The following is a 111,352-nucleotide window of genomic DNA, read 5'->3' on the forward strand; positions in this document are numbered from 1 at the left end:
AGGCCTGGGGCAGTGCCTATGGCCAGGGGGCGGGGGTGGGGGTGGAGGCGGTCCTAGACCAGGATGAAGGGAAGGAGGCCTGGGGGGATTGAGAGGGAAAGGGGATACATCTCACTAGCTGTCACGAGTGGGAGGTGGTGGGCACCCCCCAGTCCTTGCAGCAGACTCTGATGAAAAACCCCACCCAACCCTCCATCTCTGTTGTGGGGATGAGGTGGGAATTGGAGGTGAATCCCCACAGGTAGTATTTTATGAGAAAGCACAGGAGAGGGGTCCTCCATGGACGCTAGACTTACATCAGGCTGTGTGTGGATGGTGGAATCTTTGTGTCAGTGTTGCTGAAATAACCCTCTGGCTGTTGAGGAAAAGGCAGGCTGGCTGGCATTCTGCAAAGCAGATGCGGGGAAGGGCTCAGCCTCTCCGCGGCCTGGGCTCAGGTCCCTCACTCCAAGAAGGGTAGATGGAACCCAGACTCCGGCTCCTTGGGGCTTTTCATAATCTGGGCCATGCCAGGCAGGGACAAAGTGGTTCAGGGACGTGACAGTAGCCGAGTGCGAAGAGTTGGAGGGTAAGAGTTGGAGCCAGACCTTGCAGCACCCGCCCCCTCCGGCCCCCACCCAGCACCCTGCCGGGGGCTGCGGGGGAGAGCCTCTCCCTCCCTGGGTTCTGAGGTTTTCTCAGCTCCCAGCATCCAACACTCCCCTGTGTCTGCTAACATGGGACCGGGAGGCTGCTGGGAAGCTTGAATCCATTCCCCACAGGGAAGGATCGAGGTCTGGGATGGAGACCTGTTATAAGTGCGACTAGGGGGCACACTCACCACCTCAAGTAGGATTTGGAGGTGCCTCCACACCTCCCCAGAGGTGACACGGGGGCATCAGCCAGCCATTTTCCAGTGCCGCAACCTTTTTCTCCCTATCGCACCCCCTCCTCCTCAGCCTCACCATCCATCCTTCCTGTCCTGTAACAGAAATCCCAGACTTTTCATCCTTCCTTCAGCTGGGTTTGTTTATCCAACAAATCATTGCCCCAGGCTAAGCACTGGAAGGGCTTCCTCGGTGGCTCAGATGGTAAGGAATCTGCCTGCAGTGCAGGAGACCTGGGTTTGATCCCTGGGTTGGGAAGACCCCCTGGAGAAGGGAATGGCTATCCACTCTAGTATTCTTTCCTAGAGGAGCACCAGAGATGCAGACCCCACTCTGCTTACATTCCAAGGACCCACCCTCTGGATAATTTTTCTCTTAAAACGATGTTGCGAATTTCCTGGCAGTCCATCGGTTAGTACTCCATGCTCTCCCTTACAAAGACTCCAGTTGATCCCTGGTGGGGGAAGTAACATTTCCCAATGCCACTGTGGCCTAAAATAAATAAATAAATAACACTCCATGTTTAGGAAGCTTTTGTTGGTCACACCAGTGGTGTGTATTAAGTGGCTCTTCATGGCCCCTATTACCACAATCAGTTGACACAACTGCAGCCCAAAAGGGAGAAAGAGGTTTTTTTGAGCACCTCCCCACGTCGGGGGCGTGACCTCTTTCAATCTTCCCAACCACTATGGGGAGTGGGTGGAGCTTTCCATTTCACAGAGGAGGTAACCGAGGCTCAGAAGGTAAGCTACTTGGCCTCAGGAGGTTAAAACTAAGATTTGAACCCTCATATATCTCACTCCACAACCTTTGCCACTACCCTCCACCCGCATATACCCAAAGACAACAAAAAATTTGGCTTTTTACTTGATCTCAGAGTCTTCATTACAGACAAGGGTGTGGTTTTTACTCTTTTCTGTTAGTCTTTGGAAAACTGAAAGCAGCGCAGTACCTCGGGTAGCTGCCTGACCTCGTCCTGGTGGAAGGGATCCTCACACCCCTAAAGCGTCCATCCCCTCCCCAGCCACCGCCGTCTATAGACGCCCCCGTCTGTCTCCTCCAGCCCCTCCCTCCGGCCGCCCACCCCCTCGCTCAGCCCCCCTTCCACCCCTCCCAGGCCTCCAGACCCGCTGTCCCGGCTCAGACCCCAGGTCCCTGGCGGGAGTTTCCTGTCCCCAGCGCCCGTACTTTCCATGACACAAGAGGAAGTCGGCTGAGCAAGGGCTGGGTTTTCCAGGCCGCCCGGCCCTGGGTGGAGGCCGAAGGTGGGGGTGAGGAGGGGGTTATCACCCCCCAACCCCCACCCTGGGCCGTGTCAGTACCTCGTCGGCCTCCGCGGGAGAAGCGCCTGCCTGCGCTGCCCGGGCCCACACCAGGTAACCACGGGGGCTGCGGGTGTCTGTCCCTCAGTCACCCGGCGCTGCCTCAAGCCCCTCCGAGTTCCCGAGCTCCCCAGCGCCCCCCCAGGATTTGCCCCTCTTCGCCAGGGCAAAGGGGCCGAGGGGACTTGGAGGAGAAGGGGGAGGAGCGGAGGGCCGGGAGGGGGAGGGGCAGCGGGAGGAGGCGAAGGATGAAGTGAAATGTGACTGGTGCATAGTAGGACTTCAGCGCTTGTTGAATGAATGGATGAATCTATGGGGTGGTACCCAAGGACCCGGGGACGGCCCGGTGGCCAGAGGAGGCGCCTCTGCTCTGCGCGGTGGGCGGGAAGAACCCCCGTACGTATTTGTTTGTTGAATGACTCAGTGACCTAAATCCTTGAAAACCTGTTCTTGGCAGCCTGGAGGGGAGTTGGGGCCCGGGAGTGGAGGCGGGAGGGTGGGAGTGGAGACAGTCTTAACAGCAGCTCTCCTTCCCCACAACCTCAGGAAGTGCACTCCCCACCCTCGCCTCTCCCGCCGCCCCCCCCCCGCCCCTCCCGCAGCTTTGTTCCAGTTCAATCAGATCTTTATTACAGGACGAGGAAGGGGGAGAAGGAGGGGCATAAGGTCTGATTCTGAATCTGAGTGGGTAACTGAGGTGGTGGAGTCCTCCCACCGCTGCTTCACAGGATCACTTAGCGCCTCTGTTGGCTTATCTGCAAACCAGGGATTTGAACGATGCCAAGGCCGCAATCTCAGGTTCTAGGACCCCTGCCCCGAGGCTGCACCGCCTTGGGAGCTGGAGGTGGGGGATTTGTTTGATCTGGGACCTGGACAGTTTGACTCCCTCTAGTGGGAAGGTGTCATCGGGTGCCAGGGCTTTGTGGGAGGAGCAGAGGGTAGAGAACCCAAGTTTGCCATGGATAGGGGTGTGCTGGCTCTGTAAGGTGTCTCAGTGTGTGTACTTTCCTGGAGCCCTGGGTGGCCATGCAACCTGCAGGGACAGGTCAGGGCACGGGCACCCTCCCTCCCACCTTTCCCAGCCACATCTGCAACCTGGGTTTTGCCGTTTGATGACACTGGTTTCATATCCCTGTGGTGAAACCTTGAGTCAAGGACTCAAGTCAGTTACTTAAACCCTTCGTCTGTAAAATGGGATGGTTTGAAGATGAAGCGTGTAATGTATATAAAGAGCATAGCACAGTCCTGGCTTATGGTAAGGGCTCCAGAAACCAGAGTTGTTATGATGGTCATTTCTGGGTGGAGAGTCTAGGGTTTAGGGGGCCCTGATGCCAACTTTCCATTTTGACTTGATGTGTGACCTTGGGCAAGTCATTTCCCCTTTCTGAGACTGGGAGTAGGGATAAGCCCTGCATTACAGGGCTTCTGGAAGTTTCCATCATTTAATAACATGTGCCTGCATACATGCTAAGTCACTTCATTCATGTCTGACTCTTTGTGAGCCCATGGACTGTAGCTCACTGGGTTCTTCTGTCCACCGGATTCTCCAGGCAAGAATAGTTGAAGAGCTTATAAATCCTAGGCACTTGCTCCTCTGGGTGAGTGTGAGGCTGGTCAACTCAGGCCCCATCCACCCTAGCCTCTCAGGACTTATTCATGTTTCCTTATGGGGGCTATGTGCCTGGAGGCTCATGAACTGACCTGCCTTTTCCACTGCCATCCCACCAGACCTGCTGCAGGCCTCCCCATGGTGGGTGTGCAAGAAATGTCCCACAGCCCATGGCTCGTGTGCGAATCACACATCTTGAGGACTCAGCATTCACAGTTTCTCTTTTGTGGCTCCTGTAAAATTAGACTTGATCGACTAGAAGGCCTAGGTTTGGATTGAGAAAATGAGGCCACCTGGTAGACAGCGTAGAACAAGTGTTACCTGAGCCCATTCGTTCTTCAGCTGAAGTAACTGAGAATCAGAGTGATTAGGTGAATTTCCCTAGGCACACAGCTAACCAACAGTGAGATCTGGACTGAGCCCCCAGGTCTCCTCGTCAGCACAGCGCTCTCTCTTTTCTCAGGCGGCTGCTTCCTCTTCCCTTTGAGGACTTTTGCTGTGTTATGATAGATGGAGAGCCTAGGAGGTGGAGATACTTTGCTCTGTGTCCTTGGCCACAGCCTCCTCTCTTGAAGCCTCCCATCTGGAAAACTGGCAAAGCAGAACCTCTCTGGATGGATGTTGTGAGGTTGGCTGAGTGCCCTGTGGGAAAGGTACAAAGTGGGTCGTCAGCACAGTCGGCTTCACGGCACCAGGGTCTCCAGCTTGATAGGGCAACATTCAGCGTTTCTAAAGTCCTGGTGCTTGTTGGAAACGTTTCTGTTTCTTTCTTTTGTTCTCCAATCCATCCTTTCTCTCCCAGCAATGGCACACAGCTCTTTATTGAATGAATGAATGAATGACAGGGAGGCTTTGATCATGGGCACAGGAAAGAGACTGACCAGCACACCATTTCCTACCTCCAAGCACTGAGTTTCCATTCTAGCTGGGGAGACCATCCAACAGGCAGCCGGGACTATGCATGAGCCTAATCTCTGGGAAAGTCAAGGAAGGCTTCCTGGAGGGAGTGACATCCAAGCTGACACCTGAAGAATGAGCAGGAGTTTGCTGCTTTGGTGGTGAGATTGGTTTTCCACGCTGAGGGGAAAGGCTTCTGGGTCCTTTTAGCACAATAAACCATGTTACTACTGGTGAGAAGGGTCTAGAAGTTGGGGGAGTTGGGTGTCAGTCCTGACTCAGCCTTTTATAGGCTCTGTGTCTGGGGGTGTCTCCCCCTACCCCAGGATGGTCCCTTAGATTCGTCAGTCTGGATTGGGATCTTATTTAAAGAATACCATCGAAAACAACCTGAGAAATCAATATAGCCTTTTTTTGAAGGATAAAATGGCAAAAGTCACATTTTTTAAAAAAATACTCTTACACAGTGTTATTTTTAGAGAGCTCTCATGTGTTGCTCAGTGTGCAAATCAATATATGCAAGTGTATTAGGCCACCGAGGGATAATGAAAAATAGGACAAAAGGCAAATAGGTTTCACTCCAACTCTATTCTGGAATATGATACAGTGAAGAGAGAGGACACAGATCTCAGGATACCAACTTGGAGAGGTAGCCATTCTGCTTAGTGACATTTCAGAACAATTTTTGTGTTGCCATCTTATTTTCATAACATAAAAATATGAGTGAATTGAACAACCAGATATGTTTCTACATTCACATAAAAAGGTTTTGCTTAATATTCATCAAAATAATAATAACAGAGATGAATTATGGGGGACAAGACTTGGTAGAAATGGAAAATGAGGTTGAGTCAAGTTTTTGTTTTTATTATGCACCTCTGTATTGTTCAGTTTTATTTTTCAAAAAATGTGTATTATGATTTTATGATAAATTTAATAACATAAAAGGGATTTGCAGAAAACCTTTTTTAAAAGTTCCATGTATTTGTTTGTATAATTATATATGACATATAACTTTTTATTATATGATTTTCCTTAATAATAAAAATAATGCATGTTTATTGAGAACAACCAAGTATAGTAGAGTATAAAAGTAATAAAGTCACCCACAATCTTATCTTATATTATGACCACTGTTAACATATTAAGGAATATATTTTTATTTATAATTATAAATAACATATTTATAATTATAATTTATAAAAATTAAAAATCAGTATCATATCATGTATGATATATGTATTATATAAATAAAAGACATGTGTATGTATTTATATGACATATAGAAAGATATATACACATAAATGTATGTATATATGAACATATTTGTAAGCTGCTTTTTTCTCAACGTATATCTTGAGTGTCTACCTATGTCATAGACTTATATAACATGGTTTTTGAATGGCTGTGCAATAGCTAATATATAAAAGTCCTGATGTTTGTTTAATTCCTATTACTGGACATGTGTATTATTTACTTTCTCATTTTTTTGTTATTAAAAATAAATGTGTGATAAGTATTTTTACACAAATACTTTTTTCATACCTTTATTTCCTTTAAGTAAAATTATTTGAATCAACAGTTATGGCCATTCTAAATACCAAAAGCCTTTTTAGAAAATGGAATAACCCCTACCCCAATCTAGTTCCAATAAATCTGATTGTTGATTAGCTGAATTTACTTAAAAATAAGGGCAACCCGAATGGTTTATTACCACTCTCAGGTTCAGAGATTTTTTTGTTGTTGACCACACCATTCGGCCTGCAGGATCTTAGTTCCCTGATCTGGGAAGAAAACCCGTACCACTGCCTGGGAGTGCCGAGTCTTAACCACTGGACCACCAGGAAAGTCCCAGGATCAGGGGTTTTTTTTTTAATTCTGAAATGGATACTCCAAGTCGTTGAGGGAGGGGGCCCAGGCAATCTCAGAGGACAAATTTGAGATAACTGTGACACACTTTTCTTTATTTACTGAGCATCCAGAGCTCTCCTAGGATGACTTTGTCTAGTGATCTGGACCCATTGGTGGGAGGTTCCAAAGAGCCATGGCCACTGGCCCTGTTTTAATGATGAGGAGCCTGAAGTTGTGTGAAATGTGGGGATGGGCCCAGGCGTGGTTAGCCTCTGCCTGGTGAAAGAGGCGGGTTAGCAGAGGTATCTGGCGAGGGGTCAGCCCTGGCCTGGGGTGAAGAGTGGGTGTAGCCCAGAGCCCCCACCCAGTCCAGACCCGTGTGGAGCCCTCACCTGGGTGTGCATTCCAGCAGATCACCAAGTTTCAGAATGGGTTCCACATCCTTAACTCTTTAAGCTCTGCTGAGGGCAGAGCATGTTGGTTTGACCCTCTGAGATGAACTGGAAGTAAGTATTTATTGGACCTGTATGTGGTGGTGATGGTGATGGTGTTAATGGTTTCTACTTACCGAGGGTCTGCACAGCACCAGGTGTTCTAAGTACTCATTATCTTTTTTTTTTTTTAATTTGAGTATGCCATTATCACTGATATGGAAGATGATTTGAGGTGGCTTACAGATGAACATCTTTATCTCAACAACTATGTGTTTGTTTTAATTTATATTAATACTCTAGAAAACAGATAATTAGCACACCAAACCCATAATTTGTGAGAATAATATAAAATATTATTTTAAATTATTTTAACTGTTGAGTTGGTTTAAGGGGAAAATATTAATACTTGGCACTTGTATAAAGTAAATATCAGGAAGATGGAATTTAATGTGCTTTTCATCATTATTATTATTATTACTAGCTGAATTGCACATGTTGGATCTTAGTTCCCTGACCATGGATCAAAATCATGTCCCCTGGAGTGGAAGTGTAGCGTCCTAATCACTGGACCACTAGGGAAGCCCCAGGAAGGTGGAATTTAAACAGTTGACATTTGGGACCATTAGAGACAGGTACCATTAGTATTCCTATCTTTCAGTGGAGAGAGGAGAGGAGAGGAGAAAGAGGAAGCCAAGAGTTTCATTAATGGCAGAGCTCAGACTTGAACTCAGACACTTAATTTACAGGTTGTTCTATTTAAATATGGAGAGGGCAATGTAGGACACACCCAGAAAAGTGCAGATACACAGGCACAGCTTCAGCGACTTCACAAACTGAACACGCCCATGTCACCAGCACCCAGATCAAGAAACACCACCTGACCAGCACCCAGAAGCCCCCCTCCTGTGCCTCCTTGTCACCCACCCCTCCCCACCCAGGTATCCACCATCCTGACTTCTATCATCATAGTTTGGTTTTGTCTGTTCTTGAACTTTATCTAAATGGTATCCCACAGTCTGGATGTTTTTGTGTCTGGCTTTTTTCACTCAACATTATGCTTGGGAGATCCATCGGTGTTACTACGTTATGGCGGAAATTTGTTCTTTGTTGCTGTATGAGAAGGGTTCCATTGTGTGGTGGGAACAGAGCCTATCCATCCATTCTATGGTGATGGGCTTTGGGTCATCGTACAAAGTCCACTTTATTTTTACTCTTGAAGCTCTGCTGCCACCCACAGATACCTGCACATAAAAGAGTAGACAGGACTTTCTCTAAAGAGCTAGAGACCAAGGCAGGGTGTGAAACACACAAACCCACAATTACAGGGGCAGGTGCTTTCCTAGTTGCAGAGCAGCCTTGAGGTGGCCTGGGTGGTCAGTGGTTTGGACAACTGTAGTGCTTCTCTTGCGGCGTGGCACTTTATAAAGCACTTTTTCCAGCAGCATCTCACAGCCCCTTCAGATGTGGGGGTTAGGGGTAGGAGGGGCTGCCCCCATGCTATAAACCAGGAAACCGAAGGTAAGGGAAGTGACTCCACCACCCCAGGGGGAAAAAGCAACAACCAGGATCTGAACTCATATCTCCTGATACTAAATCCTTGGCTATTTGTACCTCCTTCTGACTGCCTGGTGAATCCGGGGGGTCTAGCCAGGCCATGGAGAACCTCAAGAGCCTGGGGATTCCAGCCGCCTTCTGAGAAAGAGTTCAAGCCAAAACCAGTTCCTGACATTTTGGAGTGAAAACTGCTGTCCTTTGAGCCTCAACTTTTTTCATTTGCAAAACAGGGGGAGGGTTCCTGCTCCCCTCCTCCTTCGCCCCCCGCCACCCACCTGCATCCAGGGGAGGGTTGTGGTGGCTATGCATGATCAATAACAATTTCTGACTGTCAATCCCCCCAGAGTTGAACTTTCACATTCATTGTTGTAGCTGATCTCTAACCACCACGGGGAGGAAGGCAGCACAGATAACATTGGCCCCATTTTAGTGACACACCCCTAGTTGCTTGGCAGGTTAAAGAACCAACAAGGATCCAGGGTTCCTGACTTTCAGCCCATTAGGATACCCCTACGCTTGCCACACTGGGCCTGTCTACTAGAGGAAGCCTGCTTTTGGGTGAACTGACACACTCCCCCATCCCCAATATTCCTGAAGGGAAGGTGTTTGTGAGACTCTGGATCCACCTCTTGAAGGACCGTCATGCAAACTGTGATGTTCCCTTGATTCTATGCCAGGACCACTCTGCTAGGTTGTCACAAGCTGGAAAGTAAAACGTGTCCCCATGGCCCGTAAGCCATAACCCGCTGGCACTCGCCTGGGCTGTTTGTCTGTGGAGGCCGGGACCTGCCTGAGGTTGGTCTGCTCAGCATGTAGGGCTGGCCCTGGTCCTTTATAAGACAGTCATGGGGGAGGAAGGTGCTGGCATGACTCTGGGCCTGTGCACCCAGGGTGAGGGCTAGGCGGGGCGTGGGAAGGAGTCAGGTGGGGGGGGGGGCGGAAGGAAGTTGGAGCTGCTCCTGCCCCCTCTCTCACCCTCAGCCAGGCCCTGGCCCAAGGCTTCCTCCCCCAGGAAGCCCTCTTTGGTTTCCACTCTGCAGTGAGGTATCGGCTGCCCCATCTCCCTCCATGTTCTTTTCTCTTCTGAGCTCCCTTCCAACTTCCCTTCTCTGACAGGAAGCTGGGGCAGAAAAGCTAAAAGTCTAAAATTCAGTAATCCTGAGAGCTCATTCCTCCAGAGGCTCTACTAAACGTAGAACCACCATGGCCATGGGTTGAACTGTGAGGTTCCAGGTCAAGTCTTGGTAGTAGATTGGTGGAGGGAAGAGGAGATCGAAAACACGCTTGAGGATTTCTCATGAGGGCTCTGCTGGTCAACCGGGTATCATTCCAGGGCCTGGGTCCTTCAAGAGTGCGGCTACATGCTGGGGCTGGAGACTGATGCTGGGGCCGGAGTGTCAGGGAGCTGAGGGACATCGGACTGTCATCTCTGAAAGTGGGATCTTTCAGCCCAAGGACCCTCTCCAGCACTCAAAGAGCTGCTTTTGGGGAATCCTGTTATCCACTGACCCCAGATCATGAGTGAATCTAAAAGGGGCACTTTTAGGGCCTGAGGACCTCTCTTTGTTCTGCCCACGGTTCAGGGGGCCCTGGGAGAGGAGATGAGTCACCTCAGAGGCAGCCAGAACGACACCAGTCAGGACAGGTGGTCAGACTGCAGAGCTGAGGATGGAGGCCCTGCCTAGTAACTCACCGAGGCTGCTTCGCCTCCAGCCTGGTTTCTGCTTCCTCTGCCCGTGGTGGGGCCACTGTCTAGGTCCAGTTTGTGCTTCAGGGTTCCATGAGCTATCTGATGCAATGTGTGTTGTACATTTGTTTGGGGGGAAGGCACATACCTTCAGTCTGAGTCTCTATGCCTCACTGCTGCCTCAGAAGGCTCTACAGCCTCAGAGGCTGGACGAGGCCGTGCAGCGTGGAAGCATAGTCTTTTGTTTGGTTGGTTTGCTGGGCTTTGCTGCAGAGAATGCACCTTCTCCCCCTCGGAGGAAACCGCTGCCTGGGGACCCAGGTTTTGTGCTATTTGTCTGGGCTCTGCAAGTGATCAACTGTTCTGCCAGAGGTTACAGCTCGCCTGCACTTCCCTTGGCTCCCGAGTCCTGCCATGAGGAGCCTCTGGCCTGGTGCTGGCTGCTGGGACTGGAGGCGATGTGAACCCCTTTGTACAGAGAAGGGGACTGAGGCTCCTAGGTCAGGTGACCACAAGGCCATTGTGGAAAGACGTCTGGGACTTCAATTCTGGGTCCCAGGCCTGTTTATCCCCTTGTTATCCAAGCTCTCTGGCCTTCTATGTTGCCGTGGCAACAACAGAACAAAAGCTGGCGGGAGTTCCTATTTACTAGCACTTTCGTGCATCATCAGCCATTTCATTGACTGCTCTGCAACCCTGCAAGCCCAGCATCTTTCTTTTAAATTGAAGTACAGTTAATTTACAATGTTGTTTTAGTGTCTGCTGTACTGCAGTGATTCAGTTATACACACACACACACATTATTTTTCATATTCTTTTCCATCACAGTTTATTAAAAGATATTTAATAGAGTCTCTGTGCTATACTGTAGGTCCCTGTTGTTTATTTTAAATACAGTACTATGTATCTGTTAATCCCAAACTCCCTAAATTGATCCTCACTTTCCTCTTTGCTAACCGTAACTTTGTTTTCTATGTCTGAGTCTATTTCTGTTTTGTAGATAAGTTTGCTTGCATCATATTTTAGATTCCACGTATAAGTGATATCCTGTGATATTTGTCTGTATCTGTCTGACCTTACTTCACTTGGTGTGATCATCTTGAGGTCCTTCCACGTTGCTACAAACTGCAAGTCGAGGATCTTGTCCCACCTCTAGGGCCGCTGCCTGTGGACAGATAAGCTGGCTCAGGTCCTGTGGTCGAACCCCCAAGCCCCCGCATTTTCTCCGCCTCTCTCTGCATCACCAGTGGCTTCTCACACACCAGTCGACAGCCCACTCATTTCAAGCAACAGTCTAAATTCAGCGCCTCAGAAGTGTGCTGGGCCGAGCAGATCTGACTCTGAGCCCCAGCAGTCCCTTCCTTTTGGTTGACAAAGAGACTTCTCAGGCTTTGTCTGAGGCCCTGGGGAGTTTGAGGAGCTTGGAAATCAAGAGAGGGAATCGCACAGAGCAGAGAGAGGAGCGGCCCACCCCACGCTGGGAGAAGGTGTTTGTTCCCTATTACATCCTGAACTTTTTTTGAAGTTAAATGTTTCTCTTCTGTTCCCCAGGGGTGTGGCCTGGGGCCTGGGGCTTTTTAGGAGGGCTTGCAATGATGAGGTGCCGCTTTGGGGGTGGGGATGGCTATTCCCCGGTTCTCAGAGGAAAAAATCTCTTTGGGACAGAAATGAGATGGATTTGTTGTCAGCAAAGTGAACGGTGAAGCTCAAGTTCTTCTCCTATTTCCTCTGCTAGTGAGAAACTTCACTGACGTTTTATGGGACGCTTAGAAAACAAAAAGGGACCGCTTTCCAGTCCAGGTAACCTACCACAGTTACCCCAGTGCATTTGCAGCTGCCCTGGGGGGCGAGGGGAAAGGGGCCAGTGAGGGCTGCCTCCTCCAGCACCCCCACTTGCAGGCCCAGCAGAGTGAGCCCCTCTCAGGGTGTCCGTGGTTGCTGTGCTGCCCTCCTCCTAACCCTCAACCCCAGCCCCTTAGTACTTGTCTCTGTCTGACCCACTTTCCCTCCCCAACCCAGGATCAGAGAGCTGTTTTCTTTTCTGAACTACCCTTCTTTGGATTAGAAAATAATACTTAATACTCACTAATAACCCCCTGTGTGAAAATCAGAAGATACCTAAAATATATTAAAAAATCACCTCCAGAATCTCATCACCCAGAGATCCTCATGGTCGCCCCAGGCTCTGGCCATCCTGCAAATGCTTCACTTATGTGTCTCTGGCCACCTGGCTTAAACCTGATCTCTATAGCACAGCCAGTTACACTTATTTCAGCTTTGTGTTTTGTTTTTAAAGCATATTTATTATTCTAAAGATTGCATGCCCACCTGAAAAACTTTGGAAAGCACAGAAGGGTATTTTCATGGGGCTTTCAACAGAGGAAAGAAACACATAACTGCATCTCCCCAAAGTGACCATTGTTAGTTTGGAATAGCTTCTTTTTTGTCTTTTTGGAGTTTTGAAAAAAGCATATGTTTAAAGTCTATCTTTCCACAGTGGAGAGCATATTCGATAGAGGATTCTAGGCCTTGGTCTGACCTGCAATAGTGTGAATAAACATTGCCCGTGTTGATAAAAGCAGTAGCTCCAGTGTATGGTCTGCATGTGCTCAGACTTTGCCTAGCTCTCTGCAAGGCGACATCTCACTTAACTTTCTCACCACTTTACGAGGCAGGGCTGGTGTTAGTTTCACAGGTGAGGACACTGAGGTGACCTTGTCTGAAGTAGAAGAGCTAGCCCTGCTCCGACTCTGAGGCCCCATGCTCTTAATCACTGGGTTAGGTCTCTTCCTCTGAATTTTTCAATAACTTTTCTAGTTCTGTGTGAAAGCCACAAACGATCATTGTTAGCAATTCAGAAGTTGCCGAACAGCATAAAGAATATTAAGAATCCCATCACCTCATGATATTTATTTCCAATATATGACAGCATTTTATGCATATATAGGTCCTGTTTTTTTTAATTAACTTATTTATTTTTGATTGCACTGGGCCTTTATTGCTGCACTAGGGTTTTCTCTAGTTGTGGCGAGCAGGGACTACTCTGCATTGTGGTGCATGGGCTTTGGTAGTTGCAGCCTGTGGGCTCAGCAGTTGTGGCACACAGGTTTAGTTGCTCCTTGGCATCTTCCCGGACCAAGGATAGAACCCATGTTCCCTGCTTTGGCAGGCGGGTTCTTATTCACTGTGCCACCTGGGAAGTCCTAAGCCTTCTATTTTTATAGTTGATGCCATCCTCACAGGTTAGTTTTGAAAGATTTTTTTTAAAAAAAAACAACCTAATCTTGTCTCATAGGTAGTTCCCAAGTAGACCTTTTTGTAAAAAAAAAAAAAAATTTTATTAATGATTTATGAGTTAGAATGAATGTAGTCACTTCCCAGAGACTGGGTTCTCTTTCTGAATGTAAAATCACTCAGGGATTTGTAAGCTTCTGCATAAAACTGTTTCTGTATTTCAGTTTTTTCTCTTTTATTTAAAAATTCTTTTGGCTGCACCTTGATGCATGTGGTATCTTAGTTCCCCGACCCGTGCCCCCTACAGTGGAAGCACAGAGTCCTAACCACTGGACTGCCAGGGAGATCCTTGCTTCTGTATTTATGATGATTCTTGAGAATATATTCCCAGAAACTGAGTTACTGAGCCGAGACTTTTTACAGCTCTAAATTCCTGTTGCCAAATTATTTTACAGATGGTCAGGCACTCTGCACTCTTCAATTAGCAGCATCTGATTTACTTCTAATTAGATGAGCATAAAATGCTACCTTGGTTTAATTTGCATTCTTTTTTAAACAATGAAGAATGAAGTTTTTAAAATGTATTTGTTAGTCACTTGTATGTCTTCTTTTGTGGAAAGCATGAGCACTTTCCAATCAGAATTTTTGTGATGATCAAAATGTTCTGTATCTACACTATTTAATGGGTTTCCAACCAGCCAAATGTGGCTCTTGAGCCTTTGAAATGTGACTAGTTTGAGAGAGAAACAGAACTTTTAGCTTGGCTTAAATTTAGATTGAATTAATTTACTAAACTCTTTAATTTACTGTTATTGTTGTTGTTCAGTCACTAAGTTAAGTCCAACTCTTTGCAACCCCATGGACTGCAGCATACCAGGCTTTTCTGTCCTTCACTATCTCCCAGTTTGCTCAAATTCACATCCATTGAGTCGGTGATGCCATCCAGCCATCTCATCCTCTGTGGCCCCCTTCTCCTCCCACCCTCAGTCTTTCCCAGCATCGGGGTCTTTAATTTACATTAAATTCTTTCAATTCTAAAATTCAGTAGCCACATGTAGTTGATTACTACCATATTGGATAACCCAGGTCTAAGTCTTTCCCTGATTATGTATTGGGTGTGTTATATTGATTTATATATTATAGCTATTGATCTTTTGTCATATTTGCTGCAGATATTTTCCCCAGGTTGCAATTTGACCTTTACTTTTTTGTTCTCACTGTTTATAGGGTATCAAGACATTCAGTTGCCCGATCTCGTGATCTTTTCTTTTGTGGTTTCTCCCATAGCTTTAGGCTTAGAAAGTCCTCCCCCTCACCAAGGTTTGATAAATATGCTCATCAACTTTATTCAAGTCTTTCTGTGATTTTTTTTCTTTAGCTCTTTAATCCACCCAGAATTAATTTTGCTGTGTGGTATGAGGTACGGCATGTCTTAGTCATCTCTGTGTCCGCCGTAGAATATGTACTCAATACATTTTATCTCAGATGAGACTCTCTGGTGCCTGCAGGTTAGGTGGGTGGGTGGGGAGGAGTGGGTAAGCAGGATAAAATAAAATAGAGGATAAAATACCACTACTTAAAACAACGATATGTTTTTAAGTTGTAATATTTATTAAGATTTTAATAATGAAAGAAGATGACTCTGATACAATGTTATTTTCAAGGAAAGATACAAAATCATATGGACAATGTAATACCAACTATGTTTTTAAAATACAGTGAAAATATTGGAAGAAGCATGTCAAAATATTAGTAATAATTGTCTCTGGGTGGTTGGTTTTTTTTTTTTTCCTTGCTGCTTAACCTATCCATACTTCCCCCATTGCCTACAATACTTTGATGATCAGAAACGTTAAATACAACACTTGAAGAAATAATGCCTGACCTCTTGATACTTCTAGCTTCCCAAGCCATCATCAGCCAAGCCAGCAATTCACATGGCCAAGCTCTGGGTTGAGGGCTGGTGGGCCATGGTAGGGAAGGGTCCTACCTGGCTTTCAGTTCAGGCAAGCTGAGACTAGACTTAGATCTCAGCTCACAGCGTTTGAGTGTCTCAAGTGATATAAACTGGGGCGGTTTCCTCATCTCTAAAATAAAAAACAATAATGTCTTTGTGTGGGGGTCCTGTGCGGTTATATTGTTTTGCTGTTAATTACACAGACAAACACAGTATACATATGTATATGTATCATAAAAACATATTCAAAGATGCTAACATAAACATTTTAAAAAGGAACCTTTCTTCATCTCCATCATTCTCCACTAAGCCTACCCTACAGATATTACCATGGCTTAAAGTTTGGTTTGAATCTTTTTTTTTTTTAAAAGAGAAGGTGACATTTATTGAGTGCTTGCAGTGTGCCTGGTACAATTTTAAAACTTTATAGGCATTAACTCAGTTACTAATGCTTGTATCAGTCATATGAAGTATAGGTACAATGAGTGCCTGCATTTTACAGATCAGGAAATGCAAAACACAGAGAGGTTAGTGACTTGACTACAGTCTCATCGCTGTTGGGTTGCAGAGCCAGGATGTGTACCTGGGTCTCGAGACCAGTATCTCCTGGCCTATCCTGGAACTGCTCCAGGAGAAGACATCCCAGAACTTACAATGGGTCACCCATTGGATGTCCCTCTCTAGAACTGGTCTGAATCTGTATTTACTTATTTACAAAATGGGATATTATACTTATATACATATATACTGTATAATTTCTTCCCCTTTTCACCTCCCAATAAATTGTGAGTGATTTTCTATGATAGTATGCATGGATTATGTCATTCTCTTTAATGTCTGCCCAATCGTCTAAAATATGTGTGCCAGGATTTATTTTATCGTTTTCTTCATCAGCATTTAATCTGTTCCCCCTGTTACAAGAAGACAGCAAACACAGGCATGTGTGTTTAGTGTCTTTTAGGATGCCTTTCCCAGGTGGTGTTGCTTTGTGTGTATGCACATTTAAAAATTTGAAAGATAATGCTGATACTGAAGTAATTTTTTTAAGAAAGTTGAACCAGTGGACGTGATTAGCATCAAGGTAGGAATGCTTTGAATGTCCCCCACATCCTCAAAGCTGGATGTTACCGACAGTCTTAACTTTTACCAATATAATAGGTGTAAAATATCTCGTGCTTTAAATTTTTATTTCTTTAATGTCAGGGAAGCTGACATTTTTTTTTTCCGTATATTTGGTGGATATTTGTCTTTCTTTACTGGTTAATTACCTCTTCATATTTTTTTGCCTGTTTTTCTTTCTGGTTGTCTAACTTTCCTGGTTGACTTATAGAAACTCTTTATATATCATGGATATTAATTCTTTGTTGCATGTGTTGCAAATGTTTTTGCCTCCACTTGCCACTTTATTTTTATTATTCACTATTCATAAGTTTAAAATTTTTATGTGGTCAACATTCTTTTTCTTTCTCCTTACGAATGCTAGCTTTTTTTTTTTTTTTAGATCTTTCTGATGTGGACCATGTTTAAAGTCTTCATTAAATTTGTTGCAATACTGCTTCTGTTTTTTGTTTTGATTTTTTGGCCACTGGGCATGTGAGATCTTAACTCCCCAACCAGGGATCAAACCCAAGCCCTCCGCATTGAAAAGCAAAGTCTTAACCGCTGGACCACCAGGGAAGTCCCTATGGATGTTGGTTTTATGTCATACTCAGAAATTTTCCACATTGAAGTTACAGAAATCTTGCCCTATATTTTCTTCTAGAATTTTTGCTGTTTTATTTTATAACATATATCTTTAACTCAAATATGGTGTGAGATGTGACTTGTTTCAGTTATTTTAAATCGTCTTTAAAGTTTTTAGTTTTTAACTTTTTTCTCGAAAAGGAGAGAACTTGTTTCAAAACCAGTATCTGAAAACTCTTCATTCCCCTGACTGATTAGAAACACGACATTATTGATTTGTTAAAAATCTGGGTCTTCTTCTGCATTTTCTCTTCTTTTCCCTTAGCTAATCTAGTCCCAAAATGGTATAACCAGTTTTAATTTCTGTAAAACTGTAGGCTTAACTATGTTCTCGATATGTGGAGGGACATTATTCTTCTTCCTCAAACATTTCTTAGTTATTCCCCCTCGTTTTCAAGTAATCTTGTCAAATCTTCCACCCCTGAAGAATCCCATTCAATTAAAATTTCAGTGACTTGTATGGATTGATTTGAAGTAAAATGAACATGATTACAAATGTGTGCTGGACTAAATAAAATTTATGCTTTGCCCCTCAGTTTCCCAGTTGCAAAGAGAGGAGGTTGGATTCAATGTGAAATTCCTATCAGGCTCTCTGATTAAAAATTACAGGGACGTCCCTGGTGGTCCAGTGGCTAAGGCTCCACACTCCAAATACAGAGGGCCCCGATTTGATCCCTGGTCAGGGAGCTAGATCCCACATGTCACAACTAATATAGAAGAAAAGAGTCCCCATCAGCCAGGCGCTTCTCATCTAAGGGGAGTTTCAGCATGCTCAATACATTGTGGCCAAAATGCCCAATTAATGTTCCAGATTCATTGGCAAAAGTAGATAAAAGTAAAAAATAAAGGGAGTTCCCTGATGGCCTAGTGGTTAGGATTCCAGGTTTTCACTGCCCTGGCCTGGGTTTAATCTCTGGTCGGGTAATGGAGATTCTACAAAGATAAATAATTTATTATTTAAAGTTTTTATTTTTTAATAAATTAATAAAAATTAATTAGTTTGTGACTCCATGGACTGTAGCCTGCCAGGCTCCTCTGTCCATGGGAATTCTTCAAGCAAGAATACTGGAATGAGTTGCCATGCCTTCCTCCAGGGATCTTCTCAACCCAGGGATCGAACCCAGGTCTCCCTCATGGCAGGTGGATTCTTTACCATCTGAGTCACCAGGGAAGCCCAGATAAAATTTTTTAAATAAAAAATAATAATAAACAGATGGAGGGAGCTGCAACTGTCAACCAGCCAACAACATCTTTGGGCATGCTTTGCAGGTGACACAACTGTTCACTTTCTTTAATGAAATTTCAGGTGAAAAAAAAAAAAAATGACCATTGGTACCTGGATTTAAATCCTTAGATAAACAGGCCACCTTTTGGGGAGTAGTTTCTGTTTTTAGTAACCAGCTAGGTTTTGATGGGCTGAATCCCTCGGACACTGTAAGAATGAGTCTTGGACATTCACAGCCTCTTAGGGTCGGATGGAACCTCAGAGATCAAACTCTTTCTCATGTAGACCAGGAAAATGAGTCCGAGAGAGGCAAAGAGACTCACCTAAAGTCACACAGCAAATTGGAGCCAGGAGAACTCCAGATGGCTCTGCGGGTGCCTTTTGGTTTATCGTATTTCCCTCGGGTTTCTGGAGAGAAAACTCTTCAGTGGGGGGCAGTTGTGACCCTGCTCACTCCAACTCCAGGCTTGGTAGTCAGAAGGTCTATAGAGCAATGGGGAGTGGCGGTTGCCCCCTATGTGGTATCAGCAGGATACCACATCCTGCTGATTCAGGCCTCTTGGGAAGCCCTGATTTTATCTAGAAAACTCCCCATGGTGCAGTGCACAGAGGGTTTGAGGCCATGGCTTCTGATCCCAGATCGGATCCTGACTTGAGCTGGGCCCTGTCCTCTTGGCCTGCAGAAACGGTAAGCCAAGCAGATGGTTTCTAAGTCCCCCACTGGGACTGGAGATGCCAGGGCTGGCTTCTCTGTGTTCTTAGCGTCTCAGTATAGTTTGGATCCACTGCTCTGTGTGTTCATCCCGCCAACCTGAGCGTGACCACAGTCGGGGTGTGTGTGGGGGGCGACAGTGGGCCGTGACCGCATCAGACCCCAGTTTAGTGGCCAAAGATTAGGGTGGGGAAGCTGGAAACAGCCTCACGCTCACCCTCACTGGAAAGCCGCTTAGATTCATTGAGTGACCCGTCTCCCAGCCAGCACCACACCCTGGAATCTGCCTCTTTGATTTCTCAGTGCTGGGTGAAATCAACTATGGTCAAGCCGTGCCTGCTTCCACCCCAGGCAAAGGCTCCAGCTTGAAACGCCCCCACCCCCAACCCATGGCAGGTCACTCAGCCTAGGCAGAGGAGAATGAGACTTGGGCCTCATTATCCCAAACACGTGTGGCCTGGCCCTCAGCCTCTAAAGGCAGGAAACTGAGGCCGGGCCCTGTCACTGTCACCTCCCTCCTCTGGGACTGCCCCAGGTGAGGCCCCACGTCTTCCCAGAAGCCGACTCCCCCCCCTCACCCCGGCACGGCAGGTGGGTGGGGTTCTCTCACCCATTCTTGTAACCCACCGGCCCCTGCTCTCCAGGTCTGGCTGCTTCCTTCTCTCTCTTTAAAGGCAACTTCCATACCCACTCCAGGATTCTTGAGCTTCCCTTGTGGCTCAGCTGGTAAAGAATCTGCCTACAGTGCAGGAAACCTGGGTTCAATCCCTGGGTTGGGAAGATCCCCTGGAGAAGGGAAAGGCTACCCACTCCAGTATTCTGGCCTAGAGAGTTCCACGAACTATGCAGTCCATGGGGTCGCAAAGAGTTGGACACGACTGAGCGACTTTCACTTCCATGTGGATGGACCCAGAGGCTGTCATACAGAGTGAAGTAAGTCAGAAAGAGAAAAACAAATATCGTATATCAATGCATACATGTGGAACCTGAAAAAAAATGGTGGAATGATCTTATTTACAAAGCAGAAACAGAGACATAGACGTAGACGACAAACGTAAGGATACGAAGGGAGTAGGTGCGTGGGGTGAATTGGGTTGACATATAAACAGGCTCATATGTCAGTTTTTTACCGGTGGCTCAGTGGTAAAGAATCTGCCTGCAATCAGGAGATGAGTTTGATCCCTAGGTCGGGAAGATCTCCTGGAAAAGGGAATGGCTATCCACTCTACTTTCTTGCCTAGAGAATTCCATGGACAGAGGAGCCTGGTGTGCCCCAGACCATGGGCTACAGAGAGTCTGACACAACTTAGCAACTAAACAACAACAACATTATTGATGCTATGTATAAAATATTAATAATGAGAACCTACTGTATAGTACAGAAAACTCTACTCAGTGCTCCGTGGTGACCTAAATGGGAAGGAAATCCAGAATGAGGGGATATGTTAGTCACTCAGTCGTGTCTGACTCTTCGTGACCCCATGGACGAGCCTGCCAGGCTCCTCCGTCCATGGGATTTTCCAGGCAAGAATAATGGAGTGGGTTTCCATTTCCTTCTCCAAAATGGGAAAGAAATCCAAAATAAGGGGATATATGTATAAGTATATCTGATTCACTTCGCTGTACAGTAGAAACTAATACAACATTATAAAGCAAATATATGCCAATAAAAATTTTACAAAGAATAAAAAATAAAAATAGCCTCTGTCTTCAAGTCATAGATGCCGTTCCAACTCCTTAGATGTTCCTAACTGAGATATTTATTTTCAAAGCAGTGATGTGGGTCATCTTTGTGGACGGCCTGCTCATTCATTCATTCATACTTTTCTGGATTAAGAATGCACTAAGCACCTGGCCTATGCTGGGCACCCTGCATACAAAGATAGATAAAAGGCAGTCAGTTTGGAGATTCCTATCCTACCTGGATGAATGGGGGCAGTGAGGGGTTTGTTAAGCTCCCCCCAGGTTGCTGAGGAAGAGCCCACATGTTCCTTGGGGAGAGATGGGGCTCCATTGGACACTCTGAAACAGAGTGGTTCTGGAGACCAGCGTGGGGTTCCATGGCCTATGGCCTTGTGCTCAATCTTGCTGTAGACTATATTCCCATATTTAGACCAAGCAGAGGATGGTTCAGAGTCCCTACAGGACCCACAGTGGCGATGGGCATGTCTCTCCTACAGCCCAGTCGGCCTGTGGTCCACCAAGGCCATACCAAGGGCCCCGCTGGTCCATGAATCCGGGCAGTCCCCAGAGCTGTATTCAGTGTTCTCACGTTGGGTGGGCAACTCTCCTCCTATCGAGCTGCCACCACCACCACCAACTCTTCAGGAAGTGGTTCTTTTTTCTGTTTCCCCCTCTTCAGTCATACATAGATGCTTGGTGCCAAGAGAAGGAGAGGCCAGGCGGGAGGGCCAGGGCCTCAACATAAACGGCTCCTGACGGGTGGTGCCAAGGTCTGGATATAGAGACTGCCCTGCAGGCTGGGCCCGCCCTCGGGGAAGCCTTGGGAGTTTTTAGTATGTTTTTCTAAAATGAATGAACCCTTCTCTTTGATTAAGAATACTGATATATGCTAATTGTCAAATTACTTGCAGAAGACAGAAAAGAATAAAAAAGAGAGTTTACCTCTAGGTTCACTGACCAGTGACAACCACTGTTGATGTTTCTGATATGCATTGTTCCAGACACTTTCCTATGCAACCATACACACCTTAAAAAAAAAAAAAAGCAAGAATGGGCTGATGCGAGGGATACTTTTGTGCTTCATATTATAGTTGCCTCTTCAAAGTAGGAGTTGCGGGTCTCATTCTCCCTCTCTCTTTTTTGTCTCTGCTTTCTTGTTTGTTTGCTTTTTAAAAAAATTTTTGGTTGCTCCAAAACACGTGGAATCTTATATCCCCAACTAGGGATTAAACCTGCACCCTCTACGTTGGAAGCATAGTCTCAGCCACTGGACTGCCAGGGAAGTCCCAGGTCCCATTCATTCTTCCCGAGGAAGTCACGATTATTCATCCCATTCCCCTTATAGCGGGCACTCTGATGGTTTCATTTTTTCCTCTTTCCAGCACTCCTTAGGTGGACATCCCTGTACTCAAATGATGGTGGCTAAGACCAGGTGGCTGCCGGGGAGGTGGTGGACGTGGTCAGAGTCCGGCTACATGTCGAAGGTGGAACCATCAGGGTTTCCCTCGGGTGGATTGCAAGAAAGAGGAGTCGGGGGGGTTTGACCCAGAGTACCTGGCAGAACGGGAGGCCCTGTCCTGAGATGGAGCCAATTAGCTGTTTGCTTTTGGCCCATATTCCGCTTGAAATGCCATCGCACACTCCAGTAGGGATGCTGAGAGCACCGTGGGGAGTGGGAGATGTGAGTCTGGGCCCAGGAGAGAGGTCCAGGTTGCGTACATACTGGCGTCATCACTGTGGACGTGGGTGGGATGGTGGGCCGTGGTGGCAGAGACCCATGAAGTCACTGCCCCGCCTTTCTCTGCCCCGCGGTTGTGCCCCAGAGAAGAGCCAGACGGTTCCATCCGGAGCCCACCCCCCTTCACCTGGCAGCCATTGCCCTTCCCCTCCCACCTTCCTTTTCCAGCCACCTGTTGTCTCTGTGTGGGTGGAGGGAGGGGGTTGCTATTTTGGGCTCCCTCCATCCCACAATGAACAGAGGAAAGAGCTTCGGAGGCATCGGCGCCAGCCCCAGCTCGCTTGAAACTAGGTCAGTCTGGAGCCCGGGGCCTCCACACCTGGCTCTGGTCTGTCATCGATCTGAGACCCGCATGTCCCTGCTCCTGGTGGGTGCCATCTAGGCCCCACCAAGGCTCTGATCGGCCCCCTGGTCCTCTGTTCAGGCTCAGAATGTGAACCAGCCAACTCTTGTTCAGGCTCCAAGCACGGGCAGTGGGAAGGGGCATTTCTGCTGACACTGTCCTGCAGGCTGACTGGAAGGGCTGCCCATCATGATCCCCAGGAAATACAAATGTGTATACAGAACCCCCTGTCTGATACTTCTCAGGAAGGATTCAGGCTCAGGCAGAATTGTCTTTGAGCCTTTTTCTTGGTTGGCTGTAAAACCAAGATGTATAAATAGACACTGTCGATGACTTAAAAAACACAAATTTTACTGAGTTACAACACACACACACACACACAAAACCACTGCCCACTTTGAGATATAGAACATCTCTGCCCCCCAGAAGGCTCCCTAGTGTCTCTACCCATCCGTAGCTCCCTCCTCCCATCATGAGCTAAGCCCTGTTCTGACTCCATCATGGTGTATTAGTTTCACCTCTTCTTGGGCTTCATATAAATGGAACCACAGAGAATTTGCTCTTTGGTTTCTGGCTTCTACCACGGTGAAATTCAGCCCTGTTTTTGTCTGTGCTTTTTAATTGCTCTGTTGGATCCCACTGTATTCATACCACATCTATTCAGTGTTCATGACGTTTCTCTAAGTAACGTGAAGAAGTGTGTCTTTTCCAGCATTGTATTCCCAGAGCTTGGCGTGAGCTTGCTGTAGTTTGTCTGATGAATGAATGAATCGTTGTTCAAATTCCCCTGGGCTGGGTTCAAGCCGTTGTGTGCCCACCCAATTTGTGGACTGCCTCTCAGTCATGCTGGGATTGTCTATCAAGGACCAAGTAGTTGCTCATGAAAACCTCTGGCAAGGACCTGGAGTCCACAGTCCTTATCCTGTTCCCTGCTCTCCGGAGGGTGCATCTTTTCCTCCATCAGCCCCATAGAAGACCACTCACTACCTTATTACAGTCCAGTTCTGAGGTTGCTTGAGCCCCTGGTCTGACCCCTCATCCCCACCTTGGGGAAATGAGCAGCGACATCTGTACACAAGTGGCCTGAAGCAGTGTAGGCTGCAAAGGTGAAGTGCTCAAGCCAGAATGAGAACACTGGATCCTAGAGCCTTGCTGTGTGACTATGGCCATACCACTACCCTCTCTGGGCCCTGCTTCCCTCATCTGTGCAGAGGTTCAGCTTTGTCTCATTTGTGGGTTTCTCTTGGGGCTTCTTTCTGCTGGCTGTGGGGCCCACAGGATGGGGTGCACCTCCTCTGTTGGCTGCTGGAATGGGCTCATGGGGTTCAAAGCTGCCATCCCGGAATTATACTTCTCCAGGTGGGAAGCTGTTGCTCAGACAGGTACATTGCTGAATGATCGTGGCCCCAGCCCTGCCCTGGTCCTTGTCTTTGATGGTGAAATGTGAAATCAGGAAGCGGCTAGCTCTTGAGTGAAGTCGTATCGAAATGAATCCATCAAGGCAAATGGGATCTTGATTCTGTGTGTGTGTGTGTGTGTGTTCCGTGGTTGCTGTTTCCTGAGTGGGAACGTAAAAGATGACAGGGTGCTTTCAATAGAAAACAAACCGAGAAGGGTGATGGTGTGCACGTTAGGTGGGGATGTTAAAACCAGACTATGGGAAGAAAGGCTCCTCCAACACACTCTGAGTCTTCTGCCTCCACACAGAGGCTGCATCTATACAGTCTAAACATCTGATTGAATCCAAATGAAAAGAGGCTAGATATTTTGTCTACGCTGGTAGCAAACGTAACGACACATATAACCGTTCCATTCCTGTGCCCTTTTAACAAACATCAATAATCAATTACAGTATTCATTTCTGCCTAGTTCAAATGCAGCTTAGATTCATTCTTAATATAAATAGCATTTCACACCATTAGATCTGGTGTGTGAATTGAAATCTATCTGTTAACTCTGGTCTATACATAAGTCATTGGAAAGACTGATGCTAAAGCTGAAGCTCCAATACTTTGGCCACTTGACACAAAGAGCTGACTCACTGGAAAAAAAGAAAAAAAAAAAACAACCCTGATGCTGGGGATATTGAAGGCAAAAGGAAAAGATAGCAGAGGATGAGATGGTTAGATAGCATCACAGACTCAATGGACACAAACTTGAGACATATCCAGGAGATAGTGGAGGACAGGAACGCCTGGCATGCTGCCGTCCCTAGGGTCTCAAAGAGTCGGACATGACTTAGTGACTGAGCAACAGCAATACATAACCAAGGAGTATGAAAACTTGGAAACTTTTGCATCTTGGCTGAGTTTTGTTTTTTTTTTTTTTAACCCAGGTTTTGGATTAATCTAGATGCTCACTGGATAAAATCTGAAAACTCTGGATAAAATCTGAGTAGGAGTTCACTGGGGAAGCGGTATCTTAGCCACCGAATCACCAGGGAAGTCCCCACGTTGCAGTTTACAATGTGCTCTCCCAGACCCTGAGACGTGTCATTGTCCTCATTTTAAAGTTTTTATTTCTGGATTTATTTCTCTGGTTAGGGTTAGGAGTTATTCCTCATTTCTGGGGAAACAGACACAGAGAAGTTCAGTGATACATGCAGTGACACACAGCCAAGAGTGGCCCGAATCATCCTGTGTGACCTCAGCTCCCGCATGATCTTCCCACTGCCGAGTGAGGTGTCCCTCACGGATCTACTTCGTCGCTGACCGCTCTGTCAGTGCCTTTGCCTGCTGCCCTGGCTGCTGACTGTCCCCGAGCTGAATGAGTTCACGGCACATATAAAGTGGAGACATTTTTCTCCACTTTCTCCCTGGCAGGTCCATGGGCTTAGCCCCATCTCCTCTCCTGGAGGGGAGATGACGTGGGTTCTTGCCTCCAGTCACCCCCCAGCCTTGCCCACGGTGCCTCTGTGTGCTGCTTCAGGTTGAGAACAAAGCAGGTAGGGGAGGTCTGGAGGCTTGAGAGTGAAGTTAGATTTGGAGCGCGATATGGACCTGGTCTCTGCAGCTGGCTGGCTTCAGCCCCGATGTGGAATCAACTTACTAAAAGCTGCAGTCCCCCAAATGCCAAGAACCTCTTCCTGGTTTCTCCACTTGACTCTAAGTTACTTTGGTGTTTCTCTATGGACCTCGCCCCCCCAACCACCCGAAAACCTGCTGCTTCGTAAGTGACACATTCTGATCCCCCAGGGAGAAAATAGAGAAGAGAATCCTTGCAAAACCAGCCCACAATTTGGATCCGGCCTGGACAGTACTGTATTTCCTAGTCAGCTTCCCACCTCCAAGCTGGTACTCCATCCATTCCTTCTTCCAGACAGCTACCAGAGTGATCTCTGTAAAACAGAAATCTGAAAACTTTCCTCCAAGCTTTTCAGCCCCTCCCACATCACACACAGCAGACAGATACTATCAGACCAGACTAGGGGGACCCTGGAGTGGGATTGTTGCCATAGAAGAATACTGCTCTGAGGTCCCAGATCCCAATTTTCCAATATAACCTAGGCAATCTGGATTTTTACAGGAAATCTCCCAATTTTCAAGTGTTGGTTTATATTTTTTTAAAAAATCACCATGTGGGTGAAATGCACAAACAAAGCATTTCCCACAACAAAACGTACCGAAGTATTGTGACCTCTGTCAGGAGATGCTGGCAGTTCTCTGTAAATGCCACGCTCTTGCATCTATGGCTTTCCACGTCTTGATCTATATGCTGTCTTCACAGATCAGCTTGTCCACCAGCTAGCTGTGTGGCTTTGGGCCAAATGAGGGAACATCTTGGTGACTCCTTTGTAGGGTGAAAAAAACATGTTGTCATCTACCTTATAGAGTGATGGGGAAGGTACTATAAGTGAATGGATGTGTAAGGCATGAGAAAATTCTTGGCATATCGTCGGTGCTCAGCCAGTGTTAGCTAACATTGTCATCATTATCATTATCATCCTTCTCCTCTTGGTTGACACCTTCTCTGAGACGCCTTCCTAGAATCCTTGAGGACAGCCCATCTGCCCCTACCCCTTGATCCTGTAGCACAGGTGCTCTCCCATCCTAGCACCCATCTTAGTGTCTCAGTCTCCCCATGACAGTGAGCACAGGGAGAGGAGGCACTGTGTCTTTCTTTCCAGGCACAGCTCCTAGCAACACCCGACCCGTGTTGGGGCCCTCCGTAGAGGCTGGATGAATAGATGTCCCTCGAATGAATGGAGGGCTTCCCAGGTGGCGCTAGTGGTAAAGAGTCCACCTGCAATGCAGAAAAAAAGAGACGAGGGTTCGATCCCTGGGTCAAGAAGTAAGAGAAGTATCACCTGGAGTAGGAAATGGCAACCCATTCTGGTATTCTTGCCTGGAAGAGGAGTCTGGCGGACTACAGCCCATGGGCCGCAAAGAGTAGGACAGGACTGAGCATGCAATGCTAATCAATGAATGAGTGAAAGGGAGGCTGGAAGCCTGGTCAGCTGGATAGCTCAAGCCTGCTGTAGGGCAGTGCTCCTTCTAGAGGCACATCAGGTGGGCCTGTCCGGTCCCCACTGTGGTGTGACATCCATTGTTTCCAGCAGCTTGGCTGGCTGAGGGAAGCAAAGAAACAGGAAGCGAAATTGACAGACACTGACCAACTCCTTTTCACTTCCGGTGTGAATGAAAGAGACTGAGCCCCTTGAGAGCCGGGTCGGGGGATGTGGGGTGCGTGAGTCATGGTGTGTCATAGAGATTTTTTGGATGCATCTTTCAGTTTCAAAAGCACGAAACACTCTTACTACGGGTTGAGAAACCGGAACGCCAAATGACTACGTCCCAAACAGGACGCTGGTTTTTGTGTCTGGTAAAGTACCTGGGAGTTTTTTTTTTGTTTTGCTCCATCTCAGTTGGTGGCTGAGCTGTGGGGCCTTACAGTGATGTTATGGTCCCATACAGTAGCATTCCTGAACCTCTGAGCCCTGACTAATTCTTCTGTCCTTGAGCTGGTGTTACAAAAAAAAAGAACACAAAAACCCTCTGTGGTCACAACCGAGATGTCACTGATGATAGACTCTGAGTCCCGAGAGTCTCACCAGCCTACTCTGGCACGTTTTGGGGATGCTGTGAAACTCGACAGAGCTGCCTGTCATCATAAGAGAACCAAACGAGTGGGGGTAAGAACTTCAAATCAGCACACGAATTCTGTTTCTTGCTGGTGGTACAAACAGGCACTTTCCGGAAGCTGCCTCAGTGGAAGCAAGGTGGAGCTTTGCAAGGGTACTGTCTGTCGAGTCTTTGCTGGGAATGATGGAGGTTTTTTCCACTTTCTCATTTTCCATGACTCAGAAACTGTTACGACCCGGGACTTTTCGTGTGTGGGATCCTGGCTGAATGTTTGTGATTTTCAGGAGTTCTGGTGGGAGTCAGGTATGGTTTGGCTGGGGTGAATCTGAAACTCACCTCAAATTTACATTCCATTCATCATGATCAGTGACACATGTTTAATAAGGCTTTGGTGAGATAGAATCAGTGGGACGGGGCAGGCGGAATATAATTGCTTTCATTGGTCCCTCCTGCACTCATCCTCACGCTCTAAGTAAATTGACCTTGAAGCTGGACAAGTCAACCTCTCAAGGATGCTTACTTTCATGGCCCTAATTTTGTGTACAGTTGGATTTTTTTTTAAAGAGGGCCCCTAAACTGTATAAGCTTCAGGTCCCCAAACCCAGATCCATCCCCAACCATGTATTATGAATAATTAACTGACTCTATTGACTAAGAGCTGGAATCTTGACTTCATCTAGGATCCAGTAATTGACAGATTTGTTTATCATGTTTGTAGCTGTCATGGAAAATATTTACTTCATACCCCAGGTACAAGTCATACCCTTGTGACCAGTCAACCTAAGTAAATAATAACGAGGGGTAGTCCTTGCTAGAAAATAAAAGGTCCAACATAATATGCATTTGAATTAGCTTGGATGGCAGAGAGGGTTGTAAGTGTGAAGAAGTTTCTCAGTTGACATTGACAGCTGACGCATACATGGTCCTCTATAAGATCTCACAGGTAGGGTTTCCAGGGGCTGACAACTACCTGTGAGGTGGGCAGGACAAGGGTCATTATCATCCCTTGCAGCAGGTGCATAGCCAGATCTAGAGGTCAAGGAACTCATTCAGGGTCACAGTGCCACTAAGAGGCACAGCCAGGATTAAAATCCAAGTCGCTGAAACTCCAAATTCAGTTAAAACTGCCACCATGTTGCTTTTCTCAGAAGCTGCATGCGAGAAAGACCAAAATTGGTTTGCTGATAAGTATTTACTCCCTGGGCTTCCCTGGTAACTCAGCTGGTAAAGAATTTGCCAGCAATGGAGAAGAGACCCCAGTTCAATTCCTGGGTCTGGAAGATCCCCTGGAGAAGGGATAGACTACCCACTCCACTATTCATGGGCTTCCCTGGTGACTCAAATGGTAAAGAATCCACCTGCAATGTGGGAGACCTGGGTTCTATCCTTGGGTTGGGAAGATCCCCTGGAGGAGGGCGTGGCAACCCACTCCTGGCAACCCACTCCAGTATTCTTGCTCCTCCATGGATGGAGGAGCCTGGCAGGCTTACAGTCCATGGGGTCGCAAGGAGTCAGACACGACTGAAGCGATTTAGCCCCTTTGCTCCTTATGGAGAGCGACCACACTTGAACTCTGCCTGGATGGGTCAGCAAGAGTGAAAGTGACTGAGAGGGTTCTGTGTGCTGGGCTTTGTGCCCAGCAGGGTCACCAAGGCCTCTCAGTCCTACCAGGTGCCTGTTATTCTCTGGGGTTTGCAGAAGAAGAAACTGGGGCTCACACAGAAGGTGGACTCTCTCCCTCTCCCCCACCTCCTTTCCTTGATTGTCAGGTTCAAGGTTAATCCAAAGAGGTTGGCAGTGGTTCACCAGGTGAAAAACCAAAATTTCCACTTGAGATGTGATGACCCTTTGATTTTGTGACTCTGTTTTTCCCAGTTGACTATTGACTTGAATGCTTGGTACGGTGTGAGGGGAGATGGTCTGGTGTTTTGATTGATGCTACATGTTACCTAACGGATTAATACTAGACAGCTAACCTACCTGTTTAGCTGCAGTGGGGGTATACAGCATTGTCAGGCTACGAGGACCCTAGTGTATAAGGTTTCAGCATTTATTAAGTGTGTGATCACACAAACTATTTCAGTGAGTCCTCATAATATCCTCATTTTAAATAAGAGGAGATCAATGGCAACCCACTCCAGTACTCTTGCCTGGAAAATTCCATGGACGAAGGAGCATAGAAGGCTGCAGTCCATGGGGTCGCTGAGAGTCGAACACGACTGACCAACTTCACTTCCACTTTTCACTTTCATGCATTGGAGAAGGAAATGGCAACCCACTCCAGTGTTCTTGCCTGGAGAATCCCAGGGACGGGGGAGTCTGGTGGGATACCGTCTATGGGGTCGCACAGATTCGGACACGACTGAAGCGACTTAGCAGCAGCAGCAGCAGCAAGGTTTCAAAAGCTTAGCCAGCTACAGTTTTGTATTGTGTTAGTTGCTTCAGTCGTGTCCTACTCTTTGTGACCCCATGGACTGTAGCCCACCAGGCTTCGCTGTCTGTGGAATTCTCCAGAAAAGAATACTGGACTGGGTTGCCATTCCCTTCTCCAGGGGATCTTCCCGACCCAGGGATCAAACCTGGATCTCCTACATTGCAGGCAGATTCTGAGCCATCAGGGAAACCCTTTGTGTTGTATTGACTTGGTGTTGGGTGACTGCAAGTCCTGCTCAACCAGAATGGTCCCGACTTACACGGACTGTCCCACTGTTGGTATTAATAGCTCCCTTTGCTCCCCAAAGTGTCCCAGCTCAAGGAATAAATCACCGGCCACCCTAGCTGGAAGATCCCTGGGGCACCTGGACTTAGCGCTTTGCCCTGACCTTCTCAGGCATCATGTTCACACATGGCCAGGCAGCTCTGGTTGCTCATCTAGTCTCTTTCTTCTGCCATGTCCTTGTGATAATGACAGCAATGAGGATGCTTAAGTGACCCCTGGGAGAGGCAGGGCAGTGTGTCTGTTTGGGAGAGCACAGGCTCTGGTTTCTGTCTGACCCCAGTTCCAATGCAGACCCTGCCACTTACCCACATAAACTACTTCACCTCCCTGAGCCTCAGTTTCCTCATCTGTGAAATGGGGGTAGTAATAACAGCAACTTCACAGCCTGGGTTTGAGGATTAATGGAGTGGATTCAGGGCAAACCACTTAGCACACAGCTGGCATTGACACACAGTTACCATGGTGCATGTGAGGAGTGTTTGGAATTAATTAACCTGTGGGGAAACTGTCATGGTCTAAGATATTTGAGGCAATTTGAAGCCAAAATCATTGGTCGGTGGTGATGTCATGGCCCGACGAGTTTGAAGGCATGATACCTGGGACTGGCCTCGTGCTCAGGAGCGCTGGTGCTGTACCCAGGCTGCGTGGGAGCTTTGGTGAGACGGGATGGGGGTGGGGAGACCCGCTGTAATTTTTGTGACTCTGCACTTGTCTCACTGAGGAGGTGGGTTTGGAGTTGAGTTGCTAGAGTGGGAGGTGGCGGGTTGTTTGGGGTGCACTTTGGGATTTCACTAAGATGTATTTTACCAGAACTGCATGCTGTCGGGGTAGAGACAAGGCCCAAGGGCAAGGAAAGGAAAGCAGGAGACAGGTGAGCTTTCCAGGACACTTGGGACATGTGGGTTTGTGGGCACTGTTCAGGCCACCCAGGGAAAGCGCTCAGAATGCAGTGGTTTAGAGGTACCAGGACCTGAAATCTAGCTGAGTCTCTTTAGGACCCAGCGGCTCTCCACCTTGGCTGTATTTCAGAAGTCCCCAAAGAGCTTAAAAGAGGCCCTCAGTCCAGACTGCACCCCTGAGCCAATTAAGTCAGGATTCTTAGAGTGGTTGCAGCCATCAGAACTCAATAATCTCTGAGCTCAGCCTTCATTCTGAAAATTAGGATCAGATCCATTTGTGGCTGTGAGTACTCATTCTTCTTAGGAGCAGATGCAGATAATGCTGGAAAAGCACTTTGGAAATCATCAGGGACCATGTAGTTACAAGGTCATAACCATCAATCCATCCATCCCACGGTACTGCATCCAGCTGACAAATGGGTCTCCTTGGACAACCTCGCAGCCCTCCCTGCCAACATCTACTCTTTGGATAGTTAGAACCCCATGTCAGGTCATGCATGGCTGTAACGGAGCAGAGGCCGGATGAGAAACAGCACCTTGGGGTCTTCAGGATGCGGGCCTAGAGTCTGCACTGATTGAAGCTTGCAGGCAACACTGTGGTGATAGCCTTCCTGTGGTCCGCAGCTCTGGGTTGGTGGGCCAGCTCTGTCACCACCGGCCACACAGCTTCCCCAGTCTGGGCCTCAGTTTCCTCCTTCATCTCCGGGGCTCTGTGTGCCTGCGGGCGCAGATTACCGTGAGAAGTCAGTGCAAGGCTTCTGCTTGACCTCACACTTTTCAGCCACGCTCCTTGGAAGCCCTTGAGTCAGGCTAGGGGCTCCTCTTCTTTTTTAATTCTGACACAGCAAACTAATGATCTACTCTGATCTCTGGATCTTTATTTGCATTTCTATTTCCCTGCATTACTGGGGGTTGATGGTTCTCAAACTTCTTAAGAATTACTGGCCAAGCTTTTTTAAATGTACTTTCCCAGTTTCAGTAGGTAGGAGGTGGCGGGCCTAGGAAGCTGCATTTTCTCAACTGTCCTTGAGGGAAGTGTGATCTGGGTGATTTGCCCAACCCAGAGCTTGGTTCCCATCCTACTTCGTTCCACCCTCTCTCATTCATCCTGACACCCTCACTCATCACATCACCTCTGGGCCCCTGGACTTGGGCTTTGCAGTAAGTGACCAGGTTGGACCTTGGCTCTGCCACTTACTTTTTTATACAGTCCGTGAGATTCTCACGGCAAGTATACTGGGGTGGTTTGCCATTCCCTCCTCCAGTGGATCACGTTTTGTCAGTGCTGTCTGTCTTGGGTGGCCCTGCACAGTATGGCTCATAGCTTCACTGAGTTACACAAGCCCTTTTGCCACGACAAGGCAGTGATCCATGAAGGGAGATGCAATGCTCTGGCCACCTGATGTGGATGGCAGACTCATTGGGAAATACCTTCATGCTGGGAAAGGTTAAAGGCAGAAGGAGAAGAGGGTGACAGAGGATGAGATGGTTGGATGGCATCACCCACTCGGTAGACATGAACTTGGGCAAACTCTGGGAGATAGTGAAGGACAGGGCGGCCTGGTACGCTGCAGTCCATGGGGTCGCAAAGAGTCAGACACGACTTGGTGACTGAACAACAACAACTTGCCACTTATGGCTGTGGGACACAGGACAAAGTGTTCTGCCCCCTTGAGCCTCAGTGTCCTTGACTATGAAATGGGGAGACAGCGCAGGGCTCAGTATGTGTCAGCCAGGGCTACATTTCCCTGTGCCTGCCTGGGCTCTGTGACTGCACAGCCTGTGACTTCCTCTGATCCCGGCGCTGGCTGGCCCCCAGCCTCTGCCCCTTGCCCTGTCTCAGACACTGCCCCCCATCCTTGTGTGAGTTTTCAAGCTGACCCTCCATCATGGCTGATACTTGGGGAACAGGGAGCAGCCTTGTGTTGGGTAGAGCAAGTTCAGGCTGGTGTGGAAGGTGAGAGGATGTTCAGGATGAATGACTATGTCTAAACCTAAACCCAAGGGACTCTGACTAATGGCCATGAGCTGCAGAAGGGACACTGTGATGAACAGGGACGTGTCTCCAGCCCTGTTGGTCTTGGGGCCCTGCTCTGAGCTGTTAGGATAGTAATAGACAGGATAAGGGTGATACTGTAAGACGCAGTTGCTGAGCATATGGCCGTTTGCAAGGCTAATGCTAAGCGACTTGCATCTTTAACTTATTTAATCTTCACATCAGCCCCATGAAGCTGTTAGTATCTCCATTCTAGAGATGAAGGAGCCGAGGCCCAGGTAGATAGGACAGACTTGATTCCAGGTCTGTTGCTGTGGTTACACCCACTCTCCTCTATTGCCTTATTCATCATTAGGACTGGCAGGGCTGGAAGCTCATAGCACATTACAATTTTCAAAACACTTTGTATACAAAGTATCTGAATTGGTTCTTAGAACTAACACTCTTCACTGGGTACTTCTTATGAATAACTTTATTGTAGTACTATTTACATAGCACAAAACTCACTTGTTTTCACTGTACAATGGAATACTCTTTAGTAAATTTACAAAGCTGTGCAACGCAAGACCTGTGTCACCAGAGTCCAATTTTATGACACTCACATCACCAGGAAAGTCACCTGTGTCACTTGCTGTCACTAACCATTGTTATCCCAGTGCCAGACAACCACCATCTACTTTCTATCTCTAGGGATTTGCCTTTTGTGGGTGTTTAATATAAATGGAATCATATGACACATGGTCTTCTGTGCCTGGCTTCTTACACTTGGCAGAATGTTGTTGAGGTTCATCCGTGTTGTTACAGGTGTCAGTACTTCATTCTTTTTTTTTCTCCCACCGTGGGGTTGTATTCCATTGTATGCATTTACCACTCTGGGTTTATCCATTTGCCAGTTGACAGGTCTGGCTTGTTTTCAGTCTTGCCACCAGGCTCTTGTGACATCTTATAACTGAGTGCTAAGAGTTATCACTGTCCTCACGTTACAGCTGAAATGTCTTGCAGTTAACCTGCTAGGACGTGTCAAAGGTGGATTTGAACCCCATCAGCCCATTTCCAAATGCACTTTATGGTTCCTGAAAACAACCCCCGGCTTCAGCTACAAGCCTGGGCAGCCGCTTTCCCATTCATCTGTGAAGACCCCTTCTCCGTGTGCTCCTCAGGGAGTCCCAGGGAAGGGAAGCCACCTCCTGCCAGCCCGCTGCTGCCAGCCCAGCAGCAAGAACATCCCGAGGCTCCAGAGGCCTGGAAATCGATTTCAATTGAGTAGTGGCTCAGTCTGTCCTAAGAGACAGAGGCTAATTTCCTGCAGTGAGGAGGACAGTGATGTGTGGTTTGGGCTTGACCCAGCTCCCCAGGGTAGGAGAGCTGGGAGCAGACTGAAACCCTGCCCGTGACTCTCTGATGTTAATTTTAAAAGCTCTGAAGTGCTGAGACGCCAGACCCAGAAACAAGCAGCTTCAGGACACACAGAGAGTGTTTTCCGGTCTGTTTCTCTGTCCTCAGAGTTAAGGGAGACAGTGCTGGCTGTTTTGGGGACTGATTGCTCATAGCATCACCTGGGACATCCACTGACTCAGGTTTCTGACCCCCCCCCCCCCAGGGCAGGACCCCTCCAAGGTCCCGGGATCAGGCCATGGCTGGGGAGGAGGGGGCAAGGCTGGGGTCCCCATCTGAGTGGCCCCTGCCCAGTCCAGCTCTGTGTGGCCATGGGCAGGGGGCAGTATCTGGACTCACCTTGTCCCCCCAGGTTTAAAAGGCCTGCCACAGGGAGGCAGGGTTGAGTGGGAATAAGGGCCTGCCTGGAGCCATCCCAGGGTGATGTGTGGTCCAGTGTGGGGTTCACATGTGAAGACTGCCTATGTGAATGCAGTCTTCAACGTCATGGGAGGACCCTGGTTAGAAATGGAAGTGTGGGTGTGATGGGGGTTCCCATACCCCTCACCCCCATGCCTCAGCTGTGCTGAAATCCTGTCTCAAAGCAGCTGCCTTGGGAGGACACCTATCTCTTCAGGGGGACAGCATGGGTGGGGGGTGGGCATGGATAGGGACTCCTGCCAGACCTGGTGGGACCCTGGCTCTGTTGCAACCATGTGACCCTGGTCTAGGAGCTTCAGCTTTCTGAGCCTCAGTGTTCACACCTGTAAAATGGGGGCTGGATGCCTGCCCTGCCTCCCTCTGTGTTTCCAGCATCCTTAGGGGAAGAGAAAGCACCTTGTGCCTTGTGCCTAAAAGGTGCACTGTGGTCAGCTCAGGTCGCTCATTTTCTGGACTACTTCCCAGGCCCCAGAAAATGGCAATTGTGGGCACCTGCAGGGCCCAGAAGAGGAGAGAAACAGTTCTGTCTAAGCCTTTGGAGTCTTGAAATGCTCACTATTTTGTTTCCTCCAGAGATGATATATTCATTTTATCTGGTGATTATAAATCAAAGGCCCAAATATGCAGAAAACCATTTTCATAGAGATTTTAATGAAGTCAAAGGGAGCCAGAGTGAAAAATGGAATGAGGAATTCTCCTCTCCTGGCTGTGCCTTTATGACACTGAGAGGAGCTGTTAAAGACACCATGAAGTGAGTCTTATGCAGTCTTTAAAACTCATATGAGAAGTCTTCCCTGGTGGCCCAGTGGTTGAGAGTCCACCTTCCAATGCAGGGGACACAGGTTCCATCCCTGGCTGGGGAATGAAGATCCCACATGCCTTGGGGCAACTAAGCCCATCACAGCAACTAGAGAAAGCCTGGATACCTCAACGAAGACCCAGCACCACCAAAATAGGGAAAATAGGACAAAAAACTCATTGAACAGTTTGTAATGATGGGAAATACTATCAATATGATGTGAAGTGACACTTGAGCTAGGCATGTGGCTTTACAGTATAATCATAGCCTCTTCATATATTTTGAGTGATAATGTATAACTTTGCATCTTTAAGTTATAAACATACAAATATATAATGTATAAAGATAATTTCAACTTAAAAATGTTGGTTACTAACATCTATTTACTAAAATAAATGTTTATCCTTAATTAGTCCCCACTTTCTTGGGCGCTCACCGTGTTCCATCCAGGTTCTGTGAACAACCAACCCTTGCTGTGTCTCATCTTAGGGAACCCTCCCAACAACCTTGTAAGGCAGATTGTCTTCTCCCCATTTCACAGATTAGGAAATGAGGCTGAGGAAGTTTAGATGACAGGCCTAAGGTTGCATGGATAGGAGGTGAAGTGGCCAGAACAGTACCAGCATCTCTGCATCTTTGACCATCCCATGGGATTGTAGAATCTTAGTTTCCTCAACCAGGGATCAAACCTGGGCTCATATCACTGAAAGCACTGAGTTTTAACCACTGGACTGCCAGGGGATTCCCTGGTCTTTACACTGTTTTATTGGCCCACATTTCTCTGTGCTATGGGCTTGCTTGGTGGCTCAGACGGTAAGGGATCGGCCTGCAATGCAGGAGACCCAGCTTCCATCCCTGGGTCAGAAAGATTCCCCTGAAGGAGGCAATCGGCTAATTGCTCCAGTATTCTGGCCTGAAGAATCCTATGGACAGAGGAGCCCGGCGGGCTACAGTCCATAGAGTCACCAAGAGCCGGACGAGACTGAGCGAATAACACTTTCACTTTTCTTCCCTGTACTACAGATAATCCACCTCGCATGTGTCGATACAGAAGGGGGATGGAGAGACTTGAAAGTCCTAGGATGTGATGTGAGGTGACGTGAGACAGAACCCAGCAAGGCCACACGGGGACACAGAATCACATGGAGCAGGACCCCAGGGGCCAGGCTCAGGGCACAGCTGTCTGTGGGTGACACAGAGTGGGGCCACAGCTGCCTTCGCTCTTCCTGGGACCCCTGTAGTGGATGTTTCATGCCATTTTAAAACTTGGAGGAACCCAGGGGAAGAAAAAAAAATCAGTCAATTCATTTTTAAAAGGACCAGCACAGAAAATCAAACTAAACGAATGATTTTCCATCACAAAGCATTGTGTCATTACAAAATAAAAAAAGACTAGAAAAGGCCTTCTTCCCACAGTGATGAAACTGCGGTGGTTGGTTTTACAAAGAAAACAGAATTCAGCTGAACGTGCTGTGAGAGTGTGTGAAAAATAGATGTCAAGGCTTTTGAAAAGCTTGAAGCAGTAATAACCACAGAGCATCAGCGGCTAGGATTTATTAAGCACTTACTATATGCTGGGCACTGAGCTGGGAGTACCCTCTCAGAGATCACTGTGGTCACAATGATTTCATGGGGAGGCGGGTAATGACTGGGTCTTTATTGGTGGCGGGCCTCTGTAGTGGGCAATGCCTTTGCTCAGTCAGAATCACACCGTCTCCAGGGAGATGAGGAAATAGACACAGAGAAGAAAAATAAACAGCTGCTTCACAGTGTGGGATGGGCACCATGGTTATCTCTATTTCACCAGATAAGACATGAGTGGCTGAGGCAGGTGAAGTAACTAGCTCAAGGTTCAGAGGTACACGCTCAGTAGACATCAGTGGAATGAGAAAATAAATATTTTTCTTACACATGGTATTTAGGAGCATTTCTTTACAAGCCTTGGTTTTTGCTGTTCGGCCTGGGCACTGGAGTTCATCTTAACTTGAACCACATGGGCACTTAGTGTGGGGAGTTTACCATCACATTCTGCCAAGACCAAGGCTTTTTTTCTTTTTTCCTTTGAGCTTAGTTGCTTTACTATGTTGTGTTAGTTTCTGCTGTACAGCAAAATGAATCAACTATATCCACTCTTTGGGGAGGCTTCCCTGATGGCTCAGATGGTAAAGAATCAGCCTGCAATGCAAGAGAGTTGGGTTTGATCCCTGGATTTGGAAGATTCACTGGAGAAGAGAATGGCTAACCACACCAGTATTCTTGCCTGGAGAATTCCATGGACAGAGGAACCTGTCGGGCTACAGTCCATGGGGTTGCAGAGTCAGACACGACTGAGCGACTAACACTTTCCCATTTAGGTCACCACAGAGCATTGAGTAGAGTTCCCTGTGCAATACATTAGGTTCTCATTAGTTATCTATTTTCTACATAGTACCAATTGTGTAAATGTGTCCATCTCAGGTTCCCAATTCATCCCACCCACCTGCTTTCCTCTTTGCAGTCCATACGTTTGTTCTCAATGACTGTGTCTCTATTTCTGCTTTGCAAATATCATCTATACCATTTTTCTAGATTCCACGTGTATGCGTTAATATATGATTTTTTTTTCTCTTTCTGACTACTTCACTCTGATGATAGTCTCTAGGTCCTTAATGACAGCTTCGGCTGAAACTTAAGAGGAAAGGGTGCGTGCAGACAAACAGGTAGCTTTATGTGAAGTCGGTTGAAACCAGGCTAGTGGTTGAAGAGCAGGCAGCTCACTCAGCTCCTCTTGAGGCTGGGCCTGCAGGTGGGGGTTGGGGGACTGGGAGCAAGTACCTACCCAACTGTGCTGAATCTGCAAGAGACTGGCCCCCAGGGCCTGGCTGGGTCAGGAAGGTGTGGTGGGCTCCCTGGGACCTTACCTGGGATAGAGGCTGGGGGAATAGGGTGCCAGGTGGAGAGACAGCAAGTGCAAAAGTTTGATGACCAGAAGGAAGCTGATGTTTTACAGGGTCTGGTGAATGTCTGGTGAATGTCTGGCTCCTTCCTGGCCATGAGTGTGGGAACTATCGATGGGGGAGGGTTTTGTTTCTTTTGTTTTGCTTCTTAACTCAGATTTTCTGTCTCTCTGGGCCCTGATAGGCTGCTCATTTGGAGTTCTGATCCCAGGAGACAGCAGGTCAAAGGCAATTTTAATTTAGTTTAGTTTCAGGTGCTTGACGTTTAATTGAAGTCTAGTTGGTTTACATTCTTGTGTCAGTTTCAGGTGTGCAGCAAAGTGATTCAGTCGTGTTTTTTTCAGGTTAGTTTCCTTTATACGCTATTGCCAGATGTGAACGTAGTTCCCTGTGCTCTACAGTAGGTCCTTGTTGCTTATTTTCTACAGTGGCGTGTATCTGTTAATCCCAAACTCCTAATTTATCCCTCCCTCTTTCCCCCTTGGTAACCATAAATTTGTTTTCAATGTCCGTTCATCTGTTTCTGTTTTGTAAATAAGTTGATTTGTATCATTTTTTAGAATTCCACATGTAAGTGATACGGTATATATTTGTCTTTCTCTGTCTGACTTACTTCACTTTACATGAAAATCTCTAGGTCTATCCACACGGCTGCAAAGAACATTATTTCATTCTTTTTTTTTTTTGGCTGAGTAATATTCCATTGTATATATGGACCACATCTTTATCCATTCATCTTCAACGGACGTTTAAGTTACTTCCGTGTCTGTGCTATTGCACATAGTGCTGCTGCTGTGAACACTGGGGTGCATATATCTTTATTTTGAACTAGAGTTTTCATTCAAGGGCAATTTTAATTTAATGTCGTTGTCCCCTTTACCTGGGATCGGGGGCAGGGAATAAGAGTTTGCTTTGATGATTAAGAACACAGTGTGGAACAGTTGAAGAAGGCATGGAAAGGGCCAGTGAGGCAGTTTGTTCTGCAGTGACAAGGATGGGGTGACTCAGATCAGCTCATCAGGGTGACCACCCCTCTCAGGTGCCCTTAGTCATCAAATGTGGGGAAGGGGCTCAGAGTCTGGGACCAGTCCATTTCCTGTTTCTGACTTCCACCATTTGCTTATTCCTCTTCTTGTTCCACCAAGGGTATGAGGCAGCAACATGTTAAAGGGAACAGGATAAAAAATGATAAGAGAAATCTAAAAGATAGGAAAATAAGAATAGAAAATGAGCTGAATTTGGTGCGAAAGTCATCCACAGGATGCACTGTACCAAAAGGTCTATCCATTTCGTAGGTGGTGGGGCACTGGTTTGCTTCTGAAAGAGGTAAAGGCAGCCACCTGAGGACTCTCTCTGCTGTCTTAAAGGACATTCTCATCATCAGTATGAGCAATCAGCAGCAAGTTTCATGGAGATTTTCTTACGAAATACCTCAAGGCTAGAAGGTTTCCCCAAAGCACCGTTCAGGGAAAGCAGTTCTTCAGGATTCAAAGCAAATTAATGTCTGTGAGAGATATTTATAAATGGCTGGATATAATTATTGTTTCAGCAGGGATTTATGTATCAGAGGATTAGGTCTTGCTAAGTCTGGTTTCTAAAGTCAGAAATACTGTTAAAAGCTGGGCTTCTCGACAAAGATTTCCCCTAACTGCCTTTAGGAACTGCCTAGTCCTCTGAAATGAAGTGATGAGGGGCATTGTGCTTAGAACAGTGTCTGGCACATGGTCAATGTTTGTTTTAAGTCTGTTTGTTTTAAGTGGAAGGACAGTTGGTTTACAACGTGTGTTAATTTCTGCTGCACAGCAAGGTGATTCAGTTATATATATATATATATATAAACACATATATATATATGCACATTCTTCTAATCTTTTCCATATGGTTTATCACAGCATGTTGAATACAGTTCCCTGTGCTCTACAGTGGGACCCTGGTGCTTATCCTTCCTATGTGATCGTCTGCATCTGCTCACCCTACACTCTCGCGGCATCCTTCTCCCACCTCCCTTCTCCTTGGCGACCACAAGTCTGTCCTCTGTGTGGGAGACTATTTCTGTCTCATAAATACGTTCATTTGTGTCATATCTCAGATTCCACACATAAAAGTGATGGAATGTGGCATTTGTCTTTCTCTGTCTGACCTACCTTGCTTAGCAGGATAAACTCTAGGTCCTTCCATGCTGCTGCAAGTGGCGCTTTTTCACTCCTCCTTCTGGCTGAGTAGTGGTCCAGTGTACATATGCCCCACATCTTCTTCATCCATTCATCTGCTGATGGGCAGTTAGCTTGTCTCCTTGTCTTGTCTACTGTGAATAGTGCTGCTGTGAACTAAGGGGTGCGTGTATCTTTTTGAATTACAGTTGGATTATAATTTTCTCCTGTTAAGTTTGTTTTTGATGCTGTGGGGTGAGAGCTAGTGTGCTGAGATGAAGTCCATTTGCTATATAACAAGAAATTCTTTGCTAAAAAGAAGCCCATTTTAGGAGCATTGTGTGGAGGGTATGGTGCTGCCAGCAGGTAGATTATGGAGAGGTTTGCTGCAGAGCAAACATGGAACCTAAGACGTCCTAACATGTTTGAGGGTCAATAAAAAGTCATAGTTAAGAAAAAGGCAGGACTCTGACAGCAGTGCGTAGAAAAAAGAGAACCAGGTGATTGAGTGACAAGCCGGTGCCTGCATGGCTGTACTTTTTCAGTGGTGAAGGCAAAGCTGCTTTCCTATGTGTTCCCAGCCCTGGTGTCCTGGAAAGTCACCTTCTAGTCACCCTGCAGATCAGGATAGAGGTACCGTTAAGCCTGCCTGGTATTTGAGGGCTTTCACAGTATCATTTGAGAAAGGAACACTCTTCTTAGCTGTGCCATTTATTCTAAATGACACCAGACACTTCCTATCCTTGAAAAATTGGTTGCCACCTCAAGAGATCACAGAATGCTACTGCTGGAGACATCCCAGTGTCCTCCCCAATGTCCCTGCATCCTTATCTTACAAAGGGAAAAGGAGGCTGAGGCTCAGCCAGGAATAGTGAACTAACAGTAAATAAGACCGCTAGCCTGGAGGCTGACTCCCACCCAGTGCAGCCCACTCACAGATACGATAATCACTAAGTAAAATATTGCAAACTGCCTCAGTGTGCGTCAGTAGGGGATTGGTTAAATAAATGACAGTACATTCTTACAGTCAGATGTATGGGTGGAAAAATTTTAATGCAGACCATTAAAAAGGAATGAGGTAGACAGACTTTTATTGATGTGTAAGGATGTCTGTGACATATTGGTGAGAGAAAGAAGCTGTTTGCAAGCCTGCATTTTGTGTTTGTTATTGTACAACAAAATATAACAGGTGATTCCCTTGATTTTAGATTATTTTTACTTTCTTCTATAGTTTTGTGCAGCATTCAACTTTTGTTTCTTTCAATATGTGGATTTGTTGTGATAAAAAAGATGCATACGTTCATTTTGAAAACAGCTAATTGCTCTTGTAAAATCAACGTTTAAAGTTACCAAGAAATACATGTTCATAGCAGAAAACTTGGAAAACTGTTTTATAACTAGAAAGATAAAAGCCAATCCCATCCAGTCCTACCATCCAGAGTATCACAGGTGATTGTTTGCTGTGTATCTTGCTGGGATCTATAAGAAGAATCACTTCTGAAAACTGCATACCATTCAATCTGATCTGCATACCAGAATTTACTCATTGGTTTTTCCAGATGTCGGATATTTAGTTCTAGTTTTTCCTCATAACACACATGGTGAAGAACATCCTGGTGCATATGTGCTCGTTGTCTACGCTATATTCTTAGCAGTTCTTAAATGTGGGTCTCCTCGTTTCTGGGATCAAAAAAGTACAGGCTTTGGTGCAACCTCAGTACCTATTTCCTTTTTAAAGTTATTGCTTTGAAAAGCAACCTATCCATTTACACTCCAGTTCAAAGTAAGGAGGAGTTTGATCCCCGTCTCATCAACATGGCAATTCTTTTAAAATTATTTACTAAACTAAGTGGGCTTCCCAGGTGGCCCAGTGGTAAAGAACCCTCCTGCCAATGGAGGAGACGTGGGTTGAATCCCTGGGTCGGGAATATCCTCTAGAGGAGGAAATGGCAACCCACTCTAGTATTCTTGCCTGGAAAATCCTATGGACAGAGGAGCCTGGTGGGCTACAGTCCATAGGGTCGCAAAGAGACAGACCCCATTGAAACGACTGAATATGTACACACGCACACACTAAACTAATCATCTGAGCTACTAGAGGTCTGTAAATCAGGAGGCTGGTGCAAAGCTCTGAAGCACTGTGGGGATCATCTAAAATTAGTTTCATAACTTCTGCAACCCTTCCTTTACAAAGGCATCCCAATATTTCAGATGTCTTTGCATTCCAGTGCAAAGGCATCCGGAAGTACTGGAGGGAAAAGCCAAGTATTGTAACTTAGAGACCAAGGCAATTCTTCCTAAACCCATATGGTATTGGTGTGTGTGGTAAAAGGGAGGGTGGATTTAAGTAGTTTTAAAGTTTACCTAAAGGATGAGCTGATAAGAACTACCAAGAAATTTTTGAAAAATAGGAGAGGTGAAAGAAAACTTGTCTTTCCAGATATTAAGCTCTCAGCGTTGCATAAAAATAGAACTAAAGATAATGTAGGCCAGTGTTTATCTGATTTAAGGATGAAAGAAGGACTTAATAAACCCAAAATAATGAAGGGAAGCTACAAAAGAAAAGTAGATTTTAAAGTTATATAAATCAAAAAGCATCACGAGCAAAAATTTAATGTCTTTTGTAAGTTAGAGCACATATTTTTATCATATAGGAAGAAGAGTTAATATTCCTAGTTATTCATTCATTTAACGTGTACTGAATGCTTGCAACTGTTGGGCACTGTTATAAATGCTGGGAATTCTGTTAAGTATTAAATACTTTTATATTTCTGTAAAAAAAAAAAAAAAAGATAAGACCCTAGTGGAAAAATAGGCGCAAACATAAGCAATTTACAAAAGAAAAGATAGAAATAGCCAATAAATATATTAAAAAAAAAAAAAAAAACCCTACCTCCCTAATAGTCATGAGCAGGCAGATTAATTCAACAATGAGAAATAACTTTTCCTTCTAAAATAACTTAAACATTTTAGAATAGTTCAGCTGTGTTTTGGCCCATTGAAGGAAAAACTAGCTGAAACATTTTGGAGGAAAAAAAATTTTTTTGAAGTTTTTTTCATGTGGACCATTTTAAAAGACTTTATTGAATTTGTTACATTACTTCTGTTTTATGTTTTGGTGTTTTGGCCACAAGGCATGTGGGATCTTAGCCTCCCGACCAGGAATGGAACCTGAAACCCCTGCATTGGAAAGTGAAGTCTTAACCACTGAACCGCCAATAAAGTCCCAATAATTTGATAGTATTTTTTTAATGATTAAAAAAATTCATGTAATTTGATCTAGAAATCCTAGGTCTTTATCCTAAGCAATGAATCTGAGATGCAGCCAAGTTTAAACTGACAAGGATGTTTATCATAGCCCTGTCATCACACACACATGCACACAGATACAAATGGGAATCAGTGTACAACCTTAGTAAATTAAGGTGCATCTATATTACGTAGTCATAGAATATGACATATTACATAGAGCATTACATGGACATCAGAAACTTTGTTTTCTAAAAATATTTAATGACATATTACTAGGCATAAAAAGCAAGTTGTAATACACTGTGAATGTTTAAATTCTGTTTTTAAAAGCACACAGTGTTCCTATATATGTGTGTATTTAAAGGACTGAACAGTTGTGGAAAAAATTTGGAAAGATGCACAGCAACATGATGACTTTGGGGAGGAGCCTCTTATTCCTGTTTTACAACCAATATTCTATTTTAAAATTTTTGCTAAGAGGAAGTAATGCTTTTGTAAATAGCAGCTGTTTTAGGATGCTAACATAAGATAAAAATTGCAACTAACATAATACATAGGCGGGTATACTGACTAGCATTATGATGATTTAAATTTTGAACTGTATTTTTATTCTTGTCCATATTTTCTAAATTTTATACAACAAATAAGTAACTTTTTTAGTCAGGAAGTAAACCACCACCACTATTATAAAATGCCTGAAAATCTTAGGTGACCCTTTCAGTTATTTTTGCATTTTGGTGCCCCCAAACTCAGGAAACAGGATAAACTTACTTCAAACCATGGTTAGTTATTTCCAAACTGTTCTCTTTGACCTATAGACACTTTTTCTCATGAAATACTTCTAGATTTGAAGCAATGGGTCCAATTGTTAATCTGAAAAAAAGTGCAAAACATTATCACTCTTTCACATGCATTTCTAGAGTTTTTGAATACTCTGTAATATATTTGTTGCACTGGAGGATAAACGATAACATATGAACATAGTATTTGAAATTTTAACATGTTTAAAATTTTTTAATTTTTTTTAATTGGAGGATAATTGCTTTACAATATTGTGTTGGCTTCTGCCATACAACAATGTGAAGCAACCATAAATATACATATGTTCCCTCCCTCTTGAACCTTGCCCTTACCCTCCATCCCATTTCACCCCTCTAGGTTTGGCGGAGTTATAAACAGAGGACAAGCAGGTTGGAAACTGGTTTGACAATTTCTTATCCAGTTAAACAAGCATCTAACTCAACTCAAGAATTACATTTCTAGGTATTTACTCAAGAGAAATGAAAGCATATGTCCAGACATAGCTTGAGCACAAATCTTCACAGCAGTGGTGCTCATAAATCCCCAAACTGGAAACGACATCAACAAGAGACAAACTGGGGTGTATCCATATTTCACAACAGCAAAAAAAGAACCCAAAAAATTCAGCAGTACAACAACCTGATGAATCTCCGAATATGGCACTGAGGAAAGAGAGGAGAAACACAAATGCGTGCTGCACAATTTCATTTTTGTAGAATTCTGGAAATGACAAAATAAGTCAGCAACAGAAAGTTGATCAGAGGTTGCCTGGGGCTGGGGTGCAGGGTGTGACTGCGCAAAGCAGGAGGGAGCTTTCTGGGGCAAGGGATATGTTCTGTAACTTTTTTTTTTTTTTTTAGACATTCTGTATCTTGATTGTGGTGGTGATTACATTTGTTAAAACTCAACTGTCCATTACACCGGGTACATTTTGCTGTCTGCAAATTTTACCTCTACAAAGTTGTTGTTTACATGAGTTTATTTTGTGCAAAGGGGCTTTCTGAGTGTGGGGTCCTGCAGGGGTCCCATGCACCCATGAAGCTGGCCCTGATTCTGTTTCCTGACCGTTTCAGATACCTTCACATTGTGTGTGTGTGTTATGATATATAAATGGGGCCTCCCTACAAATACTTTTTAAAATTCATTTTCTTTTTATTTATTTATTTTTACTTTACAATACGTATTGGTTTTGCCATAAAATTCATTTTCTAACTCACTAATATGCTGGGATCATCTCCCCACTCCCATAACTCTAGCTGAACCTCCTTCCCCTGAGAGCCCGCCCTTTTGATAGCATTTAGGATGTTTTCTGTTTCGCACGAGTATCATCACCCAGCCCCCACACGGTATGAGCCTCTATGCACAGATATTTCTAGACCTTTTCCCAGCAACCCAGCCTCTCCCTGCACAGGACACCATCTCGTCAAATAAACCTGAAGATTATTTGCCTTTTGCACTTCTTTTCCCCGCTTTCTTTTTCTTGAGCTTTAAATAGAGTCAGACAGTCTCTATAATCAGCTTTCTTCAGCTCAGAGGCTTTTACCCCACCCTTCCCCCAGGGGCCCATGAGATCTGATCCCTTGCACCCAAATTATGCATAATTTGAAGGGTTTCAAAGGAAGTCCCCAGGCTAGAAATCAAGGCTCCAGTGGGGTTCCTAGGGTCAAGTGGTCCATGCCCCTGCCTTGGTAGGATTGTCACTGAACATTTGCTGCATTTCCCACAGGCTTATCACATCTGGGAAGGGTTTCCAGCCTCAGGATTTCCAGAATCTACAGCAAGACAGCCTTAGATCTTCATTGGAGAGGGGCACAGCCACATTTCAAAAGAGGGGAAGTCTCAGCCTATATTTTTACCATATACCGCTTTTTTTTTTTTCAGCTGTGCCCCTCAGCGTTCGGGACCCTAGCACCCCACCCAGGGATGGAGCCTGTGTCCCTGCATTGGGAGCACAGAGTCATAACTACTGGACCAACAGGAAAGTCCCAACTGTATACAGTTTGTTGCTGGCTTGCACTGGCAATAACTTCCTGGGCCTCCTACCACTGGTTTTGAGGATCTGCTGAGACAAACCGATGGGCTTAGAGAGTAGATGGGGGCTCACTGTTAGGTCCGTCAACATTTGTCTGCAGTGGTCAGGGCCATTTGAGATGGAAGTGACTGATGGCCTCTGACTAGCTTCATGGCCCCTGCAAAGCCTCCAGGTCCCACATTTCCACCTTTGCTAAACAGTGATGTTTCTGCACTAGGTGATCTTAAAGGCTCTCTGAGGTTTGCTCCAGGTCCCAAAATGTCAGGGTGCTTGCTCCTCCCCTCTAAAATGGGAGGCAATTTCCACAACATACAGGGACTTCCATCTGTCCTGCTGAGAAGTGAAGGGGGCTCCCATGGGAGCAACTGACCAGTGAAACCAAGTGTCTGATCTGGGCTGGATGGGTGGGTCAGGGTCCACCGGCCCAGAACACTCTGGAGAAAGGATCTCAGGCCCCATCTGGACTCAGGTCCCTAGAAGAGCAATTGATCAGTGTTGATCACAGTAGTGGATCAGTGGTTCTGCCGGGGGAAGGGACATATACGCTATCAGTCATAAGAAAAGCCAGACACTGGTGGTGATACAGATTTTGTTCAGTGATGACTCCTGCACTAGGGAGGGAGTCCAGTGTTGACTGGGTTCCACATGGATTTGCTCAAGGGTACTGGGTGTTTCACAGAATGATTTTAGGGGTTCAAGGGGCTATAGCAGAATCTAGGAAGTGAAAAAATAACCTGCAGCAAGTAAGAGGGTCAGTCAGCATCCTATGATTAGACTGGCTGTCTGAGAGCTGGCAGTTACAGTGTTGGGCTTCTACCTTCCCAGAGACAGGGACAGAGGCCTCCTCCTTCCTAATGATCACACTTGAAGGAATGGCCCTCGGTCCTTGAGAGAGACTGCCAGGTGGGGGGAGATACATGCACATCTCAAAGGGATGGAGAAAGGATTTACAATTACAGCCTTTTAAAATAGATGCTGTATGGAATGAACTTATGATTACCAAGGGAAAGGAAGGGGAGAAGAGATAGTTAGGAAGTTTGGGGTGTACACACCTCTGTATTTAAAATAGATACCAGCAAGGACCTACTGTATAGCACACGAACTCTGCTTAGTGTTATGTGGCAGCCTGGGTGGAAGGGGAGTTTGAGGCAGAATGGATACCTGTATATATATGGTTGAGTCCCTTCCCTATTCACCTGAAATTATCACAATGTTGTTAATTGGTTATACTCCATTAGAAAATAAAAAGTTTAAATTAAAAAAAAATACTGTATGGAAGGGAAGGTTGCGGTCTATTCTCAGGTGTTGACTAGAGCCAACAGTAAATTCTTTTCCAGACAGGAAGTCAAATTGGGGCTTGATCATCTGGAAAGTCATGCTAGAGCCTGCTCTAGTATCCTAAGGCTTTTGGATGAGCAGTTCACGCTGAGAGTTTTGAAGTTCTCAACACAGAGGATTTTGCCTTCCTTCACCTTTTCTCTAGATTGTGTCCTTCAGATGGGAAGAGGCTCAGGTGGCTATAGGGGAATCAGTTTCCAGGGCCTGTGATGTCCCTCTGTACCCCTCCCAGTCCGGGTCTTTCCCATCCCCTTTCATAATTAACGTTCTTCTGCTTTACTAAAATCATGTAATCCCTCCTGTCCAGATCTTCTTGGGGGGCAAAAAAAACACTGAGGCACCGGCAAAGGGCAATGTGAAATGCTGGTGATGGTGGCAAGGAAGTAAATGACTCTAAAATAACACATCATCTTGCAAGTCATGTGGTTTCTAGTTTTTATTTTCAACAGCATCTTAGAAATTAAGAAGTAATCTGATGCTAGGTGGCTTTGTGACATTTGGAATCTAATGTGGACACAGTTGACAAAAATTGAGCGGTGTCACTAAAAAATTTCCCTACAGTCCCATCCAGTCAATACTCATATCTGTAAAAATGAAAAGTAGAATGGTAATACCCTTCTTGTTTGAGCAATAAATAATATCCATCCAAGGATACATTAACTAAATGAAAGGGGAAAAAAATGTAAACACTCCATTAAGCGAGAGATGCATTTCTAATAACATTTAGCTCTTTGTGGCTAATAATTTAGTCAAAATTATTTTGTTATTTTGATTTGGGTGCTAATAATAATTGTGACAACAAAATCTAAGGGGAAACTTTTTATCAGAGCTTTATGACCACAGGAAATAGTAAAATTTTAATATTTTAATTTATATACATTTTTGTTTCAAAGAATGGTAGGGTGACTACTTAAAAGCAATGAAACTGTATGGAAAGAGTAGAGTTCAAGGAGAAAATACGGAGATGTGAAAGTAATATTTAAGTGAAAGAATGGCTTACTCATATATTTTAAAGTTAGAAGGTGGCCCAGCATCTTATCATAAACCATAATGGAAAAGAATAATTTGTAATTTTTTAAAATGTTGTGTTTTAAATGCAACATTTAAAAAATAATGTGTATATATAGTATGTATAACTGAATCACTTTGCTGTACAGCAGAAATTAACACATTATAAATCAACTATACTTCAATTTAAAAAAAGTAGATGGTGGTTGAACACTGAAAGGGAGGTAAATTTTTACCTCTACTCTCTCAGTTTTTCAGCTGGGCTCTGAAATAGATTAAGAGAAAAAAGTATACACTTTTACGTACATGTTATTTGACCTGGGAGTCTTCATAAGGAATGAAGAACCCAAAAAGATGGTGGAACCATCTATATTATACATGCTTTTATGGTAGTTTGACCAAAGGGAGGTAATTATGGAAAAGGAGCTAAAATATACAGGATATGAAGGAAGGTAAGAAATATTTTAACATGGTCTGTTCATATAGAATTCGTTTGGTCTCAGCTCCTTGTCCTTAATGATAAGAGTGTTGCTTTCCTTCTGGACTAGGAGGACCTCTTTCATATGGGAATTTCGTCTCTCGAGTTAAAGAAAAAGAAGGAGAGTTGGATTTTTTTTTTAAATTTGTTGGTTTTCAAGTGCCTTTAACTCCACAAGTAATTCTTATGCCAAAATGGTATATTTGAGGGTGGCATATTCTGCCACCCTTCACCCTCCACGTTAATGATGACTAAAATGGAGAAGCAATCCACCGATGGATGTGAACAGGTAAGCAAAATGTGGTCCATCCAAGTGATGGATTATTATCAGCCTTAAAATCAAAGGAGGTTCTGTTGCACGCTACAACATAGATGAACCCTGGGGACCTTATAGTGACTGAAATAAGCTGGTCATAAAAAGACCGATGCTGTATGGTACCCCTTACGTGAGACATTTAGGGCAGTTAAAAATCATAGAGACACAAAGTAGAATGGTGGTTTCCAGGCGCTGGAGGAAGAGGGGGATGGAGAGTCATTGTTTAGTGAGTTTTAAGGGTCTCAGTTTTACAGATGAAAAGAACTATGAAGAGGGAAGGTGGTGATGGCTGTGCAATGTGATGAATGTATTTAATACCGTGAAACTGTGCACTGAAAAATGCATAAGACAGTAAATTTTGTTGTCTATTTTACTATAATTAAAAATTTGAAAAGGAAAAAGGATGATGGTGGATAGCAAAGTTCTTTTTCATTCGGTTCATTCAAAAGGACAGTTTTCTTTTAAAATGTCAGTGTTTAAAATGTGACATTGAAATGTGAATCACATCCTGCTTCATCAGGCTTTGGGTGCAGCATTTTAAATGACTTAAAAATGTGTGTGGGCCTGTGATGCAGTTTTCTTAAAAGCATTCCATGAGGCCAGGGGTAGAGAGTAAGGAGGATGGGGACAGTTGCGGGGGGGGCAGGGGGGCAGGAATTGGATGGCGAGCAAACTCCCACCCTCAGACTAAATCTGGCCTCGCACTTGTTTTTGTAAGGCCTGCATGCTAGGGATGGTTTTTACATCTTTAAGTGGTTGAAAAAACGTTAAAAAAAAAAAAAGAATATTTCTTAATACGTGAAAATGATATGAAATTCAAATCTTAGCATCTAAAAACAGAGTTTGATTAGAGTACAACCGTACTCATTCATTTACATCTTCTCTATGGTTGCTTTCCTATTCCTTGGCAGAGTAGGATGGGAAATTAGAAACATCGGGCTGGCCTCAATAAGCACATCTGTAGACTTAGAGAATGAACTTATAGTTGCCAAGGGGAAGGATGGAGGAAGGAGTAGTTAAGGAGTAGGGGATGGACAAATATACACACTGCTGTATTTAAAATGGGTAACCAACAAAGGCCTACTGTATAGCACATGGAACTCTGCTCAGTGTTATCTGACAGCCTGGATAGGAGGGGAGATTGGGGAAGAATGGGTACAGGGATACGTATGGCTGAGTTCCTTGGCTGTTTACCCGAAACTATCACAACGTTGTTAACCTGCTATGAAAGTGAAAATGTTAGTTACTTAGTCATGTCTGACTCTTTGTGACCGCTGGACTGTAGCCCACCAGGCTCCTCTGTCGCCCACCAGGCTCCTCTGTCCATGGAATTCTCCAGGCAAATGTACTGAAGTGGATAGCCACTCCCTTCTCTAAGGCATCTTCCCGACCCAGGGATGGAACCCAAGTGTCCTGCATTGCAGGCAGATTCTTTACGACTAAGCCACCAGGGCAGCCCTAATCGACTACACCCCAGTACAAAATAAAAAGTTCAAAAATAAATAAATAAATTTGGGGGAAAACAAACAAACACATCTTTGGGGTTGAATGTGGGCTCCAGGCTCCTGATTCGAGAATGAAAGTGAAAGTGAAGTGATTTGAGAATATAAGAAGGAAGATGCAAAGTTTTAGACTCAGAAACTGGGACTCCCGTCTCCGCCTTGGCACTGATAGTGCGGCCCACAGGCCTGTCACTGAAGCATAATCTTCCTCATCTCCAAAGCAGGATGATGGTCCTGGACTTTGCAGGCCTCTCCCGAAGTAAGACCACCTCCAGTGGGAGGGTCACGCGGATGTGTGGAAGGCCTCAGGACTGCCCTTCCTTTCCCGACTGGGAAACTTGGCAGGATTTCCTAAAGACAGAGAAGTGAAGTTGGGACTGGCTGGTGTGGGTCTGGCAGGTTGGGGCTAGACTGGCATGGGCAAGATGCCAACTGGCCATCTCATTTTGCCCTGGCAGGGGTTGCCAAAGGCAACCGGCCCCACCCCCACTCCTGCCCAAGGAAGCCTCTCAGACCAGAGATACTCTAGGCCCCACTGACGAGCCCCTGGGGAGGGGGCGGCTGCTGAGATGGCATGATAACCTCCTCACAGGCACACAGACTGCTTTCTGGTTTTCACGTGGGCGTTTTCCCCTTAGAGGAACATTCGATGCCTTTGAATCGCCTCTTCCCTGCCAAGGGTGCTGTGCCCAGTGTGAGGCCATCAGGAAGGAAGGCTTGCAGCCCTGTCTCAGGGCCCAATCACGGGAACCTGGGAGGTTTGGGAGCAGAGCAAGGTCTTGGACCCCATGATCAGGTTTGAATTTATTCTGCTACTCATCGTTGGTTGTTCCCCAAGCTTCTATTTTCCATCCATAGAAAGGAGATCATAACAGTAGCTGCCCTGTGGGCTGTTAGGATTAAATGCAATCATGTAGGTAAAATGCCTGCACAGACTTGCTTTCTAATTGTTTCGTCTTTTCATCTTGCTTAATTAAGAAGTAAGACACTGAGGGCCTTGGTGTTCCGTTGTGTCACTCACACCCCATGCAGGGTTCTGTGCCCGAATGAGGAGTCTCCTCGCCCCTCAGATGGGACCTGAGCTTACTGACGAGCAGAGACACCCCAGGGTGGGGCTGGGACCCTCAGAAGACCTAGGCAGGTCTGATGGCCGGGGGCAGAGGGGCGGTGAGGGAGTGTGTGCTGGGGTAAGCGGAGCAGGAGGGAGTTTTTCATTGTTTTAAATTAGGGCGGAAATGAAGGATGATGGTGACAACCTTTTACGACTTTAAGAAAAAAAACCTATTTGGGACACAGATGCTCAGGTTGCCGTATAATCTATTTATAAACTCACATGAGAGGAACAAGCAAGAATTCTCAAACAGAGATGAACCAAAGACCTGCTGATGCTGTGTAAAAGCTGCCAGGGTGACTTCCCAAGAGCCAGAAGCCAGGCTGGGCCTTTTTATTTGACCCCCTTCCCTGAGGTGGGAGAAACTGTGCCCTGAGGGGCAGGAGGCTCAGGACCCATTTCAGGGATCTTCCTAGAATGAGGGAGCCAGGTGGTTTCCACTTTGCCTTAAGTGTACTGGGTTAGTGAGACCTACTCTTCTCACTGCGACTCGCCCTAGTGTGTTTCCACTCATCTTGACAGAATAATGCTTTATCAAGAATCAAAGGAACAACATAAGCCCACGACACTAGGAAGGTGGATGGCAGGCAGCGGTAGCTCTCGCACTCAGTCATCCACTGATGTGGGTGACTCAGATTCGGCATCAGATGGGGATATTTAGAGGTGTCTGTGGACAAGGAAGCAAAGTGCAGGGGGCCTGAGAGGCACTCAGACAAAAGTAGAGGACGGCCCTCCCCTCCCTCCCTTCCCCAAACATTTATTGAGCAGCTGTTACATGCCAGACTGTTCTGAATACCCAGGATACGACAGCGAACCAAATAGGCAAAAAAATCCCTGCCCACATGGAGCAGCCATTCCAGGCTCCCCCTTCTCTCTCTGTTATCCTCTCCTTGTGATGAATGTCTCATCATTCCAGGCAGGTGCCACGATCTTTCATTTAATGTTCAACAAATGGTTATTGGCACCAGGAACAACTGGAGAATCAGTACCAGGTGTTATCCATATTGGCATCCCTAGAGACAAGCACAGAAAATGACCCATAGTGGACACTCATAAAATTATATATATATATATATACATATATATAATTTATAATTTAAGGACATTCTGCTAGCAGTTGGTCGGGGAGTGGGGCAGTGAGGATGGAAAAAAAAATGTTCAAGCTTTTCCCCTGAGGAACTTATAATCTTGATGGACAAAATATGAGAAATAGAAGAAGGTGAAATAATACATAGACTGGAATGATTAAGTAAATGGATGGTGGGTGGTAGGGCCAGGTTTCTTCCTGTTGGAGAGGCAGATTACGGGTGAATAGAAGGAGGCTGGAAGGATTCGTGTGGTACTGGATTAGAGCTAGAGGGATCAGTATGAGCTTGTGTTTACCTTAATATGCACGCAGGTGGCTGAAGGCAGATGTGTTTATGGGTTGACATATACACAGAGTTTAGTGCACACACTTGCATTTCCTGGCTCTGCCGGCTGAGTGGGTCTAGAGACATCTCTGCTCCAGGGGCAAAGAGTATACTATACTTAACACCCAGCACCTATCTTGGTTTCTAATATTACTTTCCAACAAGAGGAACCAGGGCTCCTTAGCGATATGGCTGATTCAAAGACTGGCACAGGGATTATACCAGCTGGAACCTGGAGCATCTTTTAGTGCCAGAAAGTGAGGAAGGGTTCAACAGACAAAGTAATACACCATGATGGGGCTGGTAAAGTGGTCCCAGAGCCAATGAAAAGAGCCCCCAATGGCCAAAGATGACAAGTTGACCAACGAAATAAAGCCATGTTAGACTTCACAGTAAAACCCCCAGAGCACACACCAATATAAATACATGATTCAATAAATAAATAGAGGAAAACACTCAAACCTTCCATGCAGAGAAATTCCACGTAATTTATGTGGATTTGGACAATTACTTCCTTTTCCTCAAGTGTGGGCTGTGCATAGCGACTTCCTTCCAAAGAGGACACGATGAAAAGGAGGGAAAGATCTTCACTTGGAGAAAGCTGACAAACACTGTTGCAGCCAGGTGATCAAGGTCAATATCAGCAGTGATAACGATCATGGTGAGAGATGGACCCTGGATGGTCTGGAATGCAAATGGCCCTTTACCTCTGCGGTCTTCTTCCCCAAAACCCATAACCCTACTCTAAGTATGAGGGGGAAGAAAAAAACACAATTGAGGGTCATTTTGCAAAGCACAGGCCAGTACCCAAAACTGTCATCGTTATCAAAAACAAGCACTAGGAAACTGAGAGTCAAGAGGATTCAAAGAAGACATGATGAGTCCATGTAATCTGGTATCCTTCATGGGGTCCTAGAGCAGAATAAGGACCTTAGGTAAAAATTAAAGAGACTTGAGTAGCACACAACTTTAGCTTCCCTGGTGGCTCGGATGGTAAAGAATTCTCCTGCAGTGCAAGAGACCTGGATTCGATCCCTGGGTCGGAAAGATCCCCTGGAGGAGGAAATGGCTACCCACCCCACTATTCTTGCCTGGAGAATTCCATGGACAGAGGAGCTTGGCAGGCTACAGTCCATGGGGTTGTAAAGAGTCAGACATGACCAAGTGACTAATGCTTTCACTTTTCTGTAGTTAATAATCATGTATCAATATCAGCTCATTAATTGTGACCTGTTTGCCATGTTGATGTAGGGGGTTAATAACAGGGGAAGCTGAGGGTGGGGTGTAGAATTCTGTACTACACTTTTCCTGTAAATCTAAACTATTCTAAAATTAAAAGTTAATTTTAAAAATGAAGTAAGAAAAATGGGGAGAAGCCTCACTTGCAATCTGAGCAGGGACAGGAAGAGCATGAGGATCAGGAAGAATCAGCACAGATGCTAAGTTTGAGTCGGCTCCGTCTTCCTGGGTGTGATAGATGCAGGCTGGGTCCTACCACCTCCTTTCCCACCCTCTGATGATGTTCTGTTCTCACCAGCCTCACATCCATCGCAGTCTCCCTTGTAACTGTCTCTGTGCAGCTTGTGATCCTCCTGAGGGCAGTGACCCCATCCTCCCTTGGTGCTAGGACTCCCTGCTGGGCCTGGCCCCAAGGGTGCCTGTGAAAATGTCATGAAATGAACATCCCTGAGCTTGTAGCCGTGGGACAGGACTCCAGACCCCATCCGCTCACACAGTGAGAAAGCAATGCTCTTTGTAGCTCTGCACCAGCCTGTCTCTGACATCAAGGAGAATGCCTCACCCCCACCTTTGCCCATCACCACATGTAACCAAGAAGAGGCAGGTCTTAGGCTCAGATTCAGCAAACCAATTCATCTGGCAAGAGTGAGAGCATTGCTTTATTTTAGAATTGCTTCAATTTGTAGCAAGTGATACTGGTTTTCCATTTAAAATTATAATACAATTTCATAGAGAAAAGTTGCAAGAATAATACAAAGAATTCTTGGATGCCTTTCATCCAGATTTCCTTGGAGTTAATTTTTTACTGCTTTTCCACAGGTAATTTTTTTTTAACCTTTTAAAAATCGGTGTCCCTTTACTGCTAAATACTTTAATACTTTGGTTTGTATTTCCTAAATGCAAGAATATTTTCTTACATAACTGTAGTACATAATACTGATACATTATTATCTAATCTGCAGACTTCATTCCTATTTCACCATCTGTCTCAATAATGTCCCTCACAGCAAAAGAAAATCCCAGATCTTGCCTTGCATTCAATTGCTGTGTCTCTTTCTCTCCTTTAACCTGAAATAGTTCTTGTCTTTGTATTTTATGATAGTAGCATTTTTGAAAAGCACATGGTATTTCTTTATAAAGTTTAAAAAATGTGACCCCATTTAAAGAAAAACTATTAAGTAAGTTCAGTTCAGTTCAGTCACTCAGTTGTGTCCGACACTTTGCCACCCCATGAATCACAACACACCAGACCTCCCTGTCCATCACCAACTCCCGGAGTTCACTCAAACTCACGTCCATCGAGTCTGTGATGCCATCCAGCCATCTCATCCTCTGTCGTCCCCTTCTCCTCCTGCCCCCAATCCCTCCCAGCATCAGGGTCTTTTCCAATGAGTCAACTCTTCACATGAGGTAGCCAAAGTATTAGAGAGTTTCAGCTTTAGCATCATTCCTTCCAAAGAAATCCCAGGATTGATCTCCTTCAGAATGGACTGGTTGGATCTCCTTACAGTCCAAGGGACTCTCAAGAGTCTTCTCCAACACCACAGTTCAAAAGCATCAATTCTTCAGTGCTCAGCTTTCTTCACACACCAACTCTCACATCCATACATGACCACTGGAAAAACCATAGCCTTGACTAGACAGGCTTTGTTGGCAAAGTAACATCTCTGCTTTTGAATATGCTATCTAGGTTGGTCATAACTTTCCTTCCAAGGAGTAAGCGTTTTTAATTTCATGGCTGCAGTCATCAGCTGCAGTGATTTTGGAGCCCCAAAAAATAAAGTCTGACACTGTTTCCACTGTTTCCCCATCTATTTCCCATCAAGTGATGGAACCAGATGCTATGATCTTCGTTTTCTGAATGTTGAGTAAGCAGGATAACAAATTGTTCACAGGTAAAGCAAAAAAAACAAAAACAAAACATGTAAACACACAGAAAACCGAAGTTTGAGAACTGTTGGTTTAAATCAATTTCGCTCTGCCCCAGGGTGCTTACGACTTGCGTGGTCAGGATTGGCTGGGCAAAGGGTGATGGATTAAATGTGAAACAAAGGCTGTTCTAGACTCTGGGCCAGAGCTCACCAGGGCAGGTGTGGGGGATGGGGTGCTGGGCTTTCTTCCAGGTACTGGGAAGAAGGCGTGCTGTCCTGTGGATCCATTATGCCTGCAAATCCCACCTGTGTGTGTCACCAGAGAACAGTCCATAAGGTCAGGAATGGAGAAGAAAGCCTGGCAAAGCAGCTGGAAGACTCATGTGTGGACAGAAGAGGAGGTGAGCTTCCTGGAACAAGAAGTGGGGATTTCAGCGTCTTTACTGGGCAGGCCTCCAGTGTCGATGCTGTGGCCATCAGGCCTACCATCCAGGAGGTTCCCCACAGCTGTCTCTGGCCTGACCTCCAGGGCAGGTGGCCTGGCAGCAGAAGGTCAGGATGGACTTTTGTGACCCTGGATGCCATCAGAGCCTTCTTTAGGGATGGGTTGCTCTTGCAAGAGGATGAGTATGGGCATGAGCTTGTGGTGGTCTTGTGGGGGCCAGACTTGGGACTGCTGTGTGCCTCTCATGCGCGAGGGTGAAAGCAGGGTGCAGCAACCTGCAGGAAGTCGGGGCAGTGCCGCAGAAGGGGCCACCAGGCCGGGGGAGAAGAGGGTGACCATCATGGTCACGTGACAGAGGGTGTCACCGTGTTGAGGTTGTGCGGAAGAGTTGGGGGGAGGTTACTGATGCTTGGGTATTTTAGCATCTCACCCTCACCAGAGCCACCTCCACTTGCCTGGATGCCAGTCTGGGCAGTCTGAGAGAGGCCCAGGGGAGGGATGGCCACATTCCAGAGGGGATTTGCTGAATGCTCGTGTGTTCTGGAGGGAGAGCGATGCTCGGCCTGAGGGGCCATGGGGGACAACATGTCCGTGCGTGTGGGGACGTGGCTCACGTTTCTCTCCCCACTGTGTGAGGATTAACGGAAGGCTGTGGGCCTGGCTCCGCTTAGCCGGGAGGGCAGGAGACCCCCAGGCAGAGAGGATGCTTGAGAACCTGTTGCCCAGAAGGAAACTGCATCTCAGGCAGCCACGGCCCTGGAGGGTGGCTCCCCTTCCTCTGCACTTGGGGGATGGCCAGGCTGGGTGCGGTGGGCGAGGGAACGGAAGCCAGGAAGGGGCATGTGCCTCTAGCCAGGATGGGCCGTGGTCCTCGGGAGGAGGGAAGTCCTTCCCCAAGAAAGGGTACATCACCATCCTGCCTCAACCTCTACCCTACCCCCCTGGCTCTCCAACCTCGACTTTCCCATTTTCTTTCCTATTCCCCATCCTGGTTGCTGTGCGGAGCCCTGCTAATAGGCTGCTCCCGGCTCGCAGCTGGGTGACCTTGAACTAGTTCCGTGACGTCTCTGGCTTCATTTTTCTTACGTGGAAAAATAATGGAAATTAGGATATCTCACTACCCTGGGAGGGTCTGAGGATTAAGTGGGTCCATGTGTGTGAGCGGTTCAGGACAGCACCTGGCTCGGAGGAAACCGATTGGGGATGAAGGCAGCTTTGCGGGGGGCCTTGCAGTCAGCTCCGCTGCCTGCTCTGGATGGCGCTGCACCCTCCTATCTGCCCGTCTCATTACGCACTCTCTCTCTCTCCTGCCTTTGTCTCTCTCTCTTCTTTGTCTTCCTCTGTTGCTATTTCGGTCCTTCCTCGATGATGCCGCCGGCGAGGGGTGAGCCTCTTTTCATGTCAGGATGCAGAACCCCGCCAAACTGGTAAACAGCTGAAGGATGTGGTGGGAGGTGAACTTTCCACTGAGGCTGCTTTGAACTCATCCCTTCCTTAATGGGTCTCCCCGGCTCCTCCCCACTTTGGAGACTCCATCCCATCTTCATGAAGCAATAGCCAAGGGCTTGGGACCACGGCCAAGAGGCATCCGTGCCGACTTGCCGAACAGGGCGCCAGTCCCCTCTGCCCGTCTCCAGACCCTCCGAGAAGGTCTCAGAGAGGGGCGGAAGTGGAAACCACAGATGGGTCGATAGGGAGGGATGGGGAGCTAGGTGGTGGCTTGGCAGATGTGCCTCCAAGGTGAGGTTTGCAGTGGAAAAGGTCAGGAACCAGCAGGCAATGCCCTGACCAGGGCTGGGAAGCCTGAGCCTATGGTCCTGGGAGTGGTCTCAGAGCCTTGAAACCACATCGATGTGGCCCAGAGAGCAGGCAGAAGCTGGAGAGCCTGGTGGATAAACCAGCCCAAGGGCCCTTCTGGCTTCATCCCTGGGCTGACCCAGATCAGGAGGACATAAATGAACCTCGGGGAAGAATGATAAGACACTCACCTAAGCATTCTGATAGGTAAGCACAGAAATGAGCCACTAAAGTGTGGACCTGACCGCTTCAGGAGGCCACGTGGAGCCTGGCCACACCATGATGAGCTGGCAGCTGTGGAGAAAACTCAGAAGCATCCCGAGCCTCAGTTTTCTCAGCCCTAAGATGGGGATGACACTAATACCCCAGAGAGCTGCTGTGAGCATGAATGACTCAGTACCTGTAATACGCCCCGAACGGTGCCTGACTCAGAGTAAATACTCAGGGATGGAAGCTATTATCAATGTCACTGTCCTAGTCCATCATGGCTGGAGGCTGCTGTGCTGAGAAATCACCTCACGTGTGTTTATGACCACTCTCCAAATCGTAGAATCCTTGTCAAAATCGTAGAATCCTTCCCCAAATCGTAGAATCCTTCCCCATCCCTGAGTCCCAGCTGCCAGAGCTCCATGGCTACCTCTCAAACCCACCTCCACATTGCAGCAGTCATCTTTCTAGAGCATCCATCTCATTAGGTCAGTTTCCTGCCTTAGAAACTCCTCAGGATCCCCCAGTGCCTCTAGAAAAATGACCAAACTCCTGGGCAAGTGTCACAGACCCTCTGAGATGCTCTGCAGTGGCCGTTCCCACTTATGCATTCGCTGCCCTCCAGCTTCAGCCAGCATGCACCACACATTGTCATTCTCTTCTCTGTCCAGCAAACTCCTATACATCCTTCAATAGCCTACTCATTTGTTCCCTTTTTGTCATGCTATCACCAACAAACTCTGGTTGTTCTGGTGGCCTCTGTTCCTCTGTTCACACGGCCCTGGGTAGCAAAGTGCTGGAGTCCTGAATGAGGCAGAGGTTGTATGCTTAGGTAGCATGTGGGACACAACTTGATTATGGTCAATGCTACTTTTGAAAAATTCCTTGAAAAGTTAAAGAAGCAAAGTGCTTAGACGTGTGTATAGAATGCCCTTTTTAAATAAGGATGTGGGGCGGTGGGGGAAGCAAGAGGTATTCCTATTTGCTGATGTTTGAACCAGAGAAATAATAGCGTTTACTTGGGGCCTGGGTCGGGGAGAGGGTAGAAGGTGGGTAACAAAGTTTTAATGATATGCATTTTTATGTTGTTTGGAATTTTGAACCATGTGAATATATTTACTATTTAAAATAAGGAAGGAAAAGTGAAAGGAAGGAAGGAAGAAGGGAGGAAAGAAGGAAGGGGAAAGAAAACACAAGCTCCCACAGGAAGGTTCCTGCATTTCAGTCTTCCCTTGCTGCCTCCAGCCTAGATGGAGGCAGGTTGGATCAACAGAGAAGCTTCGAGCTTTCGTTTCAGGCCCATCACGTATGAAAAATGTGAATCATTAGCAACCGAGATCCCATCCAGTGTGGCCAGAGGCCACACTCTGGGAATGATTTCAGGGTCTGAGAGAACAGAGTCCTGGCTCCCACACCTCTCCTTCCTCCTGGGTGCTTGTTCACTGAGGGATATGCTGGGTTCACTGTTCTTTTTCTTTCTCTTTTGCTGCTGAGTAGAGACATTTAAGTTCTTGTGGTTTTAAGTGTGCCCATGATGCGCCCCCACTGTGCAGTGTGGTGGTTTCACCTTGGGGCTTTGGAGTTTGGTAGAAAAGTCGTACTACTTGCCAAGCTGTGTGCCCTCTGGCTAATCACTTAACCTCTCTGGTCTGGGCCCCATTTTCTTTATTTATAAATTAGAGGGGATACTAACTTCTCAGAGAACTCTTATGAGGATTATAAGAAATAATACATGCTTGGCATATAGTGAGTGCCACTCACTGTCGTCTTTGTCACCATCATCGTCACCGCCGCCCCACGCGTGGGATACACTGCAGTTACTGATCCCTGTGTCTGTCTCCCTCAGGGAAGGCCTGGGTTTCACTCCTCTCTGTGCCCCGAGGCCAGCATAGAGTCTGTCGCCTATGGTGCCCAGACTGTGAGTTATCCCATCCCTGAGTTTAGCATCCGAGCACCCAGGAGGGCTGCTGGTGGACAGACAGGCTGGTGTCTCCAGATCTCAGAGCTCAGCTGGTGCTCTGTGACCAGCAGTGTGGTTCCAGGGGGTTACAGGGACAGGTTTCTGTCGGAAGTGCCATGGTTAATGCTCAGACTCTGAAGTCAGATGGCATGTACTGAAATCCTAGCACTGCCGCTTTTTGGCTGTGTGACTTGGACATTTTACTTAACCTCTCTGGGCCTCAGTTTTCTCACCTATGAAATAGAGTTGATGTGAGAATTGGTGATCTTCAGCCTCTTCTCTTCATAGGCTGGGCCACCCTCTACCTTGAAAGACACACAGTTTCTTGCTCTGTCTTTGCTTATGTGATGCCTTCAACTTGGAATGTTCATCCATCTCCACTCCCATAGCTAACTCCTACCCATCTTTTATGACCCAGCTCAGCATCACTTCCCCAGAAAGCCTTCCAGGATGGCCACCCTCCAGCAGGGACAGGGGCTCTCCTGGGCCCCATGCTTTCCCTGTGCTTCATTCTTTCCCTGCGCTCACAGAGCTGGAAAATTGCTGGAATGCCTCCATTTCAGATATAGCCCCTCCTCCAAATCAGTGTTTCTGAAATTGGGATTCAGCTCCTCATCCACTTAACATCTTTGTATTTCCTCTCCCAGATCCTTGAGGTATATACAGGGTAAGGTCTCTAAAGTGTGCATGTGTGTTAGTCACTTAGTTGTGTCCGACTTCGTGCCACCCCATGGACTGTAACCTGCCAGGCTCCTCTGTCCATGGGATTTCCCAGTCAAGAATATGGGAGTGGGTTGCCATTCCCTTCTCCAAGGGATCTTCCCAGCCCAGGCATCGAACCTAAGTCTTCTGCACTGCGGATGGATTCCTTATGATCTGACCTACCAGGGAAGCCTGGTCTCTAATGAGTGGAGGGTAACGTGTGGAGGGCCTCCCTGGTGGCTCAGTGGTAAAGAACCTGTCTGCCAACACAGGAGACGTGAGTTCGATCCCTGGGTCAAGAAGAACCACTGGAGAGGAGAATGGCTACCCACTCCAGTATCCTTGCCTGGAGAATTCCATGGAATAGAGGATAGCACACTTGATTATGATGGTGACTCCCCTGCCAGGCTTCCCCTCCTTCTGGTCAGTGCGGATGTCATTCATCCCAGCCTCTTCAGTTCCAGGTCAAGGTCTGACTCTGTAAGGAATGGTCTGAGTGCCCTGGAGGCATAGAGCTGCGGGAAGGGTCTTCCCTGGGAGGAGCTCCCCTCACCCAGCCCAGGAGCAGGAGTGCTTGTGGGTCACGACACCAGCCCTCAAACAGTCCCTGCTATGTGTGACCTGGTGATCCCAGGCTGCCTGAAGCCTGGGAGAGAGCAAGGGAGACATGTCTCAGAGTTTCCCAATTTCTCTGAGACTGGTGTGTGTGTGTGTGTGTGGGTAAAGGAGGGGTCCGAGGATAGGGAGGTGGTGTTGGTGAGAAAAGAGGGAGAATGAGGAGATGGCACCCTCTCCTTGTCTGAGCCCCAAGGGACAAAGCCGGGGAGGGGTTGGGGCCAAAGTGTGAGTCGGCCACTAACTCTCTGAGTGACCCTGGACAAGTCCCTTCCCCTGGGAGGGCTCAACATCCCCACCTGTGAAATGAGAGAGTGAGACAAGCCTCCTCCAGCACCAATGCACTAAGACCCCATGAAGACCAAGAGAGGGGTCTTCTCATCCCCTCCTCCTTCTTTCACAGAGATTTCTCACCTCTACTGGCGAATCTACCCATTAGATTCATCTATTGCCAATAGGGAACATCTATTGCCAAGCTTCTAACCCTTGCCACCACTATGTGGTGCCTTCTGCTGCCGTGGATGCAGTCGAACTTTATAGCAAAGGCTCAGAGATGTTGAGTGACTTGCCAGAGGCTGCACAGCCAGGACAGTGTGGAGCTAGGATTTGAACCTTGGCTGTCTGCCAAAAAAAGCTTTCTACAAATTGACCTGGGAGTCTGACCCCGCCCACGCCAGCACTGGCTCCTCCCCTAGGAATCCCCCACCACCCCAGAAGGGTTCGGAGGGCCTGAAGAGGGGGCCCCTTCACAGCGGCAACCACATCCTGTGACGGTTGCCCTGGAGAGTGCCAGCTTTCTCTGCACCTCTGGGACAGGTGAACAGAAAACAGGCCTGCCCAGCCTCTCAGTGCAGGAGCCACCACTGCTCTGTCCCCCGGCTCTGGGAGCACTCAGAGAAAATCTGACCCCCACCCTGAAGGCAGAGCTGGGCATTCACTGGTGCAGCTGGGCTAACACCTCAGCCTCTGAGCAGCCTGGGATCCATGCCTTTTCCAGGCAGGACTGAGATAAAATCTACTCGTCCTCCCCTGCCTCAGAAGCTTTTGGAAGCCAGATCAAAATTTGTCCCCCTGGGAGACAGTGTTCCCCTGGCCCCACTGATCCAGGGCTGGTTGGCAGATCAGGTAGGCGGGTGGTATTGAACTCACAGGCGTCTGTCCATCTCCTCCAGGAGAGCAGGCCCTGTTTCTGCTGTACCCCTAGCACTTTTCACGGTGCCGGGCCACAGTACATTTCCAATTTGCCCTGACATTTCCACCTCAATTAACAGAGCTGTCCCCACCCAACACACACACAACACACACACACACACACACACACACACACACACACACACACACACACGTACACACATACACACACAGCCTGAGTTCTGTGAGTTCAAGGACTTGTCACTGCACGCCCCAGTCTCATTCAGCAATGAGTTTAATCTTGGGATACTCAGAACAGGACACCAGAAGCTGGCTCTGAGCCCTCAAGCCTCTCCCTGGAGGCTGCCTGGACGCATTTACAGCTCCAGGAGTGACACTGATGACAACGTTCATCGGGGACACTCCCATCAATCCAAGCAGACAGGTGGGAACCCAGGGCCTAGTGCAGCCTCTGGGCCCCTCCTGGAAGACGTCTCTGTGCTTCTGCCCCCACGGGGGCTGGGCCCCACTCTGGGCCTCTGGGGATAGAGGTGGGGCCTGGACAGGACCATCTTTGTAAACTGTAGGAGGCTCAGAATAAGGATCCGCTGTCCAGGGATGGTCACTGTAGAACAGGGCTGTGTCCCTGGTGGGCTCCAAGCATCTCTAGAGGCAGGGTTGGCCTCTAGCCCCAGCCCTGGTGGTTGGGGAGGGGCAGCCATCCTGATTGCTGTCAGTTGGCTGTGCCCAGGACGGCTGGACTCCTTGCTGGATGCAGGTACCAACCTGAGCTTAGCCTGGGTCAGCTGGTGCCCCACTCCCCAAGCCCCAGCACCCACCTGTCAGAGCAACACCAGCCCAACAGCTCCTGCACATGAGGCTCCCCTGCCCCCAGCAGTACCTTTGAACCCTGAGTTGTCAGACACTCAGGCAACCAAAGCTCCAGACACACAAGAACTGGAAAGGGCCCCAGGAATCATCCAGCCTAGCCCCTCCACATGGCCTGCCAAGAAGTGGCCCAGACTCTGCTGTTGCTCACCCCCGAGGCAGAGAGCTTGCTACCTCTCAGGGGTAGTGCCTGTGCTGCTGTTTGGGGCTGGAGGAGGGCTGTGCTGGTAGGTTCTGTTGATGGATGGAAGCTGAGCCATAAGAGGTGTGGAGTTTCCTTTCCTGTCTCCAGGGGAGGACTATCAGCCCCTTGGGGATGATCGGGGAGGATGGAGGGGTGGGGCATGGAACAGAGGGGGTATGCAGAGCAGGAGTCTGGAGAGAGGGAGCACACAGAGCTGAACCCTGGCTAGGCTGCTCCGATGTCATCATATTCTTCATCAGAGGAGAAGTCAGGCTGGGGAGCACGGGACCCTGTTTGAAAGTGAGGCTCAGGTCAGTGAGAGGCCCAGTCATTGCCCCTGGTGAGCAGGGACAGAGCTGAGCGGATCTGGACCCACCTCGTTCTCCCCCATGATGATATATGAGATCATTTTATCATCTTGTTCATGATTATTGCCCTCGATAGAATGTCAGTCCTGAAGGCAGAGTCTTGTAGAGCAGGGCTGTGGTCCCCAAGTGCTGGGAGCCACTCTGTGACCACCATCTCCCCCATGAGGCCATCTGGCTGCTTCTGCTTGAATGCTTCCACTAATGGGGAGCTCACTTCCTATCAAGGTAGTCTCTTTGAATCTCTCTCCGTCCCACTTTCATTTTCTCTACCTCCTCAAATTCTTTTTTGTTTAAAAAAAAAAAAAAGCTCACTACTTTTCTTCTTTTCCCCTTAAGCTGATGTATTCAGAGCTCCCCCATTAATCCACCCTCCAGTCCCTCTCCGTGCCCCCTCCCAGGATTCCTCCTCACCCCCACCACTGGCACCTGGACATCCAAACTGCTCAGCAGAAAGGGGCTGGGGCGGCAGCTTGTAGTTCTGGTACCACTCGCCAGAGGAAGTGCTGGAGCTGTCATCAGCTGAGGGCCCTGCTGGAAAACCCCAGAGCCAGTCACCCTCTGCCAGGCTAGTTCACAAAGTGCCAGAGCTAGAAGGCCCTCAAGACTCGGTAAAGTCCTTAGCTTGACAACTGAAGAAACAAAGGCCCAGAGAGGGCAAGAAACTTGTCCACGGTCACACAGCAAGTGGCTGCTGAGCGGGGACTAGAATCCTGAACTCAGCCTGGCTCAGGGCTTTGAGCTTTACACTTCCTCCAGCCGGGTCCCATATAGGATAGGAAGCTGGAGGAGGTACACAGTCCTGGGCCTACCTTACCTGGAATAGTTGCCTGGGAGCCAGCCAGCTCCAAGTTGGGGGGCTGCTCCAAGAGGGGGTTCCTCTCTGTTGAAAACACTTGAGAGCTCCACAGAGGTCGCTTGCTGTTGGGGCTGTTACAATACACCTCCCCCGAAGATGTGCTGGAGCTGCTTTTGCTCCGTGGGGGAAGGTCCCGGGAGGGAGGGTGTGCAATGCAGTGTTCAGGGTTGGCAGGTGGAACTTCGGAGGCATGCACCTCTTCCAGTCCTGGGCCTGAAAACGAGAATGGTGAGCAAGAAGATGCAGTGCAGCAAGAGGGCTTTAAGTCAGACCTGAGAAAGAACTTACTGCCAGTGGGAATTGGTTAAAGTCAGGCAGGACCTGTTGAGGGAGATTGCACCGATGCTTCTTGAGGTGAGTGAGCTGCTAGGTCTGGAGGCAGTGCTGGAATCCTAGTCACCTCCCTCCCTCCATGTCCCTCCCCAGGCTGACTCACCTTCCTCCAGGGGGGGCATCTGGAACCTGTTCTGCTGGGCCTCCTCCTCTGTCAAGCGGTGCCGCTGGGAATCTACAAGCAGAGGTGGCGGTGAGGAAGGAGGTGGGGAAGCCTCCACCTCCTTGTCCAGAGGAGCCCGGAGCAGAGGCTGGTGTTCTGTGGGATTCAGGAGGCTGAACAGGGCAGGAGAACCACCCTAACGTATGGAGGGGCTTAGTCTCTTTCATCAGATCCCAGGCTCACATTCTAATTCAGGCAGACCTTGAACCTCAATCTTAAACCAGCCCGGGGACAGGCTGCTTCTGGCCAGAAAGTGGAGCTTTCCCAGAGCAGAAGCCGAGGGTCTGGAATCAGCATCCTGGGCTGTGGTACCTCAATTTCAGTATCAGAGAGATGCAAATTCATAGCATCTTAAGGACCTGAGTGTCAGGAATCTGGGAGTCAGCTCTTTCAAACGTGTTACTTCTGACTTTTAGTCTCGGTGTCATATTAATAGCATTTTGGACTGCCGGTCTTGGATCTTACATGACTGGGCTCAGAATCTCAGATTCTAAGGACACGCATCTCTGTGGCTCCCCAAGGCTGGTCCATGGCCCCTCAGCCTGGAATCATCCACATTGCCCCTCCAGAGGCCCTGGTTCAGCTGGGGGTAGTGGGGGAGGCAAAGATGGCTGCTGTCCCCAGTGTCCATCCTGCCCACCACACAGTAATAGATCTCTGGCCTTCATCTGGACACTCAGCTGCCCAGGACAAGAGCTTTGTCTCCCTGCCTCTCTTGTAACTGCTGGGTTTAAATTCTGGCAGGTGGAAAGTGAATGGGAGCTGTGTGGGTGTCCCTGGCATGCCGCTTTTTGCCTCCCCCATTCCCTCAGTCTAGAATGCAGACGTGGCAGCGAGCCATTCTGGACCATGAGGACAGGGCAACATCTTAGGGACTGCAGAGCAGCAAGAAAGGAGCCTGGGCCCCTCCAGCTTATCCAGATGATGTCATTTGGAGGCTGTGTCCCACACAACCAAACTCTCATCCTAGCTTATAAAGTAGGTCCCGGGTGGGGCTCAGGAAATTTTGATGAGCTCCCAAGGGATTCACGATAGCTGTGAGAGTCTCTGCTTTCCTCCGACCTCCTTGCATCACGTGGGCTCTGCCTGAGCACTGTTTTTCCTCCTCCTACATCCTCAGCAGGCAGAGAGCAGAGCTGGAGAAGCCAGCTAAGGGGTGCGAGCTGGGCTCATGGCGGAGGTGGGAGAGGAGGTGAGATTGAAGGAGCAGAATGGGACACAGAACGGGTGTGAGCGTGCGAGAAGCCATTTGAACTGGAGTCCCTCATATCATACAGAGCTGCAGCCACATTTAGGTGAATGTCGACGGACTGATTTTGAGACCCTGCATGGTCACAAACATCAGAGAAAAGGTAGTCCAAGGGGAAACGCCTTGAGATGTCTCCAGGGTCACAACACACTTGGAAAACGTCAGTGCAGGACCACTGAGAGTCAGTCCAGTGGTCACAACAAGGGAGGTGCCACCCTCGACGTGCAGGAGTCACTGGGGGGGAGCCTACTGCAGTTCCCCAGCCAGTTGGGCCCTCTCCCTGGAGCGGGCAGGTGGGCCCTCGGGAGTCGGGCCCAGGCACTCACTGTAGAAGGTGGTCAGGGCCACAGGAGGCTGGGTTCTGAAGTCATAGTGCTCATAGTCTGAGTCCGAGCTGGAATGCCAGTCTTCGGGGGGCGGGGCCTGGACCTGGATGGGCAGCTTGGGAACTGGGGAGAGAACAGAGTGGGGGCATGGCCGGGCAGAGCACAGAAAGGAGCAGAGAGAGGCGGCAGGCAGCATGGATGGTGGGGACCGGAGATGGAGGGCCGGGAGCATGCCAGGCAGCCCACCTTGTGCAAGACTGTCAGGCCTGGGTAGTCTAAGCTCCCCCCATCCATTTCAAACACAGGGAACTAAATAACAGTTTTGTTTTTTGTTTTTTTAATTTAACAAACACACAGTAGTCACTACATGCCAGGCACTATTCCAACATTTACTAATATTGGGATGTCCAAAAAGTTCATCTGGGTTCTTCCATAAGATCTTACAGAGGGCTTCCCAGGTGGCTCAGTGGTAAAGAATTCACCTGCCAATGCAGGAGATCTTATGGAAAAAAACCTTAATGAACTTTTGGTCAACCCAATATTATCTCATTTAGTGCTCATAATAACTCTGTGAGGCAGCTATGTTAGGGTCCCCATTTTACAGCTGGGGAAACTGAGGCACAGAGAGAGTCTCATATAGCCCAGAGAAGAGGCAGCGTGGCTCTTAATCTCTAGACCATGATATTCAGTGAGTGGCTGCTCTGGGCTTACCCTTGTGCTAGGTTCTGTGTTCATATTCTCTTCTCAAATATATGGATCCTGTGTGCAAAGAATCTTTATAATATTTCTCTGACTTTTGTATTGGTTTTGTGTCATCGAACTCTTTCAAATAAAGGTGATTTAATACATTCATAACGCCATGGGATTAAACTCGAACTCCTTCACAAGACTTTCAAGAGATATACATCAGTATATCATTAAAGATGGATGACTGATTCCTTTTTTTATTTGGAAAATATGAAATACAGTTATGTTCCAGGAAAGCTTTGATGGGGCTCTGCAGACAGGCTGATTCTGGGCAGACTGTTAGAAGAGGTGATGATGTCACAAACCTACTGGCCAATTAGCAGAACAGAGCTCTCCTTGAGAACTAAGGTCCAAAATGCGTTGGCCCTGTTTTGGTCCAGAATTCAAAAGCCTAGAGCTCTAGAATGAGTGCACTGGAAGGTCATCTGCCCATCGAGGCCCAGACTGAGGCTAGGCTTGTTCAAGGTCCCGTGAGCATGCGTGGGCTGGTCCAGGTCTCTTCTCCAGCTGGGGCACTGCTTTGACCTAAGCAGTACTGACCCTCCAGAAAGTATTCCCTTTTTGTCCTCCCCTGCCCTCCCCAACCCCAGGACAGGTGACATCCTACCTTCTTTGGCGATGGTGATGGGGACCTCTTGATAGTTTTCCATCCCTGCCGGGGTGGTGGTGGGTGAGTGCTGGTGGTTTACCACAGCAGGGAGGGCTGAAGGAGGGGAGGCAGAGATTCTACAAGTCACTTTTTGTGCCTTTCCAGGCTTCCTGGTTCTGTTCTGATAGAGACACTTCCCTCCTCACCTTCCCATATGCCCCTAAATACACACACATACAATGTGGTCCTCCCGTGGACCACTTCTGAAGGGCATGCTGGGAAAATCCTTCCCATCAGGAGATGCTTCTTGGGACCAGGGCTGGATGGCCATTGCTGGATCACCTTCACTCCTGCTGGTGACCCCCATGGCTCACGTTCCCCTGGGAAGACTGCACCTCAGGTCTGCTTGTTTTCATCCCTGAGCCTTTCCTGTGGCTCCCAGGACTCTGCACCTACCGTATTTTCCTTTAATTCTCAAGAGGATGATGGCTATGAAAACAAGTGAGATGAGAAGGAGAATTCCCAGAATGATGCAGGGGATGAGGAGCATTAGCTCTCGAGATTCCCAGTCCTTCGTTTTCACCATCACAGAAGATTCTGGAAGAAAGAACCCCAAATCAGGGAGAAAGAGGAATGGACATGGACTTTTCCTTGTCTATCTCACCTCTCCTTCCTCTCTGCACCTGACCCACTTCCCTTTTGGACCTCTCCTCTATCTCCCTTCTTTTTTTCCAATTTTCCCATCTGCTTTTAGGTGCCTGGCATATAGTGTGTGTTCAGTCATGTCTGACTCTTTGTGACCCCCTGGACTATAGCCCACCAGGCTCCTCTGTCCATGGGATTTTCCAGGCAAGAATACTGGAGTGGGTGGCTATCTCTTCCTCCAGGGGATCTTCCCAAGTGAAGTCACTCAGTTGGTCCGACTCATTGTGACCCCATGGACTGTAGCCAGACAGACTCCTCCATCCATGAGTTTCTCCAGGCAAGAATACTGGAGTGGGTTACCATTTCCTTCTCCAGGGGATCTTCCAAACCCAGGGATCAAATCCAGGTCTCCTGTACTGCAAGCAGACTCTTTACTGTCTGAGCCACCAGGGGCTCCTGGGATCTTCCCAACCCAGGGATCAAACCCACACTTCCTGTGTCTCTAACACTGGCAGGCAGATTCTTTATCACTGTACCACCTGGGAAGCCCGTCTGGTATATAGTAGGTGCCTGAGAAATGCATACTGAATGAGTTATTGAATGGAACTTTCTCCTGGCCACCAGCCCACATGGATTGTCTCTGCTCAATAATCACTGAGCAGCCACAATATGCCAGGCACTAGACCTGGGGAGACAAATAGGACAGTAGTGTCACAGGCCTTGAGGGTCTCTGTCTAATGGGAAGATGGATGGACAAGCTGACTCAGTCCAATTCAGTGAGATGCTGGGGGTGTGATGAAGGTACGGACAGGCGGGCATCCCTCCAAGCGACACTGATTCTCTGTGGGTTAGACCAGGGCTGGATTCCCAGAGAAGGTGGCTCTGAGCCTCTGCAGGCAGGGAACAGAATCAGGAGAGAGAGATCTCCTTCCCTTGGCCCAGATGCATCCCCCCTACTGGAGGTGCACTCCCTGAGGGAAGGGGTGAGGGCTAGAACTCCAGAACTTTCGGCCCTGAAGCCCTGGTGTGACTGTTTGCCTTCCCCTCCCTCCTGGCCCCACCCCTGCTGAAAATAACGCAGAGCAGAGAATGGATGGAGGCCACAGTGAAACCCTAGCCCTCATCACCCCAGAGACCTGAAGCATCTCCTGCTCAGTGCAGAAGGCCTGGGGTGTGCGAACTGCAGGGCTGGAGGAAGGGGAGTGACAGTAACATGGGAGGCTGGGGGGATGAGCTCACCCAGGCCCCCTGACTGGCAGCAGTGTCTGCTCCCGCTAGGAGGATCACCCCTCTCCCCGTCCTCACTTTCTCCCTTCCTCTTGAAAATGGAACAGTTTGGGCCGGGCTGGGAACTGGATGTAGCAGCAGGAAGAAGGTGCAAGGCAAAGACTGGGCTGGGGGTCTGGGGGAGGCCTGTGAACATGAGCCAAGAGGGTCAGGGGCTGAAGGAGGGGCTGCTGGATCATGGGCTGGAGTGTGGTCCTTAGAGAATAGGTCTCCATAAATGCTTTGCTCCTCTGAGGGTAGAGTGGTCCCCTACCCCAACCTCAGGAATTAAAAGTGTGAGAGGGTATGTGTAGGGGTCCTCACAGGAGCTCACCCTAAAGCTTTTCATTCCCTCTCTGTACCGTTATCCATCGCCAGGTTCTCTGGCAGAGCTTGGTGGCCTTCTGCCCCCTCCCCAAGCTACCCATTGCCTCTGGAGAGGATCTGAAACAGGGAGACAGAAGCAGAGGGAGGAGTAAGCCTATAAATGAGGGCTGACCCCTGGGCTTATCCTGGGGCTGCCAAGGGGCTCCACACCTGGACTAAGTCAATAAATAAGAATAACTGATGCCCAGACAGTGCTTACTGTGTACTGAGCCCTGTTGTGAAGTATGCTCTTCATCGGAGACTCACAGCAACAATGCTAAGTGAGAAGTACTGTGATTCTCATCCTCATTTTGTAGTCTAGGATCTGAGGCTCAGAGAGGTTAAGAACTGCCCAGCATCACACCGCAAGCAAGAGGCACAGCTGAGAGTTGGGCCCCAGAAGTCGACTCCCGAGATGGCTAAGCTACACACAACTGGAGGACAGCCCAAGTGTGGATTCGGAGTTCAGAGCCTCAGATGCAGGTTCCAGGCAACAGTGGCAGGCTGGCAACCCACCCTCTGAGCCTGAGCTGCTGCTTCTGTGTAAGGGTTGCAGGAAGACCTCCCCATGGGGGCTGCTGGGAGGATTAAAGGGTTGGGAAATAATGACTGTCAAGCCCTGGCCAGTGCCCAGCACATTATAAACACGCTGGCTGCTACCCTCGGCGTCCCCACTCTCTGGCTGGTGTCAGATCAGCTCTGACTCTCTCTGGCTCTGTCCTCCTGCCCTACACGAGCTCACGGAGAGTGGGAAGAGGACTCCTGCCCATGGAATGTCAGGATTCAGGGAACTGTGGAGCTGACATGCAGAGGCAGATGAAATGAGCAGAGCACAGAACACCCAGAGAGCCCAGGGACAGTTGGGGAGTCAAGTTCATTGTCTGGAGAAGGGGAATGGGGGAGAGACCATCAGACCCCTCTCTCAGACACATACACACACACACACACACACACACACACACACACACACACCATGCATGCACGCAAATAAAGTTCTGGAAAATCTGCCCCCAAGGATACTCACCCACAGTGACTGGCTGACCACTTGCAGGGACTTCAGTAGTGGACAGATTGAGCAGACTCCGGGCACCTGTTAGAAAGCACCACTCATTCACTCAGCATGTGCACCAAGCACCTGGGTGGCTGGGCTTTGTGCTAGAAAGTGGACAGGACAGACAAGTGGCCTGAAACTGGGGGCGTGTTCCCACCGGGGCCCATGGCTGAGTCCTACACCCCACAAAAAAGAGGATCTGATGGATTAAACGCAAGGACGATTCTTTGGTTAAAATAAAGGGCTAATGAAAGAATTAGCCCTTCCTTCTGTATAATCTGCTAGAGAACCCAACTATTTCCCTTTTCCATCTTGTATTGAATTTGTTCTTCACACCTGCCTCAAGAAGTGGGAAGCTGACAGTCTCATCATTATCATAATCATTTGACTGGTAAGGGAGGGGGCTTACAACATTCCATAGTGGATACTGTCTGATTTCCTAGCTACTCTGTGAAGTGCCTGGTATCAACATCTGCATATTCATGAATGAAGCCTCCCAGCTGGTAATCAGCAGAGCCAGAATTCATAGCCTGGTGTCTGAACTCCACAGAGATGCTGACACTGTGTTTGTTCAAGTCTAACGCTTTTGCTTCTTCACATTTTAACACCTCGGAAATAGGGGTGGTAATATCAATCAATGCAATTGATGGCATATCAAGAGTTTATTTTGGCAGCGTTTTTGTCCCCAGTGGTGCATAAAAGAATAACTGTGAAAGTGAAAGTTGTTCAGTCACGTCCAACTCTTTGAGACCCCATGGACTAGTCCATGGAATTCTCCAGGCCAGAATACTGGAATGGGTACCCATTCCCTTCCCCAGGGGATCTTCCCAACCCAGGAATCAAACCTAGGTCTCCTGCATTGCAGGCAGATTCTTTATCAGCTGAGCCACCAGGGAAGCCCAAGAATATTGGAGTGGGTAGCCTGTCCCTTATCCAGTGGCTCTTCCTGACTCAGGAATTGAACCGGGGTGTCCTGCATTGCAGGATTCTTTACCAACTGAGCTACCAGGGAAGCCCAGTAACAGTGTGACTTATGATCAATGCCATCTTAGACTCGGTGAAACCCAATTCACAGAGCAGGTAGGAGGCTTTGCTGAAATACATACCAAGTCCCCAGGAACGCCTGGCATCTGATTAGAGCTCCAGACACTGTAGCCCTATTATTAGTGTCTTCTAATTTTTTTTACGGTGATCACCAGCCCTAGGATAGCAAATTGATTTTGTTTCCTGAGCCAACTCGTTACTAGGGAACACTGTTTCATATATAATAATGCCTTAATAAAGGTTGGATTCATGATTCTGGGGCTGTGTCAAGGATCTGGGGGAAAGAATACCTGATCAATATGGTGTACCCTGGGCACAGTAAGAGCCACGGTCCCTCTTATGCCAGTATTTGCCCTTCTTGATCTAGCCCAAGCTCTGGCCCTTGGGCTACAAGTTCTTAGGTTGTGGATTCAGATGGAAGTCCTGAGGATCGGAGAGTGGAGTGGGAAGGAGGAGGAAGGGTACCTGAGCAGAGGACCCTGGCTGCCTGGGACTGTCTGCAGAGGTTGGAGTTGTTGAACCGCCAGAAGCATTTGGAGAGGGTGGACTCCCTTCCCTTGCATGAGTAGTACATCTTGCCCGACAAGGAGTGGGGCAGCCCCTTGGGCACCCGGGCCACGGTCCCACAGCCCAAGTCCTGGCAGAGCACGTTGGCCTCTGAGTCGTACCACTCACTGTCACACACTGTGTTCCAGACCCCTCGGAAGTACACCTCCACCTGCCCCTCGCAGGGGTCAGTGCCCCCGGTCAGGCGCCAGGACTGGTGCTCTGCAGGGGGTGGGGGGGGTCAGAGTCAGGTCAGGATCCTTTGGGTGAAAACCCCCACCAGCCCTGACCTTGGATGCAGACTCCCCAGAGCCAAGGGGTCTCCAGATGCTCTCCCTTCTGCCTCTGCACACCCCTCTTGTCCGCCCTGTCTGCTCTGGCTGACCCTGTGCTATCTACATCTCTGCTGCTCAAAGCGTGGTTCAAGGACCGGCAGCTTCAGCATCACCCGGGACCCTGTTAGAAATGCAGACTCTCAAGCCCTGCCTCAGATCTACTGACTCAGAATGTACCTTGGACAAGATTGCTCCTCCCTCTCCAATCTTGGGCACAAGAAGAGAAGCCCTGGCTGGACCAGAACTTCCAGTCCTCATCAGGGGGCCACTGACAGCCTCCTCAGGGCCTCCCTGCCTCCAGCTCCCCTTGCTGCACTGAGCCAGGTGACAAACTCTCACTTAGGAAGAGCCTCGTCTCATGTCACCCATTCCAGGAGGCGGGCAGGCTTCACCCTCCACCTCTGCGCTGTCTGCTGCCTCTTAACCCCACCTGGCTGCCTTTCTTAGGTCATGTGCCACTCTCTCTCCGGAATTATGTTTGTTTGGGCCTCACCTACCCTTTGGACTGGGACCTCCCACGGGCAGGGTGGGTCTCTCCAGCACTCACGGAGGCCCAGCAGGCCCACAGTGAGTGCTGGATGACCCTGGATCAGCATCACCCACTCACCTGAACACACCACTCCAGCGTCCTCCTTGTGGCCACAGTACCCATTTCCGGGCAGCCCCGGGCAGTCCCACAGGTAGGTCTCCAACCCAGTGCAGTTCACTTGGTCCCAGTGGATGCGTCCTTGGCCAGGGGCGAAGTGCAAGCCGGGCAGGGCCTGGACGGCCCAGCCGCAGCCCAGCTGCCGGCACACCACGTGAGCATCCTCCAGGTCCCACGTGTCGTCACACACCGAACCCCACTGGCCGTGCTCCAGCATCTCCACGCGGCCCTCACATGGGCTGCCACCACCCACCAATTTCAAATCGCGTTTTTCTGGGGATGGGAGGAGAATGGGTTTGGGATGGGAGGAAAGAGGGAGAGGAAGGGACGGGGTGAGAGGATTGTCTGTAGGGACTGGGCAGGGGCGTGGTTCCCCGGGGTTGTAGACCCAGGGAGAGGGGCTTGAGAAGACTGTCTGTCAAGGCTGGGGACCTGGGTTTGGGGAGCCAGTGGTAGGGGCTCGTAGCCTGGTGGGCGGTACTAAGGAATCTCCTCTCTGGGCCTCGTGGGCAGGCTGAGGGGCAGACTAGTGGGTGGAGCTAGAGACCCGGTGGGCGGGGCCTGAAAAGCCTGGGGAGCCGAAGAGCTAAGAGATGCTGGGAACCTGGCCTGTTTATGTACTAGCGGGTAGGGGTGCTGCTGGCGCCTCCGGTGTGGGAACTGGTTGTATTTGCGTCGCTGGTGGGTGGGGTTTCAGTTCAGAGGGCGATGCTTGGGCCCAGGGGCCAGAACTGAGGACAGGATGGAGGGGGAGGGGCCGAAGGCCTGGGAGGTGGGACGGGCAGGGGGCCTGGCGGCGGGTGCGGGTTAGTCCGTTCGTACCTGTACAGTTGACCTGGGCGGGCCACTCTTCGCTGCGGCAGTCGCGCTCCACCACCTTGCAGCTCAGCCATTCGGGGCCGCTGCACTGGACGGCAGGGGCCAGGGCCCCTGTGGTGGTCGGGGCCCAGCTGGCATTCCACGCGGCTCCCCAGGGCGGCGGCTCCGGGGTCTGCAGAACCGGCAGTTCCAGCTGGTGAGCCTGGCCACAGCCCAGCGAGCTGCACAGGGCGTGGGAGGCATCGAGCTCCCAGAGCGCCCCGCACACGGGCTGCCACGACTGCTGGAACCAGACCTCCACTGTCCCGTCGCAGCGGCTGCTCCCATTCACCAGACGGACCTGGAGTCGCTCCCCTAGAAGCGCCAGACATCAGCTGAGCCACAGCAGATGCTGATGCTGCCGAACCCAGGGATGGAAGCGGGTGGAGAGGCGCGGACAGCGGCCAAGGGCTTCACCGCGGATCTGCTGCTTGACCTTGGACGGTCCCCTACCCGCTCTGGGCCTCAGCCTTCCTGTCTGCAAAATGGGAGCTGGGCTGGCTCCTCCCCTGACCCTTTGGTCCTCCTTACAATCAGGAAAGGGTAGGGCCGAAGGTGATTAGAGGTTAAGATGAGTTAACCCTGGGGAGTCCAGTCCCCACAAACTCTTCTCTCTTGCCTCCGCCTCCAGAGTCACCTTGTGTGAAAGGAGGTTGTGGGCTCAGAGACACCCCCATCCCTCCTCCCCTCCCCCACCCCCCACCTCCTCCCAGTACTGTAGGGGCCATATTTCCCCTCCCAGGCTCTTCCACTATTTTGAGGGTACTACCAAGGAGGATGGATCATGACACTGGAACCTTTAAGGATGGACATGGGGTTGATGATGGGGTTAAAGATGGGCCATTTCAGTGAGTGGCGGTTCCTCTTCCCCAGAGCCTGCCTCCTGCTTCTGCCCAGGGTTGCACAAAACTTTGCACAGAGTGGATCCTTAAACATCTGTTGAGTTAAACAAGGCCTCATCTGATGGAACCCCACTACCCCTACCAAGAGTCCTTTAGCTTGTTCTCAACAAATCCTCTTTAAATGCTCACTGAATACATTGCCCACATTTGCATAATTTTTGATCAATAACCTCTTAAAGATGGCAGCACTAAGATCTCAAAGTGAATCTAGTGGTGGAACTTTAGGCATTGGGTCAGGAAGGAGAAGTGTTGTCTGAAGTTAGGGAACCTCTCTGGTACCATAAAAACCCAATTTCCCTTTTCCATCACACAAGCAGACCACCTGCTTGGTCTCAGAAAGCTGCCTGTGAGCCCAGTAAGATCTTTCCTTACCTGGTTGCAAGGTCTGGCTCTCTGCCCTGGTGGTGTTGGGCTGGTCAGATGGGGTCGGAGATGGGTGACCTGAAATTAACCAGCAACAGCTGTGGTGGGTGAGTGAACTCCAGCCTGAGGAGGGCACACAGGTGAAGAGTAGGGGGGACTCATTGGAGCCTGGAGTGTCTACATGGGGCCTCTGCTAAGACAGGGCCCTCAACCTTGGGTGCATTTACCTCCTTCAGGACATGAAAATTCTCAGCATCCCCCACTTCATCTATTATTGTGCACACGTGCTCAGAAATCAGAGGAGAGCAGAAAGAGCAACTGTGGCTTTGGGGCCAAACCCACTCACTGCCTGAGTGAGCACAGAGGGGTTACTCACTGCTCTCGGCCAGAGTCCCAATTCGTTTACAATAACACTTAAGAAAGTATTGTAAGGCGAAAAGGAGACAATACCAGTAAAATACTTCACATATATAAGTAGCTCAAAAATGGGAGTTATTATTAGGAAAAACACTTTTGGTTTGGAATATTTGTTTGAGAAATTCCTACCAGACTTTAGAGTAGTTGGCACATCCTGGACTGGGAGCCGTTGGACTATGAAGTACCTTCAGACACTGAGAAACTAACATTTGCTGAGGGCCGATTACATGCCAGGTCTTTGCATACAGTATTTCATTTTCCTTCAATAACACAGTGACGTAGGTATTAGCATCCACTTTTTAGAAATTAGAGAAGGGAAGCCCAGAAAATAGAAATCAGTTGTCTGTGCCAGACTGTGTCCGTTTATTCTTCCAGAGCCTCTGTCCATTTTGCCCTGAGAGGCTGACCTGTTTGGACTAAATCAGCATCTTGTAGGGCCCTTGGGCTTCTGTTGGGCTCAGCCAGTGGTGAGCCCCCACAGAGAGATGAGGGAGGGGAGGAGTGAAGTCGTGGAGTTATCCTCCTGACTTCCTTCTCATGCCATCCCTTGGGTGGCCTGATCCTTCATCTGAAGGTCATTGCTTATCTCCAGGGGCTCACCTCTGCTTGACTTTCTTCTTCTGGATCTCATTGACTGCTCTGTGGTCTTGTCTCCTCTGGCTAAGGGTGGTGACAGCTCAGCTGCTCCAAGCACCTGGTTATCACATTATTCTTTCCAAATAAGACCACTTCAAACTCCTATTTTGAAGGTGCCACCTGTTTCATGTTGGGATGCTGGCTGATACATGACCTGAAGCCACCCAGCTAGCAAGTGGCAGAGCCAAGATTTGAACTGTCTCCGAGGAATGGGCTCCATGCTGGGCATGGATATTCTGGTTTGCAGAAGCGTAAAGGGGGGATATGGTTGGGACTGTGAGCTTACTAAGGAACTCCTCTTTGGTTCCAGATTCTCCTGTCCTTAGTTTGGAGCCTTTGATGTCTAGGCAGAAAGACATGTGACTGCCAGGTCAAGGTAGGTAAGAGTCAATGAGCCTCCTCCATCTCTTTCTGCTCTGTTGTGGCCAAATTAGAGATCCTGGATTCCAGATTCAACCACAGGATGGAGGAGGATGTTAACCCATCTTGAATTTTGTGTAAGAAGTGCAGCTTTTTAGTGTTAAGCCACTTAGCGACTCAGCAACAACTAAATGAAGAGTTTTGAGATGTATTTACTATCACAACCTAGCCCGGCATGGCCTGAATGATACAAGAGCTGAAGATTCAGGCATGACTACTACACAATCTCAGCCTCATCTGAGACTATTCCATGGACTCACTCCTGGATGAGCATACAAGCCTGTGCATGCGCACGTGCACACACACACACACACACATGCGCGTACCTGCAGACACAGCTCCCCTACAAGCATCCAACTAGGCTACTCCATCACTCAGACAGAAAATAATCAGACCTTTAATTGCCTGTTCTCACCAACTCCCTGGTTGGCTGCCTAGCCTGACCTCCTGAGGGTGAAATGACTCAGAATTCAGAGCACAGACTCTGCGGCTAATATCACAGTCGGAGCAAGAATTCAGATGCCCTCAAGTCAGAACTGCAGAATCTCAGTTCCCACAGCAATGGTCCCAGCACTCCAGTATAATTGTCATTTCTGTGTGTGCTGGGGAAAGGGGTAGGGGATGGGGGAATTGGACTGCTGGCTGCAGTGCTTGATTGTATGATTGTGGTGTGTGTGTGTATGTGTGTATGTGGTTGTGGCAGTATGTGTACCCTGATGTGTATGTCTTTGCATGTATATATGAGTGTGTATGAGGCTGTAACTATATGTGTGTATTAGGGGGGCTCTAGCTCACTTCTGTATACCTCTCTGTGGGTCTGAGAATATTTCTCATACATAAAGGCACGCGTTTTCAACTAGATCAGAAAACCCTGGAGGGCAGGGCCGAAGTCTGGGTCAGACCCACATCCCCCAGGGTGCCCAACACAGTATTTGTTGATTAACTGACTGAGTGAAACAGTGAGCAGGGGGTGTCAACTCCAAGGACAACTGTTGCGAAGGCAGTTTATTGATACCAGCGATACTCGATTTGTTTTCTGTGTCACAGGCATTTTCCTGTCCCTTTTCAAAACAAGTGAGGCTGACTTTTGTGTTTGGACTTCTGTGCTGCAGAAACAAAAGCAGACATTACCTCTCAGCCTCCTTCCATCCAGGCCTCAGTTCACAGAGGGCCCAATGCAGGATCCACACTTCCCAGACCTCATTTCTGCCTATGTTTCACATTTTTCCATAAATTTGATTCACATTTTTGCTGCAATAAATTCATTTGGAAAGGAACCTTTACCCTGTCTTAAGAATTCACTTTACAATGCAAAGATGCCTGAATGTAAAAATATTCATTACAGTTTTTTGAACAGCAAACAATTGGGAAAAGTGAATGCCCATGTGTTGGGAAAATTGCAGAATAAAGATGGTCCATTTACATCATAACATCTTATGCAGCCTTTGTAAAGAATGAAATAAACTTATATCATTTGGAAGGATTTCCATGGGAATTGGTATGATTATGTGAACATGGAGGGACGTATGGAAGAACACAGACCAGGTTATGAAAATGGGTAAATTAGAAAGGTGAGTGGAAATTCCCTGGTGGTGCAGTGGTTAGGACTCAGCGCTTCCGCTGCCAAGGGCATGAGTTCAATCCCTGCTGGGGAAACTAAGATCCCACAAGCCAGGTGGCCCATGCATCAGAGGGTCCTGCACTTAGAAAAGTCTTGGACTTGGTCTAATGCTCTGTTGTCTCCATCTCAAAATTCTTAACAATTTTGAAGCATAAGGTACTGCATTTTCATATTGCACTTAGTCCTGCAAATTATGTTGCTGATCCTGCCAGAAAGGAGGGAGAGAAAAAAGAAAACAAGTGATGAAAGAAAGAGAAAAAAGGCTACACTTCAAAAAATCATGTATATAGATGATTTACACGATTTTATATAGACTCCATCTATATGAGATTAGGTACAGAGGTAGGTACACAGAAAAATTAGAAAATATAGCAATATAAATGGGTATTTTGTATTGCTTGCCTAAAACAGAAAGGAACTGTAAAAATAAGTACACTAAAAATAAAGCCACACTAGGGACTTCCCTGGTGGTCCAGAGGATAATGCTCCATGCTTCCAAAGCAGAGTGTGTGGGTGTGATCGCTGGGCAGGGAACTAAGATCCCACATGCTGCACATGTGGCCAAAAAATAAAAATGAATAAAGATATATTCTCCCCCATAAATAAAAATAAAGCCACATTATAAATGTTGAAAGACACAGCGTCATCAATTAGAGACTCTGAGATCAGCAAGAACGACAGAGCACTGAAAATAAAATAATTGAAAACTTTTCTTGCTAAGTAGCTCAGTGTTATTTAATGCTCAGTTCATTTACCTCCTGAAACTCTCCTGTGTGTGTGTGTTAATTGCTCAGTCATGTCCAGCTCTTTGTGATCCCATGGACTATAGCCCATCAGGCTCTCTGTCCATGGGGATTCTCCAGGCAAGAATATTGGTGTGGGTTGCCATTCCCTTCTCCAGGGGATCTTCCCAACCCAGGGATCAAACCCAGGTCTCCTGCATGGCAGGCAGATTCTTTACTCTCTGAGCCACCAGGGAAGCCTCAAATTCTCGTGTGTACCCAGAAAACGGTCTTGAGTTGAGCCCACACTCTGGAAACTTATGGACCAAGAGGGATAAGGAAAGGAGGGGAGGGTTTCCCAGCAAGAGAGGAAAGAAGCTGAGAGAGCTACCCCCGGCCCAGGAAGATGGCAGCGTTTTTAGGCTGGTCCCAAGCAGAGTGGGGCAGGACATTACCTGGGGTGGCAAGAAGAAGATGCCAGGGGAAGATGAAGTGAAGGAGACAGAGGACAGGGAAAATGAATACACTGCAGAGCCACCTTTCTTGAAGCCCAAGAAAATGGGCCACTCCTCCCCTTCCTGGGTCACCAGGCCCGTGGGACTTCCCCTTGGCTTCTGGGAAATGAGAGACACAGGGAGGGAGGAGGTACAGACACTGAAGGAAAGGGGGTGTTTTCCCAGCTGATGCCCCAGCTGGCCAGCCCAGTGTCAGAACAAGGCCTGCGGGGAGAGTTTCAGGTCCCTGTAGGGGCTGGGGGAACTCAGGCCTGGCCACACCCGCACACCCACGTAGGGGAGTGAGATAAACACCACCCACCATAGCTAAGGGAACCTGCAGCCCCGGCCCCATCGATGTCTCAAGAAACAGGTAGGTGCATGGTAGATGCTCACTGAGTGGATGATGGATGGAGAGATGCTGTGCAGAAGTGAGAGAATGGTGGAGACGGGCTATAAGACATATACGAGGACTTTCCTGGTGATTCAGTGATTAAGACTCCAAGCTCCCAATGCAGGGAGGCCAGGTTCGATCCCTGGTCAGGGAGCTAGGTCTCACATGCTACAACCTGGTGCAGCCAAATAAATAAATATATTTTTAAAAAATGAAGAAGAACCAGTGTGGGGAACATGGAAGGTGATATTTGCTGAAAGCATATCTTTCTTTCTTTAATATCAGTGTAAAGTGTTTGTGAGCACATGTGTCAACAGCCTTAAAAATAAAAAACAAAACAAGCCCTTCTGATCCAATAATTCCACTTCTGGGAACCTTTCCTAAAGAAATGATCAGGAATACAGTACCACATAGTAGTAAGCATCCACTAGTCAAAAATTGGAAAGTTCTCAATTATTTTTTTCCGGCTGAGCCCGTTTGTAACTATGTGACTCGGGCAAATCATTGACCTCACTGAGCCTCAGCAGCCCTTCTGTAAAACAGGAGCAACAAGCACTCACATGGCAGTCTTGCCATGAGGATTAAGGGAGATGATGCAGCCAGGGAGCTCAGTGCCTTGGAGCACCTTGAGCTGCTGCCCTATTAAGTAAAAGTCTGAGGCTATGTAGTTTCTAACAGTAAATATATCAACAACAACAAAAACCCAATCGGAGACCACTCATTTGTCTAGAAAGGGGAGATTGGTTAGGAAATCACAACGTGTAGAGAATATTTGCAAAAAAAGTAACCAAGAGTTTTTTAGGACATGTTGCTAGGTTAAGTGATCAGCTTAAGCAGGGAAAGGTCAAAGGCAGGAGGAGAAGGGGACGACAGAAGACAAGATGGTTAGATGGCATCACCAACTCAGTGGATATGAATTAGAGCAAGCTCCGGGAGATGTTGAAAGATAGGAAAGCCTGGCGTGCTGTAGTCCATGGGGTCACAGAGAGTCGGACACGACTGACTGACTGAACAACAACAAGCAGGATACACAGTTCCCTCAGTGCCCGCCCTGCCCTTGGCTTTAAGCTTCTGAAGGCCTTCCAGAACCCAAATTCAACTCTCCGTTCCAGCCTCTCATCACACCCTGGACTTTTCCTCTGTGACCCCAGCCAACAGACAAGTCTGTACTTTGTTTGTGAGCAGTTTCGTTGCCATAAGTCCTATGAGATTCTAAGTGTCCCATGTGTACCCCAAGGCCCACAGACCCCAGTGCAGCGTTCTCCCCAGCTGTTGCTCTGGGGCACTTCTGGGGAAAGAGCAGAGTGCGCGCCTCTCCAGGACTAGGACCAGGCCCCTGGGGCCGCAGAGCCCACAAGCTTTGGGATCAACGTGGGCCTGATGGCCTGGACATCACCGTGAACCATGTTCATGCAGACCCACTTTTGTTACCTGAGAAAAATGATGAAGACTAGTTGACCCCAGGATGGCTTGCCTCCCAGGCTGGAGCTGGGGGCCCAGATATTCACAGAGGGCAGCGCTGGTTCAGAGAGTGGTCCCGAAACATCCAACTGAGCTCTGGCCCTGAGATTCACTGGGTGGGCACTGGAGTGCCATTCCCAGTTTGCAGACAGACATTTGGGATGCAACCAGATGGGCACCTAGTGTTCTACTTCCAACCTACACTGAGGAGAGTCGTTGCCCATCTCAAGGATCTCAAGTTCAAAGGACAGGGAATAGGGAAGGACGTTGTGGTTCTTCCCGTTGCTCTGATGGGGAAAGTGGAGCCCCCAAGACATGCCGAGTACCCCCTACAATCTCCCGGCACAGCTCAGTGATACAGTTGATATTTATTCACTACTTTCATACACCAGTCCTTTTAAAAATACGTTAGATGAATTAACTGATTGAATTCTCATAGAAAGTCCACAAAGTAGGGAAACTAAGGAGCAAAAAATTTAGTAGTAATTTGCCCGAGTTGACACAGCTAGAAAATAGCAAAGCTAGGAGTCTAACCTATAGAATCGGACACGACAGCAACTGAGTGACTGAACAAGGATTCAAAACCAGGCTGACTGTTTCAAGAACCCACACTCTTAACCAGTCTACTCCACTGGACTGGAATCTAGCATCCTGCTTTCTGGTTCAGTGACCATGATGAGGGTAAGGGGCAGAGATCTCTGACCACTCAGGTGGGCTTCCAAACTCCTCCCAACTCTACCATGCTCAGCCAGCCCTGAACTCAGACAGCCCACCCCAAAAGGTGATATATCCCGTTGTCTCCCACATGTCTAGCGGTTAGGATTCCTGGTTTTGATCTAGGCGGTCCGGGTTTGACTCCCAGTGGTGGAGTACCACCCTTTAGGAGAAGGAAACGGCAACCCACTCCAGTATTCTTGCCTTGAAAATCCCGTGAACAGAGGAGCCTGGGCAGGCTGCGGTCTATGGCGTCACAAAAGAGCTAGAGACAACTGAGCAACTAAGCAACAACGGAGGTGATACAACTCAGCACCCAGCCAAGCCTCAGGGACCAAGTCTTAAAAGGGCCCTGACTGTAAAGATGCGCAGAAGGGAGCAAACTGTCCTTTCCCAGGGCAGGAGCCTCTGGGATGGCTTTTGTCCCCTGGCCCCACGACAATGACGAGATGAGGTCTGGCAGCCCAGCCAAAAGCGTCCCCACCTCTTCTCCACTTGTTCTCCACACAGCCTGGCTCCAGAGCCACCTGAACTCCCTTGCCTCGCGTCTGAGGCCAGAGGAGAACTGGTTGGAAATGAAGAGTCAGTCAATGCCTGATACCCCCAGGGAATTTAGAGGGCGGAGCCTGAGCCGAAGAGTGTGGAATTCCAGTGAATGGTTTTTTTGTTGTTTTTAGAGAAGTTCCTTGAGGTTGTTGATGGAGAGCAATTATTTTTGTTCTTTGTTTTTTAAGTTTAATACTAGTTGTATTTACTAATAGCTAAGAAAAGCCATGACAAACTTAGACAGCGTATTAAAGAGCAGACACATCACTTTGCCGACAAAGATCTATATTGTCAAAGCTGAGGTTTTTCCAGTAGTCCTGTACCGATGTGAGAGTTGGACCATAAAGAAGGCTGAGCGCCTAAGAATTGACGCTTTCGAATTGCAGTGCTGGCAAGACTCTTGAGAGTCCCTTGGACTGCAAGAAGATCAAACTGGTCAATCCTAAAGGAAATCAGCCCTGAATATTCACTGGAAAGACTAACGCTGAAGTGAAGAGCCAATACTTTTGGCCACCTGATGCAAAGAGCCGACTCGTTGGAAAAGACCCTGATGGTGGGAAAGACTGAAGGCAAGAGGGGAAGGGGGCAACAGAGGAGGAGATGGTTGGCTGGCATCACTGACTCAATGGACATGAGTTTGAGCAAACTCAGGGAGATAGTGAAGTACAAGGAAGCCTGACATGCTGCAGTCCATGGGGTCACAGAGTTGGACATGACTTAGTGACTGACAACAAGGATCCTTAGTGGAACAGTAAACCTCTAAAATGCTTTGTTTTCTTTTATAATCTTTATTTTAGGGACTTTCCTGGTAGGGCTTCCCAGGTAGCAAGTGGTAAAGAACCCACCTACCGATGCAGGAGACATAAGAGATGCGGGTTCAGTCCCTGGCTGGGGAAGATCCCCTGGAGGAGGGCATGGCAATCCAATCCAGTATTCTTGCCTGGAGAATCCCATGGGCAGAGGAGCCTTGCGGCTACAGTCCATGGGGGTCGCAAAGAGTTGGACACAACTGTAGCACGCATGCACACACATATATGCGTCTATTCTTTCTCAAATCCTTTTCCCATTTAAGTTATTAGAATATTGAGTAGAGTTCGAGCACTACACAGTAGACCCTTGTTGATTATACATTTTAATTTTTATCTTAAAATATGATTTTAACGTCTAAAATGTTATTTGTGTACATATGTTTGATACCCAGTGTTGGACATTTGTTCTCAACATTTTCCTTTTATAACTGATATTGAGATGAATTGCACATTCTTAATTATTTATGTAGAATAAGTCCTAGAAAGGGAATTATTGAATCAAAGGTAATACCCATTTTTTAAGCTTTGTTACATGTTCCTTAATTGCTTTCCAGAAAGTTGCATCAGCTATCCCAGCAGCAGGATTTCAGAATGCATGTTTCCTGTACCTGCTTCAACATCAGGTATTTTCATTTCTCAAACGCGGTTACCTGAAGCAGGTCACACTCAGCTCCCATCTGGATGACTTACAGCAGTCTCTTAGTGGTCCCCAGCCATCATACTCCCCACCCATATCAATTCTCCATATTCTCCCCAGACTGATTCTCCTCACATTCCTTCTTAAATCCCACGGCCCACAGAATGAGACCTAAGTGTCCTCATGGCCCATGAGCGCCTTCATGTCCCTTTGGGGGTTTCTTTAATCATCTCATCATTCCCTTCTATGCCCCAAACATACTGAACACGTTTCTGCTTTTAGAAGTCATTCATATTCTCTCTCCCTCTCTCTTTGTCTCTCCCCTTCCTTCTGCTTTCCAGCCTCTGCATATGCAACTTCCTCAGGTTGGAACACTCTTTCCGTGTTCTCTGGCCAACTGCCTCCTCTTCCATCTAAGCATTTGGGCTTCTTCTTTTTTCTTTTTCCTTTCTTTATTTTTTTTTATTGGAGAATTTCTTTACAATGTTGTGATGGTCTTTGCCATACATCAACAGGAATTACTCAGTCATATATATATATATATATATATATGTGTGTGTGTGTGTGTGTGTGTGTGTATCCCCTTTCTCTTGAGCCTCCCTCCCCCTCCATTCCACACCTCTAGGCCATCACAGGTGCTGGCCTGGGCTCCCTGTGTTATGCAGCAGCTTCCTGCTAGTTCTTGATTTTACACATGATAGTGTATATATATCAACACTGCTGCTGCTGCTGCTGCTGCTAAGTCACACCAGTCGTGTCCGACTCTGTGCGACCCCACAGACGGCAGCCCACCAGGTCCCCTGTCCCTGGGATTCTCCAGGCAAGGACCCTGGAGTGGGTTGCCATTTCCTTCTCCAATGCATGAAAGTGAAAAGTGAAAGTGAAGTCACTCAGTCGTGTCCGACCCTTAGCAACCCCATGGACTGCAGCCCACCAGGCTCCTCCGTCCATGGGATTTTCCAGGCAAGACTACTAGCTACTTTCTCAATTTGTCCTATCCTCTCCTTCCCCACTAGCAGTGTGTTCATGTCAACCCTAAACTCGATGGAAGGCAATTGTTAAAACAACTGGAAAGAAAACCCAGAGAGGTTATAATTCCATTAAAATTAGAAAGAAGCATGGCTGGTTCACACAAGTAATATATGACTTGATTCAGAGGGAAGAGCTGTCATCCATGACTACAGTGAACAGACCAGGTGGCACCCACTGGGGCCTTTCTAAACCCAGCAAGAGTGGGCTGAAATCCCGTCCCCCCAACCCCCTGGAAAAAGACAAAGTCAGCAAATGGTATCTTAAATGTATTTAACTTATTTTACAAGATTTTTGTTTGTTCCTTCTCATTCTCTCTCCCTATACCTAGAAAGGGCTTAGGGACATAAGGAAAACTCAAGGCACAAGCTATGGATTGAATATTTGTGTCTTCCTAAAAATTAATATGTTGAAGCCCTAATTTCGACTTCGATGGTATGAGGAAGTGGGGCTTTGAGAGATAACTTGGGTGAGATGAGATTATGAGCGTGGGGCCCTCATGATGGGGAAATAAAAGTGAGAGACCTAAGATCTCTTTATCCTGTGAGAGTATACCAAGAAGGCGGCCATCTGCAAACCAGGAAGAGAACCCTTACCAGACACTGAAGCTGCTGGCACCTTGATCTTGGACTTCTTAGCCTCCAGAACCGTGCGAAACAAATGTTTGTTGTTTAAGCCACAAACATTCAAACCGCCCAGTCTGTGGTATTTTGCTGTAGCAGCCCAAGCTAAGGAAGCACATGCTTGGCAGAGCAAGGTGATGGCAAAGGTTTCAAGGGTCCCAGACCCGAAGGTCCTCAGTCGCCCGGGTCAAAGAAATCAACCTTTTTAACTGTCTTTTGTCACCATATTGTACAACCCAGGATGCTCACCTGCCTTACATCCTCCCTTCGTGCCAGACTGAATTCCCCCACTTTCCATCACCAAACCCAGGGGAGGTGAAGGACAGCAACTCACAATCTGCATTGAGAGGAAGCTCAAAGATTAGATCAAGCAACACCACCGGTTTGGGGCATGTTCAGTTCCTGGAACTCCTCTTTCTCTCATGCTCAAGAAAGTGAGGGCGTGTGAGCGACGTTATCCTGAAAGCTGAGAAATGAGTCTATTGCTGGTCTGCATTCAGTTCCATGAACATGTGCCGAACTCGGACCACGTGCAGGGCCTGGGGCAGGTATTAGGGAGGAGAGAGTGAATGGGATGATCCCAGGAGTGGAAGAATCCACAGCCTCCCTAGCGCCGATGCATCTGCTTCACAGTCAGCACTCTCGGGAAATTCTTTTTTCAGATTCCAACACATTCATTGTCTTGTAGCAACACAGTTACTAGTAGCAAGTTACTAGTGGAACAGTTACTAATATAAGAACAGACATTTTATCATACATATGTATTTGATGTGAACACAAAAATGAACACAAAAACGTCCAACATCACGAATCATTGTGCTGTACTGTGCCCAGTCGCTCAGTCGTGTCCGACCCTTTCTTACCCCATGGACTGTAGCCCTCCAGGTTCCTCTGTTCACGGGGATTCTCCAGGCCAGAATACTGGAGTGGGTTGTCATGCCCTCCTCCAGAGAATCTTCCCAACCCAGGGACTGAAGGCAGGTCTCCCTCATTGCAGGCAGATTCTTTACTGTCTGAGCCACCAGGGAAGCCCAAGAATACTGCAGTGCATAGTCTATCCCTTCTCCAGAGGAACTTCCCAACCCAGGATTTGCCCATTGCAGGCATATTCCTTATCAGTTGAGCTATCCGGAAAGCCCCATGAATCATTAAGGAAACGCAATCAGGTGCTGGTGAGCCACGTCTCCACAATTTTAAAACAGGCAGTATTCAAAATACTGATCGTACCAACCATTCCTCCCCTGGTGAGGAATACAGGGGAACTGGAATGCTCCCATAGTGTCACTGGGAATGCAAATAGATACAGTCATTCATTTTATGAAACCACATGTTCATATAAAGAGTTTTACGTATATGTTCATAGTAAGCTTATCTGTAATAACCCAACAAGAAACAAACAGGAAGTTCCTTTTTCATGATTTAGAGTGGGGACCTTGGGAACCAACAGAATAGCGATCTGAACCCATCTCTGTCAATCAACAGCTGTGCAACCTTGGGAAAGTCTCTGGGCTCTGTTAGATGGGTTTTAAGCTGGTGCTGGGCATAATACATGGGCCACATCTGATTGCTTTGAGAAGTGCATGGATGGCATATGTAACATGTTTGGGACGGGTACAGCTGCCATTACATGCCCCTCTCTGAAGCTTTGATCCACTTTCTCCTGTTCAGTCCTGAATGGACATGGAAGGGCAGCTGGCCACTGACTATCTTTATGTTCATCCCAGGCATTAAGATGGATCTGAGGGTGCCTCAGTTTTCTCTGCAAAGGGACAATTCCAGTTCCCCCCAAACATTCTTCTTTCTTCCTGCCTCCTCATCTTTCTTAGGAAGCTTACCAGAGCTGCCTCATACTCACAACTCACTATTCCCTTCCCCACCTCTACAAACATGTCATCCAGCATTCCTCGAGATGAGATAAGGACTGCAGTTTCCATGGTAACGAGTTCCTTTAAAAGCAAAGGCTCTCTGGTCTTGGCCACAAGGCTTGCTCAGGCTCCCATGCCAAATGATACCTTCTCTGCATCTACCAGATGGTAAGATGGGACACCAGAGAGCACAGAGGATTGTGGAAAAGAAAAAAAAAATCCCGAGGCGTAACAAGAAGGATATGGCTCCAAGTGAGCCCAGCAGGCCAGAGACACTGGCCTTTTACTAACTGCATCTTCTTGATCCCCCATAAGAATTCAGACCATGGCAAGAGGTGGACATCCAGGTTCTTCCTCTAGATTTCAATTCAGTTGGTCTTGGATGGGGTCCTAGAATCTGGTTTGGGTAGAACCATCTACCAGGTTTTTGGCAGCAGAAATAGCACTGGATTGGAACTGAAGAAACTTGAGTTTGAAAACCAGTTTCTTCCTCACTATGAAAACCTTGGGCGAATCTCTTCATATGCCCAGCTTGCCTCACTCACCTCACAGGTAGTAAAAACCTCACAGGACTGAAACAAGATCACATAAAACTCCAATACCTTGGCCCCTGTAAGTAGCCACGAAGACACTGCAGAATCAACAAGCACAATGTATGCGTGTGATAGATGTGTGTGTGCATGTGTGCAATAAGTGGTAAAAGCAGAGTATAATAAAATACAAAGGGTGAGGGCTTCCCTGGCAGTCCAGTGGTTAAGAATCTGCCTTGCAATGCAAGGGACACTGGTTTGATCCCTGGTCCAGGAAGATCCCACATGCTGCAGAGCAACTAAGCCTGTGAGCCACAACTACTGAGGCCGGTGCACCAAGAGTCTTTGCTTCAAAACAAGAGAAACCATCGCAATAAGAAGCTTGTGTTCCACAATGAAGAGTAGCCCCCGCTCACCACAACTAAAGAAAGCCTGAGTGCAGAGCAACAAAGACCTACTACAGTCAAAAACTAAATTAATTAAATTAAAAAATCTTTTTTAAAAATTAAGTAAAAAAACACACAGAATGATCACATTCTTATAACTATAATGCATAGAAAAAAGGGCCAATGAGGCCTCATAGAATTGAAGTTGCTGATGTCTTGACTCCAAAATGATACCTTTCTATTTATAGCTTAGAAAAATATTCACTGACATGTTCACATGCAGACATGCACAGGGATTTTTACCACAGCACTGCTTGTAATCAGAGAAAATTAAAAGTAATCTAACAGTTCACGAGCAAGAAATCATTAAAGAAACTGCTATATTTATAGAAGGAATTATGTCATTAAAAAAGTGAACTAGATCTATTATCTGCCTACCTGGCTAGATCTTCGAAATGTATTCTGAGCAAGAGAAGTAAGTTGTAGAATAATATGTCCAATATGATACCATGTATAGAAAAATACGGTGGACGTACTGTCTATTGAGCATTGATACATTTTTGTGTAATAAAAATATAAAACATGGAGGAGAAGGGACACACCACACTTTGGAGCATGAGTGTTCTGGGGAGGGAGGGATAAGAAAATATTTCAACTGCATCTGTGTGGTTTTTTCCTTATTAAAACAGATCTGAGAAAACATGGCAAAAAGGCCAGCACTTCTTCCGTCTGGGTGGTAGGAATGTCTAGGGGTCGTGGAAACACTGTCAGTGCACTTCTGTGTGTTTGCAATATTTCTCTCTAACAAAACGTCTGGAGGTGGTGGTTTAGTCGCTAAGTCATGTCCGACTCTTGTGACCCTGTGGACTGTAGCCCACCAGGCTCCTCTGTCCATGGGATTCTCTAAGCAAGAATACTGGAGTAGGTTGCCATTTCTAGAAGGTTCTATAACAGGGTAATAACAACAGTTTTTATTACAGGTAGGTTTTTTTCTTTGTATTCCCGAAGTTGCTAAATTCTGTAATTTTACATTATATGTAATGTAATGATGAAAATGAAAGCAACACTTTTTAAAAATGACAACATATGTGAAAAAAAAGCTTTGTGAATTGCTTGAATCATATCAATGCCCCTGCCAATGAGTCTTTTGTGCTTACTCGGATGTTTTTTAAATTCTTTTGTTTTCATCACGATGCTTACAGAAAAGTACTATTATTCCCACTTTACAAATGGGGAAATTTAGGGTCCAAGAGAGGTGGAGGAACTTTCCAGAACCAGGGCTCATAAGAGGCAAAGCAGGATTGGAACCCAGACAGAGGATTTCCTAGACTGCCTGCTCAGGAAGTTACTACAGGAGAGGTGACCTTTGAGCTAAGCCTTGATGGTCAACGGACATTTCTTTGGGGGCATATTTACTGAAACAAGAGCTTTATGTATGTTGTCACACAGAACCCACATGAAAACCCTGTGAGGAGATGCTATTATGAGACCCATTTTACTGACAAAGAGGCTCAGAGGAACTATTACTAACCCAAGGTCACAGAGCTTGGTGGTGACAGAGCCAGGGTAGAAATCCAAGTCTGTTCTCCAGAGTCACCCTTTCCACTGTGCCAGGCAGCATCCGCAAGTGAGAGGAGGAGAGGGGCATTCTGGATAGGGGGGCACAGCACGTGCAAAGGCCCAGAGGCAGGATAGGGCCTGCCATGTTTAGCTAGAAACTCAGGTATGTGAAATGAAAGAATAAAATCCCCCAGAGCCCAGCCCTCTGGGCAAAGTGCAGGGTTGGGTTTCAGTGGAAGCTGAAACTCTGCTGGGTCATGCAGGATTTTCCAGGGGGCCCGTCCCCACCCACCGGCTCATAGGAGTGACTCTGGGTCAAAGTTACCGAGAGCTGCTGGAGCAGCAGTTTCTGGGTAAATGAAGCTTGTGTGTGGGCAAGAGGTGAAAATCCCCCCGACTCTCAGGGGGTGATGCTGACACCTTCCTAAGATGGTCTATAGCCCCCTTAAGAGAAGGGCGCCCTTAATGTCAATATCTAGAAGCTGTTGGAAGTCACTGGCATCCTTCCTAGGAAGGCAACACAGTCCTTCTCAGCAGGAGGTACCTTGGGCTTGGAACAGAATGGGGACCAACCCTGGCCCAGCATGTGTCCATCAGCCCCACCCCTCCCACCATCACCCACCTCCACTCTCTAAACAAATCCAGACCCAAATCCAGGTTCAGAGGGGAAGCTGAGAAGACACGGGGGATTGTTCAGCCTGAATTTCCAAGGCCATCTTGTGCCATTTAGCAGCCAAAGGCCAGCAGTGGTCAATGGCCACGTGGCCAACCAGACCCATGAGCTCAAGTGCAGGAGATAAATTTGGGTTCCCTGGGTGGTGGTAGCGTGTGTGTTTACCTGCTTTTACAAACAGCACATGCTCTCTACTTTCCGTTGGACCCGCTGAAGTCTCAGTTTTCCAGATGAGAACTCAAACTGACTTGCTCAAGGTCACAGGCACTAAGAGGTAGAGCCAGAATTCAGCTTCTGGTCTCTCTAAATTCAAGCCCACGTCTTGGCTGTGGGGCCGTAGCATCACCCCACACTCCCCTTCATAAGTCTTGTCTAGGGAGCTTCCGAGGTGGCTCAAACCACTTTCACGTTCTTGCTTATCCCAAACCTTGGTCAGGAAGGTGCCCTTCCTCCCTTCCTTCCTTTCCTCTTTTCATGCCTCCTTCTCTTCTCCCTCCCTCCCTCCTTACCTCCCTTCCAGCCAGGCTCTGTACCAGCCCCTCACCATGGTGGGGGACAAAGGTATATTCATAGTTGATTATGATCAAATAGAAGTGCTAATCCAAGCATCAGAACAAAGTGCTTTGCAAAGAATAGAGATGAGAGGCCATAACTTTGACAGGGACAGTTGAGAGGGGTCTCAGAGGAGGAGTAGGAGTTCTCAAGGATGAGAATGTGATGGACAGCAGGAGATATCCAAGTCTTTGCCAAACAACCTGGGGGATCTAACATGTATCTTTCCAAAGGGTAAGCGGGCTTGGAGGCAAGAGTACGTGGGGCAGTGAACTTTCACTCTCCATGTCACCCTTTCTCCTCACCAGTAGCCTGGCACCACGGGGCTTCCCGCATTCTTCCTCACAAAAGTGCTTGAGTCCTGACTTAAAAGCTGAGAAGACATTGTTGCTTTCTCAGCCCCTGAACCCCAATGATGGGTAACATCTCTGGCCGGTGTCTCTCCCCATGGTGTCAAAAGAAGCCTTAGGACTTCCCTGAGTGGTCCATTGGTTAAGAATCCTCCTGCTGATGCAAGGGACATGGGTACAACCCCTGGTCCAGGAAGATTCCACATATCACTGGGCAACTAAACCTGTGAGCCACAGCTACTGAGCTGGCTCTCTAAAGCCCTCGAGCTGCAACTACTGACGCTCACACACCCTAGAGCTCGTGCTCTGCAACAAGACAAACCACTGCAATAAGAAGCCCACGCACCACAACTAGAGAGTATCCCTTGCTCACCACAACTAGAGAAAGCCTGTGCTCAGCAAAGACTCAGTGATGCCAGAAATAAACAAATTAATGTAAAAGATAAAATAAAGAAGCCTTTTAACTGGGGCAAGCAGAGAGCCAGCTGAATGTCTAGTCAGTGCCAAAGTATGCTGGACCCTTGGGAAGTTTTGCAGAGGTTTAAGGTGGGCATCCCAGGCTCTAGCAACCAACACCCACTGCTTTTGTATAAGTGTCTGGCTCAGTGAACTGACCTCCCAACCTATTCTCAGCAGCATCCCACCCTCCTAATCCACTCCGCTGGCTGGCAACTCTGTTTCTAAACTCCAGAGTCCTGGGGAGCAGAGACGTCAAGCCATCTGTGCAGGGCCAGGGTCAGCATGGCAGAGCTGGAAGCTGATGGGCTTCCCAGGTGGTGCTGGTGGTAAAGAACCCACCTGCCAATGCAGGTAGACGTAAGAGGCACGGGCTCGATCCCTGGGTTGGGAAGATCCCCTGAGGGAGGACACAGCAGTCCATCCAGTATTCTTGCCTGGAGAATTCCATGGACAGAGGAGCCTGGCGGGCTGCAGTCCATGGGGTCACAAAGAGTCGGACATAACTGAAGCGACTTAGCACACAGTCACAGGCTTTGAAGTTGAATCTCATCTCTTCCTCTTAATACTAGGATCTGGATTTCTTTTCTTTTCTTAAAAAGAAATTTTATTGGCATACAGTATTGACTTCAAATGTGGTGTTAGTTTCAGGCATACAGCAAAGTGAATCAGTTTTACGTGTAAACGTAGCCACTCTTCTTAACCTGTAGTATCCTCGGCGATCTTTGTCCACGAAAGTGGTGACATTAACAGCCAGCTCCTGGCGATGCTGGGAGATTAAAAGAGAAAATGATTGTCGTGGGGCCTGACTCTCCCTAACTAGTCGGCACTGCGCTTACACAGTCCTTTACTGCAATTCTGAAGCCCTCAGATACCACTGCGTTTTTCATAACTCTGTGAGTGGCCTTCCTGACCTGAAATGATACAGGGTTGTTTCATGGTCTTTATTTATTCTGTACGGTGTGAAAAAATCATATATTTTGCTGCAGAAATGTTAATGTACTTAGTTACAGGGGCTACTCAGGCCCCTGCTGAGACATTATATAGCATATTCTAATACTTCACTTCAGAGAGCAAGAATTGGGATGCTGACATTCCGATCATACTCATTTTCCCTCAGAGAGGTTCAGAAACTTGCCCAAGGTCACAGAGGAGGTGGTGGAGCTTGAGAGCAAATGCTGGTCTCTGAGACCCCAGAATTCACATGCTCACAGCCATTCTGATAAACATTCATCAGAACCAACACAGTGCCCCTCAGCGCACCCACCTCCATACTGATGAGACTAAACACCCACCACGCCCAGAGCCTCACACAGTCCCTCTTCGAGAACGAAACGCCATGTTGTGTGAGGGTGCTGGGTGAGATCTCTTTTAATGTGGCTATTATAACATTTTTACAATAAGGATGACTAATGCTTACATTGTGTTTGAATTCTCAGCTGGAACTGGGTGGGAGTGACAAGGAGAGATGGTAGAATAGAGACTAGCCATTATTATGACCTTGGGTAAGTCCCTGTCCCATTTTGGGCCTCAGGGTCTCCACGGTGAAAATGGGTGAGTTGGGCAAGCTGGGGTCAGCCAGAGGGGTTTGGGTTCTGTTGCCTCCAATGGCCCCTGATTTGAGGCTGCCAAGCAGACAATGCTTCAGAACGCAGCTCCCACGGTCCCCACCACCTCCACCCAGCTGGTCCTCCCACCAGCTATGCGGTATTTCCTAAGCAGATGACCTTCAGATTCAAGATTAAAAGGTATTGAATCCCATAGTAAGCAAAGGATTCCTTTTCCAGTTCTTCAGTCCTGGGGATTGCAAGTCTTATTGTCATGCTTCTCTATTTTAATGTCTAAGATTTTTTGACACAAGGAGAGCTGACTTAGGTTTGGATAGCAGGCTAGTGAATGACACAGTCGTTCTGAGGGACTCATCTGTTTATATGGATATAATCAACTTATTGAAGTAACATTGGTTTCAGATATAGGAAACCTGGAGACTTTCAAGGTTTAAATAAACTTACTTAGATTTACATACAAAGTTGACTATAAAAAATATTTGTTAAATAACTGTATATACATAAGGACTTTCCCGATGGCTCAGGACTTTCCCTCATATACATAAGGACTTTCCCGATGGTAAAGAATCTACCTGTAATGCAACAGCCACAGGAGATACTGGTTCAATCCCTGGGTCAGAAAGATCCCATGAAGAAGCAAATGGCAACCCACTCCAGTATTCTTGCCTGAAAAATCCCATGGACAGAGAAGCCTGGCTGCCTACAGTCCAAAGGGTCAAAAAGGGTCAAGCAGGACTGAGTGAGTAAGCACAAGGATGAATCATATCACATTCTTGTACACTTAAAACTCTCTGATTCCCCATTTCCTCTGGATTAATTCCAAGTCCACACTGATGTTGTCCTTGACACTGCCAACCTTTCCATCTCCCTCCCTCTGTGATCTCCTCCAGCTGTCAGACTCACTTCCACCTCAGGGCCTTTGCACCTGCCATGCCCTCTGCCTGGAATGTCCTACTCCCTGATCTCAGCAAGGCCGGCTCATTTCATCAGTCAGATCTCTGCTCACAGGCTCTCAGAGGCCTGTCCTAAATCTCCATTCCAGTCTCTCTATCTGCCTTCCTTGGTTCTACTTCCCCTATAGCACATATTCCTCTCTGAAATGATACTATTTTAAAAATGTTTTGGGGGAGTTCACCTCAAGGCATGTGGGATCTTAGTTCCCTGATCAGGAATCGAACCTGCACTCCCTGCATTGGAAAGCCAAGTCTTAACCACTGGACTTCCAGGGAAGTCCCAATACTAATTTTTTAATGTGTTTATTTGTTTATTTCCTACTCTAGAATATAAGCTCCTTAAAGTCTGGAGCTTTGTCCCACTTCCTCTGTGGCTGAAAACAGTGCCCGCTCATAATAGGAGCTCTGCAAATTAATGGTAGGAAGCTGTAAAGGTGAAGGGAGGGCGGCCAGGGAGCAAGGCAGAGCCCACCGGGCACCACAGGGAGGCCGGCAAGACGGCGGCCGTCAGAGGTTCAGCCTGAGGGCTCTCACACATGGTCCCGTCAGCACCAGCCTTCCAGACACTGAGCCAACTGGTTCCCACCCACTGAGCCAGCAGAGAAAGCCATGTCAGCAATTATACCTGTAAAAGAATGAAGGCTTTACAACATCACCATCAAGACACTATCATGATAATAACTGATTCAGACTGGAATCAGCCATAATATTACTATGAGTGGATAAAGATTTGAAGAGGACCAAAATATTTATATATTCTCAGAGACTCTGCCCATAAGAGACATATTCATTACAAAGGAGATGAGTGACTTTACCTGCAGACAGCACCTTAATCCAAGCAACCCAAGGGAGACCACTGGTAATGGGATGAGCAGATACTACGTCCGAGAAGGACTCGGCTTCATTTTTGTGAAACTCCTGACAAAATAAGAACAACTAATCACGAGGGACCTTCAGACAAGCCCTGATGAGGAATATTTTATAGAAAAACTAGCCTGCACTCTTCAAAATGATCAATACCATGAAAGAGAAAGAAAATCTGAGCAAATGCTCCAGAAAATCAGGAGAGTGAAACACAATACATTCCACAGAATTTACTTTTGCCTCTAAGGCAAATTGCCTTGGAAAAATCTCAGAAAGTTCTGTAGATTATTTTTGTAGTGATGTTAATCACCTGATTTTGAGAAATGCACTGTGGTTACATAAGAGAACTGTCTTTTTTTTTTTTTTTTTAGGACATATTGACATATTTAAGAGATGGGGCCATTATGTCTACAACTTGCTCTCAAGTGGTTTAAGAAAAAATGTGGTAGAAAAATAGAGAAAATTATAAAAAGTCTTAACCAGTCAGGGAGTCTGAGTAAAGAGCACAAGGAAAATCTTTGTATTATTTTTGCAGCTTTGCAGGAAGTCTAAAATTGTGCTGAAATAAATTAAAAAAAAAAAATCTAAAATACTGAGCTAGAAAGAAGTCTAGGAATTGAGGAGCCATTGAGATGGTGGAGGCAAAGTGGCTGCAGGAAGCCAGCTCCTCGCCTCACAAGGCTGACCTCTTAGAGACCAGGGTCAGTTGTGTTCACCTTAAACCACGTCAGCCCACAGCACTCCCCTGACAGATCCACATTGAGGTGGGGCAACTGAGGACGCATGTGGGCCCTCTGAGTAATGTGTGGAAGGGACCCAGGGCATAGCCTGCAGAGCAAACTTCTCACCCCTGGCCATGACCCTGGGTGCCTCACTCCCCACTTTGCACCTCACTTCCCTCCTCTGACAAATGGGTAGATGTCAGTGACTGGCAGCCCTCTGGTGACGAAGTCTTCCAACTCAGCTTGTTGTTGTTGTTCAATCACTAAGTCGTGTCTGACTCTTTGCGACCCCGTGGACTGCAGCACGTCAGGCTCCCCTGTCCTCCACCATCTCCCGGAGTTTGCTCAAACTCATGTTCATTGATTCGGTGATGCCACCCAACCATCTCATTCTGATATTTCTAGAATCCCATCTGGAGAGTGCAGCATATCTCTCCAAGAAACTCGATTCATTTGGCAAGCATGTTTACTTTAGCCGAAGGAAAAACAGAAAGGTGGTCTCGCTGAGCAGAATGAGGAGTGAACGTTCTCCGTGTGCTGGACACGCTTCTCCTACCTCTGCCCCGACTCCCCCACCCCAGCTCTGCTCCCAGGCACCCCTCCTGGAAGAGATGAACACAACTAGCAAAAACTTATGCCGAAGTATAGAGAAAATCTTTCCTGAAGCCCTATTTCGGAAGAGGCAGCTGGTAGGGATGGGTTGGTCAGAGACCAGAAAGCCACTCTGGTCCCGGTTCAGTCAGCAACTGTCTGCATGGCTCCAGTTTTCCGAGCATCACTCCTGCAAGATGGCAGAGCCACGCATGGCTTTGCACACAGCTGAGGACACAGTGACTTCACCTTTGTGTTCTCCTTGGCTCAGGGCTCAGTAGGTGATTTTCAAATTGAAAGCGGGGCACTCAGATAAGACCCTCAGGACACCTTGAGCAGCTGTCAGCTCTGAGGAGCCCCTCATTCAGGACCCCACAGCCCAGGCCCCCAACCCTCCGGGCAGACTCCCTGAGCTGGGCTGGCCCTACCTGGAGAACCCAGCCTGGTTCAGGGTCACAGTGGAGTGGTCAGGGTGACCTGGAAACTTAGAGGCTGGAACTTCTAATGTGTTCTGCCATCTCTGATACACAGTGGAGATCTGGGGCATCCCCCTTGCAGGGGAAAAAAAGGGGGTCTCTTTTCCATTACACTACCCTAATCCAGCATTCCCCAAGGCCCCCACAGGCTCCTCCCCAGCCCATCTGCCCTGCCTCCCTGCCCAGGCTGGCCTCTCGGGGGCTGCTTCAGCTGCCGTTTTTAGGCAGAGGCAGTTTGGCCGCAGGAGTCTACAAAATGGTGGGCGGAAACCCGGGCTTCCCTCCGCTGTCCCCGAGAGCTCCCGCCCTGAGGCCCAGCTCCACACCCTGGCCGTGGGGCTCTTTGGGGCCCCAGGGAGCCCTGAGTTTCCCCAGGTACTTCACAGCCAACATCTCATGCAGCCTCATCCCAACCCGGGGCTCCGGAGGTTGCCACTGATCCCGCTTTACATCTGGGGAAACCGAGGCTAGGTGGAAGCTCGACTGGCCAGGAAATGGCTTCTGACACACAAGCCCCTTCTAGAGTTTCTTCACACTCATTCCGTGATAGCCTAGCTGAGGTGAAAACTCTCCAGAGAATGGGAGACCTTTCCTAGAAAAATTGATGTGGATGGGTTCCCAAACCCTGCCATCTTCCAGGGCAGGGAAACATTACGGATTTGGAGGCCCAGGCAGCACAGTGGATAAGAATCCGCCTACCAGTGCAGGGGACACGGGCTCAATCCCTAGTCCAGGAAGTCCACATGTCTCAGAGCAACTAAGCCTGTGCACCCCAACTACAGAGCCCTTGTGTTGCAACTCCTGAAGCCTAGTGCCTATAGCTTGTGCTCCGCAATAAGAGAAGGCACCACAATGAGAAGCCTGCATCCAAGAGTTGCCTCAACTCACCGCAACTGCAAGAGAAACCCCACGTAAAGCAAGAAAGACACCAATGAAGCCAAAAATAAATTAATAAATAGAATTCTTAAAAAAGATCTGGCACCTAACAGTTAGCTGCGAGCCTTGTTAAAAACAAGGGGCCCCAAATGGGGTTGCTTATGCTAAGCCCCACATCACCAAGTCGAGACTTTATGGTTTCACCTGACCAGGGCTAGTTAAGTCATCTGCCTGTTAGACCCTGCCATTCCTAAAAGAAAGCAATTTTGTGATAACCAACAAAGACCTACTGTATAGCACAGGGAACTATACTCAACATTTTGTAATAACCTATTAAGTGTAAATAATCTGGAAAACATAGATATATGTGTATGCATAACTGAATCACTTTGCTGTATACCTAAAACAAACAGAGCATTGTAAACTCTGCTCAATGTTATGTGACAGCCTAGATGGGAGAGGGGTTTTGGGGAGAAAGGATACATGTATTTGCATGGCTGAGTCTCTTCACTGTTCACTTGAAACTACCACATCATTGTTAATCAGCCATACCCCAATACAAAATTTAAAGTTTAAAGTTCGAAAATAAAATAAAAATCTCCTTATATACCTGTCCTTTCTGTCAGAGCGCATGCTGCCGATTCTAACTGCTTTTTGCTCTTTAAAATTTTTACTGCATTAAAAGATTTTAATATGCCTCAGTTAATCTTTCAACTGACTATTTGCTGTGCCATCCAGGAATAGTCACTTCACCTCTCTGAGCCCCTGACACTTGATCAGTAAAGTGGCACTCATAATCAGACTTCACAGGGCTGTGAGGAGGGCAAGACAGGTGTATGAATTTACAAAGCACTGCCCAGTTGGCCTGGCGCAGGCAAATGTACGGTCTGTGTGGGCCGTCTCTGTGCCAATCTCTATGCCTGGCATGCTCACTGCATCCTCTTGACACAGCAGTCTGGGTGAGTCAGCAGATAGAGAGCCTGCCACACAGCTCTTCTGGGCTCTGGGGCCCTACCCACCCAACAGGCCTTAGGCCTTGCTCTCCAGATTCAGCTCAAATGGTCCTTTTGCCTGAAATGCCTTTTTTTTTCCTTTAACTTTTTAATTTGAAATTATAGACTCACAAGAAGTTGCCAGAATAGCACAGAGAAATCCCAGATACAGAAGAACACAGAAGAATCCAGCTTCCCTGGATGGTGACCCACTCTAAAATTAGAGTAACTCACCGAAACCAGGAAGTAGATACCCACACAACACAAGGATCTGACCAGGTTTTGCAGGCATTCATTTTTTTTTTTAATGTCAAAGAAAGTAAATAAAAATTTTTTTAAAGTGTCTTTGGGCCTAAGATATCTTTTGCCATCATATTTTGGTATGCAAAGCCTTCTTGTCCCCATGTTCAGCCCCTCTCTGGCAAGTTCAAGCTCTCCCTATTCTGATTTCCAGCTCCTGGAAACTGTGCAACCCAGTGATGGAGAACGTGGGTTTTGGAGATCTAAAACCCGTGTTTTATTTTTTTTTTTTTTTTTTTTTTTTTTTTTTTTTACTTTTGTGGGCATTTATTAATGTCACAAACAAAGTACACTTTATTATTATTTGAATTGGCCAATGAAAATGTTCTACACAAGGCAAACACTTCATGAAATTTTTAAATGAAAAATAAATAAGCTCCATCCTACATACATCTGCAGCTGCCACATATAAATAGAGGACATCAGTTGTAAAGTAAATAAGTTAAATAGTTGTAGGATAGTCTGACAGGTCCAGTGTGAATCACCTGTTCCCTCCCTATCTTTGTTCCAGGCCCCTTCATCTGTTCACTGTAAGAATAGTACACAGTCCACTGTGGCCCTTACTGAAAGAGCCCTTGATGTCCACATCTCCAGGTTATGTTCTGTTGGGAGGACTGGGTGTTCAGTCTAAAACAACAGTTGAAGAGCAGAGGTCAGCAAAGTGAAAGCCCAGGCCTCTTTTGCCATGTCGTCTTACCTATCACCTGGAGATATGGAAGCAGGTAATTCCCAGAGCAAAAAGCAACACGTGCCCATGAAACAGCTGCATGTGAATAACTGTTGTGTCTGAGACCAGTGATGTTGACAAAAGTTTCCTTTGTGCTAAGAAATGGCAATTTCCAACCTGGTCTCAGACTAAATTTCACCATGGAGTCGCTAGTTTTGTTAAATGAGTTGGGTTGGTTTAAGCTTCTGAATTAGAAAACAAACCTTCTGGAAGCAGACTTGAGGCCACAGATGACAAATATACAAGGCACATCCCATTAATCAGCTCCACAGGCAGACATTACCAATTGATCACTACATTCCTTCATCTCAGATTGCAGCCCCACACAGCATTCCACGCAGCCTGTGCCAGTCATCAGCATTTGAGATGAAGTTTATTTACTATTCTTGGATCTTCTCTATGTTCTGAATATTCTGTAGAAAGGAGTAGGTACAGCATAGGCATTGAACCCGTGATGCCAGCTATGGGTTGGGTGCCTTCAGACTTGTCATTTCACTGCTTTAAAGCTGTGTCTACTAAATGGGGAAGGCCGCCTACTCAGAGTTGATAGGAAGATTGGGATAATGTGTGTGTTTTAAACTCAGCATGATGGGTTTAAATCCATGGAGTTAAGCTCAGCATCAGCCGTAGACTGGGGCAAAGCACAGAACTTTCTGAGCCTCTGTTTTCCCACCTATCAATATAAAATGGGGGCAAGCACCCCATTGTCAAAGGAGGACAGAATAATCATGGCTGGTGCTGGGAGAGTGTAAGTCCCCTGCAATGGATGGTGGTTATGACTGTCATCAGATTGCGCCTGCTGTCACATCTACCCTGGGCTGACCCTTGTATGTTTTACCACTGTTCCCTGTGGCTCAGCTGGTAAAGAATCTGCCTGCAATGCAGGAGACCTGGGTTTGATCACTGGGTTGGGATGATCCCCTGGAGAAGGGAAAGGCTACCCACTCCAGTATTCTGGCCTAGAGAATTCCATGGACTTTGTAGGCCATGGGTCGCAAAGAGTCGGACACAACTGAGCCACATTCACTTCAACATTTAACACGTTCAATGTCAAGCCTTCATATCTCAGTGCCAGCTCAGGGCCTGGAACACAGTGAGTGAGTGTGAAGTCACTCAGTCGTGTCTGATTCTTTGTGACCCCATGGACTGTAGCCCACCAGGCTCCTCTGTCCATGAAATTTTTCAGGCGAGAGTACTGGGCTGGGTTGCCATTTCCTTCTCCAGGGGATCTTCTTGACAGATGTTAAATAAATGCAGATAAATGGAGCCCTCTGCTATGCAAGCTCTCCTTTGGCTTATGGTATCTCTTTGACATGGTGTCTCTTTAGCTTCACTTAGATCATTCCTGGCCTGGTGGGCAGGGTACATGCACAGCAAGTCCGTGAAGGTGGAACCTTGTGGTGGGAGGCAGCCCATTTGCTCTCATCCATCCCTTAAAAGCCTTTTGGGGGCCCCAGGATCCATCCCTGAGGCCCCTTGGGGCCATCCCTGGACCCAGTATTAAGGCTGCAAGCCTGGGAGGGTACAATATCTGGGAGAGATGCCTCATCCTTGGAGAGCAGCCAGACGGGAGACAGGCCAGGCAGCCTTTCGCTGCGGAGAGAGCTCAGAGCTGCCAGTCAGGAGACCTCAGCTCAAGCCCTGGCAGGTCTTAGCCACAGACTCCGGACAGGGCTGAGCCTCACTAAACCTCAGTTTCCTCACCTACACAATGGGGTCTTCATGTGGGTAAACGAGCTTATGGTACAAACGACACTATGTTAACCACTAAATCCTGTCCTTACATATATGAGATCTTTGTCCTGGCTGTGTAACATTTATAAGTTCACATTTAAGTGGTCACTGACATGGTATTAAATACCACAGGTCTGACCAGAAATGAATAACATTTTTCCATGATGTTTATTTTCACCATTATTACCATTCAGGCGATTGACAATGGCTTTAAGGCAGCAATATATAGGTTTTGTGTTTTTTTTAAGTAAATGTCTTTATACTTTTAAGCATCTATTAAGAATATTAAGCAAACGGTCAGGCAGAATGGCAGCTTTAGTAAACACCTAGAAGGGGCAGGAATGTGGACGGCCAGAAAATGCTGCTCTTCTGACGCACCTCGCCCTGACCAGATGTGGGGAGGGCGGCAGTGATGAGGGTGGGATGGAGGAGTTGGAAGACCCTGAGACTGGGGAAAACAAGGGATCCAGACATTCCAGTCCCACCAGGGTCTGCTCAGTGCAGGGCTGAGAACCCAGCATCGTATTTAGTTGTGGTCCATGCAGGGGGACGGTGAAGGCTGCATGCCAGGGTGTGTGTGTGGTGAGTGGGGTGGGGGGTGTCTTTTCCTCCAGGCCCCTGTCCCAAAGCCTCAAATGGACCACCTGCTTCCTTGTCCCAGGGGGACGACTGATGCTTCAGCCTCAGAATCTGACAGCTGGGGTCCCAGCTTAATTCTTGAGCGTTTCTGTAAGAAATGAGGCTGACTCAGAGCAGGCTTCAATATATGTGAACTGAATGAGAGATGCTGTGGGCAGTGTTTCTCACTCCTTCTGGATCCCTCTGGAATCATCTATGTTAGGCTGACTATGCCAGCCCAAACGCCTTAGGAGCTGTCTTGTCTTGTGTTACCACCCTGGTGACAGCCACGTTAACTGTCCTGACCAGGCATATGACCAGAGAACCAGACTAAGCTGGGAGAAATATAGAGGTGGCTGTCATATATTATTCATAGATGGATGAGTCTTCCCAGACAGGAAGAATATGGGAGATTAAAAAAAAAAAATAGTAACCATTTGTTTAATTTAATCCAATCAAGTGGTAAAAGCCCATGAGTTAGGCTCCCCCATCCCTGGGATTCTCCAGGCAAGAACGCTGGAGTGGGTTGCTTAGATTTGTGAAATTTGGATTGTGTGTGGAGAGCCCAGTCCAATCAGAGGGCATGAGCTATCCATCAGCAGCACAAGAGAATGCTATCTCATATTTTGGCAAAACAATAAAAAAAAGCTGTCCTCATCTCAGTCCACTGATAAAGAAACTCCAGCCTGCTTGGGATAAGTCAAGCTACCTGCAGTGGTACGACTATTTTCTCCTTGGTAAGTGACGTTTAAGCCCAGGAAGATCAGAATTTAAAATACACAGGTAATCAAAAACATAAAAACCCATAGTATTTGTACCTTTTTGTCAAGTTTAAGTTGGGTCAGATTCTGCATGTTGGTGTATAAAATCCTGTATTTTAGTGTTTAAGAATTTTTGGCTACTAGAGTTTCTTGGAGAAGGCAATGGCACCCCACTCCAGTACTCTTGCCTGGAAAGTCCCATGGACAGGGGAGCCTGGTAGGCTGCAGTCCATAGGGTCGCTAAGAGTCGGACACGACTGAGCGACTTCACTTTCACTTTTCACTTTCATGCACTGAAGAAGAAAATAGCAACCCACTCCAGTGTTCTTGCCTGGAGAATCCCAGGGACAGGGAAGCCTGGTGGGCTGCTGTCTATGGGGTCGCACAGATTAGGACATGACTGAAGCGACTTAGCAGCAGCAGCAGCAGCAGAGTTTCTCATGTCTGTGACTGAGTAATTGACTCCAGTTGAAATTTTAACCTAAAAAATTAAGAGAACTTGACAATGTCTGTAAACATGATCAAACTACTTAAGAGAATTTAATATTCACTTTGTTTATAACTTAGTTTTTTAGATTTACAAGAATTATTTTAAATCCTTGGTAATGCTGTGTTTCTTAAAGGTATTTGAGGCATTTATAAGACAATCAAGTACATTCAATTTATAAATGCAGTGTCTGAAAGAACACACGGCAACCCACTCCAGTTTTCTTGCCTGGAGAATCCCAAGGATGGAGGAACCTAGCAGGCTACAGTCCAGGGGGTTGCAAGAGCTGGACATAATTGAAGTGACTTACAAGTACCCACGCATAAATGCAGTGTAGAATATCTAAGGCAGTGATCTCTCAGCCGCATTTTTAAAAAGGAATAGGTAAGCTTAATTGTAACAGTAGTACTTTTACCTAACATATCTAAAATATTTTCATTTCAATGTGTAATTAATATAAAAGTTATTAATGAGTTATTTCTACATTCTTTCTCTGAACACATCTCTAAACTCTGCTGTGTATCTTACATTCTTAACACATCTCCCTTCGGATGACCACATTTGGACGGCACATTGTAGTGGCAGCTAAATTAGACATCGCAGATCTAAGGGAATTAAATCAGCTACATTTGTAAGTGGTATTTATTATTTAAGGAGGCTTACTCTGTTCAACCTGACTTGCTGAAATATTAATCAGAGTCCTTGAGAGCCATTGTTTAAAAGCTATTGGACTTATAAAGAAAATGAGGTCTATGTATTTACAAGGCAAGGAAATAATAGATTTTTTTTAAAAAATTGTTAATTTAAGAAGTTATTTTTTAAAGTGACCATATATAGCCTTTCCAAGTGCACAGCAGCAGCCCTTGAGGACCTCGCCAACCATAGTCCAGATGGAATTCGAGTCACTGGCTTCCGTTCGGCCCCGGCAGGAATGGCTAGATTCTTTGTTCCCGGGTCTCTCATAGTGTCAGATACGATGGTGCCCTTCAGGACTGTCTGTCCAAAGCTCCCCGTTCCACACAAACTGAGGTCTAAAGCTGAGAAGCCCTACTACAAGGTGACTGAGAGGCAGGGTGACAGGGATCCATCGATGGTCTCCTGACTCCCCCACTCACCCCTCCCAAACTCCCCAGTCAGGGGTTTTTGGCTCCTTCTCTCCACCTCTCCACCCACCCCTGGCTGATCTGGAAATTGAGGCAGAACTGGAGGGTAGGTGGACCAATAGGTCTCCGGCCCAGGCCTCTAGGGAGCACCAAGGGAGACCTGGGAAGCATGGGTCTCTAGACTCTGGTCCCTGCCCTGGTCACTCATCAGGACAGACCAAGACCTGCTGAGAGGCCGGCCCAGAATCCAGGCCAGCCTGGCCAGAGAAACTGCTCTGCAAGGCCCAGGATGGAACCTGAAGCTGGGACTGCAAAGGGGAGTAGGACAGGGGAGGCCAACCCAACTCCAAAGAGCCATGATCAGGTCCACCACGACACGAGCGAGCCAGACTCCACGTGCCACACGCCTGGTAAGCTGCCCGGGCCACATGCAGCCATGGGGGCAAAGCCCTGGAACTTCCTCATGGACCTCATCCTCCCAGCTCCCCTTCCTTCCTCCCTCTTCTCCGCTGCTTTTCTTTCTTTGCTTTTCTCAAGTTCCCTTCTGCCCGAGTGCCCCTATTGTCAGGCTGTATTTCCAAGAACTAGGATCTATACCTCTGGGCACCCTTAGGAGGGTTGAAGGGAGCAACATTTAATGCCATTTAATCACAGAGCAAGGAAACTATTCCCACCTAAAGGGCTTTCTCCTGGAGGAGGAAATGGCAACCCACTCTAGTATTCTTGCCTGGGAAATCCCCTGGACAGAGGAACCTGGCGGGCTACAGTCCATGGGGTCACAAAGACTGATACTATGAACAAAAGGGCTCTCAGTCCCCTTGAACAGTCAAGACAAAAATCACAGTTTGGAGGCAGGATGTTTTTATCACCTCTGCATCTCCCCTTTAACAAAGAGGGCTGGCTTTGGGCTCAAGGGCCGTTACATTCTTTTAACTGTCTGCTAACAAGTCGTAAGAACTGGTTTTCACTGCCATATATTTTTATGCTTATCTTTTCCTTTTATTTGTGGCAAATGATGTCAGTTTTCCATGTGTAAATTGTGACAATAAGTTTCCTTTCAAAACTGAACTTGTATTAGTAACAAGTGAGTCAATTGAGCATAAATGCAGTTTTGAAAACACGAGGTAACAATCCTGAGAGTGGAGTGGGCCGGGCAGAGCCAAGGTGAAGTGTAGAGAACGGGCCCCAGGTGCCCTCCGCTCCACCTTCCTCGGCTCTGCCCAGCCCGGGTTCCCACCTCCATTCAGACACTGTGCGAGGCCAGATCCCAGGGCCTGCAGGCCTTTCAGACCCGAAGCTGAAGCCAGCCACTCATGAAAAACAGAGGATAGAGATGCAGAGAGAGGGGCCATCTGTCCGTCCAGCTCAGAGGCAGAAAGTGGCCGAGCTCCAGAAGCTCCTGGTAGAGTGAGAACGGCAAGGCCTCTCTTCCAGCCACCCATACAGTGCCAAAGTCATACCCATACCCACTCCAGAGCTAGTCAGTTTTTCCTGAAGCAGTGTGAAGTCAGGAGGCTGGAAGTACGTGCCTCTAGACACATGGAGGCAGAGAGAAGAGCCCTCCACAGCTCCCCAGATGCTCCAGGTTTCCCGACGGAGCCTTCCAGGGTCTCCCTCACATCAAACTGAAAGCACTTAGCATCCCGATCTCCTTACTCTCCAGATGTGAGGGTCCAGCAGGACATCTGCCACCTTGAGCCCCACCCTCCGTGGGGGACCAACAAGCATCCGATGAGCATAGCCCAGTGCCCAAACCTTTCCGCCATCTCTTGCCTGGCCCAGGTCACTCCAGGGGGTGCCTTGGTCCCCATGAGGGCCTCAGGATCAGAAAGGAGCTGGCTCTCAAGAGACTTTCTGCTCATTTGTGCCCTAAACCAGGGGTCCCCAACCTCTGGGATCTAACGCCTGATGATCCGAGGTGGAATTGATGTAATAATAATAGAAATAAAGTGCACAGTAAATAGAATGTGTTTGAATCATTCTGAAACCATCCCACCCCCACCTTGGTTGGTGGAAAATAAAAAATGTCTTTCACAAACTGGTCCCTGCCACCCAACAGGTTGGGGAACACTGCCCTAAGCTACCCCCAATGGAGTCACCAGAGGCCAGCTGTCCCCTACATTGCTTGGCTTCCCCGAATTCTGTTACAGGACTACTCTACCATGAGTTGTACAAGCCTGGTGAACCCAGAGCCTCTGCTTTGGGGTTGAAAACACAACCATCAGTGAGCCTGCTTCTCTGGAAGGAAAACGGTTTCTTCCAGAAAGTTGGCAAGAAATCCTTAGCCTATGGATGAGAGGTGTCTCCTTCTTCAGACACTGGGAGCCCATTGATAAGAAGCTTGCATGCTGCCCACATTATTTGACCCACAGGGGTCCTCTCAGCACTGTCCAGGCACAGCCCCAGCCCCTCACGGGGGTGCCTATACCCTCCCTGGGCCCCGAATGCTGTTGGCACAGCTGGGACCATCCTGGTACCAGACTGTAGTCTTAGCTAGAAGGCTTCAGGAAGGCTCCATGAGCATGAGAAAACAGCCAGAAAGGGGGCCTGGAGGGCAGATTCCAGGCCCTCCCCGCAGGAACGGCAGGAGGTGAGGAGGGGGCTACCTGAGAGAGCTGCCGTCAGCAATCCAGCAACCACGAAGAAGAGCGCCATGTCTGCCACCATCTCCGACCGCTATGCGTGCCCGCCGGTGGGAAGCACCATCCCAGGGCCAGGAGGTGGACAGGCCGCTGAGGGCCCCTCGCAGCTGCTCTGCCCCTGGTTGCTCCTGTCTGTAACTCTTTTTCTGCAGAAGACGGCACCCTTTGCACGCATGCGGCCAAGCCCAGCCTGCGAGTGTCTCTCACGCCTCTGTGCTCTACTTGTGGTTTCAGTCTCCAGGAAGCCAGGCTGGTAATATAGGTGAGGAGAGCCCAGCTGCCTCTACTGCGAGGGCACCAAGCCTGGCTAAACCCTAAGAGTCTCAGAGTGAGACACACACACACGTGCACACACACACACACACACACACACACACACACACAGGGGCCCAAGGGTCTCCTGAGGAAGAGGGGAGCAGAGCGGGGCAAGCCTCAGTTCTGGAGATCTGGTACATAGTAAGTAGATGCTCCATCAATACATGTTGGAAAAGTGAAGGAGCGACCCAGTTCGATCCTAGTCCGTGAGCTCTGGCTCTCATGGGATTGAATCCCATGCTTTCCCTTGCTCTCAGGTGCCATGATGAATGGGAAGGAGAGTGTAGCTTTGCACTTTCAAGAGGGAGAGACTCCGCCTCCGCTTGAACATCGTAAATCAGAACAGTCCTGAGAGATGGTTTTCCCCCACCTCCTTCTGCAGCTGGACCCACCCCCAGAGATGGCACGGAAGGCTCCAGTTCTCCCTATGCCCCTGGGTCCCGTTTATTCCTCTATGGGAGGCAGGCGCGGGAGCTGGGCCCAGAAGGATAAGCAGGTTTTCAACAGGCAGCGTTGCATGGAAGCTGCTGGGCCTT

General features: G+C 47.6%; 1 protein-coding gene across 1 annotated transcript; it reads right to left on the reverse strand.

The window, feature by feature from the left end:
* Positions 1–65,729: 65,729 nt before the first annotated feature.
* CD6 (CD6 molecule) lies at positions 65,730–110,514 on the reverse strand. The gene is made up of 13 exons (XM_068977325.1): positions 110,466–110,514; positions 78,202–78,315; positions 76,892–77,242; positions 76,031–76,342; positions 75,008–75,310; positions 73,472–73,537; positions 70,627–70,767; positions 70,189–70,284; positions 68,835–68,957; positions 67,200–67,271; positions 66,722–66,970; positions 66,334–66,438; positions 65,730–65,829 (listed from the first exon to the last, which is right to left on the reverse strand). Exons 1-13 carry the CDS (start codon positions 110,512–110,514, stop codon positions 65,765–65,767), a joined length of 2,046 nt encoding a protein of 681 aa, XP_068833426.1. The 3' UTR covers positions 65,730–65,764.
* Between the last annotated feature and the right edge of the window lie 838 nt (positions 110,515–111,352).

Source organism: Capricornis sumatraensis, chromosome 8 (assembly GCF_032405125.1).
Source record: "Capricornis sumatraensis isolate serow.1 chromosome 8, serow.2, whole genome shotgun sequence".
NCBI classification, from domain to species: domain Eukaryota; kingdom Metazoa; phylum Chordata; class Mammalia; order Artiodactyla; family Bovidae; genus Capricornis; species Capricornis sumatraensis.

Bases quoted from the DNA above. Each gene is read 5' to 3' on its own strand.
- CD6 (XM_068977325.1), bottom strand. From the start codon at position 110,514: ATGGCGCTCTTCTTCGTGGTTGCTGGATTGCTGACGGCAGCTCTCTCA. The intron at 77,243-78,201 runs GTAAGGAAAGAT...TGGCGCTTCTAG, and splicing joins GAGCCAGACCTTGCAACCAG to GGGAGCGACTCCAGGTCCGT. The intron at 70,285-70,626 runs GTAGGTGCAGAG...CCCCTCCTTCAG, and splicing joins GAGAATTAAAGGAAAATACG to CCCTCCCTGCTGTGGTAAAC.